Below are 121,229 nucleotides of genomic sequence, written 5' to 3' on the forward strand. Positions count from 1 at the left end.
ACATATCACTTTACATATCACCTAACATATCACTTAACATATCACCTTACATATCACCTTACATATACATAGCATGCTACATATCACCTTACATATCACCTAATATATACATAGCATGCTACATACACGCCTTACATAGACACATAAACATATTTTTGGCACTAATGGAACCCCATACGAGGACATGGTTCTAATGCAGTGTTAAGGTTCGGAGAGAAAAGTCTTCAGAGCAGCAGATTGTTTGTTTACTGAAGCAAGAAGAATAAAATCATGGATTACAGAAGCAGAGTGGTAAAAAGTAATAATGTATGAATGTATTAGGGCTCGCTGATGAAAAACACAAAGATGCTTTCCTCAACAAAACAATCATAGAAAGAACTGAAATCATAGAAAGTCTTTTTTTTCTGAAGGTCGTAAGTTTGCTGTAAAACTTCTTGCTTAAATTCATCTAAATGTTCTTCGGAGACTCTTTTTTTTTGACTTCTTAAGAGGTTCAGAGGTTAAATGGAAAAGAAGAGCTGTGATGCCTAATGGAGCTGCTAACTAGAAATTAAATATATTAGAGAGGTTTTGAAAAGAGTGTTACACTGAAAAATATCCAGCTATTTAAATTAAAAGTTGAGGAACTGAAAACTTGTTTTACTAATATAAATGATTAATTCAAATGTAAATCTAATATGGCTCATCATATTTAATCAGCTTTAATTCAGCTGCATTTTATGATATTAACCAGAAAACTATCAACTTTCTGAAGAAATTTTAAAGTGTTCCTAAAATTCCAACATAAATCAACTTTCTAAGCCCGTTAATAATTTGGGACTTTGTAATTATGTAAGATGACAAAATGCCAGCTTTTTGATGGATAATCTTTTTAAGAAGGGTGAAGATAATAAAAGCCAAAATAAATGTTAAAGCTGCTGTAAGTAGCTCATTAGGGTCACCATAGTAACCACACACCTGTGTCTCTCACTCCCCGACACCAGTCTTAATCAGACATGTCGAGTGAAAAGTAGATTAGAAAGAAACCATCAAAGAAACAGTCGACATGCGTTTAAAGAATTCCTGAACTGTGTGCGGCAGAAGCATCTGGTCGTCACACACGTCAATTTTTGTGTTTACAGCAGGTTTTATAGGAGAAATGACAAGTTAAGAAGACCCCTCACTCTCAGTTTTGAGGAGAAAATTCTGAGCTCAGATTCGTACAATGGAAGTCAAAGAAAATTTGGGTCTGCACATTCTGGACTCTGAGGGGATTTGAGAGAGAAAACCATAACTATATAGCATAGCTGCAGCAGTGAGAGACACACTGGGTATGGTTTGATGTATAAACTGAATAAGAAGTTTAAAGACTGGAATAAAAATAGTTTGCTTATTTGCAGAAAAGAGCCCTTAAATATCACAAACTTTAACATTCTGTAGAAGAATCTGCAAAAATTATAAAACCTAAAATCTGATGGTGTAAAAATAATTTTAAAAATATCAAAATGCCAGTTCAGACATAATGTCTGACCTCCAGTGACTCATTTAAACTTTGACAAACCTTTCTACTCTGAAGTTTGCTTGGCCTATACAGCTCTAAGGAGGGTTGGGTTTTCTCACTCATTCTGCCAAATCCCATTGTTGTGTTTGTGATATTAATGTTTTTAGTTATTTGTTAATTTCATTTAAACCAAGTGTGTCAAACTCTGTTTAGGTGGGAGCCAAAATTATAAACTTAGTCCAAGTCAAGGGCAAATCTCATTTAATATTTAATAAATAAATATAAAACTTGACCTTGGTTTTCAGATCTTTTATGTCAAAAGATTCATGCAGAAATATGACTTGTTTTCTTTCATCAACTTTAAAATAAACATATCTCATTGACTAAAGGAAAACAAGATGAAATTTAAAAAGACAGCAGTGGCATCAGGCCTTGCTCTCTACTAGCTGTTTTTCATTTATTATTTCTTTGGAACACATCTTTCACAGTCGGCTATCAAATCAGTTTATAGAAATCCCCAATAAAAAAGTGAAATACAGCTACTAATGTTCTGCTTTAAAATTCAGGAGAATTCAATAAAAAACAAAATTATTAATTTAGGCAGACTCCCTGTTAATCTGATGCACATTAATTCAAACCAGATGTCTGACATCTTTTCCCAGCTGCAAAATTATCAGCAAGAGTTTGATCGATCCCAACTGGATGTACATTTTTACTCTATCCACATCAAAATCTAACAGATTACTCAGAAATTTAGACTTCATTTTCTTGGCTTCAAAGTTGGCTAATTGCAGTGTGAAGTGTGCACTAAGCACCCGGCACTGAAAAGCAGGTGAAGAAAATGGATGGAGGCTCAATTTCTGGAGCAAAATTAAAACTGATAAAAGACTCGATCATTCAAGGATTAGCAGGACATTTGTAAAACATTTAAAATATTATCTCAATGGCTGAAAATGTCAGGATTTGCCGTTTTTGTGAGTTATTTTTGAGTTTCTTTTGTATTGGGTTTATTTGTTTCTTTCATTATTGTCATGACTGGCGGAGAGAGTGGCAGCGAACCCAATACGCTGACTCATCGTAAAATAAAAACTGATTCTTTAATAAACAAAACAAAAGGCTGACATGGCAGCAAGAACAAACAAACACATGGGCAAAAACGTGTCAAGGAAAAAGACCATAGAGACAAGAAGTGCAAAACAGAAAGAATGACCCGAAAAGGAAGTGAAGACGGTGAGCAGGTTTTAAAGACAGGTAATCAGGGGAAGTGGGCACAGGTGAGTGATCGCAATTACAGGCAGGTGGAGATGGGCGTGGCAGGTAAACAAGTGCTGACTGAGGACAAATGGATGATGACATAAAAAAAACAAAAAAAACCCCACTAAATACAAAAAGAAACACACCATCAAAACAAAACCTGACAATTATGTTTTATTTCTTGTTGTTCTTCCTGTGTTTAGTTTTAGGTTGTATGCACGGGCCTTAAGTTTGATTATATTTGGTATGCACTGTATGATGTGCAGCTACAAAAAGTCATCTTTTGGTGTATTTTATTTATTTATTTATTTATTTATTTGTATGGGTTTGTTCCAGAATTAAAAGATTAACATCCAAATATCAACAATGGTGCTTCGATTGTTTTACATTTGCACCTTGAACAAAGTATTACTGTCATTCAAATGACATTTTTAAGTTAGATTTCCACAGCTGTTGTGAGCAAAAATTCAGAGTGCTTGTGTTGCAGAAGAGCACAAACATGGAGAGCAAAGATGAGACTCCGTTGTGTTATCAGCTGCCTTCTGAGGACCACAAGGGAGAAGCTGGAGATGATTGGGTGTTGGAATAAAGTGGAAACCTGTGTGTGTTTTATCTGTTCTGTTTACTGTAAATGGTATAAATAAGAACCTGAACTTCCCAAGCTCTTCTGAGAAAGAGGAAGGAAATAAACTTCACGAAATTCTCAGCTGAAGTAACAACACATGCAACACTGAACTTTCAGCGTTTTTAACAGTGCTTTAAGTGCAGTCTTTATTTCTAAAATGCAACAGTAGGTTTTAATAATAATAACAGCTTGCACATATGACCTACGGTAACATTTTAATGAGAAGAATACAATACTGACTATAGCAATCAATCAGCTTTATCTATGTTGCACTTTTAAAGCTCAAGGCATCACAAAGTGCTGTACAGAAACAAAACATAAAGGTATGTGGGCTCAGTAAGGTTTTTTCTTTATCAATGCATTCAGAAATTTAAGCTTTATTTCTAAAATGAAAGAAATAATACATTTACCTAGATCCATTATAGTTGCTTTGTTCACTGGGCCTGAGCTCATCTCAAATGGCAAGGAGTAAAACAGAAACCTGTCCTGCAGTGGGATGAATCAAAGTTTTAAAATCACATTGCAGCAGGATCCCTGTTATCATCACACAGTTTAAAAGCCAGCATCAGTTGTATATGGAGTCATTACTGCACAATACATGGCGAATTGACATATCTACAAACATCTGATAGAAAGGCACCAGAGATTTTGGAGTAAAATAGTCTGAGAGGAAAACTGGCCTCCTACTTTCTAGAGCTGTCTCCCTGTTGACTGTTTACATATTGAAAAAGACTTTATTCAAACCCAAACAGTGATGTTAAAAGAGGAGGTGATGCAACAAGGTAAATATGCTGACAGAAAATTCAAACATGCAGCTTGTATTTTTCATGACATTCCTCTGAACATTTTTTTCTCTTTACTATCTACAGTAAACACAGGGTTGGAATAATTTGAATTGCTTTTTATATTTTATTATTCACATTTGAACCTTTAAAGTCCAAACCTTTTGTAGTATAGGCTGTGGAATATTTATTTAGGAAGTTCTGAAATGTATGGGTGTAATGTTGCATTAAATGGACAATCTAAAACATATTATACAGCACAACACAATGGGATACAATATTATAATACAATGCAGTCCAATATGGTGCGATGCAACAAAGTACAATGCAATGCCAAACAATATGATACTATGCAGTATACTATATGTCCCTTTAGGGAAATTTGTTTTAATGCTGCTTCAATGGCTGTTTCCAAAAACAAATAGGGTTTTAAAGCAATTTTGCACACACAAACATGGTCCATCTGAAGGATAATTACACATTTCTCATTCTTAAAGCATACAGAAACATTTATTTAAAAAGAAAATGCAATTTAGAACAGAATGACAGTATTGTGTGATCCCTATTACAGTAAAGATTTATTGCACAATTCATTCAGCCTTTCGAGACAATGTTTAAAATTTTAATAGAAGCAGAAAGAAATTACGTTTTTAAACAATTCAGACTGACTTTTTGGTCTCTGTATCTTCTGCCAGAAGGCAAATTTTACCTGCCATATTTGAGAAAGTAAGAACCGCAATCCCCTTTTCAATATTTTTATAAAATTGAGCAGCAAAGCTTGCTATGCCGTGACATTAATTTATTCAGCTTCACAGTTTATCTGATCCACATCTTGCAGACTCCACTGCTATTTATCAGAGTACATATTTCTGTCCAGATCCGAGGGCAATAACCATCAGAAACAAGACCTGAGATTTAAAGCAACCGGTTCTGTCCCACACAGAAGGAATAATCAAGCCTCCATCTTGTTTCAGAGCATTTGAAATAAAAACTTTACTGTTTTACATCAAGAAGATAGCTCAACAATGAAGAGATTGCTGGTCTGTGCTTCACAGACTTGAGCGTCCCAGAAGTTGCCTTAATCCCTTTGTTAATACCCAGAGCATGAACCTATAAGCTTCCTTATGTTTGTGGTGGAGGGGGAAGAATGACAGTATAATTCTCTCATCCCAACAGAAGAGTTCAGACGCAGCTAAGCTACCATGTTGCCGTTTGAAGAGTGAGTTTGTGTCCAACATGGCTTGGACTGATTCCATTCCCAGTGACACATTAATGAATAAAAGCTTAACATGTTGAAAAGATAATCCCGCACATTTTGCTGGAAGCCTTATCATCAGTGACCTAAGTTTTAAAAAATGACTATTGGAGGACAGAAATCTGCATGGAAAAAATAGAAAACATTCAAAAGCCATGGAGATAAAACAAATTTTCAGTCCCTGGCTCCACGCCCATACAAACTAATCATGTTCAGAATGATTTAATCAATTTCTCGTGTGGAGAATTACCAAAAAGAGATTCCCCCACACATCCGTTTTGAAGTGCTAGATATACGCAATTAATATTTTAGCTACTGTGGGTCTTTTTGTAAACACAGAAACAAAAACAGTTTTAATTCTGAGTAACTGTTTCAACTTTTGCTCACTAATGGGATCAAAGCCGAGGCACACACCTGAACAATAAAAGTTTAGTGGATTATGTAACATTGCTGGGAATTTCCAAGGCTGTTGGATTTGTTTTAAGAGAGATCAGAGGCTTAATACTTGAGTTTCCGAAGAAATAATACTCTTACATCACTGACACTATACCTAATCCCCTGGAAAATTTTAAATATGCATAACAGAAAGCAGCCTCTTCATTGTTTTACTGAAACCGATCCTTCATGCTTTATGCCATCTTTATGTTAAATCAGCTGGAATTATTGTTTTCTTTACAGCTAAATTAGATCATCGTCACACTTTTTTAGGTCTTTCTTCCACACAATTTCTGTTTCAGTTATTCAGCAAGATCTTGAATGCAAAACGCCAGTGGAGTTGGGGTTTCTGTGTGCAACTTCGCAGTGAGATAAAAAAAAAAAAAAATACCTAACTGGATAGTGTGGAAGTTCAAAAGAAGTCTGGATCATAAAGATAAAAATGTCTGGAGCAATCAAAAAGCTCAGCACTAAAAATGCATCTAATTATGGGGACAAAAAAAAAAAAAAAAAAAGAGTTGAATCACTGGTTTTATCAAGCAGCGGGTGTTTGCCGAGATAAAAAGAAGCCTCCAATTGGACCAGAGCCACAAGACAGGGACATCACACTCATTCTTGGAGGTCGATCAAAACTTGAAAGTCACAACTCCTCTAATCAGGCTGTGAAATTGTTCAATAGACTGAACAGAATACAGCTCTGTAATACAGTTTAATACAAAGGAGAATTGGAAGGCAGCTGTAGTTTTACATTAAGGTGAGATGAAAGTTTAATGATCGCCATGGGAAACATATGCCATGTGTTTGGGAACATTTAAATAGGAGGTTAGCTGCTGATGGCCTCACAATTGTAGCTCTAAAACTAATGGCTGCTCTGCATGACTTCTTTTCTTAAAAGTGAAATGTAAAAGAACTGAAGTGATTATTTTTTTCTAAGTGTTTAGTATAGGAAAATATTTAGGATACAATATAATTGATGCTGAACTTCCCAATGCTCTGGTCCACAGCTGTGGAGTTAGTTCAATCAGTCAAATCAGGTGTCATATAAGCCAAAATGAGACGTGGTGAAACTGGACGATGCAGGACAGTGTGTCCAGAGGACCACGGCTGGGGAACACTGTCCTAACAGACACTTATTGCACTAAATCATGAAACAGTCTTTAGGTTGTTGGTGGGTTTTGTGTGGCTCACCAATGGCTCTGTTGTTGGTTTTTGTTTCTGCTCTTGCTTCACACCTGGTCCCAATTTGCTAATCATCACACCTGTTCTGTTTCTAGTCGTTTACTCCCTCAGTGTGGACAATCAGTCACTTGCTTTCTTGCCTTTTTTCTGGTTGTGTTCCTGATTTTAATTTTAGTTTTAGTTTGCTTGTTTGACATATATATTTCTTTTGTTTTCTGACATAACTAGCAGCATATATTTTTGTTTTAGTGAAGCTAATGTGTTTTACATCAAGCTGTTTGCTGCCAGTAGTTCTTCTATTGTGTCATTGCAATAAGTAAAAACTAAAGTACAAAGTCTGAGTCCAAATCTACACAGAAATGTCATTGCAAAGAAAAATGTAATGATAACTTTAAGGGATATTAATTCAAATTGCTTCAAAATTTGGTTACAAGCTGGTTACGTTTGTCTACATCAGTGTTCAGAACGATCAAATTGAAAACACTTGTGTTTAATCATCAGTTTTAATTAGTGGCATTGCAACACATGCTGCACCCCATAATAAATAGCCAATGTTTTAGTCAAAGTTTCTAAACGCTGGTTGTCTGACGTTCTGTAAATGACAATTTATCTGACATGTCAGAAGAAAAATACATAAAGCAGAACTTAACCTTTTCACAGTAAAATGATCATTCATGAAAAATTTTGCTTTCAGGGCATTTCATATAAAAATAGAGCAGCTTTAATAAATGGATGCACAATTATAACTACTAATTTAAGGTTTCCATATGAAAAGCAATGTTTTAAATAGTTTTATCTAATATAGAAAGTACAAAGTCTGAGTAAAAATTCAAACCACAGGGTTCTCACTATATGCATTTTTATAACCTTCCCCCTGAAGAATGAACAGATAAATAAAACCTAATTTATTACAGTGTCTCCATCTTTGAAGTGCTTACTCAGCTCATTGTGTGATGACAGATGGGACAAACAGCACTTTTTAGGTCAGCAAAATGTCACACCCCACACACGCTGAACATCCATTTAGAAAACAGTGTCCTTATCAAAGGCCATTTAAAAATACATGATAGTGAGCAATTTTGGAAAAGTGAAAAAGTGAACCGTGCCAAATTGTTTTGCAAATGTCACATTTAACTCCCCCCAAAGCCCTGCTTAACTTGAGGTCATGTGTCACTGCAGTGGCATTTTGGAGGAGGAGATATTCCAGGACTGTGTTCTTCTGCAGAAGTAAGCAGGAACATGTCGCTGCACTCACAAGGCCTGCAACCAATGCTAATTTTCAGTGTCACTTTTTTTTTTGCTGTCAGATCAATTAATTTGAAATGGCAGAATTAATTACAAAAGCCCATCACAGGTTTTCAGACCTCGAGTGATTTCTACAAATTACTTAGTGTGGGAGAAAAAGTAATAAATGATGTGACAAATGAGAAATAAAACCCAGCTCGTGTTTGCTTGTTTTTATGTGCGAGGAGAAGAGTAAATGGATTCTTAAAATTAGGCTTTTCAGACTTCAGCTGGTGATTTACCTCTAATTTAGTCAGTATTTCTCCATTTGTAAAATAACCTTAATGATTAAAATTACAGGCTTAACATTCCTTGAAGGAATGCACACCGCCTACCCTCTTTCATGACAAGTTTCAGACAAAGATCACCTTCTGCTGAGGAATGAAATTTCATGCAATATCATAAGATGTCACATTCAGAGTACGAGTTGTGAGTGACTCTCAGCTACTACCACTTCAGACTTGAGCTCAGTATCTGTAAAACAGAGACAGAGTTTTTGTGTCGCCTACAGTCGGTGAGTTGTGGCGGCCATTTTGAATTAGACTGACTCCAAAAGGTAATCAGTTGTAGTTGTATGCTTAATAATTATAAAATGAAAATCTCGATAAGTAGTTCATGAGATATTTTGCTAACAGACAAACGGATTTGACTCCAATAGTATGTTGCAAAATCTTAAACAAAGATCCTGTGCAGTCTGTTAGCTCTAAGTCTCAGAACAACAACAAATTCCAGGTGAGTATGTGTGAAACTGACTGAACTGTAATGCTTTTTAAGATCAGTTGGCTGTGGCAGCCATCTTGAATTGGGTTGACTTCAAAAGTTAATCACCTGTGGAGGTACATCCAACGATTACTTTCTGAGAATTTCATTAAAAATCATCGAGCGATTCATGTGATATTTTGGTAAAAGGCAGACAGACACGTTGTCTGGCCTGGCTTTTCAGCAGCGGGTGTTAACAACATCCACTAAATCTAAGAGTATTTTTAGCTCTCAAATAAAGTGTTTACTTTTCTGGTCAACAAAAGTTTCTGCTTCCTCTTGCATTTAATGTCTCCTTTCTTCTTTTTGATTTGTTTCATACACACTGCGAGCTATAGACAGTCAAGAGCATTTTGAAGTGAAATTGAATGTATTTCATTTGAATTTAACCTCTGTGATTATAAATGGACACAGCTAAAATGATATTTAATGGAATTTAATTGGGCACAGTCTTCCAGCACAATGTGAGGCTTTAATTCTCTGCTTATTTACATTCAGTAAGAAATGACAGTAATGAATTTTGTTTCAGTTTATTGTTTGTATTCTTCAAAAAAGGTTCAGATAAAATGCTAAAGCCTACCATCATTTGAGACTGTTACAAAAGAAAGCTTTACCAGGAAATTAGGCCTGATAAATATTCAAGTTTCTCATTTGAAGATAGATTCATTGCAGATTTATTACACTGGAATATTCTGTCAATCAAAATCCGCCTTAGTTATTTTAGTTGGGAGTTATTGCCGATCTGCTGACGCCAAATAAGTGAGGGAACACATCAAACAACACGGGCAATCTGTTTTATTAAAGACTGAACACAAGAGCCTGAGCAGCTGAAAACAGAAAGTACATGTGAGTTAGACTGGAAGCCATGTCTCATACAGGTTCAATTTATTTTCTCTGCAGTACGTGAGCTGAGAGTGAACCGAACCGGTGCAGCTGTAAAACACAATACCTTCAATACACGCCGTGAATCTTTGTTGTGACTCGTTGATAAGCAAATGTAAAGATTTCCGCAGATTCTTTATCAGCTGGTTGGTTGTAAACACCAACAGACAAACTTTAAATTGCCTTCTGACATGTTTTGATTGTGTTTGCTTTGCTTTTTAATAAAAAAAAAAGAAAAAGAAAAACAAAGGCAGATATGATGACTGAGTCTGGGAGAGAAAGAAAGTCATCCAGCTGGTTGCATTAAGATATAGTTTACAACCGATTAAAGCTTCTGTCCTGCAGGGTGTTTAAAGCTCCAGTGGCAGCTGTATGATTATATTATTTGCTGCAGGTGTGATTTGTGCTGCAGGACAGGCTGCTTGTTTAATCAGACTCCCTCTGCAGTATTCTGCACCCTGCGTCGCCCTGGCTGTCAAATGAGCAGGACTTCCTTTAACGCTCTTAAGATTCTCTGTCCTCTTCTCCTGTAACAATCTGCACAACCTGGAGAGAAAACCAAAAGGAAAGCAGATTTTAATGCACTGTGATAGGATGTTTAGTTAAAGATGTCTGTTGTCTACGAATGTGTGGCTGTACTGTGCAACACCTAACAGAGTTCTGCGTTCTGCTGGCAACTTCTGCCATCTAAAACAAACACTTTCTTTGTTTTCCTACAAATAAGTGTTTCATTATTGTTCATTAGTTTTTAACCCTCCTGAAGCCCTAGAGAGAGGCAGACAAGCCTTTGTAAGTTGGATCAATTTGACCCGAAGGCCATCGGAGGGTTAAATAATCTTTCTGACAAACCAGCAACACTTCATAACCGGTGATAACTGTTGGCCTCAACCTCGTTTGTCTGTTAAGAAAATATCTCCCGAATTACTGGGGCAGATTTTCCTGAAACTGTGAGAAAGTAAAACCAGATGTACCTCCACAACTGCTTCACTTCTGGAGCCAATTCAACTCAAGATGGCCACCACAGCTAAGCAACATTAACAGTTCAGAGGTATTGAGCTAAAGTTTGGCATGGTAGTAGCTAAGAGTCTTTCACAATGCTCTCTTTGAGTGTGACATCTTGCAATAGTGCATGAGAAAAGAAGATAACATTTTCAAGGTTTGACCAAAAAAAAACTTAATTTCTCAGATTTTAGTCTAAAACTCTGGCATGAAAAGATGGCGGCTGATATGCATTCCTCAAAGGACTGATAGGCCTTCAATCTAATGTGGTTAAGTTAAGGCACTCATATTTTTCTAACCCGATGTGATTAGAAACTCAGCTCTGAGAAAGCAGTTTTGGTTCGAGCTGGTTTTAGCCTTTCCACTTCTCTCTGTAAATGTCGTGTGATCATTGTGGCTGCTACAAAGTCACCCTGAGCTAAATTAGGAACCTTGCTGTAGTTTTACCACCAATCAGCCTTGTTCTTCTTCTTTTCATCATTTAAGTAATGTAACAATGATTCTTTTCTAAAAGCGAGTACTTTGTTTAAGTCTTTTGAAAAATAAAACACTTGGCATAAAAGTGAACAATAAGAAAAGAAACAGATGCAGCAAAAGTCAAACCCTAATTTTTGCAGCTCTTGTTTCATTAACTTCATGTGATGCTGAATATCCTTCTATTCTTGGCTCATATGTATTTTTAGTGACTCATACGTAAGCTCACCTTTCTTTTTTTTTACTGAAGCTGGATTTCTGCTGCACTACACAGCTCATAAAGACTTTCTGCACTGCACTTTGGAGAATCAGCTTTTTCTCTGAATATCTCCTGCGCACTTCATGTCTCCTCTGTGGTTTCGGTCTTTAACTATGAACCTTTTCTGCTGCGACACTTTGTAGGTGTGAATTTTTTTTTTTTTTACCACTTGTGGGGCGAGATGTTGATGTCTAAGTGCAGTTTTACTTTAGGCAGCTTCAAGGTCAAAATGAAATAGAATGATTGGTAATGTTTAGCTTTAGAAATTTGCTTCTTCACAGAAGAAATCATCTTTGAAAAAAGGCCTAAAATTCCTGGAATGAATGAATGCATGCCACCAGGAGCTTTTTATGCTAGTGTAAACTAAAAGCATCTTATGATGAGAAGGAACAGAGTTGGAGATGTTTTGGTCAAACCTTGTAAATGGTATGTGCAATCTCATGCAATATTGTGAAATCTGTTAGTGCTCAGTGTATGTGAATGACTCTAAGCTACTACCACATGAAACTTTAGCTCAATATAGCTTTGGATTTTCTGTTTGGTTTGTAGGTTGAGTCGTTGTTATTTGTTACAGGTGTTTGTTTCATTTCGATCATTTCCTGTGTTCAGCATGTCTATTGTTAGTTTTTTCTTCTTGTGTCTTTGGCCACAGTTTCCCCTCAGTCGTCCTCCCTTCAGTTCATCACATCTGCTCTGCATCTGCTTGTTCAACTCCCCACCTAGCATAAATAAACCCAGGTCATCGTCAGTCACTATCAGAGCCTACTGGTGTCCCATGTTTGCATCATTGTTCCCTGCTTCTTGTTATTAACCTTTAGTTTTGTTGTGCTCCTGTTCTGTGCTGTCTTGTCAGACCTTTTTGTTTAATTTTTATTCAATAAAATATCTGTAAAAATGTCAAAATTTTAAGTAAAGATGTTGTACAATGTGTAGAGCTCATAGTGGTATGAACCATTGTCAAATACTGCTGCACTAAATTTCAGCTCAGTATCTGTAAAACTGACTGAGGTATAGCCATTTTTGTGTTTGCTGTGGTGGCCATCTTGAATCAGGTTGACTCAATAAGGTAATCAGTTGCAGATGTTACCCCCATCTTTACTTTTTGAAAGTTTCATTAAAATCAGAGATTTATGGGATATTTTGCTAACATGACGAACATACGAACAAACATTTCTGCAGCCAACAATAATTAATCTTTGCCTGCATTGGAAAGTAGAACAACAATAAGACGTTAAAACTGTTAAAAGTCCCGAATTTCCACAAACAGGCAGGTTCTTTTCTGACTTCTTTTACTGCAGAGTGTTTGAATAAAACAGTCTGTCTTTATTTGAAAGAGAAAACATGGTGAAAATATTAAGTGGAACATGATACGCTCAGTTGCTCCAACAAAGGATTACGATAGAAAACAAAACTCTTTGAAGGAACGGTGCTTTTTGTGTACCCCTGAAGGCATCAATTCACCTTCAAACAGCTAAAAAAAAAAAATACAAATTCAAGCCTGTGACAAGTGAGTGTTTTCTTGTTGCTGCCTATATTTTTCAACACTGCTGCCTCGGAGTTGCATTTTAATTCCAGAGGAAAACACCTGGTCAAGGACTTGAGAAGTAAAAAGAAATCAAATGGATGAAGGTGATCGATGGGCATCAGAATTCCTCTCACACGGCTCCCCCTTGTGGGTGAAGAGGCATGAAGTGTCTGAAATGCCACAGAGTGGTTTTACTTTGTGATTTACAGTTTAGAGAATTTCACCTGGATTGATTTACAGTTTGTGAGGAGGACAAAGAGCTTCAGTTTCCTGCTCAAGGACATGTGGAGTGGTTGGATGATGCAACACAGACTAAAGATGAGTTCATTTCCAGAATGATAATTCTGACGTTGAATTGTTTTATTAGTATTTGTTAAGTTTAATCAGAAACTTCACATATAAGAAAATCTGAGTTACACTTATGATCTGTTTTACAGACAGAAGGTCAAAGGTTAGCAGGCGTTCTGTGGTCTTAATGATCTTTTCACTTCATTTCTTGAGAAAATCACATTTTGTGAACCTGTTTCTCTTCCTGATGATGGAAAGAAATCTCTACCAACACTGTGAATGAAGAAAAAATAGATTTCTTTTTTTTATCTACATGGATATGTTAATTAATGAGAATAAACTCTATTTGGGTTTCACGGCAGCTTCATTATTTTTTTGAGCTATGAAATCTCATCAAAATGATCAAATTATGAGTTCCTGTGGAGCTTAAGTGAGTTTAAATTAAAATTGTACTAGGATTATATTGAGGATTTTACAAGGTTTTTTATATACATGCAGTCCCCTGAGAAAAATCAGCACTGGCTCAATTCACACTTAAGCAGGGAAAGCTTGCAGTTTGACAAATACCAAAACCAGCATTCATCAATACAAAAACATGCCCAATTTGCACACACAGCACTTGAGTTATGTTTTCCTTTAATTTATGCCTCCGAAGGGATGCGTAAACATTTACAATTACTTGTGGGTGTCACAGTAAATCACAGGAAATCAGTGCACTAAGGCAACACCAGCAGATTTGCATGCAAATTGTCCCAGAGAAGATCGCAACATCAGGTTTTGAGCTTTTACTGTGTTGTGTTTTTCACAACAAAGTGTCTTGCAATTTCATGTGAATTGTTTAGGCCATAAACAGCACACTTCACTCCGAAAACAGCAGGCACAGAGTATTACACAAAATACTTCATTTGTGAAACGGCTTCAAACTTTTCATAAATCACAGTTTTCATCTGGAACGGGTAGGCAACGCTCCGAGCTATTCTAGTGCAGGTACTCAAACGCACTCCATCTTCACTCATTACAGTGCTAGTATACCGTGAAGTGTCTCCGATAGTGAGCAGCAGGACTTTTCATCAGACGTGACGTAAAAGTGAGAGCAGGAGACGGATGGAGGTGCGATCCAAACGCACGCTCGGTACCCCCACAACAAGCCCAGGATCCAGATTTATCTGAATCACGGCACTCGGTGTGCACAACCACAATGAACAATTATCACTGTAGACACAGTGAGCAGAAATATGTCCTGGCTGCAATCAGCTTCATGATTCAGAGAAGCACCGGAATGAATGGGTGGGCTTTGAGGACTGGATTGTTGTCAGCATGCTTCAGGTGTTTTCTTTGTTTGTTGAGAATAAAAATAAAAAATCCTGTTTTGAGAGCTGTTTCGTTGAAAAAACAGGTAAAATAAAGTCCTGTGTACAGTCTAAAGAAGTGACTCCACTGTGATGGCAGTAGGTCACTAAAATCGCCTGAGACTTTGTGAAAACATGAGTAATAAATATCTTTATTACAGATCAAATATGAAACACAAAAAACCCAGGTTTACACTTTACAATTCCCTCACAAGAAATAAAGACAAAAAATTAGCTTGCAGCTTCTTACATCTGTCTGAGCTAGTTATAATCATTAGCTTCCATAAAGACTGTAAATAAGCAAATATTATTCTGCAGATGTTCAACTGGAGACACCAGATGTGTTCTGTAGATTTTCATGCAGGTTTTCAGTTGTGAGTACTAACATTATTCAGATGTTTAAGGATGGACCATTCTGTTCTTTGTCCAACAAAATGTAAAAACCTGCACATTATTTTTGGACTTCTTTATGTGTTTGAGCAACTTGTCTGTATATTATTACTCCTAAAATGGCATTTAACATCTTTCTTAGGGAATTGCTGCAAAAATTGAGACTACAATAAAAAAAACAATTATACCAGATGTTTCATTGACTTAAATAAAAACACAGTGGTAAAACATCACATCACATCAAGCTTTTAGGGTTTTTTCTTTCACATATATGTCAATTTAAAACTTAAAACCTGTGTTCAATGACTATTTAAAATGTATATATATTTAACCAATCTTCCCATAAATTATATTGACTTATTTGAGGTTGTTTGTTCTCAGTTTAACTGGCTTGGTTCAACAATTTTATTTTTAATTAGTTGAATTCATTTATTTTTTGCCAAGTTTATCTATATGAATCTTTGTTTTATTTGTGCAAAACAAGACTGAAACAATTAACACTCATATGTTCATGCAAAATGCATTTCTGTTTAACAGAATTGTTTAGATTGTGTTTATTATTATACCTATTTCAAAAAAATACCAAAACAATTTTTTTTGATCAACCCAGTTAAAGTGAATCAAACTCAGCATAAGTAAACATAAAACATCATCTTAAACCAACCCAGCAATATAAAAAGTTACAACATGATTTGATCATTGAAACAGTCCCATACTTAAATGTTTTTACATTTTTTAAATTCATTAAAGAAGTTATGTTTTAGTGTAGTTGTAAACAGATGTTTCTCACACAGCAGTAAACGGTGCTTCTGTTGAGGATTATTTCAAGCTGGGAACTAAAACATTTTTTAACTCAAATATTTACAGCAGGAAAATATATTTACCACCTAAACAGTATGGCTAAAGTTTTGGATCAACTTACTCTCAGTTTCTTGAAAATACAAGAAATATAGAATACTGCCAGCTCACCTTTTTGTTCAAAACAATGCAGCTGTTATAAATCAATAAATACATTATTTGTAAAAAAAAAAAATATTTGTTTAACCTTTTAAACTTGTAACTTTGCTTTTTCAGCAGAAAGCTTAGCAGTCTGGGTCTTTGTGGTGACCTCATTCATGCCTGACTGTGAATATTTTCCAAGTCATTTAAGTCACATAAAGGCATTTTAATTAATAGGCGCCCATCCATTTGTGGGATCCCCCTCGTACCGAGCTGCGCGTTATTTCCGAGCACCAGCGAGGCGAATCCTCTTAATTGAGAAGTGTCAGAAGAGGCATCCGCTAACAGAAGGCATAAAATAAATAGCTCCATGTGAGTCGGGACCACCCCTACACCCCCGCTGCTAATTTCTTCCTTCATAACTGTCACCACTCCCAGCAGTCGAGTCCATCTTGTGCCTTTCCATTTACTGTCTGTCTCTGCTGGCTCAGGTGCTCACAGACATTCATGCAAGTATTTCATGTGCAATTTATCAAAGGGAGTGTTGTTTAGTCCTGTTGATGAATGGATGATAGGTTGTGAACTTCTTCAGCAGCCATTGATCACTGAACTTTTTTTTGTGTGTGAAAACAGTCTGCAGCAGTGTGTGTTCTGAGTATTTCAAGTTTCTTTTCAGAAGAGAGGGATGATATTCAAAACTTTGTCAAAAAATTTTGGCATCCCCATGGGAGACATTTTCATTTCTTAAAAAAATAAAATAAAAAAAATAATAAAATGTCTTCGGGACTGACACACCAGTGTGTGACAGCTTTTTCGAAAGCAGAACTCGGTGCAGTCAGTCTTGCTTGGTGGAATATTGGATTGCGTCTGTCAGCTGTTTGTTTGTGGCAGTGCATGCGGGACATTTGTAGAGTGTCGTCCGCTGTCATCTGTCATCATCTTGGTCTTCCTCTGTGGGCTTGTTGCTGGAAAGACACAACAAGGCCTTCATTGGCAACATGTCATGCAGAAGAGAAGGCAGAACCCCTGACACACACAAAGCTACTTCTACAAACTGCAAAGGTGTCACAAATACTCAAGACTAAGTACATTTTATAGCACTGTCAATAGAAAGAAAATGCAATAACAAAATCTACTTAAAGGTGTTTTCAAAGACCCTTCAAGATTTATACACACACACTCCAGTCAAAAAGCAGAGACACTTGCAGAGAAAACAAAAGCACACAAGACAGTACGCCTGAAACTGCACATCCTAAAGAGTGATTCAGGCTAGAAATTTAGACTCACTGAACACCTGGCATCTGTTCTTATTTCAACACATTACGCTGCAGCTCACTCACCTGCCCGGCGTTGGTCACATGGGCACGGTGCCCGTGGCCACGAACTTGACCATGCCTGTGCGCGCCAGCATGATTGTGTCCAGTATGATGATGATGATGATGGTGCTGGTTGGTGGGCATCACGGTGGCATGGCGAGGTGCGCTCGGCCCCTGTTGTAAGTGCCGCTGGGTTGCTGGTATGTTGCGTTTGACAGGTTGTGCCCCTCTGGTAGGAGATTTGTGTTGGTTGCGCTCTTTTGGGAGGTTCTGAAACTGTGTCAGTGGCATAACAGGAGGAGGAGTTGGTGGTCGCTGAGTTGTTGCAGCTGGAGCCTGGATCTGCATTGAGCCAGGGTGAAGCAGGGCTGCCTGGGTCTGCTGTCTCCGATTCTCAAACACTTGAGCCCTCTCGGTGTGGGCTCTAAGTGCATTCTGGGTTAGATTACTGCGGCTAGGCTGGGCAGAAGGGTTTGGGACTGGAGCAGCGCCCCCTTGGCGAGGCTGCCTGGCATCGTGCACGGCAGGCTGTGTGTGTGTGCGCTGTCCTTGTGTTTGAAATGGTGCAGCTATGTGCTGCTGAGTCATGTGTGCCTGCTGAAGGTGATTGGGATCAGCCAAAGCTCTTATATCTGCACTCTGCGGTGCAGTGAGTCCTTGTTGGGCTGTGGGTCCCCGTGGCACAGCAGAGTGACCTGCAGAGGCCTGCTGGCTCATGAGAGGCAGTGCCTGGGGGTTATTGCTGTGAGTTGTTTCCTGCCTGGGGGCAGTCTGGCTGCCTCTGATATCTGGCTGAGCACTTTCCCTTTGTGTGTGGGGGTTTCTCTGTGTGTGGTGTGAGCGCTCGTGCTGTGGAACACTGGCAGTGTTTGGATGATGATGATGACGATCAGCTGATCGGCTTCGTGCCTCGCTCTCCTCTGATGGTGGATCACGTCTCGTTGGTGTTCTGCGTCTGGAAACAGTTTGGCTTTGAGGCTGAGGTCTGCTTGCTGTTCTTTCCTCTCTTATGATGGGATGAGTAGTGTATTCTCTAGTATAGTCTACGCTGTCAGAGTCAACTTCAGGTAATGGGTGCACTGTTTGAAACGTGTCACTGGGGTAAGCAGGTGTTCCTCTGAGGCGATCCCAAGGCATCTGTCTATGAGTGGATCTTGGGGTTGTGTCAGTCCCCCCTGAGTTCCTGTCAGACCTCCTGGGTGGCTCTGGCTCCTGCTGGTACGTCTGCGTGTTTACATTTTGCTGAGAAGTGTTAACGCTGTTCAAATGTGTATAACCAGTCGGAATAAGTCCTGACTGAGCTTGGTGATCTGGGTATACATGATCATGTAGACGGGGATCCATCTGATGGGACTGGACACTCTGTATTGTGGGATTTGATTGCCTTGCGTTTGTGAGCTGCATTTGTGCAGCATTATTATTGGTTTCAGCGAAAGGATGTGAACGATCTTGCTGAGTTTGTTGGCTATTGGCAGGATATGAGTTAAGGTTAACATTAATAGTGGGAATTTGAGAGTTGTTGGTTTGCGGAAGCGTGTTGAGGCTGACTTGAACTGCAGGGTGCTGGTTGGCGCCCTGGTCACCACCAGTCTGAATGAGGACGTTGGGATTTTGCTGCTGTGAGTTTGGGAGCGCGTTTGCATTCTGAGCCTCTGCGTGTGTGAAAGCAGGGTTGTCAATGCCATTGTCTGGATATGAATTAATATTCTGAGTAGAATTGTGTGGACGTCTGTTTGCACGGCCATTATTTTGTTGTGTGTCAGAGTGATGCAGTCCGTTCAGAGGCAGAGACTGTAGGTTTCCACGTCTTTCATGTTGGGTTGGGATTAAGTGGTCAGGCTGGCGTGTTTGGGTGTTCGTGAAGAGAGGGGGTTGAAGACCTTGGTCCAAATCCCTTACATTATTAGTTTGTGGATCTGGAGGCTTGATGTGAGCAAGTGAAAAATGAGGGCATGGAAGAGAGAGCAAAAGAAAGATTGGGTTCATTTGTGAACAGCCTTTCAGCACCATCATGACATAAAGACAAAATCAATACTGAATCATGTGTAAACTTTATAGTGGCTTACAATAGGCCCTTGGTTGGGATTTGTCTTCTGAACAAACACATTTTCCCTTCGTCTTTGTTGAACTGTTAGCACAAAACAAAAAAATGACATCTTAGTGTAAAAAAAAATAAAAATTCTTATTGGTCTGTTTTCTAAAATCAAAAGTGTATATATAAAAATCCTTAAAAAGACAGCTGAAATGTTTGTAAAACTGAAGTGCAAAGGCACAATGGTGATGAACACACAAATGGCTTTACCCATTCTCCTTCGCACAAGAAAAATAAGTAATATGATGAGGAGTATGATGATAAGCAGTCCAAGGAACGAGCCGATTACAATTCCTGCAACTTCCCCTCCGTCAAAACATACATCTGGAACAGAAGAAATTGTGTCATGAGCAGGAAAACGAATAAAAGAAAAGAAGATAATGACTCTGGAGCTCAGACAGACAAGACAAGGAAGAGGAAAAAAAGAAGATAAAGGAGTGATGGGGAGATTCACAAAAGATGGATAATGAAGTGTAGGAAGAAACAAATGTAAAGAAAGGGGTGGGTCAGTGAATGGCTTTGACCACAATCACAGCAGATCAATCTGCCACCAACACTTTCTGTCCCTCTCCTGTCGTGAAGACGGATACAGCAGCGAATTCTAAAACCTACTGTGATTATTATCAGTCACAGAGAGGTGAGCATTCACCATAACTCACCTACGACTGCCAAGTCAGTGGTCTGCCTTGAGGTTCTTCCAGTGATGCTGTTTTCAGCAATGCAAACGTACTGGCCACTCTCACTGGTCAAGGTGGTCTGAAGGGTGAGCACCCCGGTGTTCGGCTGGCCGGTGATTGGTTGTCCATCACGCTGCCAGGAGAAGCTGGCAGCGGGGAGTGAGGCAGAGGTACAGGTGATACGCACAGTCTGTCCCACCTGCACATCCCCACCGCCAACACACTGTTTTGGTCTGTCGATGGTCAGCGCGGGGGTGTCCGGCCCATCTGGTTGGATGATGATAAGACAACATTTATTAGCAACAAGTACATGTCATTCACAAGTAAGCACAATTATAAAAAGCAGTTCTAATTGGAAAATTATATCCTGCTAAAGGGGAAATTACTGTGCAGGTTGGAGCCTTTAGTTACCTCATCTATTTTAATTACTGTAGTTAACCCTCTTTGATCTTCGTCAGCTAATGAAAGAGAGTCTTGCATTTTATATATTGCTTTAGCATTTATAAACTATATTAGCTGCTCTTGCAGAATTAGCTATGGTACTTTTCTTGTGAAATCTGAGTGGCAGTTCAGAGGAGCTTTGCATTCAAAACTTTGCACATACAGAGTTTTACTGCTCAAAACAGTCTGGTGTTAAAATTTACAGAATATTCAGAACACTTTTAAACCCTTCCAAGTTTTTCCTTTTGCAACAGGCTTCAGGCTAACCTTAAAACAGATTTTCTTTATATGCAGCTCTCCCCAGTTTTAAAGCAAAACCAGGTGTTCAGAGCCTTTGTTATGATATCTATCCTCTATGTTCAGCTGTCCTTGAGACATTTTATAACCTGCCTGGAGTCCACCTGCACCACAATATTAGACATAATAAAGACTGCATTTATCAGTCTATAAGGATTTACATACAGATGGACACTGAGCCACAAAGATTCTTGAAAAACTGAGACCAATCAGATCTCACTGCACATTCAAACCAAATCAATTAGGACAAATTGTTGTTTTCAGACTGGTATTAAACAAGCTAATGTTCAGTTTGAATGCGATTCTTTAGAGAACATAACCCATCACAAACAAAAACAATACCAAAAGTCAAACATCACAATGGCAGCATCAATTTGTGGAAATGTGTTTCAGTAAAAAAAGGCAGGGAGACTAGACAGGATGGAGGAAAGTAATGTTCTGAAAAATATGGAGCAATTCAGAGGGAAAGCCTTTTCTAAAGGGATTAAGATGTCAGTCTGAAGCGATGGTTTACATTCCAACAAGAAAACAACCTGAAGCAAACCTCCAGCCTGAGTCTGGACCTAAACCCAGCAGAGCATCTCTTTAAGACCTGAAACTGACTACAAACTGAGTGAACTTGAACTTTTCTGTCCAAAAAAATAGAAGATATTAAAAAAAAGAAGAAGCAGATGACGTGCCAAACATGTAGTTTCATTCCAAAAACAAACTTGAGGCTGCCATGCATCCAAAACCGTTTTTACCATGTAATTCATAAAGACTGTGTATACTTACATAAACAAGGTGTTTACTTCTAAAAAAATCTCAGAAAAAAGTGAGTTTGAAATATAACAAAATGGAAAATGTGGGTCTCAGAACTTCTTGTATGTGCAAATCTTTACAATGAGAATATCATAGTTTTTATGTTCTGCAATAAAAGATTCCAGATCTCTTTAACAACGTTGACTGTTGTATTAATTTACTCATGAAAGTGTTCCAAGTGGTAAATATGTCAAAAAATATGAATATGGCAAAAATAACAATAAGCCATTTCAGTCATTTATCCAGGTAACAACAAACCATTTTCATGGTTCTAGTTTCTGAATTATAAGTTGTGGGTTTATTTCTTTCAAAAACTACTTTAAGTTGGTGTTGGTAAGACAAAAATCGCAATTTTAGAATGTCGCCAAACTGGTGAAGGTCTTTCTTTCAATCATTTTTGATGAATCATGGACTGAAAAGAAAGAGAAGAAGCTAAGAGATGAATTGCCAGGGAAAATAATTATTAGCTGCACTTCAAGTTTTTTTTACAATCTATAATCAGACTGCAGCAGCAGGCCATGTGATGAAGATATCACACTTTCACTCTGCAACCAAGCTGGCAGCTGGATATTTCTATGCTTCAGAACAGGAATATTTTATTTTAAGTTGGCTTATATTTGGGGTTTTCATGTGGGTAAAGAAACCGTTTTTAATTTTTAAGGACACTGATGCAGTAGGTAAGTACTGCATGATATACTACAGTGAAAATGTCATATCAGAATTAATGATGTGATCAAGACAAAGCCAGCAGCAGCACTGTGGGCTTATGGAAGAATGTCTCGTGCAAGCCGGGTGCAATTCAGCACACAGTGTGCAGTGCAATGTGGATAGGGAGATAAGCTACTGCCATTTGTTGTGGTTACAGCAGATTATCTGCCTCATGTCTTGGCCAGTTGTAAACTCACAGTAGACAGTGAGGCTCCTTGTGGCGGTTTGAAAGCTGGCAGGGTTGCTGGCGTTACATACGTAGTCCCCAGCATCACTCCGAATGGCTGAGCTGATGACCAGAGAGCCACCTGAGATGGTGATTCTGGAGTCAGCAGTGATGGTTACGCCTCCTTTGCTCCACTGGACTGTAACCTCTGTCCCAGAGGTCCATGTGCAACTCATAGACACCGTATTATTCTCCACTATTGTTGAAGGAACTGACAGACTCACCCCAATTACTGGATCTACAAAGAAAATATAAAAAGAAACATTTTTACCTTACAGCTGCAAACAGAATCATAGAGAAAATGTTTCTTAAATAGCTATTACTGCAGATATGGAGCCGGAGAGTATGAGCGAGAGTACACTTCAAAAGTTGGAGTGACAGAACAATAGAGAGCAGTTTGATGTTTCTGTTGAGGATAATTTGTTGTAATCAAAGCAAGAGAGAGGCGAGAAGGGACAGCGTTCAGATAGAAGCACAGATGGCGCATAAGAGGGCAGACGGTGCGAGTGGTAGCTGAGATGCCTTTTGGCAAGCTGCCTAAGTTAAATAATTGGACAGGGAGAAGAGGGGGCGTATGGATGGAGGAAGGATGGGTAAAAGAACCATGGCAGCAACAGCAAACAAACAAAAACATTACAGCCACTACTAAAAAGCTCTAATTACTTGCATTTTTTGCAGAGCGTCTCTTGCCTGTGACTCAGCAGTAGCATCTCATATTTAAGGTTTTGGGCAGCCTGTGATTTTTAAGAGTAGCTAGTGAGTAACCAGGAGGTTTGGAGTCATGCTCAAGGACCAGGCTGTTCCATGATGTGAACCAGCACTTGTGAGTTTGGAGAACGTGACCTTTCTGCAATAACAGACTAGCTGCATGGCGGTTTGGTCGCCCTGCTCTCCGTGGGGGTAGAAAGGATGAGAGACTGTGCGTCATCCCTCCAGTGTGGGCTGAAACTAAAAAGACACTCAGCTGTTCAGGCTCCATTACAGTACTGAATATAAATGAATGCAAATACAGTTTCTACTGTCTCTACATGCAGCGCCACTTTTAGACGATATCAAACATCTAGGACCACGAGTGGAGCATAACAAATGAGTTTTAATTGGCATAAAGCCCTGAGCTACTTGCTTCATCTCCTCCTCCTTTTTCATTAATCTTACCTCACCTTCTATGGGTCACTAATTTCATTATACATCCCAGATTAATTCTTGTACTCCCTGAATCCCCCTTTACTTTATCATGTTCCTCCTGAACATCCCCGCTGCCTTCATTTTCTCAGTCAGACCTCCACCACACCTGCTTCTCCTTGGTTCAGTCTTTAGCTCTTACCGAACACCCTCAGCTGGACGGACTTGGAGTTTGCGGTCAGTCCTGAGCTTCCACTGGGGATCACCTCCAAGGTGTACGACCCTGCATCTTCGAGCCGGCCATTTCCGATTCGGAGCTGGTTGGCAGTAATGGTGGTTCTGGTCTCAAACTGGGTTCCAGGGTTAACCACGGGCCCTGCACTGCTCCACGAGCCCACAGTGACAGTATCCCTGTACTTCCATATCGCAGAAAAGACCTGAGTCGGAGACAGACTCGGCACTGTGAACAAGATCTCAGTGCTAGTCTGAATCAGCACCGGGTCTCTCTGGAACTGGATCGTTATCGGGTTCTGTGCCAGAACATCGGCAGAGAGGAGAACTTAAAAAAAAAAAAAAAAAAAGAAAAGATTCAGTATATTTAATGAGCACAAAGGTTGACATTTAACAAATAATAAATACAAAGTACCACAGAAGCTGGGTGAATCTCATTTGTTTGGGCTTTTGTTCCTCCGTCAAACACCAAAAAAAAGGTAAAACAAATGCTGCTGTGGATCGTTTTTGTAAAGGATAAACAAATGCTTAAATGTAAAAGACTGCTCACACTGATATTCACAGTGCTTGTTATTTTGATTATTTATATTTGATTTTATGTATATGTAGATTTGAGAAGTATTCTCACATTAATACTTTTACTTAGGTTTATTTTCTGATGCAGAAACAAAAACTGGGTTTTGGAATTTAACAATAACATAGTTTTTGGTTTGTTATTATCCTGACTTAAACTAAACTGAGTCATGATCACATTTTGTTTTGGCACAGAGAGAGAAATTTTTACACCTCTTTGTTGTGAAGAACTTTAGTTTATATAGATTCAACCAGCTAAATGTCAAAGCTGCCTGCTCATTTGTAGTCCAGAAAGTAATATGATGAAAAAAAATCTGATTCTGTTGAGACTGTATGAAATATTCAGGCGGACTAAATCTGTGGTGTCTATTATTTACACGCGAAACAGCCACAGCTGAGCTTTGTGATCAGTGACTTCTGGAGTGAATCACTCAATATGATTCTGATCGGTCTCGTTTGATGGCCGTTACACAACCTTCACAGGAGGAGGAGGAAAAAAACATTACAAAACTAACATGAAGTCAGGTCCCCATGTCGAGTCCTGAAAGGAACAAAAAGTGTTTTAAGCATCTGCCTTTGTTGGGGTTTTTTTTTAACAGGGAAATGAGTCAGAAGTGAGAAACACCCATGAGTGACACAGCACAGCCCTGACGCTTTCATGAACTGTTTGATTTACTAAACCCAGAACTCAACAAAAGCAAAAGTATGTTTTTGTGTAATCGGAACATCAGTGAAATCTGATGTAAAATAAAATATTTTAACTGCTGTTGATGAATTTTACGTTTCTGCTGGTTGACTCAAAGGAAATAAAGCTTCTCTTTAGTTTGAACCAAACTGTTTTTGTGTTTTATTGAAGGTTTCATCACCGATCCGAGCCCAACGTGAGAGACGCTGCAGACATTCAGAGATGAAAAAACTCAAATGTTTTCTGTGAACCCTTCAGATTGGGTCTGTGTTGTGTCGCACCTCAACTGCTGAGACACAGCAGCAAAATGTGTTTTTAATAATTTGGAAGTGTCACTAATTATTACTTCAATTATTATCTTTCATGCATGAACAACAGCCCTTCGTTAATAAACAAATTAAAATATAATTTACATCCCTGGAGCTAATTTTCTTTGCTGCGGCAGTTTAAACACTTAAAAATGATCTTTGTTTAATGATTGTTCTCATTTTCATACATAATTTACACAAGAAAACATGGTGGAAATAAAAGATTTTGTAACTACCCTGTTTTGTCACAATCATTGTAATTTACTTACAGCAAAAATAAAAAATAAAAACTATAGATTAATTGGATTGTCTCCTGACATTATCTGGCTGAACCCATTTCCTCTTTCGTTTGATTAATCCGTTTTAAAAATTGTCTTAAGACTCCATTTTTTTTTAATTATTTGACTAAAAGTCCTAACAAAATAAAAGACTATACAATCAAAAATTAAATAAAGCAATTTTTAAAACCATTTTATTTCCTAACTAAACTTTTATCAGTCAGTTAAAAAAGGTTTATTAAACTAAACTTATTTAGAGGAACTTTAGGGACACAAAAATATAAAAGATTAAAAGAGAAAAACAATGTTTTAAAGTTGAATCTAAAAATCTTCCTAATGGTTTTATTCGTTTGTTTTTTTTTATTTGGGATTTTTTTTCCCCCATTTTTGGAAGTCATTTAGTTTAAATAAATATATTTATTGTTCTTTTATGCTTTGAGTTGTGATATTCCAAAGTTCTGGTCATTTTGCAGTTCTTTGCTTGGTTTGTCTCACAGATGGGCCACTTTGATTCTCATAAATATCAATTTGTCCTCATTTGGCACTTGGTTATGGGGAGAATATTTTGTATAAATCGTTTTATGTTTTATATTCATTGTTCTTCATTTCCTTGCTTTTGTTTTTACATTCTTGTGTGTGTCTAATCATATTTTATGTCTCATTCTGCTCCTCACTATCATTTTGTTGCAGGACGTTTGTTGCCATTTAGTCTTTGTTTGCTCTTCATTTCCTCGTTTTAATGTTTTTCTCTCCAATATCTGATTTTATTTCTGTTTATTAGTATATAGTTTATATATTTTATCTTCAACTCTTAGGGTCAATCAGAAATCTGCACATGGCCAAATAAACTTCATAACTAATTATAATTTAGCAAAGTATTGTTGTTATCAACTGACCCACTGTGCATATTATTGTTGTTATTGTTTTAAATCCCTTACCAAGCTAAGATTGTGTCACAGAAAAACAATGATTCTCCAACGCATCTGGAAACTCGGATGTCGCAGCCTGTAAGGAGGCCTTGAAGGCAACACGTCAATCAGCAGTCAGTGAACAGATGAAAATGCAGTCGAGCAGCTTTAAAAGCTCCTAATGCTTTTGTTTTATTTACGTGCTTGGAATATTTCAGCGGTCCCTCCCTCACCTGTTTACTTTTACATTCTGTGGCTTTTTTTTAAACAACTCTGATTCCATCGATACTCCTCTGAGACTTGAGCTGTTTGAGAGACGAAGCCGGGAAAAAAAAAAAAAAAAAAAAAGCGCAGAAAGTGTTTGAGCCAAATGTTTACCTGCCAGGGACAGCCTGATGAGGAGCACAGGTTGGCTCATGGCGTCAGTCAGGACGGTCTGCTGGGAAAAAAATAAGCCATGTAAATTAATCTGCTTTGTAAAAAATAATCATTCATTAAAGGTTTCATCACAGAACCGTTCAAGCCTCATCACACGTGAGCTTCTGGAGGTTTCCTGTAGTTTTCCTGAACATAAACAATTTTATTAAAATGAATGAGATGGTTGTAAAGAAACCTCACCAAAGTGTTTTCCTCCTTCCTTCATGTTGGTTTTCCATCGAAACGAGAATCAACTACAGTTTGTGTTTGCTTACATGACTACTTCCTGTATCTGCTTATTACCTGTCAAACAACACACCTGTTCTCTTAAAGGGCCCGCACACATTTATGCTGTTATGCAGAAACTGTGTTACAGAAATGTGTTTTTTTTTTTGTTTGTTTTTTTAGTTTTGACATTGATGATTTAAGGTCGTTGTTATTGTTACTGTTACACTGTAGTTATGATCCGATGAAGCAGGGAAATTACTGCAGTTTCAAACATCCGAACACCTTCAGCTTTGTAATTAACCTGCTCACATCTGCCTCGATCCGTTAATGTGAACCAAAACCTGAGCACTCCTTCATTTGCATGTGGAAACAGGAGAATATTCATGATCTCTGCTGATAGGAAGGCTCAAAGTGCTGATTATACTTCAGCTGTTAGATTGGTGCCACCCACTGGATAACTCCAGCTAACAGCACTTCTCTGTGGACAAAGAACTCTGTGGGATCCACAGCTGTAATTCCCATGATTATTCATAAATCCTTCGCAAATAAAAGTTGGGTCATAATCACATTTAAATAACATGTATCGGAGCCCCAGGTTGTGCCTCTTAAAGGCTAACTTGTGAATAAATGTTGTCATTTTGCTTCAGCGTTGTTGTTGTGTGAAAGGGATGTGCAGCTGAGAGGACGATAATATGGTCCAGTTTGAACCTTTCAGTTTAATCTCGTTCTCTTTTATTCAAAGTGAAACACTCATTTTGTCAAAACACACAAAAGCACCAGCATCTAGATGTTGCACTCTTACATAAAAGAAAAAAAAAACTTATAAACCACTTTTTGCATTAATACACTCACTTGCATTACTTTAATTTCCTGTGTAGCTCACCGACCAATATAAGACACATGATTAATAGCTCTCGTGGTCGATGCACACAGACTTATCAGATTTTTGACACTGACTTTAGGATACTGATATGGTTTGATGGTTATCACATTAAGCACTGCTGACATGCACCATAAATCATTGCTTGGCATTATTTGACAGAAAGCAGCCATAAGCCACGTATCTTTAGATATATAGAGTAAAGAGATTGACACTTTGAGTCTTTTTTTGTTTGTTTTATTTGATTACATTGCCAATGTTTTACAAAAATCTGATCATCCTGGTCAGCTGAGTAAAAATAGTCTATAAAAAGGCATTAAATAGTTATGACAAATGATCCAGGTTCTTAAAGCCTGGATCTATAAGGATCCCAAAAAGAAGATCTCCACGGTAACATGGAAACAGGAGGTTTTTTTTATTACTCACTTATTTGTCCACCCTAAAAATCACTGCTTCATTAAAACCACAGCCATAACCCTCACTTTGGATTCCTTCCACTTCCTCCTCCTTGTTCCCTTCAAGTCAAGTCAAGTTTATTAATTAATCCCATTTAAAACAACAGTTATCGTTAACCAAAGTGCAACACGTCAGAAACAGCAAAGGAAAAAAAAACTATAAGGAGGTACAAAATACAGTAAAAGACAGACCTCTTAGAAACAAACAAAATCAATCAATTTTTTTATTTTTAAATCACAGAAAAAAAATCACACTGAAACCCAAAAGTATTAGAAATCAGACAGTTGGAGTTTTTATAACATTCATCTTTTTACTCTGAGTTGTATGGATCTGGAGTTGTGAGGTTCCTGGACCTGAGCGCCTCTGATTTGTGACGATGATTCTGCTCTAAAATTGTTCCAAAGCGTTCAGAACGTAGGATCCTCCAGCCTGAAAACCCAGAGGGACTCCTTCATGTTTCCAAGTCATGACCAGGACCTGAGACTTGTAGACGGTCTTCACTGGGAACAGTCAGTGTCTGAGTCAGTACCGGGTCTGTCTGGACCTGGATAGATACCGGGTTGGCAGATGGTAGAACTAAACAGAAAACAGAGAGTGAAGAAGAAAGGTGTCAGTATCACATACAAAATACCTCCAATCAAATTTATTTTTTTAAGGTATTTTTAGTTTAGTGAACAAACAAACATTTTCTAAAAATAACCAGACTCTTTAAGATTAAGAGGAGTCAGCTGTAAGTGAAGCTTTTCCTTCTTTCCTAACCTTCATTGAACTGAAACAAGGCTTTGGTTGTTTGTGTTAATAACATGACTACTTCCTGTTTCAGCATTATTACCTGTAAACAATACACCTGTTCTCTTAAAGAGCCCACACATATTTGTCTCATAGAAACTGCTTAATACAAGTCATATTTATAAACTCAACTATGTGTTTTCTTAAATATTGGAAAATTCATAAATAACCATAAATAACCTGCTCGCTTCTGCCATGATCTGTTAATGTGAGCTAAAACCTGAACACTCTTCAATATGCATGTGGAAACAGGAGGGTATTTATGATCTCTGCTCATATGAAGACTCAAAGAGTTGATTATATTTTAGCTGTTAGATTAGTACCACCCACTGGATAATTCCAGCTAGCAGCACTTCTCTATGGACAAAGAACTCTGTGGGATCCACAGCTGTAATTCCCATGATTATTCATAAATCCTTTTAGTAATATGTAAAGATTTACAACCCCAATTCTGAAAAAGTTGTGTAAAACGCAAAGAAAAACCGAATGCAATGATTTGCAAATCTCCTAAATCCATATTTCATTCACAGTGGAACATAGTACAATTTTCTAGAAACTAGGCCAGCACTTTTTGGGAGGAAAATTAGGTAATTTTGAAATTTATGGAAGCAACATAAAAGCAAAGACAGGGGCAACTAAAGACTGGGAAAATAAGTGGTGCCAATAAGGATCAGCTGGAGAAATAAAAATAATTAGGTTAATTGATAAAAGGTCAGTAAGAGAGAATGTTAGAGAGGCTGAATCTCTCAGAAGAGATGGGCAAAAGTTCACCAGTCTGTGATAGCTTTCTCTAAAAGTAGAAAAGTTCAGAATAATGTTCCTCAAAGAAAAATTTGTAAGACATTCATTATTCCATCATCTACAGTTCATAATATCATCAACAGAAATCTCTGAGGCCAAAAGTCAACATTGAATGCTGTTATCTTTGGGCTCTCAGGGTTCATTTAATTAAAAACAGGTCTGATCTATTCAGGATGGGCTCAGGAACACTTCCACAAATCACTGTCTGTAAAAACAGTTCACCGTGTCATCCATTAATGCTGCTTAAAGCTCTATCATACAAAGATGAAGTCACAAATGAATAGAAAACTGCCACAATCTTCTCTGGGCCACAGCTCATCTAAAATGGACTGAGGTGAAGTGGAAAACTGCTCTGCAGTCAGATGAATTTAAATTTGAAATTGTTTTTGAAAATCATGAATGCTTTTCATTCCATACTAAAGACAATGGGCACCATTTGGCCCATTATCAGCATACAATTCAAAAGCCTGCTTCTCTAAGTTTTTTTTTTTTTTTTGTTACATTTTACACAACGTCCCAACTTTTTCAGAATTGGAGTCATGTAATCATGTTCAAAATGGTTCTATTGTACCTGTGCCCCAGGTTGTGCCTTTCTGATGGCAGAAACAGCATTTCTAATATTTAAATAAGTGGTTCACTGTTTTAGTTGCATAACAAATATGTATAGTTGAGAAGACAATCCCATTTGAAAGTTTGTTTAGCTTTGGTTGAGCTTTCAGTTTTATCTCATTATCTCGTTTGTAACGACCAGCCTAACCAACCATTCGAAAATAAAATAACTTTCCCAGGGAAACTTGTTGGCCTTCCCCTTTACGTGCTTGAAAGTGTTTCTCAGTTGCAGGCTAGAAACAATTATTGGAAAAAACAAGAATGGAGAAAATCAAGTACTGTATTACCTCCTCTTTACAATGCAAAGCCATAACATTGTATTGTGTCTGCGGATAAGAAGCACAGAGTACAAAACCCATTTCATAAGAAAAATGCCATTGCATTATATATCTGTTTACAAACAGTACAACAAAACATGCATGAACGTCCAGAGTTGAACTTGTTGCATTGTTGGGGGAGCGTAAACGCTTGGGAGCAGAGCCTTAAACACAGGTCAGAGAAGAGAGAAGGCGCAGTGGAAGGAGGACAACAGAGAGTTCATTTGTTAAAAAGACAAAGCAGAAACAAGTATAGAAAGTACAGGAAGGCTGAGTGTACAGAAGCAGGAAACGGCTCGCAAAACAAGTGACGCCTACTTTGAGACGCTCACACTCTGTTTGGACCTGACCAGAAAAGACCTCACAGAGGAGAGGAGGTCAAAAAATGTACTTTTACTTTACTCTGCTTTGAAACTATTTCCGATAATGCCATGAAAAGTGCTTCGGAGGTGTCAATTGGTTTAGAGCCAGACATCTATTTGGACACTGAACTCTGCTGCCTTTTAAACTCTGACAACACAGAGTAGAAAACTGGTTCTGCTTTTTTTCATTTGTCTCAGCATTGCTCCGGTAGGTGAATCTCACTCTGACTGCTTCTATAACTGTAGGTTAAAGAACGAGACAAATTGCAGAATACATTTAATGCATGCAGGTTGTGTTCCTGTGTGGTTATCTGCGTTTTCTCACCCCGTTTTGTGCTGGAGAAATTCTATTTAACTTTTCTTTTGTTATTAAGTTTTGGCAGCAGATACTTTTCCGTTTGGCTCCAACTTCTGATTTTTGTGCATTCTGCAAGGCTGTTGTTTTTGTTGCTTTTTGGATACATCACAAATAAATTCAGGGAGAGGAAAAAGGATTCTCTAAACACTGGAACTTCATTTCTTAGAGTGACACATGCTGCTTTAATTGTTTCTTTGCTCTCATTTTAGTTTTGTGTTTTTCTCTAGAGGTGATGTTATTATTCATGCTGCAGTGACCCCCTGCTGCCTGAGTACAGAGGAAATGGTGACCTGCTGCTGCCACCACTGAAGTTGTGGACAAATTCGTCTTTCTGTGCTTTCTTTACACCAGCAGGCATTATGGATCTGCAGTGTTTCCTGTGCTGGAAAGCTGCCCTATTGTTACTCCTGTGTAAGGCTTTTTGCTGTAACGTCCATACTAATCATTAATAGAGAAAAAACAAAACATCCTGCGCCAACAGAGACCAAACTAAACATTTTTTTTAGATTTTTGCTAATTTCTTACATTTCTTCTTGCATTTAAAGTTAAAGTCCAATCATTCATTGAAGGAATACATATTGCACACTACCTTTCATGCCAGTTTTAGACTAAACTCATCTTATGGTGAGAAATTGGAGTTATAGTTGTTTAACATTATGCACAGTGTCATGGGAAATTGTAATATATTGTATGATCTTGCAGGATCTGTTAGAGTATGTGTTGTGAATGACTGCCAGCTACCACAACAACTAATTTTAGCTTAAAGTCAGTAAAAAAACAAAACAAAAAAAACACTGATGTATAGCTATTTGTGTTGGTGAATGTTGATTACCTGTGGCATCCATCTTGACTGTGATTGACTCCAAAAGATTATTAGTTATAGATGTTTCTATAAGAGAGTTTCATTGAAATCCACCCAGCTCTAACTTCATCAATTCGAGTTAAGAGTATGTTGGGTGTCAGTGTCTGTAAATCTAACTGAGATACAGCCATTCCTGTGTTTGCTAAAGTTTCTTTGCTGTGGCGTCCATCTTGTATTAGGTTGACTCCAAAAGTTAACCAGCTCTCGATGTCAAACCAATGATAACTTTCTGAAAGCTTCATTAAAATCAGTTTGGTGATTCATGAGCTATTTTGTTACCGGTTCAGACGAAGGGACACACAGATGAAGGCAGAATCGGACAGCGGCACATTTTCATTCTGTCAGACCACACAGAGGCACCAGCCTTTAGATGTTGCACTCTTACGAAAACACAAGTCTTCTGGTAAACGGCTTCTTGCAATAATAACCTCACTTGCAATATTTACTTCCTCTATGCTCCGCCAGTCAACTTAAGACACATGATTAATAGCTCTTGAGGTACATGTACACAAGCTTAGCAGGCTTTGACGCAGACTTAAAGATACTGATGTGGTTTGATGAATATCATATTAGGCACCACTGACATGCTTCATAAATCATTACTTGGCATTATTTGAAAGAAAGCAGCCACTTAATGGGTATTGAAACATATATGTTGTATGTTGATGACAAGTTTGTTTTATTTGATCTAGATTCTGTGAAAACTCTAGTGTAAAAATGTAACAAGTGGTCCAATCTTTGTCCTCAGTGCCGTGCAGGTTGTGGTGTATGTTGGTGCACATCACCAACAAGCAGCCTGTGCATGTAATCCCTGGCTCCAGGCTGGACCTCAAAGCCTGGATCAAGACAGAGCCCCAAGAAGAGATCTCCATGGTAACCTGGGAACGAGAGCCTGAAACTGGATTTGATCCGGTGATGGTGACGCTGGCCACATGCTCCGGCAGCAGCATGAAGTGCGCTGGTACGAGGCCAAACGTCCGTGTGAACATGGAGCAGCAGGAGACGACACTTCAGATTAATGGATACAGCAGAGCAGACAGCGGAGAGTATTCTGTGATTGTGACAGATCGCACAGGAGCCAATACCACTGCACGCTGCATCGTCAGGGAATACGGTACAGTAAGATGAGCGGCACGTCAGAGATGTTACTGTGAATTACACGCCTAGTGCTAATCTGCTCACTTGTTTCGTGGGTTTTAAGCTGTTGTAAAATTTTGCACACAGATATACATATATTAACAGTGCTTGTTTGTATACCAGATGTATTCAACCCAATACTATGAAAATATTAATGAAAGCAAAGTAACTGATAAACCACTGGGCAGATTTTAATGAAACTTTCAGAAAGTAATCATGGGACAAACATCTGCAACTGATTAACTTTTGAAGTCAACCCAGATTAGGTTCGCTGACAATCTGGCCAATTTTACACATATTGAGCTAATATTTGGTATGATAGTAGCTGTTAGTAAAATATCTCATGAAACACTTGATTTCAACGAAACTCTCAGAAAGTCAGTATTGGCTGTAGATCGACAGCTGATCGACTTTTGAAGTTACCTCAATTCAAAATGGTTGTCACAGTTAATTGACAAATGTCTATAACTTAGTCACATTTACAGTGGCTGGGCAAATTTTGTGGTGGTAGTAGCTGAGAGTCGTTCACAGCACGTACACCGAGCGCTGACAGACCATCTGAGATCACACAAGATACAGCATTATTGCATAATAATGAGCATATTTTTAAGGTTTGACCAAAAGAAGCTATAAGTCGATCATTTCTTAACATATGGTGAACTAAAGCTCTTAATCTAAAACTGCTGCAGCACCCTCCGAGCCCCTACTTCCCACAGCCTTGTGTCAAGACCCTTAAATACACAGTTTACAGCTAAAGATCAGACCTGTTTAAAATAAAGTCAGCTTTCCTTTTTTTGAGATTTCTTTTCATTGCACAGTGTGAATTGGTTTTACTTTTAAAAATGTCAAATTGGTGCATTTTTTAATGAAAATTTTGACTTTGAGTTTTTAATAATTTTACTTTATTGTTTATTTGTTGTTAACTTGGTAAAAGATGCTGAAGGTCAGAATGCACTTTTCACAACACTTTTTGATTAAATACTTAGAGTTTTTTTAGTTTTTCTGACAAAATAAATAACTGAAAGACATCAACATGGTTTCTGTGAAGCTAAGGTTTCAAGGTCAAAACAATTTTTCGTTTATCCCCCGAGGGTAAATCGATTTGGTAATTTTTCAAACTGGAAACTATGTGATTTGCAAAAACAAGGATTAATAAATTCTAAACTGTTAGTCGCGCCCCAATGAATGTTTTCTTCTCAAAGCATCTGCAGAAAGGTCACACGATGCTGGGGCTCTTAAAGGGCAGCAGATAGTTGTAATGAGGAAATATGGATATAAATGCTGCTTTCTTGCAACATTTTCAGCGGGTTGCAACAGCAGTTTATTTAAACAAAAAATTCTGTCCCCGCTCATAAATCACACTGAATAATGACATAAAAGCAAAAATGTTTCAAGTATATCGGCTGATGTGTTCTGGCTTTTCCCCATTTCAAATTCAACATTATTGTAAGTGTTATAAATATTCTTTAATTTCACTTCAGTGCACATTGTTTTCTTCTGAAGGTGTATTTCTCATTTAATAATGTAACACTTGAAATTAAATTTGCCTAAAGGCTTTATTCTTCTGTTCTTCCCTTTTGTTTTTGTCTCTCCGGATGATTTCTGTCTCATTGTGGCTGTCTGCTTTCCTGCTTTTTTTCCAGCTCTTTTGGCTCCAACAGGATCAATTCATCAGCTCCACTCTTTACATCTTCTCTCTCAGCTTCCAGTGTTTTCCGTCATCCCATTTTCCAACTTAATACCTCACTCTCTGATCCCATTATTGTCTCTGAACCTGAGCCAGCTTCTCCTGACAGCATTAAATGTCTCTCAAGGTTCTTTGTCTTGGACCCTCTTAGACAGCCATGTACCATTATTCTTGTTTTATAACAGACAGAAGCCTACAGCTGAGCCCTTTATCTCCCTCTTGTTTCTATCCAGCTCTCATACCTCTCTCCATATTTGACCTCATGTCTGTTCATCTGTCTTTGCAGAGGCAGTCCATCATGTCTCCGTCAGCATCAACGTGTCCCACTCCTCGCTGGTTTGTGGCGAGGCGTGGGGGACTGACCCCAGCTTCAGCTGGCTCCACGAGAGAGCCGTCATCACCCAGACGGTGGGGAGAGTCTCCAGAGACGGGACAACGTTGTTTGTGACCATGAGTCCCATTTGTGGCCACTTCACCTGCGTGGTTAGCAACAAGCTGGGCCACAGTTCAGACACCTACGCTGCAAGTAACTAACGTTCAGTCTGAGACTTCTGTGTGCCATTTTACATAAACATTAATAGTGTTCTAACGCCGTAAATGCAGTTTACAGCACTCATCAGTACTTTTATCTCAGTGGTGGAAGCATAAAATGAAAGGCATTAGCTGAAGTGGTAAAACCACCAATGAGTATCCTCCCTTCTCAGATGTATTGACTCATTTTCAGTCTGCTTTTGCAGCAAAACATAAAACAGGTTGAAAACTTTCCTCTGAATAACTCCACCAAATCCTCCAGGATTCAGATATGGATTTATTTGTACGATAAAACTCTTAAATGCTCCTTTCTGTGATCGTTTCACAAAAATAACCCCACTATATTAAAAATACAATAAAAATGGACGCATGTAATGAAGCTAAGCAATGCAGAACATTACATGTTGATTTCGATTTTACATTGTTTGATTTATTTAATTAAACAGGAACGATGTACACGAATCAACTTACAGTACAGACAAGTTAAATGTGAACGTGCTCAAGTTACACAAAAGACTATAAGATTTTATGCAATCTGTTAGCACTCACATTGTGTGTTGGAGATGACTCTCAACTACTAAAAGATCATGTTTTAGTTTAATATCTGTGAAACAGATTGAGTTTGACCATTTTTGTGTCTGCGAAACTCAATAAGCTGTGGCAGCCATCTTGGTTGGAGCTGACTTCAAAAGCTAGTCAGGCATAGATGTACATCCAATAATTTATTCAATAAAACTCATCCAGTGATTCATGAGATATTTTGCTAACAGACAGACACATTTAAAAAGCTATAAAATAATAGGCGAGTTGTATCATGTAACAAGATTACCAAATGTTGATTCTTAGAAGGCCATTTTTTATATTTTGTTGAAACGATAACAAGAAAAGAAATGCTTTGAGTTCATTGTGTTGTGTGACCTTTGACCTCCCTCAAGGCAACGTTTCCTCTTCCTTCTCTTTTAGACCAAACATCTGTCAGAAATAAGCTGCTGACTTTATCGGGGCACTCTGCAGCTCCAGAGATGAAACGCATTACCTTCAAAGGTCAAAGGTCAACACAAAACAACAATGGGGGAGAATTAACACTGTTCAGTGTATGACCTGAGTGACCAGAAACCTTCTGAAGATTACTGGGTTTGGAGAGGGGTATTTGCAGTCTGAAATTATAAAATAAAGTTTTTATAGGTGGCAAAGATAATAAACATACCTGAGCCTGTGTGTGTGTGTGTGTGTGTGTGTGTGTATACCTGCGTCTGTTACCAAAATATCTCATGAACTACTGGATGAATTTTAATTTTAAAAAATGCTGAAAGTGATCACTGAATGTACATCTACAACTAATAAATTTCATTTTTTTTAGCATTTTCAAATTTCTAATTTTCATTCAGAAAACGTCTGAAACCTACTCTATACACAAAACATATAAAAACAGAATGAGTCAGATATTTTTGGAGACTCGTACATTTCCAAGTGCTTCTTTTGCAATCTGAATAAAAATATCAGCATATAAGAGAATAAAATCAATTGTTTAAATTGAGCTCAGTGGTGGGTTTTCAGACATCTTGCGTCTGTCTGAGTCTGTATCCTGACTGAACTTTTGTTGCTTGTATTGTTGCTGCTGTAGTGTTTCAGTGAAAAAGGATTTTCCAGACTGTGATCAATAAATCACTACCACCACCACTGCTGCTGCTGCTACCAGAGCTGCTAAACGGGCGAGACAAATACAATTCTTCGTATCTGCCGAGAGGCGTGATGATCCAAAGACAGTCAGGGTATTTTAGGATGTTTCTTGTTTTTTCCTCCTGCTTCACATTTTACTGAGGGTGCAGACTCGTTGCTGAGGACATTTAGAGCAGCCGTGTCAGATGTCTGGCTTTGTTTGACCTTTTTATCTGTTTTTTTTGTGTGTGTGTGCTTGGCAGCACCTTGTAAGTCTGAGGGCAGAGGGATGACGGCGGCTGTTGTTTGTCTCGTCCTGCTGCTGCTGCTGTGTGGAGGAGTGCTGGCGTTCCTTCTGTGGAGGTACAGTAATGCACTTTGTCAGGCACAAATCTCATTTCAGGCTATGCTCTGGTGATGAAGCCAACGCTGTGAGAAAGAAAAGCACACTGTTAAGACAAGGGGAAAAGAGTGAGAGTACAGAGTGAAACAGAAAAATGCGACATGGCATCCTCCCACACAATATGCGACATGACAGGCCGGGCTGCGTCTGCTGACAAAACAATTGTCATTTTTTACTTGAGTCTGTTCTCAGTTTGTCACTGCTGTTTGATCTAAATTGAACACTTCTTTTCAGGAGACACAAGCACAACAACAGAGGAGAGAGGCTGCACGAGTATTTGGATGAATCTCTCTAAAACATCCAGGAGCCTGAGCTGTTGCTGAGAGGACTCAGAGGAGAACCGTAAATGGACCGGACTGTGAGGGTGGATCTTCCTGTCCTGTGAGCAGAGTGACCTTACGCCGTGTCGGACCATTGTGAAGAGTGAACTGCTTTCTGGCTAATCCCAAATATCCAGAAGTGGATCTCTGGCAGGAGGTGGCAGCTGTGTCTTTACACTGCCTCCTGCTGGGCTCTGCCTGAAAGCGTTTGTTAAAAATGTGCTCCGTTAAACTATGCATCATGTCAAAGCTGCACTTTCCTTCTCTTATAATGAAACATTTCTACACAATGTTGCAGCAGGTCATTTTAAAAGAAAAAGACATGAAATAGTCTAAAGTTGTAAGCTTGGTTACATATTTTCTATCAGACTCCATTTTCAGTGTATAGTCACATACTTTCCTGCATATAAATCTAGACCTGAGCAGTAAGCTAAATATTTTACTAATACATCTAAAAGTCTGAAGTCTAGATCTTAAATCAAAGATTATAAAACTGTAAAAAGTGATAATGTTGTTTTAACAACAATTTGTGACCCAAGTGAAATAGGATTTTCTGCAATAGCTTCTCTTTATTTGTGTTTGTTATATTGAATAAGTATTGTTTAATAAATATATTGGTTCATTCCTGACCTCATGTTTTTTTCTTTTATACATAAACGGCTTATATCTAGAATTTTGCAGGTCTTTTCTGCACTACTAATTTGTTATTGTGTCAAACCTCTTCAGCGGCATGAAGTTTAAGTTGGAGTCATATCAGGACTTTGGCTTGACTGCAAGCCAAACCTTCTTTTTTTTTTACCAGAATCAAAGAATCAGAGGCATCCACATTTTCCGATGTCAGAATATAAAATAAGTCAAGTTTCCTGTTTCACTCCAAACAAATGCCTCTAATATAAATTGTGTTTATTTGACAAGGTGATAAATGTAGCTCTGTGTTTACAGTTTGTTTTTATTTATCACTGAAAGTTACTTCCAAGCACTGATTTTACATTTTATTTAACAAGGATTAAGTGTTGAAGGGAAGCATATCACCACCTCCATTCATGCCAGAGATTTAGAAGAAGACTTATGGCCGTTTTGGTCAAACTTTGAAAATAATGACTGAGTTAGAACCATTTTGTGTTTTGGAAGGTCAGATGGACGTTATTGTCAGTCCATCTGACCTTATTTTTTGTATAATAGGATGAGCATGTTGCTGATTATTATCATGTTCTAATGTTACTTTCAAGCTGAAAATAAATCCTGGCATGACTCTCATGCAGATGTTCCTCTTCAGGGCTTTTGTTTTTGCCTTCAGCTCGTGAAATCTAGAAGGTAAATTTAGTTTCAGGGATTTTTTTTTGATCAGTTTTGTTTTGTTCCACAAATGAAACAAAATGTTCTTGGTGTTCGCCCAGAAACTGCAGAATTGTGTACAAAATAAGTCTGGACACATCTTCACCCATTGACAGTGCACTCAAGAAGAGGTCAAGAGGAAGAAGAGTTTTATTGGGTGTGGACAGAAAGCAGGACGGAACGTCTACTGTAAAAGTTTATCTGGAAGTTTTAGCCCAGGATAGAAAAATATTTTTTTTCTCTATATTGATATCCTAAAATCTCAAAGTTGCTTCGTCTTTTGCAAAACTCCATATTATTGCTACACTTGAAGCTGATTGGAGATAAGACCTACAGCTCCCGGAGGCCATGCCCTGATGCTGAACAGAAAATGATGAAATATGAAAATTGAGTCATGTGTGGAATACGAATCACTCCTCGAGTCAGAATACGGTTGTATGCAGCTGCTTTCTGCGTGCTTTATGTGAAAGGACCAAACATACTGTAGTCCGTGAAGGTGCAGATGTGAGCAATATATGCAAAACGAATCGAGTGCAGATATTCCTATGAGGAGAACTTTGACAGCAGAAAGAATTGCAGAACATCTCTCAGATGGTTTACTCACCCAGATTCATGGTAAAATCCCCTCTGCCACAAGGTGTGCATTACCATGACACCTATTGTTTTGTTAGTCTGCCCTGTGCTCCTCTGCAGAGGAGGTGGAGGAGGTGCTGAGGAGGCACATATATCATGTAGGAAAAAGAATGGAAAAGTTGCACAACCCGAGTTGGACATAAAATAATAAATATTGCATGTGCCCCGACATCTACAGAGGTGAATCTTCAATAAACAATGACCGGGGATGAACTGTTTGTGAAGCTGCATCTCTGGGAAAATGAAAAAAAAGGACATTTGGTGTTCCAAAGGTTAAAAAAATACAAGCAGGTATTTATTCTCCGTGCAGTACTATTAGAAAGGCGTCTGACGGGTTCTGCAGCAGAGAGTAAAACACACACACTGAGGTGAGGCTTAACTTGTTGAAAGAAGAAATTAGTCCGAATGTTCCTAATCAAGAAGTCAGTGAACAAGTTCTGTTCTGTTGCGATTTATTTACCTTTTGGAAATTAAAAAAAAAAAAAATCAATAATTTGTGTCACATTCCTATGGTACATATGAACAATAAGAACTGAAATAAACTTCTTCACAAAGCTAAATTACTTTTTACGATGATAAAAATAGTTAGATAAAAAAGTGGATAATGCAAGATGAAAATTGTGAGCTGCTAATACTGCAGACAGTCATATATTTTCACCCTCCTGAGTCACTGGTATATACGAGCATGGCCATGTGCAGCCGGTGGATTTTCTCCTGCAGGCTGACGTCTGATAATTTCCTGCACAACTGCAGGTCGTTTGTCATTTACAGGACAGGAGACGGTGGTGTGCAACCCGAGAGTCGACTTGTTTTCCCTCTTTATCACCCACAGTCCTGACAGAAGCAACAAACAGAAGGTCAGGGGTAAAATAAATCCTAAAGATAACATGTTGAAATGTTGAAATAAAAAAGTACCTCACATTCTCACCGCCTCCTGTCTCTTTACTTTCCGTTTAAAACCTACCCTGACTTCCTATAAGTGTCTGACTCCTGAAAACAATAAAAAATCTTTTTGAACAAGGTCTACATGACAGAGTCCTCAGACCAGGCTGTTCTCTTGGTGAACTGTTCCCACTCCTGGTGAGAGGTGGAACTGCAAAACAGGAGACAGATGAGGTCAGGGTAAACCCAACACGACACATTTCACCTATAGGTTTGTTTCGGCTGATCCAAGGTGCTGGTTAATTTAACTAGATCTTATCTTGAAAAAAGAAACGGCTCCATTTTAATCCCCTGGTTATCTCAGTTTAAGATGAGTCTGTTTTGAATTTAAATCATCCCAATCATACTTTGAGTTAAGGGATAACAACACATTGTTTATCATTAATGCTGAGTCAGCATTAACTATTTTTTCCTGTTATTAGTTTCTGTTGTTCATTTCTTAAATCAAACTATTTCCACATACTTTGTGCTAATTTAACCATTTGTATATCAAAATTTTAGGCTCCATCAGAAATAGCGAGCTATGAGTTTTAGTATTTGTACTTTTCATGCATTTTAAATCATTTAACTTTATTTACAAAAGATCTCCCTAAAAATACATTGAGATCTTTTAAATTGCTTTTAAAACATTTTTTTCTGAAATCTACTTAAGTATATGTATGCTATTTTTGTTTTCTTCTGCTTCTTTTAGCTTTTAGCTTACATCAGCTTGTATCTGTGGTTTTGCTCATTTTGGCTTTTAGCTACTGTTCATCCTATATGAGCATTCAGCTGCAGTTTTGATTGTTTTAGCTGTTAGTTATAGTTTTGCCCTGCTACAGTTTTGCTCCTTTTAGTTTTTAGATAGTTATGCTAATTTTAACTTTTAGTTCTGGTTTTGCTCCTTTTAGGTTTTAGCTTCCATTCCACTTTTTAATTTAGTGTTCTGCTCTTTTTAGCTTTTAGCTTCTGTGATGGTAGTTTTAGTCGTTTTAGCTTCTTCAGCAAACATCAGCAAGGCCACTCAGCACTCGGCATTCACACTGCATTTTCAGAGAAAATGTACTTTCTCTAGTTCTTCATAAAACTCCAAACACCACTTACTTTATTCTCTCGGCTCCCTTTTCTTGTTTTTGCAGAAGATATGTTTCTTTAAGGTTCCTTCCCAGCAGCAGTCCCATCATCAGCCTTGATGCTCTATAAATATATTCAAAACAACAAGCAGCCGCCTCTGACAAAACTGCAGCAGCAGCTAAAGCGGTCGTAAATCACAGCGGTTTCCACTTTTTGTCTCCAAGCTGATCCTTTTATAGCTACAAGGTCAAAGCATTACAGATGCATAATCATCATTAGTTAATCAAGAAAACCTGCTGAGAAGATGGCGGGAGCAAAAGAGGAAAACAAAACAGAGCAGCTGAAATGTGAGTACCAGCGGTTCGCAAAGACAGCAGTATTTATACAAATCCTCCGTCCAAACAGAATATGGATGCAAAAACACTGAAACTATCTACTTCATGCATTTAGGAATCCATATCAGCCACTTATGCAGATCTGGAGTCAGTTATCAAACAGAATGCTCATAATCTGCCTGTAAACTGATTTATAGAAATGTAATTAGGACAGTTATTAAAAGTGGCACACGTTCAGCTGATATTCTTTTCATCAGAAGCAGTTGTGTCACAGCGTCTTAATTATGATGAACTGTTGGCTGCCGGCATCACTTGTGCATCGATAGCTGATCTTCCAGCAACTACAGTAGTAATGTTGCAAATATTAAAAAAAATTAAATAAATGATAAATTCTGAAGTACATTGACTGGAAGATGCTGAACTTGCATTTAATTTAATTAAGAAAAACACTTGAATTCATAGATGTTTGCGTTGACCTTTCAGTGGAAGATGAGAGACTTTGGGTGGTTTAAAAGCTTTAATGTGTTCATCTTTTATTCCAAAAAAAGGGTGAATTTGGTCCACAGTTAAGGTTTTATACACTCAAGTTTGGTCAAGTTTTATTTTTCTGAAATCTGTGACCAAATGAAGTGCACAACAAAGTTCAAAACAGGTAATACTATGTTTTCAATCAAGGCAAATATAACTTTATTATTTTCTGCGGCTTTCAGGTAGAAATAAAATAAAGTGACAGGATTTTAAAAGTTACTATCCAGCACCAAAACATGAGCGATAATTTGCTTGTGTCTGTGTGATTTTAAGATGGCTGCCACAACAAAGCAAAATCAGCTAAAAGTCAATTAGTTTTACAAATATTCAGCTAAAACTTGGTGTATTAGTAGCTGATAGTTACTGACAACTCGTAAGTTGAGCATGACATTTTACAGAACTGCATGATGTAATTTCATTAAATGTTGTTTTCAAGGTTTGACCAAAATGGCTACAACAACATTTATCAACACAAGATAATTTTAGTCTAAAACTTTGGCATGAATTGTGGCGGGAGTTATGCATTACTTCAAGATTAGGCTGCTTGAATCCTGTGAAATGCTTGAAATTTGCTTACAGGCTCCACTTTACAGAGGAGGAGAACCAGCATCACTGATCGTCTGCAACTCATCAGGATGCAGGTCAAAATGACAACAGACATCAGCTTCCAACCCCCCACCCCACCAACACCACATCACAGGAGAGGAAACTTCTGGATGTCTCGACAGAAAAAAATAATCTCTTTTTCTTTCTATCTGGACAAGTCTGTAACTAAACGAGTAATGACTTTATGAGCTCAATTCCAGAGGATTTTATTTTCTGGTTTTGATGTCGGTGTAGATCAGGCCTTCAGCTGTGGGTTACATCACAGCGCCGCCGTTTCATCATGAGCGATTGTGTTTTCAGGCAGGGGGAACCCTTGACAGCTGCATTTAGACCCACAGTGGGAAATCTGTTTGCCTAAACAGAGGCTCGTCCTTATTTAAATGATGAACGAAAATTAACACCATTATTTTGTCAAATGGATGCGGCTCGGCGCACAAGGACTGACAGTTCGGATGGGAACATAATCATGGTTTGGTCCCACCCTGCAGAGCATCTGGTATCAGAATCCATTTTGCCACATTTTTAATGACGCTGAAGCTCAGCGCTGCTTTCTCGCTGTGGGTTGTTCTCTCATTATGCTGCTTGAGGCTTAATGTTACTCCAGTTTCCTGGAATATTTTGATTTTTTAAATGTGTGGAAACAACACTTTGTTTAGTTTCAGCTGAATTAAACAGTGACACGACCGGAGAAGTAAAATCTGTGAAAACAGACCACCTATCTGCTCTATAAACGCCACATTAGAGAGGCATGATGGGAAAAAAAAAATATTACTAAAAATCTAAATTCCTGTATACGACTTGTTACAGGTTTTCTATCATAACACAAAAGTCAAATATTTTTTATTTAATGTTTTTCATTTTGTCGTTAATCTATAAGCTAATTATTACATTGATGTTGTCTTCAAAATAATAAAAATTATGGGAAACTATCCTAATTGTTCTCCAAGAAACAAAACTGAGAATTAAAAAAAGCTCATAATGCAGTATGAGTGCAGTAATGTAATGTAAAAGGAAAGGGTTTAAATAAATATATCAAAAATATATAAAATCTTAACTAAAACAGTTTTCATGTTACATCAAGCTACAGTGCTGTAAAAAAGTATTTAGTCCCTCAGATTTCTTCTGGTTTTGCGTTTTTTTTGGCCTCATTTAATATCAATAAACAAACGGTAATCATAAAAATAACCTAAATAAATATAAAATGCAGTTTTTAAGTAATTTCACTTATTAAAAAGCAAGAAAAAAAAGAACAGCTTTCTAACTGCTAAACACAGACAACACAAAGGTCCGCCTCACATTTGCCAAACTTAATTTCTCTTCATTTTTAAAGAGGACAAATTCTTTGTTTAGAAACCCTTTCAGTCTGTGTTATTGAATCAGTGCATTTGTGTTCCCAGACACTTTGAAGGTTTTAACCTGTGCTAAAGTTCATTATGTTGGGAATTATACCAGATCGAAACCTGTGTACGGACAACAATAACATCATTTGTGTCAGGAGATGGGAGGCTGTACAGATCAATAACAGTTTGTATGCATCAACGTATACTAGTGACAGAAAAAAAAAAAAAAAAAAAAAAGCACCTGCAGCTGAGCAGCGAGTTGACATGACAGGAACACGACCAGTGGACCTTCTTGTTCCTGCTGATTTCCAGGCAGGTGGCACTCATCCTGGTTTTTTATGCCTTGTCTGAATGCTTCAGATTATTACTGCGTTTATATCTGCAGCTGAACGTGTTGCTGGTAAATTCTGATCAGTTTTATTGATTAAATCACCAGCCAACCGCACTGAGTTTGGTTCTGGTGTCGAACCTTTGGATCATTGAGAGATATTATGTTTACCTCCCATAAAATAAAACATTTTAAAAAGTACTGACATGTTGCATTTAAAATGGTTTGTTTCTATATTCAGACATGTCTAACTTCAACCTAATTTCTTCTGTAGGTTTAACCGTGGCGGGCCAACATAATTCTGTGCATTCAAGGTTTATAGCCTAACATTTCACTGCGGACACACAAATATCTCATTGTGACAACCAAGGTAAAGCAAAGCATTTTATTGCAAGTATTAGTCAAAGATACACTTCAAACTGAAGCAAAGCAACACTAAAAAGGCCAACAAACTATAGGAGAGTTACAAAAGAAAGACATTTAAAACTGAAAGGAATAGAGCTGTTGGTACAACAGAGCCTTTGCTAAATACTGAGACATGGATCATCTTGTGTTGACTGCTCAACGTATACATCTGTTTGCTGGTGCCTCCCTCAGAAGTATCAGAGCCCATGATCTTTAGTTTGCTACAATGAAGAAAAACATCTTTTTTTTCTGAACAATCAGAGAACACGAAGTGTTTCAGATCCTTGGCCACTGTTTAATTATCTGCCATCAAAGCATTTTGTGTGAACAAATGGCATCAGGAGCCTAATCTCTTCTGCAGTATTTGGTTTGAAATCTGCTGGAATGCAAATGCAAAAAAAATGAAAATATTACTACATGTGGGCCATGAGAGTAAACATTATGATAAACATTTACAGACCAAAACTTATTTGGTTGAAAAGGACAAAGGGTCTTTTTGCTTTGGAACATGTTTAACAACACTCAAAGGTCCATGTCTCTGACTGATGGGCTGAGGGACAACCAACAGTTTCAAAACTAATTCAAAAGAAAAAAAAAGTTTATCACAACACGATTTCTTCTTGGTTCTTATTACAGGCACAGGTCTCTGTAATCCAGCACTCTAAGGAACCTTGTGGTTCTTTTCGAGCCCGGGTCAAACTGTATCTGAAAATCAACATCTAGACAATGAGAACCAACAAAGTTCGTACAAACTGTAAAAAAAAAACTCAGATCAGACTTTTGATATCCAAAGCATCCTGAGCCAGAAGACACTGCTCATCTGGAGAAAACAAATGCCAAGAGTGGTTTCCAAATAATGTTTGACCCAGACCTGGTTTCTACATAAATACAGATGAGATGGAGCAACGTTTAAAAGTTCACACTTCGTCACCAAGAGATCACAGCGTTTCTCCAACAATGATAGTGGTTTACATGAGAAGCGAGAAGAGATGAAGATGCCAGTTGGGAGTCAGAACAGATCAAGTACATAGGCTAGGTTTCTTGGTAGGCCACCCAACAAAGGCTCTGCGAGGTCACATAGATTTCTGACGGCTGTGTAAGAACGCACTTAAGGCTGAGGCATGTCTTCTCTTGTGGAATGAGACCTGTTCCTGTTGTAAAATATTCTGGCACAAGAAAGGTGAAACTCAAAAAGGAGACAATTTCTGAGGAAAAAACGCTAAGCCTACTCAAAAGATAAAGTAAAAAAAAATAATAATAATAATAATAATAAAATAAAACGTTATTTGCCTTTCCAACATCTTTCTTTCCCTCCATCCCCCCCCCCCACTTACATGGCTAACGTACCAATTAGCAGCTTGGGATGAACAGTCAGCTTTTCAACACTCGGGTCAGTGTGGTTCACAAATGGTTCCCTTCGTCAGAGATGAGCTGCAGCATGTGGCGAGTTTGACCCTCTCAGGTGGTAAAACCAATGCGGAGGGTAAAGATCAGGAAAATATCGAGGACGAGAGAGTTGACCTGGAAGTGTCAGTCCTAGATGAACAACTGTGCAACGAGTCAAATCAACGCTCTTCCTCCCCTCAACCTCGCATCCCTCCGCTATATTGTTGTGCTTGCATGTCTAAGAGAATAAGGCGTTAACATGAAGGGGGAGGGGCTTAACAAAGGCCTCTTTCTCCTTGCTCTGCCCCCACCATGCTGCAAAGTGATGCAGAGACTCCAGGCCGCTTCAACGTACTCTCAATAAATACACCATAAAATATTCGGCTTATATTTCATATATATATATATTTAAAGAACAACACATTTAAATAGGACAATAAAAATCGGCTCAAGAACAATATTTCAAAATTGGATAAGTGTTAAGACAAAACAGAATATATATATTTTTTTACAGTTATACCTATTTTGACTCTAAAATAGTTACTGTATAAGAATATCGCAATCAGGCATTACTCAAGCATTATATGTAATAAAAGCAATTTGCAGTTTTCTTTCATGTAGTATAACATATGCAGCATACCAAGGTAAGTGAGGTGCAGTGTTTTGAGATTTCTTGTAATAGAAAGATTTCAACCCTCCGGACTGAAAAGGTACCCACAGAACTACAGACCGTCCTCAGTTTAGTCGTCAGCATACCGGCTCAAGACAAGGTACTCCTGGGAACACATTCCCTCCGTCAGGGACAAGACACATGGCAGGGCATTGCACTAAGATGGGAACTATTGCCATGGACTGCTACTAAGGCTGGGCATCAAGAGGAAAGTCTCAATACTGACACTGTACCTGGTATCTTTAATGTTAATATATTAAATGTAGGGACATTAACATTAAACAGCTTAAAATCTTGACTGGATTCATTGTTTTTTTTCTGCTTGCTTGAAACAGATCTGCTGTTTTAAGTGAGAGAAAAGATTAAAAAAAAAAAAAAAAGTACTACCTGTTGTTGCAAGAGTGCACTATATTAAAAAGGTCCGGGCTTCAAAGTTGCTTCAGAAATTTTCAGCCCTGAATCTAGAGGGTAGAAAGAAATCATGTTCTGATACCCAGCTCCAGCTGTAACAAGGTGTCGAGCGGCAGTTTCAGAGAGGAAACAGACACCCGAGAGCAGGTCGGGTCAGCAACAGAGGAGCACAAGGCCCACTGTTGATGACCGACTGCGAAGTTTGGTAGCGCACATCCCTTCGACTTCCCCTTTAGGCTGAGGTTTGAATCATCTCCTCTTCTTGAGGCGGAGAAATGAAGCAACAGGGTTTGAAACCTCTTGGCTATGTGTCTGAGTGAGAGTGGCAGTCTTTAAAGTGCTGTGCTATGTTTGTCAAACGTGAGATGGGGTGTGTCACACCATCCCTGTGTCATTTATGCCCCTAAGCTCCATCCCTGCAAACCCACCCAGATCCACATTCCACTGTACCAACAAACCACTGGTCCAATACACTAAACGCACTAAAAAAAGCGATAGCTCCATCAAGACCATATACTTGGCATAATATTCTACATCTATGTAGGCTTACAGTCTAAAATACACAAAATACATATTTGCATTGCCATCTCTAAATAATAAACAAGTGAGTTTGTGTAAAATGCAGCCCATCCTGCACTGAGGAATTCTTATTTCTTTGATTTTACATTTTCACTTTCAATATACAGCACCATCAAGAGGAAAGGCACTTTCTGTGGACTTTTTCCTCACTCCTTCGCTTCCTTCCACAACAAAAAGAGCAACCAAAATCTGTAAGACTGATTAATTACTATAAATGTAAAGCATCTTACTTCGATTAAAGAAATGAAAAACGATTTGAGACACTGACCTTGTGCAATCAATTTGACAATTTTCTTCAGCTCGTCGGTGTGCATTGTTTGCAAATTTGAAATTAGTGTACCCTATTATTTTCATCAAATATGATAAGTAATTTTAATACAAACAGAGGAAAAAAATCAAGAGTTTTTCTTTGCCATCGACACAAATTTATTTTGAGGAAGAAAAACAAAAATTATCCAATCAGAAGGTTCACTCTCACTGGGCGAAAAGGTCTTGCTTATGTTAGGTCATCTCTTACCTATATTTGCTAAGAAAAGCTGATGACATTTTAAAAGTTAGCCAGGCAAACACATCTGCTATGTAAACATGTGTTTCCACGATCTGAACATCCATTTCAGACAGCAAAGACAGTGAATCAATCAACCCCATACATTCATCTATTTAACTTCTGTAGTAATTTGCCACCTAAAGCTTTCACTGATCAGCTTCAGTTCTTTTTAAAACACTCACTTAAATAAATCAGGGAACCCGCGAAACTGTCCTTCAGCTCTTACCTTTCCTACACCTTGTAGGGGGATTGGTTGAAATTGTATGGCCATGGAATGTAATCCTCTGGCACAGGGGAGTAAATTTTTAAGAAGCAAAAATAAGATTACCAGCTTTGTCACACTGCAGATTTACCAGGAGGCCAAGTCTCTGAATCCGTGAGCCCCTGGAAGTGGCTAAAATATGGAGGCCAGTTTAAGGAAAAAGGAGGAACAGAGGTTGCAATATGATGCAAATCCTCCCAAAGGGTTTAACACAAAAGGAATAACAATGTTGAGTTATTCTTTGATAGCGCGTCTTTGAAATGGATTACCAAAACCTTCAAGAACTACTTGCCTAATCCTTCCCACTCCACCCCACCTTGTTAAGGAGCAGGCATCAGCACCAGTCGAGGGAAAACCGAGAACATTCAAGAGAACAAGATCAACATGACAACCGACTCTTCTTCTGTTCTTTTTTGTTGTTGTTGTCACTACAGGATGTAAAGCACAGGCTTTCCAAATATGCAAACATCCGCTCCTCTATGACAAGCTTCCAACTGCTTGAACATTGACAAAAATTAGAAGAGAAATAAGTATTAAGCATCTTGCAAGCTGTTTTTTTCTTTTCAACACCAAAGAAAGAGGTGGGTAAAGTACGCATCCCCTATCAATAACAGTATGACAGTCCAAACACACGTCACTAGGTCCAACAAGCCCACCACTGTTCACACAGATACTATACGTTATACACTGACACAGGAACAAGTCAACAGTCAGTTGCAATAATAAAACTGTTATTTTTTGAACTATTACTTCTCATGATACATTTATTACTAAGATTGATAATTAGACTACATTTTTTTTCTGTTAGCAAAAATAAGTGGTGTGCATTACATAACTTAAAATGTACAAATATATTTTTTTTATTCTGGCTTTTTAAAAAGGCTTTCAGATACTTGTGAAATAAAGGCTCAAACCCACTGGCTTCCACAGTGGAAGGCTCGCCCATGAAAGGCAGTCAAATGCAACAGTGGAGGCAGGACCCTTATTTATACCCCACCGTCCGAAGGAACGTCTGCTGTTGTTCCATTTACAAGCTCTCAATGCTGATCTAACCCAAATTAAAAATCATGCATCTAAGCTTATCTTACCTAAAGTTATAAAACTTGTAAATCTAAATCTTTCCGCACCGATCATAACAGAAGCACCCTCTCTCCCGTCCTTCCATTAGTGAGGTTTAATGTTTGTTTGTTTTATTCTCTCCACTACCTTACCTGCTCATAATGAGTCTCCTACAGAGGCTCAGATTCAAATTCTTAGAGTAGCACCATGCCTGTGTTCAGTCCAGAAACACACGCTTCTTTTAGTGCAGATAACTTTTCTACAAATATGTCCCCAACAAGCTTCAGGTCATCAGCAGAGGAGAAAAGCTACACGGGGACCGTAAACTACTCACTCCCACATTTCTACACAACACTTAAGCCAACGAGCAGTCTGGAGGCGTAGTGTGCAGGACACTGCTGTGTATCTCTGCAGTGAGCTGCCTCTGTTTGGTCTCTTGGTTTCCTTTTGACGCCAGTAAGGCACAGACGACGTGTGAAAAGAACTAGTGTCAACAAACGGTCGTACTTCGGCTGCAGCTGTCTGTCATCTGCTTGACTCCTCTGCTGTGCTTTGAAGCAAGTCCCAGTTCAGGGCCAGTTACATGGGCAGGAATTTCACCTTCTGTGGACTTTTAAATTTCTATTAAGTGAAAAATGTTACTGAAAGAATTGGTTTATAACAAGGCTAACTCCATGCCCATAAGCCCAGTCCACTTTTTTTTTTTCCTCCAAACTCAATGTAGCAGCTGGATTCATGTCTTGTAACATTAAGCAAAAAAAAATAAAACGCTCCAAAGAAATAAAACCACTCCGAAGCAAAGCCAACACTCCTGTACAAGCATTTAGAATACATACTTTGAACTATAGGATATCTGGATGAGATGTACAGTCAGTAGATGGATGATGAGAAGAATGAGAGGCATCAGGTGATACGTTCTTGCTTAAATATCCTGTCCATGTTTTGGAGTATAACGTTTGATCAGGAATACAGCTTTTGACAATCAAATGTTTCTGCCAGGCACTTGAATACTACCTCATTATGGCCTTAATACTCCACTCTGCTGTCGTCAGGTGAAAAGGTTTGCAATTTTTTTTTTTTCAGCCATAATAAAAAATCAACCTCATTAGCAAACTATTGATCAGGAGTTCGAAAAGTCAACAGACATGCTCGAAAACCACAGGGGCGCATTAAATCCTTCAGTTCAAGTAAAAAAAAATAATAAAAAAACGACAAATCGCAGAAACTGTTGCACCATTTTTGCCTAACAGTAAGGAAAAAGGTAAAAAAAAAAAAAGTGTGCTGCTCATTTGACTCACAGAGGAGCAATGCAAAAAAAAAAAAGTGCCTTGGAAGTGGCAAAACTTTTCTCCTTTTGAGGAAACTCACTTTCTGATGAAATATTTAACTGTTATGAGTCGCTCAAGTCCCCTAAAATCCTCTTCCCTTCGCTCGTCTGATTATTGCACTAAAAGAAAACCGTTGACACAATCGCTAATTATCCGCCATCTCAAACATAAAAAGGGAAATGCAAGATAAAGCACTGAGTGAAATGAATGGGCGATGATTGCTGAGATTAAAAACAAAAAGCTTACATAGAGTCATTAAAAAAGGTAGAATCATAAAATGTTTCACATGATGCAGAAGAAACAACTAGATTAAAACAGTGTTACACTCAAACATACCCCATAGATGGTTGAAATTCAGCAACTGATATATCAGCCAATAAACCTGCCCCAGTACAAACAAGACAACTGACTGGTTCGACTTGTGACTTTAGGGGGGCATTTATACCTCGTCGCCAACAGATGGCAGTGTGCTCAAAAATTATATTTGTCTCAAAAAAGAAACACTAATGAGAAGTGACAAAAGGAGAGAAAAAATAAAAAGTGGCAACTTGGGAGGACCCATGGTCCGTAAAACTGTGCTCCAAAATAAACCAAAACGCTGCTTACTAGTTTCAAAGGTTGGGGAGTATCGACAAACTACAGTAAAATAGAAAGAATGTAAAAGTGCTGCTGCTCAAACCGACTTGAGGTACTAGAAATGGCAAAAGGAGCAGAATAATAGACCATTAAAAAGGTCCACACCAGAGGAGGGGAAAAGTAAAAAGAAACAAAAATAAAAACACCCTCAGGGTCACAAAAAGAGGAGACAAACAGAAAAAATAACAAAAAAAAAACAACAAAACAAAACAAGAAGGGCACTAGAAAGGGGCCTAATAAGGGAGGAAATCAACTAGTTGGCTGGTTTAATATTGCATAATAGTGCTGAGTTTCTGTCTTGTTTTTTTTTAAAGCAGCGATTGCATCCTCAGTCCAGTGTGGGGGGGGTGCCTTCTCCCCTCTCTCCTCCCTGCTTTCCTCTGCACAGTGTCAGGTCCGCATTGACTAGGCATGTGGGGGGGTGGGGGGGACATGCACCTATGAGGACTTCTAGACTGGCGAGCCAGGCGTGCATGGCTGTTTTTGTGTTTGTGTGTCTGTGTTAAAGGGGGTAATGTTTGAAGAGGGTGGTTGTTGTTCACTCAGGCGAAGTACATGGTCCTCAGAGTGTCGTGGTGAATCTGAACAGCTTTGGCCAGCGCCTGGGGGTCACGACCGTTACTCTGACCAGAAACATGGCTGCCTTCAGCGCTGCGGAAAGAGAAAGGACTAGCTGTAGCAAAACAACAAACTATATCCAGCTGCATGCCTTCAAAAATTATACATTCGTCCAAAGAAAAAAAAAAAAAAAAAGACAACTGCTGTTAAATTACTGCAAAAATAACTGTTCAGATTCTTGCTGCTTTAACATTTGAAGTTTAAAACAACAAAACCTGGTTTTCGACTCTTTTTACCTGTCATGCTCTTTGTCCACCAAATGGTAGCGGGCACGGAAGGCCACCAGGTGGGCGTAGTAGGCAGGTGCAGGGATGGAAACTGAGCGGGTACAGCGCACATAGGTGTGGCACAACTGGTAGGTGAGCAGCTGAAACTCGTCAGCAGTAAAACAATTGTCGTCCCACAGTACATGGTAGTGGGAGGGCCGACTGGTGCCCTGAGGAAAAAGTAATAAATGACAATATTAGTCACTGGATTTTCTTTTAAACTGGGCTCACAAAATGAAAAGAGCTGTGGTAGCACTCAGACAGGTGTTGAGATTTGTTGGTTGTTTAGTTTGGAGGATTGTGACACAAAACGGCAGCGAGTTGTAAACAGAAGACAAGATGAACAAGATGTTCTAACCTGTATTCCAGCGTGACTGCAGAGGTAAAAATCAAACTCGTAGGGATGTGTGATGTCAGTATCCACAGTAGTACCAGCAGGAATGTTTCCACTGCGTCCAACCTTACAAAGCAAACATCATGTCAGTTAGTCCCAACTATAGCCAGTAAAAAAGGAAAATAAATAAATAAGCAAAGCATGCGGGGAGATCAAAACAAAAACAAACACAGAAGAACATTTAAAGCCCTTCATGATTTTAGGACGTACGATTCTACTAATTCTACTAAATATAAACACATCATGGCACAGCCATTAAAAATGTTCAACCAGTTTTTTCCCCAAAACAACCCATTATTTTTATAATGCCCTTGAGAGTTTAATGCTCTGAACGAAAGTGCCTGTGGAAAAAAAATAAGGTTATTACTGGTTGGTCTTACTCAGGAGACACTGAGTGCCACTCCAGAGCTATTGGTCTGGGTTGGGGCTAATGCTTAAATCGAATGCAATTACACAAGTTAGGAGGGGTAACAGTCCAATTAACTATCAAAGGTAAATAAAGAAGACCATTTTCAGTACTTATTGTGCTAATAAAGAGCATAAACTAGAATGATCTCCTCGTAGTTGTACAACTTCAGCAGCCAGTAAGTTTGCATCTTTGTTCACATTCATGACAAATGCAGTTATTTCTTATTCAGGTATTGATCAAGTCCTGAAACTTTTCTTTGACAATATCAGCATTTTTAATCTTTACCTATTAATCACTTGTAAAATGTAACTTTATGCCTTTTTTTCCTAGTTTTATTGCATATATGACAGTTGAAAATTCAGGGATCTATCAGCACAGTTATGGCTGTTCACCCTTAACTCTTCTCAGCTCATCAGGTTGATTCATTATCAAACAGCTGATAATGTTAATTAAACCTAACAACCAATATCAGCTCTCATTCACCACTTTGGTTCTTTAGGGTCATTATTTTTCTCTTGTCCTCTCAGTTATTTGTGTAAAATTGTCACTTTTGTTCAAATTTTGTCAAATTTGCAGAAATTTTCTTTCCAAAGTGGCCTCGCACAAGGATTAATCGGACAAATAGCCACGAAAATATGAAACTGCTCTCAGTGTTTTTACAGAGGCAAAGGCATAAAAGCAATATTGACTAACTTTAATAGGAGCAATTATTTTGTTCTACTCAAATAGGCAGTGTTTTTTATTTATTTTATTTTTTTTGTGTGCGTGCATGTGTTGGGAACTTACTCTCTCATTACGGTCGGCGCAGAAGAGGCGTGTATGGTGGCGTTTTTGCACAACAATGTAGGTAATGCCTGGCTGGTACTCCTTCTCCAGGCTGATACAGGCCTCACGGATGGCCAGCAGCTCATAGTACAGCACCTGATGAGTGGGAGGACAAACGCTGCTTGAGGTGTTTTTGGGGAAAAATTAAACCACTTAAAGAAAACTGTGTAAACTTTATTCTTAGAAGTTTAAACTGCTGGTATCAAAGTACACCCCAAACACAAACTATTTAATGTGTAATAAAAATTTAATTAATAGCAAAAGTGAACATGTATTCACTTATTATTTTTACAAAGATGTAACTTTGTAAAATAAATAGGATTTACATTTTTACAAATTTCAGCACTTAATTATTCCTAAACCTGAGCTCACCTGGACACTTGAAGACTAATATTAAATTATTTAACTAAGTCTGCAGGTTTTCCAAACACCCAGGACAACATTGTCAACTACAAACACTTTCTGGAACATATTCTACAGAACTTTGACAATGATCTGGGGTTTATTTCACTTGATGAGTAAAAATAAAAGCTTTTTATTTCAAAAAAAGAAAAGAAGTGATAGCAAACCTGTCTGAACTGGCCTTCTGAAACTCCGTCCCTGTAGAAAATGATCCTGGTAGGCTTGTAGCGGGTTGACTTGTAGAACTGGATGAGCAGTTCCCGCACCATGGAGGCCAGGTCCTGGATGACCTCCTGCCTGGGTCTCTGGACACGCACAGTGGCACAGTACCTGCTGGGGTGGGCGTCCATACTGCCAACCACCTGAAAGAGATAAGTGACGGAGGAGGAGGGTAATGATGATGAATCAGAAGGAGAAAGTAAAAGAGTGCAGAAGAGATGAAACTAACTGCTGCAATTGAAGGCTTCTTCCCGTCTCCAGCTGGTGGATGTGTGACATCTGCTCCCAGGAAGATAACTGGCTGCTGAAACACTGATGGTCTGCGGATCAAGAATCGGCAAAGACGGGAATTAGAAGGAGTGTGGCATCATACGGCATCATGATGACCAATACATTGTCGAAACAAGTTACCAGTTTCAAATAAATAATACTATAAGACAGTTGTGATTAAGAAAAGTTAGAGGAAACTCTGACGTACCTTTGGTGAGGCACCAAGATGTTGTTTATGCCTCCCAGCTTCACATTGATCTTGAGGCAGAGGTTGGAGAGGGTCTGAGGTGACGTCTTTACTACATTCTTCACCTGAACACACTGGGTCGCCATGCCCAAAAGGGTGTCTCCCACACGCTTCACCTCCGCTGTGGGGGTTTCACCAAAGACAATAGTTTTTAAGTACTTGTTTGTGTTGGAAGTACATTTCTGGATTAAAATATGTTCGTGGTGCAGCAGTTTTCTAACCATAGACTGGAGTTTTCCCAGGAAGAATGACAATGATGAGCTGTAGTCCGGCATAGGTGTTCTTCAGGTGTCTGAACATGGGCTCCACGCTGTCCGCTCCCTGGGCGTATTTACAGAAGCACGGCTGGCCTTGGATGGGCATCCCAGCATCCTTAGAGATTTTACGGAGCTGGTCTGTGAAACCCCTGCATAAGAGACAAACGTGAGTGAAAGGAAACAAATCGCCTAACAACATAATCATTCACATAATTATTGGGATTTATTCATTAATTTATAGACAGGCTTTTCTTCATGTCCACAGCAACTTGTGTTGAGGCATGTAACAGTATTGTATTTGTGTTTTTGGAGGAAATCTCAGGTGATTTTGATTAAACACGATAGAAGCCTTTTAGGGTTTTCAAACTTCAGATGAGACGTTATTTGATCATAAACCGGATCTGGATTGCTGATATTAACAAGAAAAACTGAGATAAATTGAAATAAACCAACTAAAGTTTTCAAACTGATGAGGTAAGTTGTAAAAATCTGCTCTTTTTTTTTTTTTTTTTTTAAATTGGGTGTCACATTGAAAGAAAGAATCTCACTTGAGAATTTCTTCCCGACACTGCCTCTGTGTGGCGAAGCAGGCAATAGCCCACATCTTGATCTCCACCCCAGTGTGGAACTGCTTTCCCCTCATGTCCCACACCCCGTGGCTAGGTGTGGCTACAGTGCGGTTCTGAAACAACATCACAGTCTCAGAACACGTACTAGAAATTACGCAAGTGAAAACTCACATGTTCACAGCACTCACGCTTAAACAGACAGAATAACAAACACAACCTCAGTCACAGATAAAAAACACACAAACTACATGCATTCTGCATCCACACCAATCTGCACATAAATCCACACGTGGACATAAGAATCAAAGAAACAAAACATGCTTGTGTAAGTTTCTACAAGACAAAGACAACTATATAAACTTTCATGTTGTAATATATTCCTACATCCTATAGCTTAGCTGTGTGATGCAATGAAGCAGGTAAATGTATTGTGTGCATAAATACAGAGTAAAAATATATAAATATGTGTCAAGTATTAACCAAAATGATAGTTCAGTCTCAATAAGCAGCTTTGTTTTTTAAAATCTCTCTGAATCTACAGTATTTTAGTATCGAAATGCTAGCCAATCACAATTTAGGTGTTTAAGAAAAGGTTTTCTGAATAAAACAAAGTTTAGCACCTCCATTTTATTATATATGTTTTTGAGAAGTAGGATAAAAGGTTGCATTACTGAGACTCAACCATACAAGCCAAAAAACCTAAATAAATAATTAAGTAAGCAAACCCTGAAGGACAAACAGAAGCCAGTGTTAGTTCCCCCACATGAACAGAAGGGGAAAGCGTGTCAGACAAACAGAGAGAATGGGCGTGATTTAAAAGAAGGGTACCATAAAGTGCTCAGTGCTCACCCTGCCGCCGTACTGCAGCATGGGGGCGGGTAGCACTCGCCCCGTCACGTGGGCCATCTCGTCACGCACTTTAAACTGGAACTCCTGCACAAATGGATCCGCTTCATAGTTGGCACTGCGCACCTGCAAAGAGGAGGAGGCGGGAAACTTAGACATGTTTCTACTGATCACCTGAGGATTATTGTTTAAATTAAGAGTCTGGTTGCTGTTCTAACCACCAAAAAAATTCTTGTGTTTATTTTAAGTAAGGTTAAAGCCAGCAGGCATTCTGCTCATGATTATATAAAAACATGAAGACAAACAGAAACACTTCTGACAACCAGCTTCTTTAGATTTTATTTTTTTAAATCTATATCTATCTATCTATAAAAGAAATTGAGCCAAGCAGTCTCAGGAGATCAGACAGCCTATGTATTAGTACAATAGTAAACTGTAGAGCTAGACAAATATATTACAAATAATTCTTCCAAGCCAGTCTAGAAGAGAACGTACAGTCCTTTAGTAATAACCAGCTTATTTTTTGTGTTTCATTTCATGTTCTGCATTGTGAAGATGAGGAAAGATAGAAAAGTTATCAATGAACCTGCAATAAAACACCCGCCATCAGTACCTTATTGAAACTCTATTAGGATATCTAAATGTAGAACAGAATTTATTATGTAGCTTTGACAGGCACAGCTTATCTGTTTATGCTTCACTCATGTCATCCAGCCAGTGGTGCATAAAAACATGGTCATGTTTATTATGATTTGTTGTTCTGAACACCAATCATTTTGCTTCTTAGACAACAGCTCAAGGGACATGGTTTAATAAGCTAACAACACATAAAATGTGTATAGCTAATCTCATTGGAGCCAGCGGCAGGCAGTTTTTCAGCCCTTCTATAAACAAATGCTGTAGACACTGTAGGAGATTCATATTAAAGCCATTTGGAATGAGGCTTTTTTTTGTCCTTGGGCAGATTTGCACTGTAATTGCCTACTGTGATGGAAAAGCACAAAGACATGCCTCTGGTAATAACATAAAATGAGAGGTGAGGTGATTACAAACTCAGTCATTTAACAAAATCATGAGCAGCACAGCATCAAAGATTTGAAAGAATAAATTTTCCATAAAAGTGTTACCAGCTTCACTTGAAATATTCTATATTATCACTACATTTAGGCGTAATGTGAACTATAAAGTACAGCGTTTTTGTTAGCAGGGATTGTTTTTGTCATCAATTCTGCATTGTTGAAACTTTCTTTGCTTTTGTTTCCTGTTTTATGACCTCAGATACTAGATTTTATTATACAAGTAATACAACAATACAAATTTTGAATAGAAAAAAAAACCAACACACATTTCTAAAAAAATTCACCTAAACCTAAAACTCACCAGCCTGCTGATCTCCTCTTGTCGGTCGGGTGCAGAGCGAGCTGTGGCTTTAATCATTGTGGAGGTCTGATTATCTGTCAGCTTCTTGATGCACCGTTGACCAGCTACGATGTTACACACCTGCAATCAAAACAAGAAGGATTTCCTGTAGGCTTTCAACATTTCTGCAGCTGTTCAACTTCCCATTTTCTACAGTTACCACAAAAAACTGAAATCATTATAATGTAACTTGTGTCATTAAATTATTGAAGTCAGATGAGACTGTGGAATAAAAGGTTGTTTTTTCCTCACCTCCAGAGGCAGGTAGGTGTGCTTTTGCTCCTGGCCCACTTGTAGACAGGGCAAATGTGGGTACTTGAGCTGCAGGTTGTACTTTTCCCTGAAATACTGGGCTACTGTACGTTCTACAGTCTGACCATTCTCCAACTGAAGAGGGAACCTGAAAAAATAAATAAATAAATAAAAAATCCACCCGTTAAAACTGAACGGCATTATAATCTGCAGATTTACTGAGTTCATCTTAATTGATAACTTCATATTTTCATTATTATAAATGCTCATCAAGTCCCTCCACTGTGCTGTGTTTGTTAATTTGGTTATTATGATAAAATGTGTTTTTTATTAACTGCTATATATTTCCTATAAAAAGCAGACAATTTTTACTGACTTTTTAAAAAAGTACTCACTGCATTGTCATAAAGACTGGTAAAAAAACAAAAAACCCTGCACTTTTTTCAACCCCTATCATTTCAATGGTTCATGTGTCTTTAATTTAAAAATTTGTAATCAAAATTTGTGAATGTCTGCTAACTACCGCCGTGAGTTTATTTACCCACAGAAGCAGCTGAAGTGACTGAAAATAGGTCAACAATGATGACATACGTAGAAGAGCTGTTTGACAAATCCAACAACTCTGATGTCCTGGTACATATTCACCCTCAGATTTAAGTAAATCATGCAGATAAAAGTGCTTTGTTTACATTGAGCGCGTACCTGCATTTCAGAATTGCATATCTGGAAAACTCCTGGAGTAAACCCTTTTAAACTGCACCATTTAGTATAGTTCAGAATGATCTTTTTTTTTTTAATTTAATAGTGTGCAATGAGTACCTTCATGTACCTAAATTGTAGTTTGGTTAAAATTATTACAGAAAACAAAAATCTTTTTAAGACTTGGCTTTCAAGAAAACTGATGACAAAGAGAGAGTACGGAGACAGTGGTAAGTTTTAGGCCAATGAGAAGTTTAAGCTGGATTTGGACAAACTGTTAAATAAAAAAAATAAATAAAAGAGTCCTTCCTCATCATTACTTAAAAAGGTATAGAGTTAATTATTTGAATAAAACATCAGCCGCTGCAAAATAATTCACGCAGTAAGAGATGACTAATGTCGATTGCATAATTGTCAGATGAGTAAGCAGTTATTTTTGGTGTCGGATTGGTGATTGCCTCTTTTTGGACCACGTTCCCCGCCTTCCCCTCCCAAACCCTCATGCAGACCAGAGTCTCCTGTTTTCTTCCACACCACAAGGCTGACTCACGTTTGATGGCTGGCAGGCCGACGGGTCACGTTGCAAACACGATACTTCCTCCGCATCGTTCCACAGTGCGTCACCTCCACCTTTAAACCTGCCGAACATTATGAAGGCGTTAAAGCGACATGAATGTCTGTGGCATGTAGCTCAAACTCGCCCTCTGAGCACACACTTTAAACCAAGTTCAACCCCAGTTTTACACCCCCCGCCTCACCTTTGATTTCTTTGGTGAATTTGACCCGGTGCGAGTCTGTGAGAGGGCGAGGCTGCTCGTCTATGTTGTGGATATCCAGAACTTCACACATGAACTGGATAACTGGCTGGGCTTTGTAGAAAGCCGTGGCAGAGACTGGAAGATAAAGCAAGGTCAAGAATTACTTAAGAGAAAGAAAAAAAAAAGAAAAATCTGCTGTCAAACTGGAGTGGAAAAAATGTCCAGCTGCTGTTGGAGAAATAATGAAACAAACAAAAAATAAAAAGGAGTTTATTGTTGAGGATAAGAGAGCTGCTGGCAAACTATCAACATCTCAAATGTTTTGATGATAAATAATAACGGCCTTTCAGAAAACCCTACAATGATGAGCAATGACAAAGAGGGCAATGCACTGAACTGCTGATTTCCACAGTCTTACATAATTGACAGAATATGACATCACTTCGACCATAACTGTTCTTCTATTTAACGAGTTTTCATTTCTGCACATGTAAACGTGCGTCAGGCACATCTGTAAAAGAAAGATGCAGAATCTCTGGAAAATAGACACAAAAGCTTGTCTACTAGATAGACTTTCTAGTTAGAAACGCTATAGTGAATGATTTGCAAAAACTAGACTCTAGTTTTAACACCAGCTCTAGTTGTTGATGGAAAGCAGAGAAGAGACTTGAGGGAGCCAAGTGATTTATAAAAAGACGAGAGCGGGACAATAAGAAAGAGAAAAATCAGAGCAAGACAAAAACACATAAGAGGCGTTAAGAAACTAGAGAAATACAAAAGCTGCATCAAGGAAATGCCCCACATAGCTACACTGTTGACCCCACCAACACCCACCAGTCTCAGTCATCCAGGAAAAAGGATGTGTGAGTACACACACACACACACTGCTCCGTCTCCACAGCAACAGTTCCCATTCAGCCAAGAGACCACGTTTCAACATTCCTTCTATTCAATCAAAGCTGTCCCAGGCTGGAAAACAGTCAAATTTTAAACTTGGCGCTCACAAAGTTTTATTTAGCCTCCTTAAAACGAACCACCACCCCCTAACGTAAGCAGCTCTTTGCTCTGGCCCTGCAAAGAGTTGGTGCTACTGCAGCATCAGTGTTTTGGGCCTGAAGCTGGTGCGTTGGTGGCTGAAACGGAGAGAACTGGTGCTAAGTTCAGAGCAGGCTCCAAAACTGGCGCAGAGACCAAACGGATATAAAAACATTTTTCTTTTTTTTTTCTGCTTCTCACACAATAATCATTTCTTGAGCACTAACAGACAAGTACAACCAAAAAATACAGATTTACAAAATTCTTGCCAATATGTTTTTCCACAAACATCATCATTGTACAGAATACAACAAATCCAGGCATGAAGATCTGGTCTATTATCAAACTAGTTTTATGATTTTATTTCCATTGAACTGATTCAACATGAAGATCTGAATCCATTCTAAACAAGAAATGGATAAAAGAAAAAAAACCTATAAAATGCTTAATAGCATAGAGGCTCCATGTCATTCCAATGTATCTGTTTAATAATTAAAATCTCATTTCCCCAGCTGTGAGGGGAACAGTAAACCCAATTTCTCTGCGTCAATAGACAAGAATGAAAAATTCCCCGTTTCTGGTTTCTGTGACTATTCGATCATTTCTGAATATGAAAAGTTTTATCCGAAAATGCATCACACTGTGTTTTAGGGAGCTGGAAATGAGAAGCTCGAAAACGAGCAGCAGAATTGGTCTCCTACCATCAATGTTCAGCATCATCTTCCACATGGCGGGGCGCACAGACTGGTGAAAACCAAACCAAACCTCCCTCCCACCTCCCAGAGGATGGTCATAACCTTCAGGAGCTGAGAAAAAGGAACGACCGACTGGAGTGTACCTGAAAGGAGACGAGAAATAAAACATGAAATTAAAAATGACAAAAGATGAAGACGAGAAGCAAATGTGACAGGAAGAACAGCGAAATGGCATCCTGACTTGAAGATAAGTGACACCTGTTGAGCACATTTCGACCTACATTCTCAATTCAGAGACCCCAACAGTGAAATGACAGATTAGTGCCACTGCCTCCACCTTTAATCAACCTTTTATTACTCTGCACAAAAGACACATTAATAACAGGCCACATTTTACTTTGTGAATCATATACTGACAGTCTGTCAGGATACCAATGTAATACCAAGCCTCCAGCACCTGTGAGCAGAACTAAATGAAAGGTGTTGATAAAAAGCACCTTTTAATAACCCTCCGAAAGGGATTTTCATTACAGCTCAGTAATATTGTGTTTGGCTGTGTCTTTTCTGAGCCTCAGGAAAGTGATATTGAGTGGAAGACAGTGTGGTGTTTTATGAGAGCCCATAAAAGATGTGTTTGATTTCCGTTTGGATCAGAGTGCTGATACTGGTGCCGATACAAAAACATAAATACAGCATTTACTGAGAGTATCTGAGGGACCATGCTTAGGATTTTAGTTTTACTTCCAGCTTGATACCGAAGCGGGCTAGTTAGCTGTTAAATAAAACTCTTTAACATATGCTTCTCATTATCTACAAATGAAAGTGATTAGAGAGAATCCAGAGGTCTGAAGGAGTCTTTATGAAGAAACCACAGCAGCTCACTTCATGGAAGGGAGGTGTCGCAGAACCACGTCCACTGCATGAACGGGGTTGGTGCTGATGGGCTTGTCCAGCTCAAGGGGTTCAGGCATGCTGCGGCCAGTCAGCACCTCGTGGAGCATGTGCCAGCTGACCAGAGACACAAACTTGATGGAAACCTTGAAGGGCCGATCTTTCCCGCCCTCGCCTGGAAGAGTGACATCAAGGTCCACCTGAGAGAAAACACAAAGAGTGAAGGTGGCTTTCAAGGTGTGTTTGATTATAAATCTGTTGTTCGAAACACCAGCAGGAGCACGGGGTTTTTAAAACCTTTGCGTTTTGTGACTTTTTTGCAGCTTACCCCCGTGGGTGCCACAGGCAGCGGGTTGGCTGTGTACAAACTCTTCTTTCCATCATAAACTGGCCTGCGATCTCCAAAGATGGTCACCTTGAAGTGCTGCACCATGGAGTCAACCACCTCCCTGCGCAACAAGAGCCAAAACACGAAATATGAAATCGGTCTTGTTACTGTGCTCACGATTACAGCAAAACTGTGAGGCCCTGAAGCAACGCACAAATAAGAACAGGCATGCAGTACGTCAAAAAGGTTACATTTTACATCACTGGCTTGTGTTCAAGATACACTGCCTAATAAACTATATAAAAAAGCAAACAAACGAGAAAAATAAATTATGACATGCTCTAATGTTTTGTTGGACCACCTTTGACTTTGTTTATGGCATGCAAGTCAACATTTGTTCCCATCCAGAGTTGCAGTATTGAGGAGTCAGAATGCTGCAACGTCTTTTCAAGCACAGACTGTCAGCGGGGTTAAGGTCAGGACTCCGTATCGGCATATTCACATACAAATAAATCATCTCTGCTGCTCCCTGAACCACTCTTTTACAATTTAAGCTTGATGAATCCTGGCTTAGTATCCTAGAAATATTCATGTGCCATCAGGGAAGAAAAAACAAACACTGCCATGAGTTCTACTGTTGGCATTTTTTTATTTATGAATTTGCCCAAATGTTCAAATAATTTGTGATGACCATTGGAGTTTTTTTTTTTTTCATCAAACCAAATGTCTATCTCAGAGATGACCACTCACGATCCTTCCTCGCAGTTTAATTAATTGACTTAATTAATAATTTGACTCTTCGGAAAGAGGCAACTTCTTTGTACAAACACAAAATCTGTCTTCCAGCATGGTTGTTTAGAAACAGAAACGCACAACATGGTTTAGGGTTAAAACAAACTGATACAAGCCCAGACATACTAATAATCCAGTACTTTTCCTCTAACTGTAGTGTTTCTGACTTTTTAAACGTGGGCCTGGAATATGTCACAGAAACTGACTTAAAAAGTTTGAACATTTTGGAATGAAGTTATCTTTTATGTCTTGCAGTTATAAGTTTTTAACTGACCTGTGGCGCCCCCGTCAGGGCAGAAGGTTAAACAGGCAGCTGCTACAGTGAGAGCAGTCTTTAACAGTGACTCAAAGGGTGTCGTGGCTGTTAGGAACATTCTGCAGCAACTAATTGATATAAATTTCTGTTTTGGTTCATGATGACGATGCTCTTTAGAGGTGAAACTGAATTTGAGTTGTACTTTCTGATTTATTTAAGGGACATGAGGGTTTACGTACCTGTTCACTCGCCGTGGGCACTTGTCAGGCTTGATGTCTACCTCGTACAGGTAGACGTCCATCTTTGGGATCTCCACCTGGAAGCAGTTGGCCAGCAGCTTGATTGGCTTCCCCATGGTGCCATAGCCAGGGCGCCGAGGCATGGAGAACAGGGACTGGGCCCCAACGGCTCCTGAAAAAAAAAAAAAAAAAAAAAAAAAAAAAGAGCACAAAGACGAAGGGTATTTTTAAAAGTCTGTGTGGATATCTTTCAAATCACTCAGGGAAAAAAAAAAAAAAACACAAACCAAAGTAAACTTTAGGTTTAATCGTTTAAATGTTTTTCCCCACCAATATTCTTTTTAATTACTGCACTTTACATTTTTCTATAAAAGGCTCATAGAAAATGGAATGCTCAAAAATGGGAAACCTAATAGCGCTCAATTTTGTAAAATGACATAATGCACATTGGTCTTTTCACCACCCTGTCAGCCCCAGTTTGCAGAAATTACTAACAAGATAATGACTGCCTCGGTGCAGATTAAAAACAAGTCAAGCAGAGAAACTCAAAATGTCAAGATAAGGATTTGTGTATAAGGGAAAAGCCGAGAATTCAACACATCAGAGGCTGACATTTCAAGTCGCACGACACAAACACTCACTTCCTATTAGATATTCTCAAAAATCATCTATGTGACACGAACATGCAATGTGACCTGATAATGAATAAATCCAGTGTCAAAATTAATGAAACATGGCAAAGATAAATAAAGCAAAAATACCTTCTAAATGCTTTGACATTTACTGTTAAAAGCATTCCCAGATAAATTAACTTAGAAGTTAAATACACCTGTAATTATGACTTCTGGGGATTTTATGCATCAATCAGGAAGTTTGTAAATCAGAAAACAGAGTTTTACATTAAGGTGGGTAATACTGAAAACTTTGGTATTGATCTGATAAAAAGTAAATACAAGGCCAATATGGGCAATACTTTTTAATAATTAAAGTGGATAAATCATCAATTGTTAAATTTGAATGACTTTTTATGGATTTTTTCTTTTGGATTTAGTTAAAACCCAGGACAGAATCTGGGCAAAATGTATACGTAAACAGAAAATATCTTCTTATTGTTATAAAAAAGTTTGTTCAGAAACAATAAAACAATTTTCCCCCCAGACATTGTCATGTCTGGATTATCTTCTCACATAAAGTGCACATTTCAGAACACATTAAAACAAACTCTTTTTTTCTGGGTAGAGAGTTCAGAAATCACAATACAAACTTTACATATAATGCAACTTCACAGGTTTGTTGGAAAAAAAAAAAAAAGAATAAATTATCACCGAGCTGGCACAGTCAAAGGGAAAGCATGAGATGACTCAGACGTGAGTCACTTTGATCCTGAACTGCAGCTTTCTCAACCTAATCTGCCACACTCATGTTGGGGCTATTTTTGGGTTTGCTGAGGCTTGCCTTCCACACCAAACTTCAGAAAACGCATGCTTTAGTTACCGTGCCATAGCGTCGTTTTCATTACACTCGTGATAATACCATGCATTCAGATACTGTCCTACAATAAACATCTCAAACCAAAGAAATGGTTTTGCTCGTGTCACTTCAACCTCATTTTTATCCGTTTTTACTTTCTTCGCTTTCTCCGTGCTCTCCACCAAATAAAACCTGCCCATAATGTGCCATTGATAAATACGAGTCATGCTCGAGTGTGTGATTCATCTCAGGCTTGACTCACGGGGCCGCATGTGTAGGCTGGAGTTCAGAGCTAAACTGAAGTGGGAAATTCATAAAGAAAATCTCCCCACAACAAAACAGAAACCTTATGTGAGGTAACAGCAGACGACAAAAGAAAAAAAAAAAAAGTTTGTTTGTTTACAGTCAGGTTATGAACCTTTTCTCCTCTGAATGGTTGCAGAGTAAGGAAGAAATGTGTTGATGAAAGGCAAAGGCCTCTGGTTTCAGATGGCCTCGTGGAGAAAAAAAAAAAAAATGTGGGGAAAGTCGGAAATTCCTGCCGCAGCTGTCTCTTGTCACAGAACATCGTGAGCACAATAACTTTGATAATTCACCTGGGAACGCTTGTGAGATGTGCCCAATTTAACACAAGCACCGCAACCTACAGAAATAGGTAATTTCTCACCAATTATGAGGCATTTCAAATGTGACATTTTCATTAAAACGCCTAAAAAAAAAAACATTAAGAAGTTCTTCCAGGGCTGGCGTTCTGTTGCTTTGTTCCAGCTCTTGGACCCAAACTCTGTTCAAAGTGAAAGACGCAGCCACAACGGGCAAAGAAATACAAAAATTAAACGTCCGGCATCCAGACTCTTTGACAAATTACCTACAGTAGCAATGACAGGATCTTCCACCCACAGAAACAAACACCACACAGAGGGTAAGTTCTGATATTCCACCCACTGGCGTGCACACACGGCAACTAGTTTCATTTCAGCATGAAGCAAACCGAGGCGTACAGTCATTTGTCACAGCAATGACAAAAGGCTTTGATTGGTTTTGATGGCGCTCAGAAGAGTTGCACTTTTGGCATTTGGCACAAACCATATTGGCTCAGAGTTTTCTCGGAGCAACAAATTACCCGTGACATATATCTCAACCTCCCATTTCAAATTTCCAAAACATGCCTCATAGTAAAAGCAGACTACCGCAAACAGTGATGACTTGTGTTTGCACTGTGGGGATTTGAGGTGGCTGATGTTCATTACCTGAATCACTCTTTAAACCAGATTTAAATTGGCTTTGAAAATACCCTTTTTATTATCATTTCTGTATAGCCTCACAAGATGACTTGTCTTGATGCTGAAAATTATACTGAGTACAGTTTGACTTTACTTTTACCAAAGAGAAGACTCAAAATCTGGCAAACAGGCAGAATGAAATAGAGTAACTTCTCTTTCTTTCAAGTAGAACAAGTTGACCTGTTGAAAAACAGGCCATTAAACAAACTGCAGCTTTAATTGAAGCGTCCACCAGCAATGACTGTTTAATGCCTGTGAATAAAGATGAGGCCGTACAGCATCACACACACAGGAGGCAACAAGCTGGGAAGCTGAAAACCTACCAAGCATGTCACACCAAAGCTAATGAAACATTTAAAAATGTGGCCCTGAAGAACATCAGAAAATACTCCCTCTATCTTCCCGTGTTCCTTCAAAGAGACACAACAAACGAGATCCTCTACAAAGGCAGACGTGTCAGGCTCTGAGGGGAAAGTTTTGAAGTTAAATGAGGGAGTAAAACGAAGAAAGGCCATTCAATCAGTTCACTTTCAATCTCTAACATTTATTCAAATGATGCTACTCATCGCACTGCCTTTACTGATGTGAGACACGCAGAGGCAGCTCAGGTAGAAATGAATGAAAATTCATGAATATTTTGAACATATTGTAGACTGTCATTAAATCATTCCTGCTCAAGAAAAAAAAGCATCACTCTTTCAGCATGCAAGGTGTGTGGGATGCTACACACCCACCTAAGCCACCATGAGTTTACAAGAACCTCCAGACTCAGCGAGATTAAACACTAAAGACTAATCAAGGACACGCAGAGGATAACATGACCTCTTCTGCTGGTGGGTGACATGTTACAGTGAGCCATGACAAATCTTGAAAATCTACCACAAGTGCACACATTTAAGTGCAGGGCTTTATAAAGACACCGTTTAGCTGAAAAATGCTGCACTGTGTGTGTGAGTTAAGAGAATCTAGAGTGCGTGTGTGCTTTGGATAATTACAGGAAGGACATGCCTTAACAAACAGAACATTTGATCTTCCTACGATCTGTCAGTGTGGTTTTATTTTCTGGGCCTGCACAATAATACAGTAGGAAAAAATGGCTCTTAACCATAAACTACGTTATTACACTTTAATGAAAAGTCACCAATTCTGTAGAAACGCATGGATTAATGAACCCAACAGATCGAATGCAACCCGTTGAAAAAGAAGCTTAAGCGTACGTTTATTTTTATTCCAGCGCTACCCGTTTGCTCCAGCTGCTTTCACGGTTTTAATATTCTGCCGTTTTACATGTGTGCGGTCAGCTGGCAGTCCCACATTAGACCTTTTCTGTGGGCCAGTTGGTTTTAATCAGCTCGGCTGGCTACAGAACAGCCTCCTGACACTGTAATTTAAAGGAATCTTAAACCTCCAATATGTGCTTTAATGCAGCGTGCAGCCTAAACACGCCTCTTTCATGCCACCATGTCTTTGTGGAAACCTGAGGCAGTAATACAAGCACATATTTTTATTATTAAGTTTATTGGCACTCATTTTTTCAATAAATTCATCAAGAACAAATTAATAAAGTCACTTTGTTAGCATCAGTGGAAAACATGTGGTCAGAATATTAGCTGAAGAAACTTAAAAATTGCACGATTTGAAGCAAACGGCAGAAATCTGTCATCAAATCGTAACATCCCACCAATAATTAAGATGTCTTTCTTTGCATGTAAATACTCTGCAGAAACATCTCAGCAATGTGAACTCATTCCACTCTGCTGCTTTGTAACACAACATAGTCACACACTGTAAACAGTGGGCTGCACGCCAGACAAACTGGCTGGTGAGAAGCCCGGCTGACATCCAGTCACTGCAAACCCCCTGGACCACATCTCCCCGATCCACAAACGTCCACGCTGCTAATATATGCACATGTCCACACAGCTACACACATACACATACAATACAGCTGTTGTACTTCTAATCCAGAGAGGCCTGAGCCGTAGGAACAGCATGAGTGCTCAGTAACCAGGCACAATAGCGTCAGCCACAGCAGGCAGAACCTAGAAACACGCACTCAGACGGTTACAGAATGACTGAAAGTTGGCAAAGACAACTGAAGCAAGTCACACACGGTAGGAACTACTCCCTCCCTCCCGTTCCCATCGTCAGCCTCGAGAGAGTGCTGCATCTGGCACCCAAGGGAGCCTCTGCCACTCTCTACAACAGATAAACACCAGCAGGTCGCCACATACTGACAGGCTGACGAGGGCACGGTCGGTCACAACAACATGCAAATATGTTGAAATCCCCCCTCAAGCCAAGCCCGAGGCAGAAGGAGGGCAAAGGAGTACACATGATGCAAACCTTTCAGAAAGAAGCGGGTGGGGGCATTTGAAGGGGGTAAGAATCAACAGGAGTGTGAGGCCAGTTTTGACTATGTGGTGTCAGGGAAGATCCAGCTGTCTTACCGACACAGGTAGGTGATGGGATACCCCCCCACACACACACATATGTATGTGCTGTATATTTATTCTGACAAAGTACCAGCTCTGTTCAGCTGGCCAGAGGATTTTATTTATACAGGCTAAATGAAGCCTTGTGTCTTGCTAGCCCAGCCCTGAGTGGCGGGGCAGACATAGGCCAAGACTTGTTGACTTATGATGTTGACTTGGGCATCATGAGCCCTCTATCAGACCGGGGGCTTTACAGCGACACTAATAAATTAACTAGAACCAAAACAAGGTGCACTATTTGTCATCTCAACATGCTAACAGGAACATCTTACTTAACCTGAAAGACTCAGGTTGTCAAAATGGACAATAAGTGGTAATTACAGCTACTCCGACAGATATATGCAAATAACCTGCAGAATGACAGTGCTTTAAAATTCAAGTAATTCCGTGGCTATCAATCTCTTTATTGACAACTATTTTGAAATGTAAAATGAGGAAAGATATTTTAGACTTGATAAAAAGAGCAACTTCTGCCTGTCCACCAGGGAGCCGCAAAACAAAACATGCAGACTTCTCCTTGCAGGTCCCCTTCTTCCTGTCCATAACCTCCCCCACACAAGCCCCTTGCAGCGCCCCCAAAAACACATCTCAGGAAGCAAAAAAAAAAAAGCAGTGGGAGCAGGAGGTGGAAAAGCAGCGTGGTCCGGTGACACATCACTACCTCCAGCCTTCCTCCTAAGCCTCATAGTTTCATGCATCCTCTGACACACTCATGCACCATCACTTGATTTATTTATTTCTGTTTCTGGTTTGCTCAACCCACTTGTAGGGTTTTAAGCTCCACACATGTAGTCAGTCAGAGCAGCTTCAAAGTTTACCACATCAGCACATGTTTCAGATCTCAGAGGGACCACTAGAAAAAAAAAACATTTAATTCAGGGACAAAGCACTTAATGTACTCAGGTAAATAAATATATTTTAAATAGCCAATAGAAAGCATGTTTGACTATATTTATCCTACTTAAATTTGATTTAAAAATGTTCAGAAATAGCATGCACTTTTGTCTAACAAATAGGAATAAAAACAAAACAGAGAATGTTAGATGTAGTGCTCTTTTGGATATTTTCGGTATATTTATTGTTAAACATCAGCCAAAACAGCAAAAATGTCAAAGTATACAAGTAACACTGGCTTAATTTTTCAATAATAAAACTAATAATCAATATACAAAGAACAAACAGCAACAATATTTATTACAATTCTAGCTTGTTCTTTTGTCTGTTATTGTGCATTATGTAATAATAAAGAGAATAATAAAGGTTTTGCATTTTTTAATCAGTAAAATAAAGATTAATGGTACCCCCCTCTCTAAAGCAATGAGCCTAAGGAGCAATGCTAAACTGTGGTCTCCATAGAAACTAACAACAATATGCCAATGGTTAGCCTTATGGGTGGCTGGGATTGCAGACAGGGGGCACTCTATTGTCAACGGGCTGCTTGAATGAACTGAGCATTATGAGGAGAGACTGCAAATCAAGTACTAAGTCCTCCCTCAAAAGCCGACCCTACTGTCTGTACAAAATACGCAGAGAATCGACCTACAAGTAGAATGACAGGGAAGACAGAGTTTCCCACTGGGGCACAGCGAGGGAAACAGAAGCACCAACCGAAGAAAAGAAAGAGGGGTTGGGGGGTTGTAACTGTCTGTGAATTAAAAAAAAAAAAAAAAAAAAAAGAGCGGGAATCACGGGAGTGTGAGAAAGAAGGGGGCTACAAAACGGGAAGAGAAGCTACCAGGAGAATAAAAGCAAGACACTGATGGATAAAACAACACCCCCCCCCAAAAAAAACAGAGGTATTATTTACGTCATCAACAGGAAACTAGTTCAGTTTCTCTTGTAGGTTTTAATGAAATCCACTTCAACCAGATCTGTCTCTCATGCCAAGCTGAGTCATCTCCAGCCAACTCAAATCCCACCTGGTTCCAGTAACAGGTGGGGAGCTGAGCATGGGGAGCCCCCTTCCTCGCCGCTGTAAAAGCCATCTCATTGTCTCCCGGTGAACTGCTTGTCCTAACACACCAAACGGGTTAATTTAGCAAAACTAAAATGCCTCATTTAGAGAAATTAACAGAAGATTGTGCTCAGCATGCGCAACAATTTGACAGATAGTTATAAATTTTTACCCTGCTAGTTTGGTAGAAACTTAAATCAGTCTTACAAAATGTAACGTGTTAGAGTCGATACTGAAAGTCTTAATAACCTGAATATGTTATGTCAGGGTGAAGTTTGCAGTGAACCGGTTTACATCAGCAACAAATCGAGCAAACGGACACGGCTCCCATTTTCAACTGGCCAGCATTTAAAAATCACACATATATCTGTGTGTCAAAAATTAAACAAGTTAAAAGTTAATTTAGAGGAACGCAATAAACTAGGAAATTCTCACCAGTTCTCACAAAAGGAATAATAATGCAGAAAAAGGTCTGAATTACCACTTCGTACTGGAGCCACACATACTCCAATGTTTCTAATGCACATCACTGTAGTATCTAAAGCTGAGTACATATCATACTTTACTAGTAAAGCACTTTTCATACAGCAGAGTCTAAAACAATGTACTTTACACAGGGTGAGACAACCAAACCCACCACTACTAAAAATGTAAATTAAACCAATGATTGTAAGACAACTGAACTATTGTGATTCTAATAAGAATCTGAGGATCTGAAATGAGGAAACAATAGATTATAAAGAGTACTAAAACCATAATACAAAATTTAAAAAAACAATCATCTAGAAGTACAATAAACATTTCACCTGTCAATGACAATTTGCTATTAGCGATTCTCATTATTTATATTTTTTCAATATAATTAACAGTGTCTGACTTTTGAACAAAACAAAACAAAACTGAAGTTTGACTCTCATAACTTCACGTCAAGCTTTATGTGGGCATCCTGTGAAGTTAACCCATTCTAATGTAGTTCATTAGCTGGTACCAAGTTCTGGAGGACTGTGGTTTTCCCGCCGCATACGCAGCTAATCAGACGAGGACAGAAAAGAAGAGGGATTGTTGAGATCTAAGCGGGCTGAGCGATTAGCTTTACACCATTTTCCGAGCTACTGACTGACCCCCCCTTTTAATCATTTACCCAAACGCAAGGCTGCCTGGTTGACTCGTGACGGTTAGCAGAGTGGGATTTCCAACCAACAATGACAAACAGCCTATTTTCCTGCGGTAAAACTTGTCTCTGTATTAATGGTCTTCTGAAATTAAAGCATTAACCGCAATCTTAACACATTTAATGCAATGCTGGATGGCACAGAACTCTGAAAACTGCATGTGCTGCGTTCTCAGAGCAAACATGTAAGCAAACATCCACTGCTGGCAGGTCTCCAGGTTATGGCCACCATGTTGATTGATAAGCCTCAGCAGTATGTTGGTAGCAGACAAAAAGAATGGATGATGGTGGTCATACAATATGTTGTGGCAAAATGAGTCACGCCACGGCGATTCCAAATCATAGATCACTACTGTGAATGCATATTTGCATTTTGTAAGGCATGACTGTCTCCTCAGTTGTTGGGAAAACACCTCGCAGGCCCAAATGTTCCAGATGCTGTGGGGTTGAGGAGAACAGAAGAACAGGCAGCAGAGAGGGATCTCCTCTTGAGGAGGAGGAGGGAGCCGGCTGTGGACCAAATGCTGTATCATGTATCACTGGCTAATCAAGAGCAACTAGCTTTCAGTTTATGGTCACATAAGTGGAAAGCTTCCGTTACAGCGGAGACAAAGCCAGGTGGTTCAGACTGTTTAACTGCCACTATGTTCAAAAGAGAAAAAAAAAGGAAAAAGAGAGCGACCATTGACTCGCTTCTTGGCCAGTTCACTGGGTTTATCACCGGATCGAGACATAAATTTGTATCAGGTCACAGCTGTGAATAAGCAAACAAGAATTAGGGAGTTTTTTTTAGACCTGTGTATACAGGAGAAAAAAAAAAAAAGAAAAAAGGTTGAGATAAATCTTTTAAGACTTGCAGCTACAACCTATTCACTTAAAACCAGCCCTTTTTTTAAATATCAGGATATCAGACGGTCGATACACAACACAGATTACTTTCTTTTTTGCCAATATGCATCTTACATTAAACAAAATAGAACAATAACTGTTCAGCTAAATTGTGGTCTACAGTAAGCTGGTTGCATCTTTATTTTCCTAATTGATAATTGATCAGGCATGGTCAATTGCCAGTTCTTTTTAAAGTGGCCAATATTAGCCAAATAAAAAAAATCGGTCAGCCGATTATTAGCGAAGACATTGAAATGACTAGCAAAAAAAAAAAAAAAAAGCAAAATTGAAATTGAATGTGTAATTGTAATTTCAATGTATGTTTACTTGCCTCTAAAAAGGTCAGACAGGCAGGTGGGTGGAATAAAATGTTTGAGTCATCGCAGTTTTTCTGTCAGCAAAGACATATTTAGCTAGATTTGAGACTATTTATGCCTGCCAATTCTCAGAAAGTTGGGGATTTCTTTTAAAACCACACTATTAATTTCTGAAGCATCTCAAGTTAAAAGCTGCACACATATTGAATACTTTACTAGGTCACATTATTTATGCTGAAATAGACATTTGGGTTCAAGGTAGTGCTGTCTTAGCTCATTCAAAGCATCTAATTCAAATGACACTTCATTTAAATACATTTTAAGACTCAATTAAATTAATTAGCTTAGCCCAATTTAGCCTGATTGAAACAAAATGTTTACATAAATTGCCATTTTGATTTGCAAGTTTAAACAACCACCTGGAGATGAGTGATCAATTTAAAATAAGCCAAATTGTCTTAAAAAGGTGGATTTTAATAAAGATAATTTAACTTAACTTGAAATTTTAAATACAGCCATTTTAAGCTGAAACTAAAGATCAATTTTACTGTTTATTTTGTTGGCAGATTTGGACACAGCTTTTAAATATACTTTTTTTTTTAATGGCAGAAAATCAGCTGGTTAAGATAATTTAATGTCCACACTCCCAGGTCTGATGTCTCCTTGTAGGACTGAGACAGACAGAGGACAGAGACGCCGAAGGATGAATTACCTGTAGTTCCGATTTCCATTCATGAGGTCCCTGCCCGGTTCACTTCCCGGATCACAGATGTCAAATGTCTGATACTCCCTCCGTCAACTCCGGCGTCTCCTCCGGGCAGCACAGCGCCTCTCCGGCTCCGATCAGAGACAGACTGTCCTGGTCCCGTCCTGTCCTGTCCTGTCCTGTCCAAGGGCTCCTGTCCCCGGCCGAGGGTGCCGGACGTCTCCCGTGAACCACCGTTTGCTCACCGCCAACGTCTGAAATCGGATTTCGGTGCCACGGCTGCTGTGGCAGTAAAAAAAAAAAAAACCTGCTAAGTTAGCTTAGCTAGCCAGGCTTTGAAAAGTGTCTGGAACCGACGAGAGGAGCTGTCAGGAGATCATCCCAGCGGGGTCACAGAGCCCAAATGAATCCCTACCGACACCGGAGCAGGAGCAGAACCCACATAAATACTTTTAACTCCGGGACGCAAATCGTCGGAGAGGCTAAAGTAATTAGCTAGCAGGCTAGCTCGGCTGATAGTTGGGACTGATGACAGACGGTGGCTACTTTTATCGCGTTAAGAAAAAAAAAGAAGCAGCTGTTGAGACGGGCTCCTTTCTCGGGCACCGTGCTCCGACGACGTCGTCGCCAGTAAGTTGTGTCCAGGCGGCGACACGAAGATGTCAACCCCGCGTTGTGTCCGCCGATAAGAGTCAAGATTTCCAGGCTGGTTGACAGAACTCTGCAGGGCTTCGGTAAGCCAGCTAAATATGGTGAAGTTGCCTTTCTGACACCGACAGGAAGAGGTGGGCTCTGCCGCCAGACGTCAGAACAAATGACTCCGCCTCCAGCCACAATTAATCCTACCTTTATGAATAAATCAGCGGACGATGATTGAAATAATGCATTAGAACTGTGTGTAGACAGGAAGGGCGCAAGGCTGAAGCTAAAGCCTCTCATTTAAAGGTCCTCGCTGCAGAATATGAGAAACAAACAGAAAAGGTTATCCTGAACTATGATATCAAATGGTGCAGTTTGAAAGGGTTTAATCCCATAGCTTTTCCAGATATATCCAGTGCGATTCTGAAATGCAGGTCCGCACTCAATGTAAACAAAAGCACACTGCTGAATAGGAAGTTGTAGTCACACGACCGACCTACTTAATGTCTGGGTAGGTAAAAAAAAAAAAATTAAACAATGAGGTGGAGAATCTTGGAGACATCCAGGTGGAAACGTAAGAGTCGATCTGCTAAACGCCGATGACAAGAGAGCAAACGAGTCAGGCAGCGCTCAAGAGTACAGGAAATATCTGGGAGCTTTTGCAAATCTTTTGCTCAGCCGGTACGTCTGACCTGGTTTCAGTCACTTCGGCTGTTTACATAGGTAAATAAATGCACGTTATAGTCGGCATCCAGTCACAATGTTTGCTTCCAAATTGTTAATTTAAGAACACGTTCGCCGTCGATGTGAGGAAGAAATTGTGAGGATTAAGTTTATCACTTATTGAAAAGTCTTCGTGACTTTTCAATAAGTTGAACTAAACTAACTAAAACACCACAACAGAGAACAAACAAGTCAAAAACCTACAGAAGTAATAAAAAACAATTTTATTTTTATTAAAAAATAACCCTCCCCAACAGAGTTCCAATACTACCACACACAACCAAAGTAATATGCTTCAGTGTCCTTTCGTTCATATCTATTGGGAAGTGCTATGACAAGGACTGTTATTGATCAGTGGCTTCGATATTGCTTAGTCAGACCGTGAGGCTGTGTGGAGAGGAGTGGACTCTCCCGTGTCCACGATACATTTCCAGGGGGATGGCATTTTTTGTGCCCCCCCTTTGCAAGGTGCTTTTGTGACTTCAGTAAGTGAAGAACTGCATCTGGTTTTAGTGGTGCTGGGAGGTACCCCAGTCTTGTATTTAAGTACAGAATGCGGAGTAAAACACTGGCCTCAACTGTGAAAGGCCAAGCATGTGTTGGGCCAAAATATATAACATGTAAATATGATATATTCATATATACAAATCACCTTGGACACGATGAAGGATCAGTAAACCGGTGTACAAAGGCATTTGGATTATGCAAGTTCATAAATATGATTTTAAAATCAAACTCATCTGATTTTTTTTTTCTTTTTAAATCCCTTTCAACTTTAAGGGGTTTCGACCATCAGACAAGATTTGAGGCGCTTTAAGGGCAGCTGCGGTGGAATTTTGAGACCGTCTCCACAGTGCCCTCTTGAGGATACACTCTGATAATAGTCACAATATTTAAAATGACAAAAACTATCAGTCTCAATCACCATTACACAATCGAGGCAAAACAATTGACAGGCAGTGGTGAGCACAGGGCTCCTACCTCTAAGAAAACCAAAGTAAGGTGGCTCAGAATATCCAGTCATTTAAAAATAATTACATGCATTTTTCCATATATATAAATCCAGAGAGTGAGTGGATGTGAAGGCAGGGCTTAGTGAGTAGTAATAGAGACCCTCCCTGTCCAATAAGCAATCCCCCAACTGTGATGCCCATGCACACAGAGCACCAATAGGGATTGGCTAACACAGACTAGAGGATTGGGACAGAGGATGCTGAATGTGTGTAATGCCAAAAGTGAAAACAAATGGCAAACAAAGAAAGTGGTAGAAAGGCTAATGAGTGATAGTTTGGCCTGAAAGGGAATGAGGAGGGCAAGTGCATGACTTTGTCTTTCACTAGATGCTAAAAAAAAAAAAAAAGGAAACTAAGAGGACGTATATGTGTGCTTTTATTATCCAGGCTATGAGCAGTGAATGCCTGCAGAAGGAAGAGCTGTGGGTGAAACCGGGTGGAAGTTAGGCGTGTACAGGTATGCAAAGAATTTTGTGAATGGAAGTGTAAGATGCACGGAGTGGCATCATCTCCTCTGACACAAGTAGGAATGTGCAGAATGATCGAAGCAAGGTCGACGGCTGGACGGGAGTTCAGCCTTGCAGCACTTGAGTGATCACAAACTCTACGTTTGCCCGTTTTCAAATCTACAAAATAGTGTTGCCTATTGCCTTATTTCTGAAAAGCAATGAAAGTGTGACTGTAAAACTCAAAAGTAGTTTGGTTCAAGTCTTCCAAAAGACGTTCATAATTCTGAGGTACAAAAAAAAAAAAATCAATATGTAAACAAAAAGTGCCTCAAATCCTTAAAGAGCAATGAACACAGAAATAATCTTCCTGCTTAAGTGCCCCTTTTTAATTGGTTGGCATCACTTTTGGCTGGTTAATAATGCTGGTTTAGGTGCATGGGGTGCAAGTATATTTGATACACTCTATGCAAATGGTCCCTCTACTGTTACGCTAAGCTTGCCTCTACAGGCTAAAACTCTAGGGACTGGCCAACAAGGACAGGGTGCAGCAGCATGTCTCTCCTGGGTCTATACAGCTACACCTTCTTCTGTCTCTGCTAATGTAAAGACCAGGTGACTAAAACTCTGAATGTGCAGGACAGGTGGCACCTACATGCTAACGCTAAGTGCTAATGTACCATACCTCAGACTCCAAGGCTGCTTAAAAAAAAAACATTATTCGAAAACATTAAAAACATGAATGTCTTTCATGACGATGTTTAAAAAAAAATTAAAAGAAGTCATACATGTAAGTGTGCGTGCTCAGTACCCCCCCTCTGGAGGACCCCAATGCTAAGGGGCTTGGAACACTGGCATCCGGCTTTCGGATGGGTAAAGAGGCAGCATTGTGGTGGCAGTTAAAAAAAAAGTTTTAAAACTTTTTTTTTTCTCCTTTTCTAAACACCTATTTTTCCTCCCATTCGTATTGCATACTTACTTAGATAGGAGTGTGAAGGTAGCGTACAAGAAAATTACATAATAATGTCCACATTAAAAAAAAAAATTCAACATAAAAAAACAACTGTCCTGATAGTAATAAAAACAAAAGTACAAAAAAAAAACCTTTTGAGTGCATGAAGATGCATTCTGGCTGTGTTTACAGGAGAGGAGTGTTATGTTTCATGGATCTGAGTGACAAACTGGCACGTCTGCGGACGATGTGTAGTGGGCAGTTGTTGGGAATAAGGGATGGGGATGAGGTGGGAGTGGGCTTCCTGCCCGCTCAGGTAGAAATGAGGTGGGAGGAAACGATGGCGATGATGGCTGGCGAGGCTCAGGCGAAGTACATGGTCCTCAGAGTGTCGTGGTGAATCTGAACAGCTTTCGCCAGCGCCTGGGGGTCCCGGCCGTTACTCTGACCGGATACGTGACTGCCCTCTCCACTGCAAAGAGACACCAGAAAAAAAGAAGAACTTGAGTATAAACCAGTTAGACTTAACAGATAATTAAAACAAAGACGTTGGTAACGTGTCAGAACAAATCCCTGCCAAGATCAGTTTAAAAACAAACAAGGATGAAGAATTTTACTCGATAAATATAATCCGTTTTAAACATTTCACTTCTAAACAACAATTATGAGAAAACTTTTTTTTAGCACACCAACCTGTCATGTTCTTTGTCCACCAGATGGTAGCGGGCTCGGAAGGCCACCAGACGAGCGTAGTAGGCTGGCGCAGGGATGGAAACCGAGCGGGTGCAACGAACATACGTGTGGCACAACTGGTAGGTTAAAATCTGCAACTCATCAGCTGTGAAACGATTGTCGTCCCACAAGACGTAGTAATGAGACGGCCGGCTGGTACCCTGGTGACAGAGTGGAGTATTAGGAAAATGCATTTACTGAACTCCAACAACTTCACTGACTATAAAACATTAAAATATTTCTGTTATTCATACCTGTATGCCTGCATGACTGCAAAGGTAGAAGTCAAACTCAAAGGGATGAGTGATGCTGGTGTCCACCGTAGTCCCTGCAGGTATGTTCCCACTCTTACCAATCTGGAAAAGAAAACAGCAATAATTGTCAATTCCCCGAAAACAATTGAATATAAATTATTAATAAAGAAAAACTAGTAATCGCACCCTCTCAGACTTGTCAGCACAGAAGAGGCGTGTGTGGTGGCGTTTCTGTACCACGATGTAGGTGATACCAGGCTGATAGTCTTTCTCCAACTTTATGCACGCATCTCTGATCGCCAGGAGCTCATAGTGGAGAATCTACACATTAAAAGGTTTGTAATTAGGGCTCAACCTGCAAATAAAAAGCGTAACAGTTTATGTCAGCCTTATTCTGCATACCTGTGGCAACTGTCCCTCAGGAACACCATCTCTGTAGAAAATGATCCTGGTGGGTTTAAAGCGGGTCGACTTGTAGAACTGGATTAGCAGTTCGCGCACCATGTAGGACAAATCTTCGATGATTTCCTGCCTGGGTCTCTGGACGCGTACTGTGGCACAGTATCTGCTGGGATGGGCATCCATACTGCCTACCACCTGGAAGAACAGGTGTGAAAACAACTGAACATGACACTCATCGAGGGGCATAGAAGAAGTTGACTCATCAAACAGAAAAACGTGGAAAAAAGGATAAAAAGTTCTTAAATTTGCTCTTAAACTGCTTCAGTCATAATGTCCTTTCATGAGTCATTTCTTTATCCTCTTTTCTATAGCCTATAGCCAACCTTCAAGGCTGCATCTGAAAAGTGTGAGACTCAACATTAAAACTGCATTTTTCTCCTGTCAAAAACGTTACAATCATCCTTTTTCAGCAGTCGTCCTCCTAAGCTGGATGATGCAAACATTATCCACTCTCCTCTCCCATCCTCTCTCTGCCTGACTCAATCATTTGTCACGATTGCTAGGCAACAACACATCCAACCACAGCTGAGCTGAGGTCAAGCGCAGACGAGAGTTGACGTCATTTCCTTTCTGAATGTGAGTCAGTGATGAGCCATTTGTTACCCTACATCCTGAACCGACTCCACCCTTACTCCTCTTTTCGTCAGCCTCGGGTGTGTACTGAGGGCGAAACAAAACAGAGTTGTTTCATGACGTGGGTTAAAAAGACGGAGAAAGTCTGTCCGTTTACTACGTGTATAATGAATTTTAAAAAAAAAACAAAAAAATTTATTAAAATCCATTTCAGCCTGAACTATTAAGTTACACTCAGCATATAAATGTTTTGAAATGGTTCTGGCATCTTTCTGAATTAGAACAGCAATAAAATATTATAGTATTCAATATTTAAATTATTTTCCTTTTAATTTTTAGTTATTTAAAAGGAGATGAATGAATTAAAATGCCAAACAAAGACGATCACAAACAAAAATAACCGTTTTTACTCATTTCATTTCATTTAAAAGTATTAAATAGACACACAAGTTGAATGTGAGCTGAAGTTCTTAACTTTCCTTTTTTTAAAGTTTGATTTGTTTTGAATTTAAAATGTTCCAGCTCTTTTCCCTCAGATATGCTATTTATAGCGCTGGCATTCTTTTCTTACCTGCATTACAGAGTGCAGTAGCCGCCCGGAGTCACAGTCACTAAGCAACCACAACTGGTATTTTTAATGAGAGCTGGAAATAATTTGCATTATTTACATGTTCGTGCTGTTTTTATTTGACTATAAAAGGAGCGCACTGACAACCATGGCATTTCAACAGCCAACACAGAACAAAAAAAAACAAAACTGTGGTTTCATTGAGTGGGCACTTTAGTTTACAGTTATAATAAATACATGTTATATTTCACTGAATTATTTTCTTCTGTCTTTGAAAATGTTTGAAGTAGAAACGCCAGATTTATATTTTATTATCCCGCTCTGAAAAGGTTTACAGAAAACAGATTTAATCCATATTTAGCATCCAACTCAAAACACTTATTGAATAAACTATTTTTTCTTTAAAATTACAAGGGCAATTATTTATTTTCAAGACAAATACTAATAAAGTATATTCACAAGTTACCAGAGCCAAAAGCTCATTAAGTGTTTCCAACCTACGGGTTGAATGTGAAAGCTGGATTTGACACGCGGCTGGCTGGGTTTCCCTTTCTTTTCCTGACATTGTCTTTATGTTCCAGCAGTATTGTTTGTATTGAAGGTGTGATTTCAGACACTTACAGCAGTAATGGAGGGCTTCTTGCCATCTCCAGCTGGAGGGTGTGTGACATCTGCTCCCAGGAAGATAACTGGCTGCTGAAACACTGCTGACCTGGAGACACACACGAGGGAGGAGATGTAACTGAGACTTGCTCATCAAGGCAAAGGGTCACTTAAAGAACTTATTAAATCAGAAATGCTGAGACGGGACAGTATGTTGCTCAGCAAGCCTGCGAGGGCTTCAAATACACCGGACAAAAATAGACATGTTTAACTTTAATACTCCAGATCGCAAGTCGTACTTTTAGGACTAGAAAAAGTAAACCATGAAGAAAATGTGGCTATAATGGGCCTGATTGCTCCATGTTTTGTGTAAAATACAGCAATGGATTTTTTCAGATGCTCTAGATGTAAAAAAAACCAAGGTGTGACATAAAATACAGCTCAAACAGGAACGTACCTTTGGTGAGGCACCAGGATGTTGTTTATGCCTCCCAGCTTTACGTTAATCTTGAGGCAGAGGTTGGAGAGGGTTTGAGGTGACGTCTTTACCACGTTCTTCACCTGAACGCACTGCGTGGCCATGCCGAGGAGAGTGTCTCCCACTCGCTTCACCTCAGCTGGACGGGACGGATTGGAAATCAGTCAAAGATCACATCACAGCGCCTAATGACCGCAGTGGTAATCCTTTAATGCTGGGTTTTCAGTAATCTGACTTGATAATGATGCCATGACAGCAGCGCATTTCTGAAAATAGTTTGTGATTTGGTGACTACAACACAAATACATCCTCCTCTACTGTTAATGTGTGTCATTTATTAACACACTGCTGATTGAAGTGCAAAAAGAACAGATCAGATGTTGAAGCTGTGAACTTTGATTCTAAAATCTATTAGCACATTTTTAAACTGTAAAGAATTAAAAGCATATTTACCACCGCATGCATTACGTTTTCTTTTGATAACAGTACGGCGACAAGTGGTGTGTCTGATTTAAAAGAAAGTGATAAAAACAGGACTGAGTACCATAGACGGGAGTTTTTCCAGGCAGGATGACGATGATGAGCTGCAGTCCAGAGTAGGTGTTCTTCAGATGTCTGAACATGGGCTCCACGCTGTCGGCTCCCTGGGCGTATTTACAGAAGCACGGCTGGCCTTGGATGGGCATCCCAGCATCCTTAGAGATTTTTCGCAGCTGGTCTGTGAAGTTCCTGAGTTAAAACCACAGCGTAGTGGGGACAAATTTCACTTAATAAAATAAAAGCAGGCTGTGATTTATAACTGACTTAGTTTGAAATAGTCTTGTGAAAGCCGGTCTTCATTCAGAAATATTTAACGCTTCACGTGAGAGCAGATTTTTGAGAATCTGAACAGTTTGGTTCATTGCAAAGCATGGAAGAGGGATGTTTATTTTCTACCGAACATTTAAAGTAAAAGTAGATCTAATGATTTAAGTCAAAGTTTAAAACGCAGACAAAGAATGTCAGGAGTGAAAGAAACATTTAATCCTTTCAGCAACAAAATAATCCTGACTGCTGCTACTCATTAGCACTTACTTCAGCACCTCCTCTCTGCACTGTTTCTGGGGGGCAAAGCAGGCTATGGCCCAGACTTTGATCTCGATGCCATTGTAAAACTGCTTCCCCCTCATGTCCCACACTCCTTGGTTGGGGGTGGCTATGGCCCGGTTCTGTGGGGGAAAAGAACCACACAAGCAACCGTGTAAGTCGACCTGTCTGTTTTTGAGCAGTTGCATGTTTGGCAACATAAAAGCAACAGCTCGTTGCCGACAGATGAGCCATGTTTACCCGTCCTCCGTACTGCAGAATCGGAGCTGGCAGGACTCTGCCCGTCACCTCAGCCATATCGTCTTTCACCTTGATCCCAAACTCCTGGATGTAGGGGTCCAGGTTGAAGTTGGCGTTTTTCATCTGTGGAGATTGAAGAACAAAGCCTCAGATCTCACTGCCTCCAACTATAAATCCCAGGTGCATATAGTTTCATGTGTTACGTCAGATTTGAACTCACCAGCCTGCTGATCTCCTCTTGTCGGTCGGGTGCAGAGCGAGCTGTTGCTTTGATCATCGTGGAGGTCTGGTTATCTGTCAGCTTCTTGATGCATCGTTGACCAGCTACAATGTTGCACACCTGGAATGAGTAAACCCAGAGATTCACTGAGGTTTAAGCATCAGAACGGCTTTAGGTTTCTGTGTACATGACATTTTTATTCTCGCCAAAAGGTGAAGGTGAACGATGATGTCTTTGTCTGCGTTACCAAAATAAACTGGATGAATTTTCATGAAACTGACAGAAAGACATTATTGGATGTACATCTACAACTGATTAACTTCTGGGGGTCAACCTAATCCAAGATGGCTGCCACAGCCAACTGACCCTAAAAATCACAAAAATGGCTGTAACTCAACCAGTTTCATAGATATTAACCTAAAATCATGCAGACGTAACTGGAACTGATGCCAACATTTAATCTGAGAGCTAACAAATTGCATAAAATCTTTGCCATTACGCATTTTATCATCAACTTTGTCTGTTAGCGAAATATCTCATGAACCATTGGACAAATTTTCATAAAATTTTCAAGAAATAATCCATAGATGTACTTCTATATCTGATTAACTTTTGGAGCAAATACAGTTCAGATAGCTGCCACAGCCAACTGACCTTAGAAAACACAAAAATGGCTTTAATTCAGTCAATTGTATGGATATTGTGCTAAAATTTGGTGTGCTAATAGCTGAGAGTTATTTGCAACACATACTCCAAGTGGTACACATGAAGCACGATTTGTTTAAAACTTTAACACTAACTGTTCGAGTCAACTCTGTTTGTTAGTAAAATATCCCATGAACCACTGGACTGATTTTAATTAAACTTACAGAAAATAATCATTGGTGTCAGTCCAACTGAAGAAGACTGCCACAGCTAACAAAAATAGCTATAATTCAGTCAATTTTGCAGATATTGTGCTAAAACTTGATGTAGTATCTGAAAGTTATTCACACCACATGCTCTGATATCGCATGAGACTGTGCAAGTTTCGACACAAAGTCTACCTCTCTGTCATTTCACACCATAAAATGATCTTGGTATGAAAGGAGGAGGGCGATGTGCTTTCCTTTCTGCCAGCACTTCAATATTCTTAGCTTTAAAGCTTAAATAACCAATTCACCACAACTGAATCCTCCCTGGCTACGTCCTTACCTCCAGGGGCAGATAGGTGTGCTTTTGTTCCTGTCCCACTTGTAGACAGGGCAGGTGGGGGTATTTCAGCTGCAGGTTGTACTTCTGCTTGAAGTACTGGGCCACAGTACATTCTACTGTCTGCCCGCTTTCAAGCTGCAGAGGAAACCTGGTCCGCAGAAAGAAATGGATAAAAAACATCTGTCATTGTCCAACTCCAGATTTGCAGGTTTTAGTGAGGGTTACTTTCAAAAGTTATGTCTGATGTAAAAAAAGAAGATCTATAATTCATTTTATTAATTCTGTACCGAATGCAGAAGCATGTGAGCACTGATTAGAGTCATTTATCAAAGGATTTCAGAGGACAATAAACACATTAATAAGTCTGTTTTTTTCACATTCAGCATATTCTAATTTTTCCATTAATCTGAGTTAAAGTCAGTATGAATGTTTAATTGCTTTAGATGACATTTAGATAAGACTTTAAACTGAATTAAATGATAAATTATATTAGCTATGCTGCCTTATTTTGTGGCAATAATTGCAAAATACGACGACACCAGATTTTGGTAAACATCATCCTCTATGTCACCAAAACATTTCTGTGCAACTGAAGCTGCTTGAATTTTAGCAACAAACTCTTTATATTCTATTCTTTTTAGTGTTTAATTATTTCACTGTGAATATAAAAGAGAAGATAATAGGATTATAAAAGCTGCATGTTATTTTATATTTACGTCTGGTGGCTGGCAGGACGTCTGGTGACATTGCATACACGGTATTTCCTCTTCATTTGTCCGCAGTGTGTCACCTCCACCTTCAGGCCTGAAAACAATCAGTGGCACAGAGAAGAATTAAGACAACTTGAAACCAAAAGGCTGACAAAATTCAAAGTAATCCCGTTAAATTAAAAAATTCAGATAAACATAAAGTTAGGAGACGCATCACTGAATGGTAGGAACTTATGAGCTTTATAACGCATTCTGTTGAAGGAAAATGATAAACTTTAGATAAGAGCTAGAAGGTTTATTGGTTTGGGGTCATCCTGATGTTCAGTGGGTTATTTTAAAAACAACTAACTTTCTTACCTTTAATTTCCTTAGTGAAGCGAACCCTCTGTGAGTCTGTGAGAGTTTTAGGCTGCTCATCAATGTTGCGAATGTCTAAAACCTCACACATGAACTCAATTACCGGCTGAGCTTTGTAGAAGGCCGTGGCGGACACTAGAGGGAGACAGAGAGCAGCGAATAAGTTCCCAGATAAAAGTTGTGACTTCAGCCACAATGATAGCAATTATTACCCAAGTGAATTACATTTAAAAGCAGTAAAAAAAAAATAAATAAACAGAGAAAGCACTTATGAATGTCAGCCATGATTTAATTCCTTTTTTTGTCACAGACTTCATGTTTACATGTCTGTGTACTCATGCAGTGTCAGTAAAAGCCACTGAGATCACTGAATGACTTCACACACTGATGAGCTCGTCTTCAGTGACTCACCATCGATGTTAAGCATCATCTTCCACATGGCGGGGCGCACAGACTGATGAAAGCCAAACCATACTTCCCTCCCCCCACCCAGTGGGTGGTAGTATCCTTCAGGTGGGGAGAAGAATGAACGGCCCACTGGAGTGTACCTTATCGGAAGAAGTTGAGACGTGGAATCGATAAATAAGACAGTTTCAGACATGCTGATTAGGAAACGGGATACACGGTCACTGAACTGATATCTGTTGCATGTGGAATTTTTGAACACGGTCAGGTCCTGAAGCGAGTTATCGTGAAACTATTACTCAGCATTGTTCTGACAGTTTCACACAGGTCTCAGCTAACAATTGTCTTTTGTGGAGTGACTCATGCCTGAAGCTATGATGGTCACCCAAGTGAAAAAAGGAACTCGACGAACCCTGCTAATGTGCACAAAAGGCCGTCAAGTTTATTGGCAAAAAAAGGCCAAAAATCACAACTTGTTACTCAGGTTGAACACAAATGACAAAACTGACAGACAGCCAGGGTGTTGGAATATGAGTCCAGGTGCATATTTAGGTCAGTAAAAATGTTTCTAAGAAACAAATGATTTACCTCATAGAGGCTAAGTGACGCATAGCCACGTCCAGGGCTTGAACTGAGTCGAGGGGGACCTGCAGCCGCCCGCTGACCAGAGTCTCCTGCAGCAGGCGCCATGACACCTTGGCCAGCCAACGAATGGACACCTTAAAGATTCGATCCTTACCCTCACCAGGGATGGTTACCTCGAAATCCACCTGGAGAGACAGCAGACAGGACATAAAGAACAAAGAACAGAGAAAGACAACCTAGGAATAAAACCAGCACAAACGCTTACCTTCTCGCTCCCAATAGGAAGTGCTAGCACCGTGTAAATGTTCTTCTTTCCATCATACACCGGCTTCCTGTCACCAAAGAGCTGGGGCTTGAAATGTTGGACCATGTACTCCACCACCTCTCTGCAGGAACCAAACATAAAATGGCTTTAATCAATAAAAACAGAAATTGAAGCCACAGTTCCCCATCAGGATGCTTTATTGCGACAGGGTTCTTAATATGATAAAAGTATTGATCAAGCAGGATACAGCTGCTGGGTGCAGTGTATCGGGGTCACGGCGGGAGGGAAAGGAACAAAAAGAGCGAGGGTGCAGGTGGCAGCAGGGGCAATGTTCAAAGTCCTGCTCTTCATTTGAGTGTGGGGGATGAGAAGTGCTTTATAAAGAGAAAAGGTCAAAGGCCTCAACCTTTGCATGCATTTTTGAACCTTTTGTGTCTCAAATTCAAAATGTACTGAAGCTGGGAAAACCTCTGAATTTCAAGGGAAATTTTATTTAGATATGTAGCTTTTAAGGATTTCTGAAACTTTGTTTTATAACTGAAAACTAAAGATATTGACTCTCTCATTTGTGTATTTTAGAGGCTTCATAAGCTGATCTCTCACATTTTCTAAATCAACTGAGTTATAGCAATATTTGTTTTTTATGGTCAAAAAAGAATGACGTTTAGGCAGTCATGCTCATTTCTGCTTTAAATGGCAGAAATATGTTTTTGATTAGTAATAACTCTGCGATAGAAACACACACTAGATATTTTCTTAGTCGACAAATACATTGACGACATTGATAGCTTCATCATGTTGGCAAATAAAAATCTGGTTTCAAACAGATGCCCCAATCAAAATAGCTCCAATGAATATCAGCAGTCATCTAATGTTACGAGGCAATTAGCAACGAAGAGTCGTTCAGTTGGTGTCAAAGCTGTGTGGGCCTACTGGAAACAAACAGACAATAAATAGTCTTATAGTCCTGCTAACAGCCAGCCCTGATACTTGAATCCACATGAGACAACTGTGGAGCATGATGGGGGATCATATGTTGTTGACAGCCACCACAGTCACGAGCCTGACACCACGTTAGTGTCGGAATAAAAGCATAGAAAGCATTCAAGCCTCCATAAAAACATGAATCCTGTCGGATCAAATATTAGGAAACATACCAATTAAGTGCCAGGTTGCCAATTACCATCAAAGGCACAGAAGAAAGCTTTTTTTTATTATTTTTTAAAGGAGCTGGTTCTCTGGGGAGCCATGACAAACGTCAGCATCGCAGACAGCACATTTCCCTGGTGAGCACTGAAATTTAGGTTTATGTACTGTTTAATGCTGAGATTAAAGTAATGAATGTGACAAATCATAAACATGGCAGATCCTTTTTGTTTTGTTCCTGAATGTGGTCTGAACCAGTAAAACTGCACAGAGACAGTAGTTACACGAAGAAAAGCCTGAAGACTGCAAGCATTTAAACTAAAAAGCCCATTTTACAACCGCAGCATTATTACCCTTTAGTCTGCCCATTTTATCCAATTCCTCTGGTAAAATCCAGGGCTGAACTGAACTGAATATTTCAGGTATCTTCACCTTGAGTACTGAACAAACTCAGAGTACCGATATGCATATATTCCTCACTTTGAGGGCAGAAAAAAAGGAACTGTTCTTTAATAGTTTAAATGACATCTGGCTTCGTTTAAGCATTGCTTTCTCAACAAACTGTGGCACATATGCAGCTAAATCTAATGAAATGATATAAAATATGTCAATTCCATGTAGAAAGAAAAACTTTGGACGTTTCTTTTCCATTCAACTACACATTAGTTGCACTTTACCAAGATTTCCTGTGATTTTAGTTTTTGTTTTTTTTTGTTTCGATTCACTTTCTCGTAGTTTTTGTGTTTATGGGGCATGTTGCGTGATTTGTTTTACATCCTGATTTTATAAAGCTCGTGTTTGCGTGAGGGGTGGCGGTGGGCGGGTCGCTCTTTTCGAATCTTTGCTACCTGTGCACTCGGTTCTGCCAAGACAGAAGTTAAAAGTTAGCTTTTGGCTACATCTGCAACACGTTTCTGTGAAGTAAAAGAGTGACCACAAGGAGCTGAACAGGACAACAGAAAGATCTTGTCTTTAATAACATTACCGGGGTTGACAACAACATCAAATTAAACAACAAACTGGAACTGAAGGTGTAACCAAAGCCGTCACAAGTTCTCCTACCTGTTGACTCGTCGTGGGCACTTGTCAGGCTTAATGTCCACCTCGTAGTGATAGACGTCCATCTTTGGGATCTCCACCTCGAAGTAGTTGGCCAGTAGTTTGATGGGCTTGCCCACGGTGCCCATGCCTGGCCGGCGGGGGGCATGAAACACCTGCTGCAGGGGTGGGGGGAAGACCCCCAAGGGCACTGGACAGACAGATTACAAGGAGGCATCCAGAAGGACAGGCAACGGAGGGAAGGGGGTTAAATGCAAACAGGGATTGAATAAAGAAAACGAAGAGTCGCAGAACATTAAAGTTGGTTAAATGAACACAAGAAAGAGGTGGCAAAGTAAATTATCAAAGCAGAGAAAACGAAGAAAAAGGGCCACAAAAGTGGGCATAAGTCAGGAAGGAAATGTAGGCAGAGAGAAAATAAAGCCCAATTAGTGGCCCCAAGATTCAACAGCAGGGACAGGAAGGAGAGGGAGGATAGGAACGAAAGGAAACAATGTCGAGAGAAGTGCAGCAGATGTGCGAGGCCAGAGAAAAACAGAGGGTGCATTATTAAAAAAAGGAAAGTACAGGACGATGAAGGGAGTTTGGGTAAAACAAGACAAACAAACAGATCAGGACAAAAATGAAGACAAGAGAATGAAGAAGAGAAGGAATAAATTAGAAGAATCATCCTCTGTACTGAAATGTTTCACCGCCTAAACTTTTCTTTGGACTTTTGATCAAACTTTCAACAAATCTGATCAACTGGTCACGTTTTTGTAAAAATATCACATTAGGAATAAACTTTTAAATAAATTATTTACTTTTAGAAGTACATAATTTATTTTTTTGTGAGCAAAAATAAAATAAAAGGAATGTTTTTTTTACCAAATGGATATTATAAACATATATAAACTAGAACTTGTAGTTTTCAACTTTCCAAAACATTTTAATTTTGTTTTATTTGATGTTTTTGTTACATATAATACTGTATAAAAATATCAGGCAGGTGTGAGGTAAAGAAACTGCTTAAATAAGTTATTTTACAAATAAAACTTCTTTTTTTTAATTGCTTTACAGGGCAAAGTGAGTGAGCAGAAAAGAAATTTAAATCAAATGGATAATTGGTGTCTTAATGGGAGTTCTTTCAGGTACTTTTGAACAAGCGCTGCAGGAAGGTTGTGTCTCGGAGAACTGACCACAGATCTGTGGAGGTCTCTGTCTTTGAACCCTTCCGTCTCTTCATTAAATCCCAGATACACCTGATGTTGACATCAGGACTCTGTACAGGACGCCAACTGTTGTCTTCTTTAGATTAAACTGAAAATCCAAACAGCACTGAAACATTTGCCTGGGAGAAACTTTGTTACTGTAGTTTAAATACTTTGTATCTTCTTGCTTTGCTCAGTCCTCTCATGGTGTTTGACACCAAGCTGTCTTCATCAACCTCACCTTCGTGACAGAGTTGGACAGGTCCTCGCCCAGTTTTAAACCCCCTTCACTTCCGTATATTTCAGATAATGACACCGTTTCAGCCAACATATATGACAAAAAAAGTTATCATTAACACCTGTTTGGTTTAATTGGTTAATCATCTGAGTAAATACTTGACTTTGAGCAAGTGTGCTTGTAGGAACTGAAGCTGCTTCAAAGGCTAAGGGTCCATCCATTCATTTTCTGCCACTTATCTGTGGTCGGGTCATGGAGGCAACAAGGCCAGGATGGGACTCTCCAGCTCCTCCTGGGGAATCCCAAGGTGCACCCTGGGATCTCTTCTCAGTGGGAAACCTCCTGATGTGCCTGAATGCTAATCAGATGCATGAACCGCCTCAGCTGGCTCCTTCTGATGCAGAGGAACAGCGGGTCTACTCCAAGCTCCCCCCAGATGATGGAGCTCCTCACCTTATCTCCCATTTCAGCCGCTTGCATCCAGGATCTTGTTCTTTAGGTCATGCCCCTACTTCATGACCAGCTTTGCCTTTCAGCTCAGCTCCTTCTTCACCATGACAGTCAGGAGAAACGTCCTCATTACTGAGGACAAGCCTCCAATCTGTCGATGCATCTCCTGCTCCATCCTACCATCACTTATAAACAGGACTCCGAGATACTTGGACTCCTCCGGTTGGGGCAGAGACCCATCACCAGCCCGGAGGAGACATTCCTCTTTTTTACAGGTTGGCAATGGGTGCTCACACCAAATTTTGTTTAGATGTAGATTTTGCTTTTGTTAGCTCACCTTGCCTCTTGTAAACTGCTAAAAAATAACAAATCAGAATTAGAAGTTCTCTTATTTTACAGCATGTTTTCACACCTGCCTAAAACTTTTGCGCTGTACTGTGTAATGTTTACCTGAACGCGTTTCGCTTTTGGTCATATATTAATAGCAGGTGCCAACGGGGGAGTTTATGCTTTAACATTTAACCAGATTTCTGCATGTGACACCGTTTGAGTGCAAGTTGATGTTTAACACTGACATGAGAGCAGGACTCTCTCTCTGAAACTGTACACGTCATCTAACCTCCATATCAACGCCCATAAAAGATTCACTTCTTTAAAAAGGTAATTGAGTCAAAACATATGACACAAAGTGTTGGGGGGGTGGGGTGGAGGGGGTCCTAGCTGTGACTCCTGCATAAGAGGGCCCCTCTGCTTTAACCTTCAGGTCCCCAGAGAGAAGCCCTCCTCCATCCCAACAAAGACCCCAGCTGCCCTGCTCCTCCATCTCACACACAGAAATACACGGCTGTACTACAGAGGGAGTGCCCCTCGCTACGATGAACGCACTGATACAGGGCCCCCCTCCCTCTGCATTCCCAGCCTCACCATGGAGACACCACAGCAACACAGCATTGTCATGGATATAAGGGGATCTGTGTGTGCGGGGCTGCCTGGAGGAGGCTGGGTGCCACTGTGGTCATGCCGAAGAGACCTTGGCCTTTTTCGGGTCTGCACCGACCACGGCCGCAGATAATGAGGAAGTGCCCGAGTGTAAGAAAGTCCTAACAGGTGCGAGTGAATTCCTCGACTTAAACGCTCAACCAGTTTGTTCACCGAGCCTAAAGAAAGAGCAATGGGCAAAAAAAAAAGAAAAAATAAAACTCTAAAGGATCCTCTGCTGTGTGTTCCCTCTGTGTGTAGAATCACACCTCCGACAAACACAGTAAACACAGATTCAAGACATGTGGTGACCACACATACTCTCAGAGCAAGAGAGGGCTCTTGTGTGCGAGGAACGTGCGAGCGCGGTTGCGATTGTTGCACAGTCGCGCACAAAGACGCACGCTTCTCCCTCGTGCCAGTGAAGGCAGATGGTGAGAAGAGGAGCCAGCGCTCTCACATATCCCAACACAATAGAGATCTCTCCCAGGCGGTAAGACTTAAAGTGGAGCATCACAACAAGACAACACTCACGACTTAATATTGTCTTTATAATAACAGAACACGACCAGAAAAATCACTGCTTTTAAAAGTTACATCCTAGAGAAAGTTGGGAAAGTTGATCAGTTAAGTCTTTATTATCTGAACACATTTTCACAAACTATCGTGAGAGGTGAGAGTAAATAAATAAAGCTTGAGATAAAAGCAGATCTCTAGTGTCGCAAGCGATAAAATGTGTTAGAGGGCTAAAACAAAATTTTACAAAGAACAAACATAAATCATCTTAAGAGAAACACCCCTTAAATTTAAAAAATATGAACCACTCGGTGCAATTCCTGGAAGACCCCAGCGTTCATCACCACAAGTCGACTACATGACGAAGAAAAACAACGACATCAGTTTCTTCGACCAAACTATGCCTTGGCAGCTGACCATGAAGCAAACATGTCTGATCAATCTGGGGAAAACAGCACACTTAATTGTCTCACTTCAAACACAAAAACAGACTTTAAAATGAGGGGCCTCAGGGGCCCTTCCCCCATCGAAAAAAAAAAAAACAACAAAAAACAAGCCATTCAATTTAATTCAATGTTTAGAAACAAGCATGAGAATCAGATTTACAACCTTTGGCCTAGATGCATGAAGAAAGCCAGCCTAAAATATATACAGATAGTTTGAGATGTGGGGTCAAAGAATTCAAAACTTTATTTCTACTTTTAAAATGTGGTTGAAGACCCTGATTAGGACATCTGACACTAGGTTAATACTGTCAGTAATTACCCACAACCTTCAGATTAGGAAATGTTCCCTAGTTTTGCCTTTAATTGCTCGCCTACACATCTGTGTCAACAAAGAAAATTTCCAAATTTAGATCATCTCTAGCTGGCATCAATCAACACTGGCTGCAAATCTGAAAGGGAAGCAAGCCTGCAGTGTACAACAAACAAAAAAAGAAGAAAGATAGAAATATCTGGGAGGTTTCTGCCTCTCCCAGCCCATAAGACAGGTCACTTCAACCCCAGGACAATCAAGTTTCCCCTAAATAAATAATTCACACTTTGGTGCAAATCTTAGGCCCCCAGAGACTGTGTTTATGTTGTAAGGAAGGTGCTGAGGTTAAACTGATGAAACAAACAGCCTGAGGGTCCAGCAGGCAGAGGGAGGCCGGTGTTCTGTGCGGGACATGCCGGGGGGACATGCGGGGGGACATGCGGGACACAGCCAGCTGCTGAAGGCGGGCTTCACTGAGATTCCCACGACCTCTCTGCCCCCGCACATGGACGGGGATAATGTCAGCGCTCCGCGGGGCTCGTCTGTGCTTCTAAATAACGTTATTTAAAATGATTGTTGCAGATGTAGACAGGAGGAGAGCCGTTTCCATCTCTTCCCCCTGAACGCTGCGGTTCAACGGAAGAGGGCTGATATCCTCGTACACCACCACCCCCCCGCCATCCTGAAGCTCCGTTTCTCCAATATGTATCTGCAGCCACGACTCGGATACACAGATTGATAATACTTGAAATGATTTAAGTAAAAAATAAAAAAAATTACACCTACCAGCGCCAGACGGTCCCGGCTCCATCCCATTCACTTAGCCGCGCAGGTACAAGCTAGCTAGTCCGGGGTGCTGTGGCCAAACCGCCGGCCCCTTCAGGCTGGAGGCGTCTCAGACTTCCAGCCCCCTCCTCTCGGCGTGTAGTCGTCTCCCTGCTCGGTGTACCCCCGCCCCCTGCCCCTTACCAAGATGCCACCCCCCACACACCCCCGCAACCAGACCCGCAGAGAGGAGTTGAGGCTAACGGCTGGTCCGCCCCGTTGACCCCGGAGCTGCTAACGGCGGAGCTGCAGGGAGAAAACGTCTCGACTCGAACCGCTTTCCTTCCACCGCGCGGCGGGTTTCAGCAGATGGTCCGCCGCGCTGTGATTTGTCGTCGGCGTGTTACGCTCCTTCTCGCCGTTCAGGCAGGATTCAACAGCAGAACAAAAAAGGCCAGCCCCTCATTTCTCCCCCCCACCACCACAACTAAAAAAAAAAAAAAAAAAAACTAAAACTTCTTCACTGCCATTTTAAAAAGTGCAAACGAACCGTTAATGAACTTGCTGTCACACCCCAGCGGCGGAGAGCGGAACTGCACCTCAGATGTACAAACATTTGTCATGGTCAGTCGGGAAAAAGAGTTTTTATTATTTATTAGGCTAAATATATACCCAAATAAATGTTAATTAATTTATGATCTGATGTTTGTGATAATAGAACAAAATAAAATCTAAAAACAGCTTTTACTGAAGGCTAGTCTGCCTTTTCTCAGCAGTTTTAGGATACTGACTACAATGTACAAATCACTGTTACTTATAGCGAGTCAGGTTAAAAAAAATAGAAGTTTTCTTGGTTTGAAAACCTACACTTTAAAATAGATTGTCACATTGTTGCAGATCGTTTAAATCCTATAATTCATTGAAAATGGTTCAAAAACAACATGTTTCATTTTCAAGTGTTTGTTTTTATGTGTAATTTGAGAGAGAGAAAATAAATACATCTGGCGATTTGAACTTGAATGGATTATTGGGTTTTTGGGTTGTCCAAATGCAACACAAGCATACTCTATTTTGTAAATGTTTTTGTCATAAAATTAAGTTAAGAACAAAATAACAAAAAAAAAATCAGCCCTGAGTGCTCAGGGTTATTTGTTTTTATTATTATTACCGTTGTTATAAAACTTTTAGGCTTATAAAAATGACTTGTTGTATATAAAACAAGTAATTTGCGTAATTTGTATAATAAAATGCTGTACTATATCTCAAATTGTCCATAAGTAAAATTATTAAATTATTATAAAATGTAGTACTTTAAATAGATTTAGTTCTTCTTCCCGGTTTGTCAGCGTGTGCCATCCGCATGTTTTGTAAATCTACCACCGCCTGACCGGAAGTCGTCGTCGTGCGTAAACGTCACGTGGTTCCAGTCAGGAAGTGGTCGTCATCGTAAGAGCTGTGAGTTGGAAGGTGTACGAAATGCGAGAAAGCGAGCGCAGCTCCGGCAGAAGAACAACTTGTGCTCCGGTGGTTTGAATGAAAGACGCTCTTACCACCGACGGTGAGTGCTTTTGGGCGGACTGCTGTCGGGCTTCGCTCCGGGTTTTTAGGGCTCGGTTCTCCGCTCGCCTCATCACGAGCTCGAGCGGCAGTTGACGGCTTGGAATCAATCACCGCCTGCTGATGAAACGTGATATTTTCACGTAAATATAACTTGTAACGTGATTTAATTCTAACGCACACGGCGGGGTTGTTTTTATTTTTATTTTTTCTATCTCCTTCAGTGGTTAACCTTTTAAATAAATGATTTTAAATCACTTCATTTCAGCTCGCTTGAAACCTGAAAATCATGTCGTGGATAAGAGAAGGTGAATTAAATCTGCTGGAGAAGATTTCCGCCAATATCCTGAAGGTAAATATGTGTGTTTGTGTGTGTTAAGTTTCAGCTTTCAGGGTAAGAAGGAACACCTCACGTTAACCAGCTCCCAGCAGTCTCCCACAGACATTTATTTTATATATGGGGAAAACAGGACTAACAGGAATATCTAGTAGTGTCTTATTCCCTGGAAAAGCTTATATTATTACTATTAGGGTGATTTCTGAAGGGCACTGCAGCTCATGAAGACTAAAGCTGATTTTTAAAATGAAACTTCCTTTCTGAAATATGAATGCACCCAAAAACCCCAAATCACATGACCACACGTCTGAGGGATTTTAGAGCGGAAAAATTTAGTTTTTAATGCACTTTTGCACTGAATGACATCTTTATAATTACATAACACACTTCTGTCAACCCAGATGAAAGTCTAAACTCTTCTATGTATTTATAGTTTGAATAATAAACACCTGCTTGGTGGTGATTGGGTTTATTTAATTATTCTGGATGTTTTGGTTGTGTTTTTTACCAGCATCCAGTCAACTAAATCTGTTTTTATTGACCGACAGCCGTCTGTTTGGAGCAAACTAACTTCTCTCATGAATCAGTCATGCACCGAAGCAGCAAAAACACTGAAGCTTGATGTATTTAATTTATTTTGCACACATTTGACATCATTTCAGAACGTGCTTTCCTCCACAATGTCGCTGCTGTAATAAAATATTGTGCAAGGCTTTCCCCTCAGGCCTCCTCTGGCTCTGTCAGTACCACTTCACAATAAAAGCCCCCTTTTATAAAGGATTTAATAATGCTTTATAATCACTTTATAACGCATTGACAATCATTTATAAAACGCTGCTCATTTGCTGAGGCAGCCTCACTGTTTGCCAAGATCAGATGTTTCTCTTTTATTCTTTTTTTTTTAACTTTATAAATTAGATTTTAATTATCAAACATTTGTCAGTAAGTTGCCTGCATGTACAAAGTTTGTTTCGGCAAATAAAGTTATTTGGTAAAAAAAAAAGAAAAAAGAAAGGTCAGCTTATTTACCTGAATAAGTAAAAGCACATGATCTTGGCAAATCGTGAGCATGCCTCAGTGTTTGAACAGTGTTTTATAAATAATTCTTAACGCTTTATAAACTCACGAACAACCTGTTTATAAAGCATGAATAAATCCTTTATTAGGAAGAGCAAAGTCAGTTCACTTTTTATTTAAGAGGCATATTGTTGTTATTTCTCACCACAAAGGTAGGGAATGTATTTTGTAGCTGATAAAAGATAATTTCTCATGTTTGGCACAGACCCTTCAGTCAGTCATGTTTATATTCCTTTAGCCAGATATTTGCAAAAATCTGAAAACGTCAAGGTTCTCAAAATATTCTGCTTTGCACCTTTTTTTTTTTTGAGTTATTTTTCATTTAGAGCCAAGATTATAGTTTATTTAAACACTCATCTTTTTGGCTGTCTTTGCTTTTGATGGATAACTGGGTTTTTTTAAACTTGTAAATAGTTAATAGTAATTTTTTTCAGTACCACAGTTTGAGAGCCGTGACTCGATCCCACGCCTCTTGACTCCCCTGTTCTGCTCCGTCTCTCCCAGGCAGGACCCATGCCTAAACATGTGGCCTTCATCATGGATGGGAACCGACGCTTCGCATGCAAGAAAAACCTGGAACGCCAGGAAGGACACACGCAAGGATTCAACAAGCTGGCAGAGGTCCGTTCTCATTCGGGCTTTTGGCCCAGACGCCATCAGGCATCATACGCGTTTAACCAGTTTAATTGATTTATTTTTCTACAACAGACGCTTCGCTGGTGCAAACATCTCAACATCCCCGAGGTGACGGTGTACGCCTTCAGCATTGAGAACTTCAAGCGCACTAAAGAGGAGGTGGACGGCCTGATGGAGCTGGCCAAACAGAAATTTGAGAAGCTGTTGGAAGAGCGGTGAGTTTAAATCAAAGTTTCCACTGTTCTTTGTGGCACAAGAGACTTTTTTATAAATCATATGATTCACAGCTTCCTTGAAGTACATTTTAAGCTCAGCTGTGGAGGTGTAAATAAATATTTGTCTTTTTAAAATCGTAACTTCAGTTTCAGCTGTAAGAGGGATCAGATCGGCTGTAAAATGCTGCCAGTCAGTGGAGACATCTATATGGCTCCTTTCTAACCAACCAGGCCACTCCAAGAGCTTCACAACACAATCTGTCCTCATTCCCTTATCCACTCCCACATTTATACATCACTCTACTACATCCCTACAAAGCTAACCTGAGTAAATCAGTCTATAGAGTCTAATCAGTGCTTTAGATCCCATTCATAAACAGATGGGGCACATCGGAGGCAGAGAGGGGTTCAGCGTTTTGCCCAAGGACACGTCAACTTGCGGCACAGTGGTGGAATCGAACCTCCAGCTGTCTAGTTGGAGGACGACGGCTCTAACCACTGACCACAGCTGCTTCATATAAAAAAGTTCTCTTAAAAATGATTATTTTCGTTGCTTTCCTCACTAACTTTTCCATGTTATTGCAAAATGTTGCAAAAGATCAGTTTTTCTTTCTTTTGAAATTTCACTTTCTTCAAATCTGTTGCAATGAATTTATTTCTCCATTTTTTTTAGCTTTTTTTTGTCCAACAACCAGGGGTATTTCACAGATGGTTGGTATTTCACTTTTAGTGCCAGACTTTACTTTACAGACACTTTGGGGTCTCAACAGTAAGGAAGACGAGCTGATTAGAAAGAAAATGAAGTCATGTTTTACCGGCGCTGACAGGCACTTTGCTTCCATGTTTTCAACATAAAGATGTGATTATTAAACTGGCCTTTCTATCAGGGTGAATTGGTTTCAAAGAAATGTTCCAGGAAAATGCAAACAAGAAGGTTTTGAGTTATTAAAGGACACCGTGTTGCTCCAGAACTGGCAGCACAGACGGTTTAAAATATTTGTCCTTTTGTTCGAGTCTACGTGGAGATTTCTGCACTTTTTTTTAACAATAAAACAAAAACTGTCACAAACATCACACGACATCTGTGCAATCTAAACATGTCTGATCATTTAATATGAGGCAAATAAAACCTTTTTTAAAGGGGGTTTTTACCCATAATTCCTTTATGCATGGATTAATTTGTCTTTTAATGGATCGTTTAACAAAATGTTGTTCTGATTCTTCCTAATGTTTATACGTGAAACAAGATGTCTCTTCTTTCCCTTTTAGTTAAGTTTACTGTACAAAGATTTGTGATGCAGGATGATTAGTTAGGATGAGTAGCAACATTTATCAGATCACGTGACTGTGGACACTTTCAGTTCTCTTCTCCTCAGTAGATGTTCCTGTCTGAAGGAACCTTCTAAGTCAGAACTTGCTCTCTGAGTGGTTTGTTTTTCTTGGTCTTTCAGGGAGAATCTGGAGAAACATGGTGTTTGTATCCGGGTTCTGGGCGACCTGAACATGCTGCCTCTGGACCTTCAGCAGCTCATTGCCAAAGCCGTGGTGACCACCAGGAATCACAATAAGTATGTTTTCTTTCTATTTATGCTTCATTTCAGGGCCACATGCTGTTATTTTGTACACTAAGTGACCGCTTGGATGTAACTTCTCGTTCTGCAGATGTTTTCTCAACGTGTGCTTTGCCTACACATCAAGATATGAAATCACTAACGCCGTCAGAGAAATGGCTTGGGGAGTGGAGCAGGGCCTGATCAAAGCGAGGTGAGCGACGCGGCCTGCGCCTCCGAGTTAATCTTATCAATACCTCGCGTTAATTAGCGCTGAGAAAGATAATCTGATGAGGCAGAGCTTTGACACGCTGCTCGTGTTTCTGTCACGCTCAGCGACGTCTCGGAGGCGCTGCTCAGTGAGTGCCTGTACAGCAGTAACTCCCCCAATCCTGATCTGCTCATCCGGACCTCCGGAGAGGTGCGCCTCAGTGACTTCCTCCTTTGGCAGGTGAGGAACGATGACTCAACCAACACGAGGCGCTGAAGGAGACGAGCTGAACATAATATATTTACAAACTTAGCCAGGAGATAATTGATCATTATAATTTAGGAGAAATGTTTTTTTCCTTCTGAATAAGGCAGGATGGGTTTAAAGTAACTCAAAACATAAATCAAATATAACTTTGAAACAAGCTTCTGGTGCGTGCGGACTTGGACCTAAAACAGGGTTTGACAGATCTGTGATCTGTGTCACGGTTTAGTACATCCATGCTTCTTTTATCTGTTAGTCGTCAGATTGTTATTATTTTTTAATGCTTCAAAGAAGAACCTTGAACACCTTAATTATAGTAGCTATAACTGACTCTACTGCCTTAATGTTAGAAAAGCTGCAGCTCTATACAGAGATTTATTTAATCAGATTAAATTAGAACACTCTTAGAAATGCATTGTTTGCACATAAAACTATCTGAAATGCTTTGTATCATATAAAATTGCTTTTATTTCAGTGTATTATTCAAAGTTTAATGGTAAATATCTAATAAACTGCATTATTCATGTGTTTACCCAAAGAAAGTCTCAGTGATTTCCATCTCTCCTCCATCTGCAGACGTCCCACTCCTGCCTGGTGTTTCAGTCGGTTCTGTGGCCTGAGTACTCGTTCTGGAACCTGTGCGAAGCGATTCTCCAGTACCAGTTAAACCACAAATCCATCCAGGTGAGCCTTTTCTCAGTGCAGACACTTTGCAGTGAACACAGAGCATATTGGATGAAATATGTTGCTGTTTGAATTCCTCACAAAGGTTTTGATCAATGAGACTGAAGTTCCACAAAACAATATTCTGATATCTTCTCAGTCTGTGTTAGCTGGGGTTTCTGCAGAGAACTTATTGTGATGCCACAAACCGGTCTTCTGACTTTATTTGTCATGAACATGTACAGAATCCTTCTTTTTAAAGAAACGTGCCCCTTTTTCCCACAGCAGAGCCCACTTGGACATGATCGAGCCTCAGTACTCACTGAAAGGGGGATCTTCATTTATTGACGCCCCTTTTCTGGAAAAAAAAGTCACACTTTACCTTCCTTTTGAAAAAATAAACCTTTTATAGCTCTAGCCAGAATGACGTGCGATGCTAACCTCCTATTTTATTTTAGGCTAAAACTTCCAGGTCTGTAATCAGCCTGAGAGTCACAGTGCAGCCTTTGATGATCCGAAACATGTTTGATTCCTAGAAATATTTTGTTTGCAGCAGTGGTGTCCTGGTCCCTGAGGGCCACCGTCCTGCATGTTTCCTCTGCTTCAACACACCTAATTTGAATGAATGGCTGATTGATCGGCTTCTGCAGAACACAAGTGCGTTATGAGGAGGTAATTCAACCGAATCCGGTGTGTTGGAGCAGCGAAACAACTAAAACATGCAGGAGAGGGGCCCTACAATACTAGTTCTCCAACTTTTTAGCTTCTGATCCTTAAAACAACAGTGACAGAAACTTCTGACCTGGGGAACAAGGATGTAATGAAAACACAAACGGCTTCAGCTATTATTACAGTATTTAAATTAATTTATACTGTTTTATTGATCGTAAATCATAGAAAAATGTGCTATTGTTGTCCAGACCCTAAATTTGAGAAGCACTACCTTAGAGGATTGGGATTGGATACCACAGGTTATATTTATTCATCCTGAAGAGACGATAAGGTTTTAAGGAAATGTCAGTGATGAGATTTGGGGTCATAGAGCTACACCTGCATCCACTCCTGTTGGTAATGATCCAGCTTGTAAGCACAATCTCACTGGGAGTCATGTGTTCAAATGGTTTTTAACGCACCGCAGACACAAATACTTAATCACACATTAATGAGCTGAGTCAGGTTTTACATCAGCCTTTCTATATAAGATGTCATTTCTGCCATATTGGCTCCATAAACCTTGAGTTTAACAGCTGTTTATTTACAGTACAGACTAATTTACATCAATAATAACAATTTATTTGGGGTATTTTAGCCTCCTTCCTTGGTGCATTCAGTGATAAACTGATAATTGTATAAAATAAACTATAAAAAGTCAGATTTAATTGTTGAGAAATGGAACATTACACTAAAATGAAATGAAAAAAAGTAAAAGGTATTTCTTATCATGATTTGTAATTATTAGCATAACAAAAGTAAAAGTAGTTTCCGCTTCTGAGCTGCAGTGAATGCAACAAGAGAAGACAGAGATTTCTCCCCTACTATGATCTGAATGTGGCAGTTTTGTTTTGCAAATCTGAACCGAAGACGAGGTTTTCTTGGCTGAGTACCCGTGCATGTGGCGTTGCCGTACACCAAGCAGGACGTCTGTGTGTGTGTTGTGTTACAGAAAGCCAGAGACCTCCATCGAGACGAGCAGGCCGTGGAGCAGCTGGAGGCAGATCGCGCCTGTTTAGCCGAGCACCTGCAGCATCAGGGGAACAACGGAAAGCCAGCCGATGCCCAGAAAAGACAAGAGGCGCTGCAGCGCTACATCGCCTCTCGGGAAGAACGAGTTCAGGACTTCCTCCATGCACTGAAACACAAAAGAAACTCTTTCTTTCATGACTTATGCAGTGAAATGGTCTTAAACTAGGAAAGCACCAAGAGACTAATCTGCTGAAACCTCTCCAGTCCTCCTCCCCAAAGGGCTTCTGTGGAAAAAGGAGGAGCATCCAGTCATTGCCGTGGCTGACTCGTATGAAATGAGAGGGAAATGTTACCCCTATGGGGCTGTAGAAAAATTGTGATATTTATGATTGTAGATTTACAAAGTCTAATATGTGGAAACTCCTGGTCAAGATGCAGTTAAATAGTTGTGTAAACTGTCTCTCATGTGCATGCTGTTGATTAAAAGGTCGAAATCTGTGAGTAAAACAAAACGCACTTCCTGGTTCTGGATTTGCTTCCAACACGGTTCTCCCCAGAACCCTCAGTTCTGTTTGATTTATTTTTGTGGCTGAAAGTGTTTGTTGGGTGTGATGTTTGTTTGTTCGGGGGTTTTTTTTGAAGCCATAACTATATTTTGACCAGCTTTTTCAACCAGAATAAATTAAAAAGAGTCAATCAAATTTAATCAACTTCCTTTTAACCATTTCATGTTCTTGCTGTTGATATTATTGTTTCAGGAACACATTTTAGTTTGAAATAATGGGCCAACTTCTTATTACTTTGTTTTACTTTAATATTTGATTTTTGTTTGTTAAAATAATGTCTAAGTAATTGAGACAGATGAATTTAAAAAGATAAGTGGGAAAATCAAAGTTTGACTTTATTTTGATGCAGAAAGGAATCTGGTTTTAAGTAAAGGTGAAGGAAAAAGACATCAAATTTGCACTGAATTATAACTAGGTACTGAAATCTAATTAACCTAAAGAAAACATTTTATTAGTTCAGTCCAAACAAATAATAAGAAAGTTAATATTTTAATATTAGTTGCACTAAAGCAGCTGACAGTGTTGGGAGACATGTTATTTAAGAATTGAACTGCCAAGTTCTTTAACTTTAGAGTCCAAATGATATATTTTTTTCTAAATTTATAAATAAATGCAATTAGAAATATAAATGAAAATCTATTTTTAAAAACCAACATGCATAATTGTCCTCCTTTTTTGTTAATACAGACCAGAAATTAAAAGTCCTTTTTAAATTGAACAATGTACAAAAACATGAGTTAAATGTACTTGCTGGGGTTTTTTTGGCAAACAAGTGGTTTAAATTTTTAAAGTGTATATCACTAGAGTAAAAATAATGCATTTGACATAAGAGAAATTAGTTTAATCAACTGTTTTTCTGTTTGTTTTATAAGCATTACAAATATGCAAAACATGTTTTTAATAGATGTCTATAGCAAAATGCAATGAAGTTAAGTCTGCAACATTGCTAACAAAATAGAAAGTAATATTGTATTTTAGATCTGTAAAGGTGGCTAACTTTTATTTTAATGGTTAAATTACAGCCAAAGACGTGCAGCGCGGCTAGATAGTTGATCAGATGTTTGAATCAGCTCGAAGAACAACGCAGTAAGCTAGCTAACTTTGTATTTATTTATTTATTTTTTGTTTTTGTGTGATTTTTTTACGACCACCAGATTTAAACGGGAGCCGTTAAAATAGCGCCCCCGCGCGGTATCGGCCGGAACTCACCAACGACCTTCCTGCCGCTTTAACAAGTGGGCGGTGCCTGAAACCACGTGCTAGACACGCGTCCAATGACAGCCGTCGAAACACAAAACTGGTTCAAACCGGTTTCGATCTTATATTTCACTGTATAAACTACAAAAACATTCGTTTGTATTATACATTCGCCATTTTACGCAGCGACTGCGCGGTCGACGTGTGCTATCTCTCCGAAAAAAAGCCCTTTTCCGGCTGTATTTTTTTGAGCTTTCTTTTTACATCCAGTCAATAACATGGGAAAAGCCAAGGTACGAATTTTTTTAATTATTATTATTATTTACAATTTTATCGTGTTTGTCTTTGTGTAAAATCCGTGCTTGTTGCTGGAGGTTAACGTTGGGCTGCGTTTATTTCTTCGGCATCAGATGAACGTCATCATCCCTAACAAACGTTAGAGCAGCAATGGTGGCGGGACGACAGAGACCTGCTCAAGCATCCTCTTTAGTCGTCGAAAATGAACGCCTGTCTTCCTCCTGGCCGCTTCAGATATCCACAATCTGCGTAAAAATGAGCGACAGCGTCAAAACGACCGACTTTGCGCCCAGTTAGTCGAGCCGAGCAGCCGCTGACATTGCGCTTAAGCTGGATTTCTGTCACTGTCTTGTCTTTTTTTTTCTGTGGGCAGTAGGCTGGGCGAAATCTTGACAGGTTGCAGCGAGCAAACAACTTTTATTATTATCGTTTATCCACGCAGTTGCAGTTTTGTTTGCTTGTTTCGTTTTGCGTTAAGGCGACGTGTGCAACCCGAGTGCTCAATTTGCGGAAAGATGACCGCGAACTGTTTTAGAGGTTTTTTTGCGTTAAAGCGCAAAACAGAATTTGAGGAAGGAGTGGGGGGAGGGGTGGTAAGCCATGATTAATTTTTCGCTGTTTTGAATTAGAAAAGTCCGATTTTTGAGGCACACGAACGACGAAAATCACAACAATTCACAAAGTAGTTTGATTTAATCAGCAGTGGTTTGTGTAATTACCAACATAACGTATTTTTTAAGACTATAAGTTAATGCACAATTTGTTTTTTTTTACACGAGATGATATGGATCTGAATTTATAATAAATATTGTGCATTACATTGTGTATGTTATTGTGTATGCGTTTATTTTTTGTTATAATTTACTGTAAATCTCGATTAAAACGTAGCAGCGATTTGTCTTAAAAGCTCTAACTCTTGGTTTTTATTCTTAATTTTTCCTGTGTTTGTTGTGCAGCTGCAGGTCGGTAAAGTAGCAAGATTATCAGTTTTGCTTTTTTGGGTTTTTTTTCCCGCAGTTGTCTGTAGGCGCGCGCACCGATACAAAACAAAGGAAGCTGTCAAGGCGCCAAAGCGCTGCCATGGCAACGGGACGGCCCGAATTTGAATTCAAAAATGCGCGGGAAGCTCTTTGTGGGCTTCAAGTTCAGCCGCTGTCTGCAGGGGCTTTTGAGTTAGTTTTTGTTTTTTTCCCCACTGCCTTTAGGTTTCGTTTGGTTGAGTATCTGTTTACTTTACTACAGTTCCTGCAGTTTGATGTTTTATTGTTCAAGTTTTTAATATTTTTTGTTTTTGTTTTTTTTACAGGCAACTGTCCCCCCTGAGGTACGTCACTCATAACATTTGTTTTTGTCATTTTGTATCAGAAGTTTTCTGTGAATATTGCTCAGAGTATATTAGTTTTAGGTGTTTTTTTGTTTGTTTGTTTTTTAGTTTGTTGCATGTGTGTTTTAGTACCGAAGTTCTAATTTATTTCTCTAACTAGTGAAATCGACTCAGTTGTGTTTTATTTTCAATTCTCCATAGCAAAGACGAACCTCCCCGCGTCTGGCACTGGTAAGGTTCAAAGAAACACAACTAAATGATTATAAATGCCAAACACGCTGCAGGAAAAATGTCCCTGCGCTCCAGTTGTTGGTCTTTAAACTAAATTTTATCGTTTTTGTTACAGAAACCTAAAGCAACGCCTGTGGAGACTAAGAAAAAAGCTGCTCCAAAGGTAAACAACTCCATAGTACTTTGCTTCCTTAAGTCGTAAATAAAACTTCTTTTCATTAATAAATAGATTTAAACTGATATGTTTACCTGAAGTAAATTAAACACTTTGAAATCCTCATCTGTAACATTTTTTATTATTGTTTTATAGAAGGCACCCAAAGCGAAGAAGGCCAAGCCAGCTGAGAATGGCAATACCAAGGCCGAGGTATTTTAATCACAGGAAAAAGCAGCGTTTTTACTTTATTCTCTGCAAAAACAGTTCTGCAGATAATAATTAATTTATTCCACATCAAGTATCAAATTAATCTGGTTCCAGACTCAGAAGTTGTGATTTCTTGATGAATAAATGTGTTTTCTTTCCCCAGGAGCCAAAGGCTGAGGCCACCGAAGCCAAGTAAATAATGGTTGATGTGCTCACTCAGTGTACTTGGTGATTGTACAGTTTTAAATAAGTATTTTTTACCAAGTTTTATATTACAAATGTCATTTATAGGTTTGTTTTGGGCTTGCACTTGATGTAACAAGACTTTGTTTTCACATTCATATCCATTTTTTATCGATTTTAAAACGATTACCGTCCATATCTTGTAGACGTGGCATTTTTAGTTTGTCTAATCTGTTTTTGGGGGTTTTTCTTTTGAAACTGCTGAGGAATAGACATTTTTCAAGTTTGGATTTGAATCATTTTAAACATAAGGCAGCTAAAGCATAGTAAAAGATATAAAATAAAATGACAGGAGAATAGGAAATTTGCCTTTTATCTCCTTTTTTTATTTTAATGTTCAACTAATACACCAAATTTTTATGAAACAGCATATCTCTGTAAGATTTAGTCTTTTTAGGTCAAAAATTTGGTAGATCCTTAAAAATAAAATCTGTATGATGTAACTCTGATCATCCGATTAAAAAGAAATCTGTTAACTTATGTTTCTGTAAGAGAGAAGTGGGATTTTTTTTTTCTTCCGATTTCATTGGTTATTCTAAATGTTCTTGAATAAAAATTTTCAAAAATGTGTGTTTTTGGTTTACTTTACTCTGCTTTAATATTGTTAAAAGTCCAACAATAAAGGAGATAAGCTACACCTGGAGGGCTTTTTTAATCTAAAATTGTATATATTTATCAATATATTTGGGTTATTTAAGTATTTGGGCTTTTCTTTTCACATGTAACTGGATCAAGGTAATAAGATCTGATGTGAGTTTGAAGTTTTGATTGATACGATTTCAGTGAGTATTTTGTATTTGTGGGGTGTTTAAGAAAACAATAACATCTTTAAATGTAAAATTTAGACTTTTTTCTTGCAATAATTGCAGGAAGACAAAGTTAGTAACCTTGCAACTCATTATTGTAAGAATGAAAGAAGAATTTTGTGAATTTATGTGAAATATCAATATTTTAGCCCCTGGATGTTTTTACAGCGTGTGTCCAGCAGTGGGCACCATCCTCCATCAGACTGATGCTCTTAACTTCCGCCCCTCTAAATGGGTCAAAATTGACGAGTTTGTTGGTAAACATGGCTAAGGATGTCCGGATTTTGTTTTATTTATAAGTTGAGTCAGTTCAAACATAAACGATACTTTTTTCTAAATCAAACATTTGATTATCAGAAACAGCAAAATAAAACAGGCTTATCTACAGGTCAAAGGTTTTTCATCACTGTTCTGATGAGCTCTAAACTAACTGAGGTTATTTTTTTTTTTTTTTGCCATCAGTACTTATGTTTAATGTTAAACTTGTTCCTGACAGGCTGGTCAGTCCACATTTCTGCTGAGATTAATGAATTTCCTGGAATTTGCATCTGTGTTCGTTGTTTTAATCCCATAAAAGTGAGCAAAATTAACTTTATTTTGTTTTGTTTGGTGTCTTCAGTCACTTATTAGGCTGCAGAAACGGTTACATTTGCAGCTTTTGTGATTAAAAATAATGTTTCAGTTTTCATCTTCATTTTGCAGTGTCACTTTGTTTTTCTGTGTTGAAAAACAATTTATTAGCTCCATCATCTCTGGATAGTTTGCAAATCATTAACATATCAACATGCTGCTGAGAAATGTTGACTTTCATACAAACCAAACTTATCCAAACATCAGGATAAAAATACTTAAAACATTTAGTTAAGTTCAATTAATGTTTTACAATAAATTATTTTTATTCTGTCTGACCGGAAACACGTCACCCCTTCTTTCTGTTTTAAACTTTAACAAAGATTAGCTGAATATGAATTGAGTTTCTATTTGGACATTTATTTTATTTTTAATATTTCTGAATTTCTTCAAGGTGGCAGCAGGCAACCGGTCCGGGCCCGAACCTGAGCCTGAGCCCCCCTCAGACAGCCGCAGGTAAGCCTGAGGTTTACAGACATTAAATAAATAACAACAATAAATGTTTATTTTTCAGTCTCTGAGATGAAACTTTATTTTCTACGCGCATGCGCGGAGGGTCACCGGCTTCTCTCTGAAAACATCAGCTAATTTAAAGACATTTTAACTTTTTAAAAAACAATTACCAGCACCTAGTTCTGAAGTCAGAGTAAAATAAGTTGGATTTAAGTGGCGTCAAATCCAAAACCCTGAAAAAAATAAGTAAAAGTGTCTCAAAAACACATCAGCTGCTCAAAAAACTGCAACTAAAATGTGTTTTTGTAAAGTTTTCCTCATTTAACAGAGCTTTTCCACTTCCTTTTTGTTGACCCAAAAGCCCAGAAAAGTTTGAAAACAGGAGTTAGGAGTTAAGCCACTCTTGTTTTGTTTTTACATCCAGACACCTGCAAAAACCTGAACCAAAATCATCCTAAAACTGTGTAATTCACATAAAGTTTGTCAGGTTTTCCCACATGTTGCTGCTCTGACTTATTTTTAAGACTTTATTGGTGTTTTGAGGGTCTTCTGTAACTATTTTACCTGCAGAAAATACTGTCTCTCTCTGCTCTGCTGAATGTAACTAACTTGAGTATACAGATTTATTTTGAAATAATCTGACAGCAGGAACATTTATTTCCTTACTTGTCTTCATTACAGGCTGGCGTTACGGGGGTCAAACCTTTCCTCTTTAATTGGATTTGTACTCGCGTGTCGGCTCTGTGAGGGAATTTAGAAAACCTCGTTAAACAGTTTACCTTAATCCCACCTAAACCTGAGATTTGGCTCATTTGATTTATAATCTTCTCGGTGAGTTACTCTTCTAAACCCAACTTCTTTGGCTCAGATTGAATCTTGTTTCCGTGTCGTGAAGAGAATAAACGTTTTAAACTCTGACATTTTCCTGAATCATCCCAGTTTAATGATCAGCTTGTATTTTGTTGGTATCTGTTTATATCTGCCTTTTTAAAAAAAGTCTAATAAAGAAAACATTTTTATTTATTCTCCATTTTGGCCCTTAGGCCAAAGTCATTAAAATTGATGTTTCCAATAAAAATAAAAAAACACAAACAATAACATGTTCTACTAATTTCATGTAGTTTAAAGATAAAATCCCTGCTTCTTGAAACAAATTAAAGGCCGAACACTGAAGGACAGATCATCACTTTTCAGTTTTTAACTAAAATCATCTCATGATGAAAACAAACGTCATTAAAGTCGCTTTAGGTCAAACTTTTTAAACGCTGTCGTTCAACTTTCGTGCAATATTTCGAGATCCTGCTCGCTCTGTTAGTGTATACAGTACAGGTTGTGGTCATAAAATTAGAATATCATGAAAAAGTTGATTTATTTCAGTAGTTTCATTCAAAAAGTGAAACTTGTATATTATATTCATTCATTACACACAGACTGATACATTTTAATGTTGATGATTATCACTGATAACTAATAAAAAAAAACAAATTCAGTATCTCAGGAAAGTAGAATATTGTGAAAAGGTTTAATATTGAAGACACCTGTTGCCACACTCTAATCAGCTGATTAACTCAAAATAATATCTGTAAAACGGACTGATTTAGTTAAAGTTGGTTAACTGTGGCGACCATCATGTTGGGTTGAGTCCAAAAGGTAATCAGGTTGCAGACGTCCACCCAGTTATTAGTTTCTGGAAGTTTCATTGAAAAGCATCCATGGGTTCATCGGATATTTTGCTGACGCTGCACACAAATGAACAGACACAGGTGAAGACGATGACGGATTCGGAGCTGGACTGAAATACTTGTTTGTTGTGGTGGTTTAAAATGGTTGGATTTTAAACAGGAATGATGTGTGTTCATCACAGGACAGCTGTGGTGGCGTGTGAATACAGATGTTCAGATCGTGGTGTGGAGCATCTCCCAGGATGGGACGATCAGATTAACGTTGGTGATGATGGTGAGCTGCGTCTGGGCAGCAGCTGATTTTGATTTGGTCAGTAGTTGTGCTGCAGGGGGATGGGGCGACACGAGGAGGCGGGACCAAGGCCGGAGGAAAGGGAATTTTATTGGCTGTTTGATGTAAAGTACAGCGTGTACCCAGGAAGTATACATGCATGTTGGGTTTAATGACCAGGTCCAGTTTTATATGTTGGGTTACAGCCTCTGTGTGGAAAAGGACAAATAATTCAACCACTAATGTTTTATTTTAATCATAAGCCCTTCGGATGGAAAGGGAATACATTCTTCTTCTATTTTTGTCGTTACTTTTATGCATTTCAAGCTGAGATGTAATTTAACACAGCATGAGGCTCAGAAGTCGTCAGTTCAATAATTATCTTGTGTGTAACTGTGGATTATGAAATGTGGCCACATGAGGGAAACGCCTCCTTCCTTTCATGTTCAGCTGAACATGAATAGCTCACAGGTGACTCACCTGGACTCGATTCAGGTGGACCTCTCCCTAACAGTGACTCCACATTCCTGGCTTCATGTATTTAATCTATGTTTGCAGAACAGGTGAGATTATCACAGATTGGCTCCAACAAAGGGTCAGCAGTCGGGGATGAGTCACTGATTTCTGTGCAGATATGACAGAAGAACCGTTTGTTTTATTTTGAGAACTTTTTGGCAAGCAAGTGACAATCCAGGAGTAAAATAGTGTTTTTCTAGCAAATAGTGAGTGGTTTTCTTCAGAAGTTTGCCTGGGGTGTTACCTGCGCTGACAAGCAGCGTGGAGGCTTTCCTCCTCTGACCAAATCTGTCTAATCAGCGACTCGGACGAACAAGACGACACTGAAAGTTTGAAGGAATTCTGTTAATTTCTCCTGCCTGAAAATGTTGATAATCAAACCAAAGGTGGAGATCTTTAACACGTGGTCGGAGAGAAACTTTAGGAGAGGAAACATGTATTTCACACAAAGTAGACGTCTCTTTACCGCCTTGAAATGTCTCTTTTCTGTAACTCTTTTCAGTAAGTGTTCAAATTTCTTCACAGCAGTAGATATTTTTTGAACAAGTTCTGTATTGTTTGTCGTTTGATGCACCTCTTCACACGCAGAAATGAACAAATCTTCATCACGTGGGGTAAATCTTCATTAAGAGTGGCTGCAAAATCTTTCACATATGAGTTTCTCGTTGTTACTCTTCACTGGATATGAAAATGCATTTTATGCAAATTTTATTCCTGCAAGATACCAACCCGCTGCACTGATCTCCGGACTTCAGAGCTACAGTTTCTACAGAACGGGTTCTGGCCTCAGGCGTCGTCCACTTTAAAGAACTAAGTGTTCAGTGAAACAGAAATGATATAACTGCAAGCCGCAAGATTTAAAACACATGTATAAAAACTAATAAGTTTGAGTTTTTTTCAGTGTTTTGGTGTTCCTTCTGGACGGGCCTGGGGTCAATTACATTTCTGACCCAGTTTGAGATTAAATGCAACGTCAGGCTGGTTATGTAACCCGCTCTGTTGACATGCGAGCTCCAATAAAGCACTGTTTCAGTGTTTTAATTATTATTATAATTATTTACCCTGTGTTGCCTAAATGAACAGATAATATCTGACAGTTCTCATTTTGGAAGGAGGAAGAAGAGATGTTTTTTTGGGAAAGCAACCTACCGAGAGTAATGCATTTGGACAGCGGTGTGTGTGTGTGTTGGAGAAGTGGGCGTGTGTTGTAAAGGCGAGCCTGCAGATCTGGTTGGGTAAGAGGAAGGCTGTATAAAAAGGCGGAGCGCAGAGCCTCTTTCAGTGGTTCAGGTTCATCACTGTCTGGCATTTGTTGGGAGGTATTTTGCGTGGCGGGGGGGGGAGTTCAGCAGGTCCCGCTGACCGATCGGAGGGATCTGTTCTTCCCTTTGGTGAAAGGTGAGACATCCAGAGCTGTTTTTATGACCACCGTTCGATCGAAGGAGCAACTTTTAAAGCTTGGATTGACTGATGCTTTTACGTAAGGGCTGTTAACGCCAGCCAGGTTGGCACATTAATGCGTCCCACATGTTTCTCCTCGGCCATCCTTCCTACCTTCTCTGGAGCTCCGGAATGAATCCCAAGTTAAAGGTTTTTGTTTATAGAGGAAACACCTGGTTTTTGTCTTGTAATGCACAAACCTTTAGTTCGTTATTGAGCTTGGATGTCTTTCAAGATGAGCTCATTCCTCTTTATTTTTGCTTCTATTCCAAAATCCCAGTTTTTATTTATTTATCCTTGATCGTGTTCAGACAGGCAGCCATCCCATCATGTGGCTTCCTCTGAACTGTCTGAACCACTGTCGGCTCATCGTGTTGGGCAACATCACCTCATCAGTTTACCTCAGAAATGGTCCTTGTCTCTGATGTGTCAGTTTATGACGCAGCATCAGTGCAGGATCTGTTCTGACCCAGATCTGGTTCAGACATGACCGTTTGATTCATTCGAAAGTGAGGCGAGGGGGTGAGGAATTGCTGTTCTTGTTTTCTGAAGCGTTTAAAGATCTGTCAAAAGGGACAAATATGAAAACATTCCTGATAATGTGGAGACTTTCCTGTCGATGGTGTCATGGCTGACATTAAGGGATGTTCTTTCCTTTTATTTTTGGGTGTTTTTTGCAAGTCCGTGTAAAGCAGAACCCTCCATTTTGCCATTTGTTCCTTACTTCAGTCGCACTTTCTGTGAGGCAAATGCCTTTTTACATTTTTTATTCTTTTATTTTTTCTGTAGGTCTTGGACCACCACAGCACTTTCCTCACTTTTAAATCGACAAACATGATCATCAGACTGGGAAGGCTGACTCCCGGATACTTCCGCCTCCTCCAGGTAGTTTCAGCTCGAACACATTTTACAACATATTCAACACTGAACTACACCTAAAGACTAATTCCATCTCTTAAAGGAAACGCTTCTGATTAGCAGAACTTTATCCGACGCTTCATGGTGGCACATTCCCTCTAATCTTCATTTGTTAAAATTCTTGCTAAAATTAATCTTTATTTTTTGGGGGAATCTTTTTTTTTTGTTGTTGTTCCTGGTTTGTTTCAATAAAGTCTTCCTGAAATTACTGCTGGTTGAACTGCACTGAAGCGAAGGACCTCATGCTGTTTTGAGACCCGCAATCTTCTTTCAGTCCAGCTGAATTAGAGATGACGTTAATCTTTATGATAATATCCTCTCCGGTTCTTTTGTTCCTCCCATCTGCAGCGACTGAGCTCGTGTTCATTGTGCAGAAGCTTTGTCACTAATTAGGAAACAAAGAACGCCTTTTTCTACTGCTTCAAAGAACATGGAAGTGACTGATTTACATAAATTGACACAAAAAACGTGCTTTTTAACGTAGAATAATTGTGGCAGAGAATGTAAAACTACTAAGGACTACAGTGATTTTTGTAAGCACAAACAGGTTGTTGTTAGTTTAACATTTCGGACAATTGGATGCTTCGGTGTGCGTTACATCTTAAGGCTAAAGTGATTTAACTTCTGCCAAAACAAACAAAAAAACTTTTGATTGTATTTTATTCCATGTCTATCTTAAATCTAATGATAGGGCACATTATTGACAACTATTGTCTCCCTGTTCCTTTAATGATCCCAGTCTTATCCTTTGGAGCATCGGCCATCGTTTCTTTATGTCCTGCAGCCTGAGCTTTAAATGGCTGACGTTCATGTCTCAAAGCTTTGGGCTCTAAAGGGGGTCATGGAGAGCAGGGAGGGGCTGAAAAGAGTGAGAACACCTACATCAGACATGACCTAGTTGTTTCAGTGTTCCCAACTAATCAAAACTATTCAGTGACATTTTTAATGGCCTCATTGTTGGCCAATGTTGCCACATGTCAGAAAGGGCAGAAGAAATGATTTAGGTCTGAGATCTGAGCATTTTTTTAGAAATGGGAGTTAATTTAGCTGACATTCGACCTTCTTGTTTCCTGTCTCTTCAGAGGCAAGTTGCAGGCGAGGTGCAGACGCAGCCACAGGACCGCGGGGTAAACCAGATCGCCATGATGCTGGCCATCATGGGTCTGAGTTTGTCCTACTACAGTGCCAAACAGATGACGGAGAAAGTCCACGTCCAGCCTGCACCCTGAGGACGTTGGAGCGCTCCAAGTGTGGAGACAATGAGAAGTGGAGACGCAGCCATGTCTCTCAGGACCACAAATTTAATCTTTTACAAAATTATACTCAAAGTTTTTAGGACTGCTAGTAACTGTTTTCCATACTTTGTGTTGCCAGGACCGTCACGGATTTTAGGGGGTCAAATGCTTTTATTGAGGACTGGTTTTGTTGACCGGTTTAGGTGGGTTATCAAAACCAGCCGACTGCCAACTAAGTCTGAGCATCAGTCCGTTACAAAGGTTCAGGCTTGCAAGATGCCATCAATACTGCTCTGATTACTATTAATTTCTTAAACGTTCATAGATTGTTTTGACGGGCAGGTGGCGGATGAGCTGCACCTTGTAATGAAGTGATGGCAGACCCAGAACACGGTTAAAGGGGGATGTAAACTTACATTAGGTCTTCTGATTTCTGAAAGAGAGAAGCCTTCTGAACAGATCAGTAGCTGACGATACACGTGTGAAGTGAATCTGTCAAGTGTCTGTGAATCAGTGACTATTTGCACAAAACTACAGAAACCTTTTAAAATACTACAGCGGATCTGCAAAGGAACTTTTGTTTTGTCGTATGATTTTCTTGTTTTAATGATGTTTTATGAAGATTTGTATGTGTGACTGTGTTGAGTCTTTTTATCTGCAGAATCCGCTGATGTTTTTAACTTTATTGAATGCATGAGGGTGCAGAACCAAAACGTCACGAGTCGTGTTTTTATTTGATGAGTGAATGTATGTTTGCATTTTGTAACGATTTAATAAAGCTGTGAATACTTTGAAAGAGACGTGCAGTGGGTGTTTGATGGTATTTGAGTTATTGAGCTCTGCTCTGTTAAAACAATCTGAGTTGGGTTGAAACGTTCCGGAGGTCGACACAAAGAGCTGCAGGGCGACAGCGTTTCCTGCAGCAGAGGATCTGTGGTTGGCATCTGCACGCAAAAGAATGTGGTCAGTCGGTTGCATGCGTCGTCTCCGAATGAAACGGCATCTTTTTTTTTTTTTTTCCTGCCATGTTCGTGCCAGTTGCAAACGCAAGCCCAGGTTTCTGGTGAATTGCACAAAAAAGGATGTGTTGACGACTTGACTTGGTTGTGTTGAGTCAGAAGCTTTGGGCAGATTGTTTTGTGTTGTGTATATTAGGAAGGTGTGAGATGTTCTAAAGACTGAAGATTGGCAGGTTAGGCCCTCCCCGTTTGGCAGGAATGCTGATCACCTCCTACATACGAACGCGCACATCTGCATCTCAGCAGGCACATTTTGTTCGAGGGCGGTTAGCGGCTGCTTTTCTGCACGTTCTCCCTTTTCTCTCGCAGGGCGTGGAGTTTAATGTACAGTGCGCATGCCTGCTCACAGGCTGATGTGATGCCCTGTGACAGTCCGATGCCTCGTTGGGCGCCACGTGCCCCCCCCNCGCCGTAAGCCCCTCCCCGTTCGCTGACTCTCGCATGTCACTGGGTAAAAATCTCACTTTGGTATCTCTGCGATGCTAGCATGAGGACAAAACCCCTAACGAAGAGCGCTTATTGGTCAGCCGTTGGTGCGTCACAAACATCGGCCTCTTTCTGTGCCGGAGAGACAAAGGAATGGGGATAAGGTCATTGGTGGGGAATGTGGTGGTTTTCATTATCTAACAAGTTTAAACGAAAGCACTTTTAGTTTAAGCTCAAAATATTGAAAACCGATGCAGATGGAGATGTTTATGAGGCGAAAAGACGCTTTTACACAGAAGTCAGGTCAACTCAAAGCTGTAGGTGGTGACAAGGATACTCAAACAGGATCGAGTTCAGATTATTCTAACCTTTTATTAAACATTTAGGGATATAATTATCTCAGGAGCATTCAGCATAAATATTCACAATCGTCAAAATAATTGTACGGTATGTAATCAGGAGCTTTTGTTGCTCCTGGATGAATCACTTTGTTTTAAATGGGTTCCATGATGATCAATGTAAAGATTTATATCCAGAAGTACTGTATGTGTTTCTAATGGAGGATGCCTTGTTGTTTTTGTTTTCCCAATAAATTCAAGAACAAATTCTTTGTGTGTGCAGTCATTAATCTACTCCTGACTATTTCTAAATGTGGCTTTCTGTTTTCCCCTTTGTTTAATATTTTTTGTATGCATGAAGTAACGTCCAAAATGATTCAATATATCTTCATTCAGGTGAGGACCTTTTGTTGTTTTTTAGTAGTCTTTAAGGTCTGTTCTACTAATCATGTAACCTGGTGAGTCCATGTGACAGAAAGTTGAACATATATCTAGAGTTTAATGATGACAAAGAAGAAACAAGCTTTTTTTTATGCACTGAAAGGCACAGGATGTCTTTTTAAATGGTTAGTTTTATCTTTTCAAAATAATGATTTCATTTTTAAGAGGACAAAATAAAGTATATTTTAGACATCAAAAACAATGTTTCTGAAGCTGAAAATCATTCTGATGATTTACTGGCAGCATATTACTTTAGTTAATAGTAAATATAAACTTGACGGCTCAATGTGTAAATTTGAAGTGTAGGAGCTGGGTAGACTCCATCCGGTCACACAAGGGGAGGCGGCAGCGTTCACGTGCCCGGCTGGAACGTGTGCTGGTTCACTCTGGGTTGGCTTTCTGCACGGGGAGACGCCGTCAAACGTGCAGACTGCAGAGAACACGGTGTCTCAGATTCTGGACATTCGCAGCCTGCAGCAAAATCTGCAGCCTCTGTTTTCATCTAACTGCTACAATAAAGCTTTGAGTGTTCCAATAACTGATTTTTACTTCTTAAAACTCATTTTATTAAATGCATATCTGTTTTTTTTAGTTATTGAAAAAGCACATTTTAGTTTCCAGATTTACCAACTATTATTAACAAGTGTAAAGGTGTCATTTACCGGTTTTTAACAGCAGTTCATGCGTCTGAATCTCATCTTTTTGACCTGCTGAATCTGTGCTGTAAAGCATCATGGTTTGTCTCTTAATCACCCTGTTTTTTCCCTCCATCTCCCTAAGGTCCCCGATTCGTGGGGATTTACCATAAAGCTGCTTATCTCTGGATGTGAGGGCAGTTAGTTTCTCTATTTATGGATTTAAAATTAGGTTTTTCCCCCCAACATGTGGTTTAAATATTGAATTTATAACTGAAATATAGTGTCATTCAGTCACAGAAAAAGGTATATTGTCATAAATTGGTTATTGCAAGGGTCCTTTTTGGGAACCAACGAGATGTATGTATATATATATATATATATATATATATATATATATATATAATGTTGCATTTTGCACATAAAATACCACAGCAACCTGTTCACTAACAGTTATAAGTGGTTTATGGGAAATGGAAATGAGAATTCTCATCAGTTCTGAATAAAATACTAATGTTTTGTTTGTTCGATGTGTTTCCGTTTCCCAGCATGTTTGATAAATAAGGTAATGTCTGATGGAACGGCTTTGTTTTATTATTAAATCCCTTTTATAGGATTCAGTCTAAACCCTTTGTTCATCAAGATCCACATCCTGAGAATGTTGTTTCAGTCCCCTCATGGTTTTGATGAGTGCAGTTCCCATTCAGCCCCTGGATGAACGGAGCCATGACGCTCAGCTGCTAATTTCCTGTCTGTATTGGTCGGGAATGTGTTTGAGAATCCCAGCAGCTGTGGGAGCCAGAGATGGAAATGGGCAGAAGCAGTCTGGGAATTATAGACTCTCACTCCCTGCCTTTTAAGTGCTGCCTTGACTCTTCTTGTCCTTTGAGGGTTATCTCTGTCATTAAAGGTCTCTTAGATTGTTGCCTAAGTTAAAAAAAAAGTGTTTTTGTTATAAAAATGGAAGCTCTTAACCAGATAAAAAGGCTTAACTTCTGGTATTTAACTTGTGAAATGTTTACAGAAGGCTTGTCTTTGTTCTGTTTCTGTATAAAATCATATTTCTGCCCTCGTGTTTTTATTTTTTCTCTTCCTCTCTGCAGTTATAATCTATCCGACCTATAGGTTCATCCTTCTGAGAAGTGGGATCAGCTTTTCATACACATAAAACCTGATCCCTAATGGGACCACTTTTTTCCAGCCTTCAGTTGCCCTTTAGTCATCCTCAATTTTTAACATGTTTGCTGTCATCAAATTCAAAATGACCTTATTTCTTTCTGAAAATGGTCAAATTTCTTAGTTTGAAGAGTCTCCATCTCTAGTTAAACTTTCACAAGAAGCTGAGGAATTTATGCCACAACTTAACCACGTTCTTGCAAGAAATATATTAATTATTCAAAAACTGTACATGCAGTTACTTTAGGTTAATTTCTGGCATGTTTTTGTGCTCTGTGGCTAATCGCAGACTTTCCTAGAGTCCATCTGCTGAGTCATGGTTAACTAACATTTACGACCTTTACTCGTTTCTCTACACAACAACTAAAAATGCATTTCAGCTGCTTATACCTGCATCTTCAGGGGCTTTAATGTAAGGGTTTGCACACTGGAGCATGTAGTCAGTGTACACAGTAAATTCAGTTTTAACGTGGCTTACATTAACGTGGCTTACATCAGTTTGTTGCCACGTGTGTTCCTCAGATCCAAACCCAAACCAGCCTGCTCTGTTTACCACTACGCCCTCTTTCAACAACCTTTTCCCTATTTCCTCTTCTGTCACTGCTGCATCACGCAGCACCTGATAAAGTATGGCGTTACTTTTGTGCCACCAAGTTGAGCGCGCGTGCCACCAGGTTGAGCGCGCAGTGACACTGATTTGAGAGTACAGACCGCTCAACTCTGACAAACTGCTCGCGCTCGTCTCTCTCCGTGCGCGCTCGGCTCTCTCTCCGCGCGCTCGACACTCTCTGCGCTCGTGCTCGCCTCTCTCTGCTCGCGCTCGGCTCTCTCTGCTCGCGCTCGGCTCTCTCTGCTCGCGCTCGGCTCTGACAAACCGCTCGCTCGCTCTGCTCTCTCTGCGCTCGCAACCCAAAGTTGTATGTAAATGAGCCACGCCACCAGCCAATCACAGACTGGCCTCCTTCGTCTTCTTCTTCTTAGAATTTTATGGCGGTTGGCAAAAAACAGTAAGGTTGCATTACCGCCACCTACTGGTATGGAGTGTGACTCAAAATATATAATATCGTATTCTCCTAATCAATTTTTGTTTTTCTGAAAAATCTCATTAAAATCTGAATACTTTTGCAGTTTGAGTTCCTTTTCCATGTATCTACTAAATTAAATAGTTCTTTTTTTTTCATAAGTTCCTCCAAAAATATTCTCCTTCCTTTCTCATACCTTCTACACTCTAAAGT

General features: G+C 39.3%; 5 protein-coding genes and 1 long non-coding RNA gene across 11 annotated transcripts; 3 read left to right on the top strand and 3 right to left on the bottom strand.

Moving 5' to 3' along the window:
• Positions 1-14,961: 14,961 nt before the first annotated feature.
• si:dkeyp-97a10.3 lies at positions 14,962-27,536 on the bottom strand. 2 transcript variants are annotated; one of them, XM_017423670.3, is made up of 9 exons: positions 27,440-27,536; positions 27,200-27,257; positions 24,041-24,397; positions 22,688-22,954; positions 20,226-20,510; positions 19,777-19,890; positions 19,541-19,602; positions 17,499-19,397; positions 14,962-17,123 (listed from the first exon to the last, which is right to left on the bottom strand). In XM_017423670.3, exons 2-9 carry the CDS (start codon positions 27,237-27,239, stop codon positions 17,094-17,096), a joined length of 3,054 nt encoding a protein of 1,017 aa, XP_017279159.1. In that variant the 5' UTR covers positions 27,240-27,257; positions 27,440-27,536; the 3' UTR covers positions 14,962-17,093. The 2 variants fall into 2 exon arrangements, with proteins under 2 accessions (XP_017279159.1, XP_017279160.1); XM_017423671.3 differs by having other exon boundaries at positions 27,200-27,260; positions 27,440-27,534.
• A 4,075-nt stretch (positions 27,537-31,611) lies between these two features.
• si:dkeyp-97a10.2 lies at positions 31,612-39,266 on the top strand. 3 transcript variants are annotated; one of them, XM_037980582.1, is made up of 6 exons: positions 31,612-31,695; positions 32,266-32,449; positions 33,649-34,014; positions 36,011-36,250; positions 38,178-38,277; positions 38,552-39,266. In XM_037980582.1, exons 2-6 carry the CDS (start codon positions 32,398-32,400, stop codon positions 38,610-38,612), a joined length of 819 nt encoding a protein of 272 aa, XP_037836510.1. In that variant the 5' UTR covers positions 31,612-31,695; positions 32,266-32,397; the 3' UTR covers positions 38,613-39,266. The 3 variants fall into 3 exon arrangements, with proteins under 3 accessions (XP_037836510.1, XP_017279194.1, XP_017279196.1); XM_017423705.3 differs by having other exon boundaries at positions 31,632-31,888; XM_017423707.3 differs by lacking the exon at positions 32,266-32,449 and having other exon boundaries at positions 31,632-31,888.
• Positions 39,267-46,107: 6,841 nt separating this feature from the next.
• LOC108240358 (protein argonaute-3) lies at positions 46,108-77,444 on the bottom strand. Of its 2 annotated transcripts, none has more exons than XM_017423756.3 (19): positions 75,997-77,444; positions 65,707-65,878; positions 64,420-64,540; positions 64,083-64,291; positions 63,207-63,343; positions 61,471-61,605; positions 61,263-61,350; positions 60,014-60,161; positions 59,723-59,842; positions 58,325-58,468; positions 57,476-57,609; positions 56,892-57,076; positions 56,632-56,791; positions 56,383-56,473; positions 56,102-56,296; positions 55,494-55,628; positions 54,263-54,364; positions 53,875-54,074; positions 46,108-53,671 (listed from the first exon to the last, which is right to left on the bottom strand). In XM_017423756.3, the coding sequence occupies exons 1-19, from the start codon at positions 76,013-76,015 to the stop codon at positions 53,563-53,565; spliced, it is 2,604 nt and encodes an 867-aa protein (XP_017279245.1). In that variant the 5' UTR covers positions 76,016-77,444; the 3' UTR covers positions 46,108-53,562. The 2 variants fall into 2 exon arrangements, with proteins under 2 accessions (XP_017279245.1, XP_017279246.1); XM_017423757.3 differs by having other exon boundaries at positions 58,346-58,468; positions 75,997-77,443.
• Positions 77,445-77,553: 109 nt separating this feature from the next.
• On the bottom strand, positions 77,554-95,778 carry ago1 (argonaute RISC component 1). Its single transcript, XM_017423750.3, has 19 exons — positions 95,615-95,778; positions 90,704-90,890; positions 88,496-88,616; positions 88,234-88,415; positions 87,652-87,788; positions 87,241-87,375; positions 86,890-86,977; positions 86,174-86,321; positions 84,980-85,099; positions 84,760-84,882; positions 84,508-84,641; positions 83,978-84,162; positions 83,413-83,572; positions 82,974-83,064; positions 81,152-81,346; positions 80,936-81,070; positions 80,750-80,851; positions 80,457-80,656; positions 77,554-80,235 (listed from the first exon to the last, which is right to left on the bottom strand). The coding sequence occupies exons 1-19, from the start codon at positions 95,637-95,639 to the stop codon at positions 80,127-80,129; spliced, it is 2,577 nt and encodes an 858-aa protein (XP_017279239.1). The 5' UTR covers positions 95,640-95,778; the 3' UTR covers positions 77,554-80,126.
• A 1,212-nt stretch (positions 95,779-96,990) lies between these two features.
• Positions 96,991-104,023, top strand: dhdds (dehydrodolichyl diphosphate synthase). 2 transcript variants are annotated; one of them, XM_017423704.3, is made up of 9 exons: positions 96,991-97,151; positions 97,419-97,502; positions 99,069-99,185; positions 99,273-99,415; positions 100,867-100,983; positions 101,078-101,179; positions 101,302-101,416; positions 102,017-102,124; positions 103,767-104,023. In XM_017423704.3, exons 2-9 carry the CDS (start codon positions 97,440-97,442, stop codon positions 104,010-104,012), a joined length of 1,011 nt encoding a protein of 336 aa, XP_017279193.1. In that variant the 5' UTR covers positions 96,991-97,151; positions 97,419-97,439; the 3' UTR covers positions 104,013-104,023. The 2 variants fall into 2 exon arrangements, with proteins under 2 accessions (XP_017279193.1, XP_037836527.1); XM_037980599.1 differs by lacking the exon at positions 96,991-97,151 and adding an exon at positions 97,155-97,293.
• Positions 104,024-105,635: 1,612 nt separating this feature from the next.
• Positions 105,636-116,759, top strand: LOC108240357. Its single transcript, XR_001808773.3, has 8 exons — positions 105,636-105,842; positions 107,153-107,170; positions 107,372-107,401; positions 107,517-107,564; positions 107,712-107,768; positions 107,929-109,900; positions 114,596-114,691; positions 115,807-116,759. It is a non-coding gene; the product is annotated as an uncharacterized LOC108240357 (long non-coding RNA).
• Positions 116,760-121,229: the final 4,470 nt, after the last annotated feature.

This window comes from Kryptolebias marmoratus, linkage group LG16 (genome assembly GCF_001649575.2).
Source record: "Kryptolebias marmoratus isolate JLee-2015 linkage group LG16, ASM164957v2, whole genome shotgun sequence".
NCBI lineage: Eukaryota > Metazoa > Chordata > Actinopteri > Cyprinodontiformes > Rivulidae > Kryptolebias > Kryptolebias marmoratus.

Coding starts and splice junctions, on each gene's coding strand:
- si:dkeyp-97a10.3 (XM_017423670.3), bottom strand. CDS start 27,239: ATGAGCCAACCTGTGCTCCTCATCAGGCTGTCCCTGGCAG. Junction 24,398..27,199: donor CATCAGGCTGTCCCTGGCAG/GTAAACATTTGG, acceptor TTTTTTTTTAAG/TTCTCCTCTCTGCCGATGTT. Junction 19,398..19,540: donor ATCCCAACCAAGGGCCTATT/GTAAGCCACTAT, acceptor GCTCACATCAAG/CCTCCAGATCCACAAACTAA.
- dhdds (XM_017423704.3), top strand. CDS start 97,440: ATGTCGTGGATAAGAGAAGGTGAATTAAATCTGCTGGAGAAGATTTCC. Junction 97,503..99,068: donor TTTCCGCCAATATCCTGAAG/GTAAATATGTGT, acceptor CGTCTCTCCCAG/GCAGGACCCATGCCTAAACA. Junction 99,186..99,272: donor GATTCAACAAGCTGGCAGAG/GTCCGTTCTCAT, acceptor TTTCTACAACAG/ACGCTTCGCTGGTGCAAACA.
- si:dkeyp-97a10.2 (XM_037980582.1), top strand. CDS start 32,398: ATGGATCTGCAGTGTTTCCTGTGCTGGAAAGCTGCCCTATTGTTACTC. Junction 32,450..33,648: donor TGCCCTATTGTTACTCCTGT/GTAAGGCTTTTT, acceptor CTTTGTCCTCAG/TGCCGTGCAGGTTGTGGTGT. Junction 38,278..38,551: donor CTGGCGTTCCTTCTGTGGAG/GTACAGTAATGC, acceptor ACTTCTTTTCAG/GAGACACAAGCACAACAACA.
- LOC108240358 (XM_017423756.3), bottom strand. Junction 64,541..65,706: donor TGCCCACGGCGAGTGAACAG/GTACGTAAACCC, acceptor CTTGTTGCGCAG/GGAGGTGGTTGACTCCATGG. Junction 58,469..59,722: donor AAGAGGAGATCAGCAGGCTG/GTGAGTTTTAGG, acceptor TCCTCTTTGCAG/GTGCGCAGTGCCAACTATGA.
- ago1 (XM_017423750.3), bottom strand. CDS start 95,639: ATGGAGCCGGGACCGTCTGGCGCTG. Junction 84,642..84,759: donor TTCTGCAGTACGGAGGACGG/GTAAACATGGCT, acceptor TTTCCCCCACAG/AACCGGGCCATAGCCACCCC. Junction 81,347..82,973: donor AGAAGCCCTCCATTACTGCT/GTAAGTGTCTGA, acceptor CTGTTCTTCCAG/GTGGTAGGCAGTATGGATGC.